We start from the raw sequence: 138837 nt of genomic DNA, 5'->3' as shown, positions 1-138837 counted from the left end.
TGTTGTGTGATCGCCGGTGTATATTACGCACCCAGGAGGTAGACGCGCAGCTGATATCGGCGGCGAAGCAGTGGAGCGAATGGCAGAGTTGGCAGTACGACCGAGGAGGAAGGATTTGAGAACGGTGGAGCACAAGCGACATTTTTTGTGCTCTGTTCACCAAGGGGTTGTCAATTAAATGTATTAAGTTAAGCGTACTCTTGCTCAACAGATATACGTGTAAGACGATTGCGATTGGTTATGGCATTGCAAAAAATTTGTGTTTGACTGTGTCAAAACAGTCCCACTAACGACCAATGAGGCAATGAAATTATGCCTATAACATACTATCCGCTGCTCAATGATGTAGACCATAGGCTCACGGGTAGTAGCAGAACGTGCTCCCCCACAGAGCTATCACTTGATCGAACAGAACATACTGAATATGTATAAGAAGTACATTGCAGAACAACACTACATATGCATATTTTTCTATGCTGCTACTGTGGGAACTGAGTCGCGCCATGCCCACTGCATGGCTAATTCGGCTTGTTAATCGATATTCTCCTTGTCTATCATGAGAATGATAGTAGCAATGATGGTGAAGCTGCAGTTAGTTATAATGACAACGCTGACAGTATAATTGATAATGACGGTGGATTTTCTCGATTTGCAGTAGATGGCTTCGACAGTTACAAACAAACATGCATGCGAGCTCGGCAGCATGCATGTGTCAATAGAGAACGACAAAAGGCAGAACGTTTGTGTTCACTGAATATAGCCCTGTGACAGAATAACATTTGTAAACTGTGTAGCATGTACAATCAGTGCGCCCATTGCTCCGCGCAGTTCTAAAGCTGTTATTTTCTAAGAGTAATATGTACTATGGCATTTTGTTTTGGGGCGCAATAAAGCCATTTGCGGATGAGATCGTTCTTTTCTTCTATATTTTAGAGCCGAACCTCTACTTTCATACCGAATCTGGAAGTGATATCTTTCAGAGAAATTACCTCATCTGTTGTTGTTGTTGTTGTTGTTGTTGTTGTTGTTGTTGTTGTTGTTGTTGTTGTTGTTGTTGTTGTTGTTGTTGTTGTTGTTGTTGTTGTTGTTGTTGTTGTTGTTGTTGTTGTTGTTGTTGTTGTTGTTGTTGTTGTTGTTGTTGTTGCTGTTGTGCTCTAATTTTATAGCACATATACCTCAGCTATGGCGCGAGGAACCGGCGTCGCTGACTTACTCTTCTGCTTCTTCGCATGTGCATCGCAGAGAAACGGCGGCGCTCATGTCTACTTCGAAGACCTCCTGTTTCTTTTTCTTCATAGACATGTCTAACGTTGTTCGTACCAGTACATTACTGTACACAAATATACATTTCATGGCACCATACCACACAGCATTCCAGTCCCCTACTTACCTTTTCCCTCCACCGTCACCGCTGACCATTTTGCTCGCCTCCTGGGACCTCCTCCTCCAAATGCCCTCGATACATTTGTGTCGTCTAGTCTCGGCTGTGGTGTCCTTGAGATTTGCACACAGCCACGGAGGCGTTGAACCACCGCAAAGCGTGTCTGGTCATGCTTAGTCATGCTTCTCCTCAGGAAACTAAAGGTTCAGCCTGGTGGAAACCTAGCTGTTTCTTTTTAATACCAGCTCTCTTATGTCACCTGCTGTACCTATCTAAAGTTAGGGGGACAAAAGTAAACGTTTTGACATCATCCTGCCCTGGACACGCATTCAAATTCATTTTTATTCTTGCAATTTATTATGCTGTTTTCACGTTATACATCAGCTAGATCTAGTGAGGTGATTGATTAAATAATAAATACTATTTCATGCACCGGGATGGCCCAAACTTTAAGTTTGCTACTTGCCCGCCTTCCGAAAAAATACGCTTAGCGTCATGCTCAAACCTCTAAATTTTTCTCCATTTCCATTCTTTCCTTGATTTCACCTAAGAAGGGTATTTGAATGTATTAAATTAAAAACAGCTATTTGTCCAAAAAAAAATAGAAAATCAAGTTTCATTTGTGGGTTTAATTTCTTATCAATCAATGATGCCCAGCCATCATGTTATATGGATACCCGGGCTGCAAAGATGCACTTTCGTGAAAGCATTCATACGTTTACTGAGGTATTGAAATCTCAATGAGGTGCCCCAGACTGGTTACCAAGGTTAGAACTCTAAGTTGCGCTTAGAAAATTGTAGTCTGTCAAAGCCGTACTCGTAGGAGTCGGCATTTTTTCTTTGTAATGTTTTTCAATGACTGTTAAGGCCTGGCAATAAATATAAAAGGGGTGTAGCTTAGATGGCAAAGCACTCGCATAGCATAAGAGAGGTGCTGGGATCCATACCCAGCACCTCTACAAGCTTTGTCTTTTACGCTCTTCTGGACAGCCGTGTTTCACTATTTTGAATAGACGTGTTAACACGCGCATGATTAATTCTAATAGCTAAGGCTCATTCCTCCTGTTTCATTGTTTTCTATAGCCTAGGAATATTTTTTTGTTGAAAAAGATATGTTTCCCAGCAAAGCCAAAGTCAGGTTCAAGAAAAAACGGTGTAAAATTTCCCAGTGACAAAAATTGAGGGCTGTTAGGTGCCGCGTGTATTAGTGTTACTCATTTTTCCCCATTTGTTGAACCTGCTTTTACTGAACAACAACTCCCTAACTCCTTATTTCGCTGAAACCCGCTGAATACGAATATGTTTGTTGTTTTTGAAAATATTGGTTCTGTATTGGACAACGTCCAACGTATCGTAAATGATCTAGTTCTCGAAGCAATATATATATTTCTGTCGCTCAAATCGGTGTTGCTCTGATCTTGTTATACTATAGTAGGAATGCTTCGAGGTGCTTGAATTACTTCACCAGGTGAAAAACTGTCCATAATGTTGTTTACTGACCACCAGTGTCCGAATGCATTTCACACTGAATCCTGGCCTATTGAGACCTAAACAAATAGAGGCAATCAACGTGTCATAATTGCCATTCACTAGCAGTGCCGATTCTAAAAGTCGCCAAGGAAGAGATTTCTACATGCGCGAAAGTATCTTGAAGGCTGTCTCACCTGAGATAGATAAACATAATATACTTTAAATTTTTGTTCTATCTGATCTCTCTGTAAAATAAGTCCATAACCCCTTCTACTCCTTCTTTATGTTTGAATTATTAATTTATGCACACTCCTCCTCGACGACACCTATTGACGCCATCTGTGAGTCACCAACAGCGAACACTGCCTTAATGTAAAGGCGCATATTATTTGTAAAACTGGGGTATATCAGGATTCTCATGACAAGTGGCATTCGACGATCTTACTACTGAAGGCTTACTGGTACTTAGGCGTGCTGAACCTGACTTAAAGATAGCTTGCCGCGCTTACATTGAAGAAGGTTGACAGCCCAATGGAATCCAAGACGATTGACACAATCAAAACATCTGCCGAAAGTCTCGGTGTCCTGCGCCAAGGGTGGCAGAAATGATTATCCATATTTCCTGGCACTGAAGGGCAATACAGGTTAAAGCAAAGTGAAACACCAGCGCTTTGAGTGTGAAATGTCAGGCTGCTTGTACATTTTCGACTGCATCAACTACCGAAATCAGAGTTTCGAAACCTTGCTAGGTATGTCGGTTTACCCAAAAGCCATGCGAGGGGCAGCGTACGCTTCGTAGATTAACAATTTTATCTCAGAACACAACCACGATTTACATCAGACTGATCGTTTTTCTACCATGGCATTTTTTCTTGTTTGTTTGTTTGTTTGTTTGTTTGTTTGTTTGTTTGTTTGTTTGTTTGTTTGTTTGTTTGTTTGTTCGTTCGTTCGTTCGTTTGTTTGTTTGTTTGTTTGTTTGTTTGTTTGTTTGTTTGTTTGTTTGTTTGTTTGCTTTTTAAAGAGGAGGGGGGGCGGCTTCCTGACGGGCAAACGTTTAAGAATTCGAAATTATTTGATACGGTGTGGCATAACCAGATGCAATTTGATGCTACGAGCCCTTCGTTGTTATGAAGTGCGGCTCTACAAAATGTAAACGTGCAATACCGGCACTTTACTTACCTTTACGGATTCTTCACGACAGCCACCTGGCGGGGAAAATGTGCCTCACGAACCTCTCTAAGCTCTCATTTCCTGGGAAGAGTAGAGGAGAATACTCACTAACAAGCTTACTTGGAACTCCTATATCTGTGATATCTCTGCGTCCGCAATGGAGAAATTATGGTTTATTAAAAGGAAACTTATAAATGCTCCATCTCTACTAAAATCACCGTGTGCAGGGCTTGTGTTAGGTCCCGACTTGGATATGCAGGAGCAGCCTGGGATCCCTATAATAAAAAGGCATCGCCCAGTTGGAGCGTGCACAGAGAAATGCTGCTTTTTTTTTTTTTTTTTCATTGTATATGCAGAAGGACAGACTCACCGAGAGCATTAATTCTAAAGAGTAATTTGCAATCTTTAGCAGTTAGAAGAAAGTTGAGCCGCCTAGTATTGCTTCATGGTTACACCTCAAGCAACCTGAAGGCATATTTTCCCGAATGTGTAAAATTAGCGAGCACTACAAGAACTCGACATGTATATGACCATTCCCTGGCGCCAATTTTCGCAAGAACAAATGGGTTTCAGTTCAGTTTTTTTTTTTTCCCAAATACTTTTGCGGATTAGTATCGCCTTTTTTCGGGTTTATGTCAATTCAAGAGTTTCGTGCGGGGATTGAAAGTTTTTTTGTGTGGCTCCTTGTGAATGTGTGGCTCCTTGTGTTTCATGTCCTGTAAATGACTTGCGGCTGTTGCGGCTGTAGGTTTTATGGCTCTTGTAGTTTATCAGTGTACCCCTCCTGCTTGGGCCAAATATATGACTCGTAGTATGTACAAATAAAATAAGCATTATTCGGAGTATCAAAGCTTTCATTATCTGGTTACCGTTCCTTAAAGATACGTAAATCTTACACCAAGAAAATTTCGACAACCACTTTTGAATAATAATCAATTCCTTCATTATTTTCGAAACCGTATTTTACGATATTCTCTAACCTCCTCGCATTTGTCGTAAAAACCTCTCCCCATCAATTTTCTACTGCTTTGCGAACTTCCCAACGCGAGGGCAGGACACACTTTAAAAACAAGGTTTTAGTAAGCATTCAAAGTCAGGATCGTCGTCATGAACTTCTTCGTAAACGAGAACCACATTTGGAAGCATTCAAAATTAACGTTGGCGCTAAGCACCATTCCAAAATATTGTCTCGGTTGAGAGAACATCCGCCTCAGCCGGCAACAGTAACCGGACAAAGCCGCAGCCGAACCAGTTTTCTGAGAGAGGGCTCAGGACACACTCGGCATACGGTAATGTAGGTCATTACGCTCACGGCCATCGCCTACACAGGCCGGCCTTCTTCTAGCTTCCGTTCCGTCGATAGCTCAGTTGGTAGAGCGGTGGACTGTAGAGGTGTCTCACATACGGTAATCCATAGGTCGCTGGTTCGAATCCGGCTCGACGGATTAATTTTTTTTTCTTTTTTGACCACTTATGGTTTCCCGTTTATGCATCATTGTCATCAATCTTATTCATCGAGAGCCTGCTCTATCAAAATAAGCAATAATTCATTCCACTTACAAACTTTACGCAACATTTAAAACTGCATTTGACACGTCAGCAGAGCGTCATACTACGTAGCTTTCGCCGTTTTAAAGCGGTAACAAAAGGGTCATTTGTTTAAACTACACCAGCTACACCAGTGTAGCAAATCTTCTATACCTACAATGTATTTTTGCTGCGCTCGTGTAGGTGGTGTAGGTTAAAAAAAAAATGGCCCTAAAATAAAACATATTTGTGCTGCCATTTATTGCCTTAGCCCGTGCAAACTTTGACCTCAGTTGCATGACCCGAGATTTCTTTTCGTGTTTGATAAAGATCGTATTAACAGAGGTGTCTTTCCATGGTATTAAGCTAAGCTTCTTTGCGTCGAAATTATTTTAAGTACTAGAACTTTTACTCCCACTCACGGCAAATGTACGTACAAATCCCCCGGGAACGATGCTAAACTTGACGACAAATTTGAAGCAAATGCTTGCGAATGTTAAGTCAGAACTTCGTGTCCAACACAGAAAAGACGTGCAACAATTAATACGGGCATTCAAAACCACGGGACACTGAACATTCGATTTCTTAGAATTCCGTCGACCCCTCCTATCATGCCCCATCCTACATTTCTACATTTTTGGGTTCGCAGTCAAACGCCTTCTGTGTGCTTCCCTACTTAACATGGCTCAGTTAACATGGCGTTATTACATCTGCACAAGATCATGAATTGCAGAATTCGTGCGCAACGTCGTAGCTACCGTTTGGCTTTGAAATCTAAACTGAGTGAAAACAATTATGCTGCTTTTTACTTTAGGTATGTACAACTAAAACCAATACTTAAAGAGAAGGAAACGAGGAATGGTTCATCATTCGCGTGCGCTCTTGTCGAAGCCTTAGCTAGAGAACGGAGGCTTCCCCTCAACCCTTGTTCAGGAAGGTTTAAGTCTCCCACATTGTGGTAGGCTGTTAAAACGTATGGTTCAACGTTATGCACTTTCTAACGCTGAAAAAACATATGCCATTTAATACAAAGAACTAATCGACACTTCTTCGTTGTGCAAGATTAAAATACATAGTGTATAGTGACGCTCATGATTCTACGAGGACTGATTGGCTATAGAGAAAAGCCGTAGTAGACAAAAGATTATTATTTATGTCGGGGAGACCCTAACTGTTTGGTGACAACACCGTGTTCGTTCAGAGGTTAGGGCACTCAAATACGAAGCCGAGAAACCTGGGTTCTAACTCGGCTGTGGAAGCAATTTTCGAAACAAAATGAACGCAACGGACCCGTAAACGTTGCGGTGTATAGTGTGCACCCTTCTCTACTAAGTTGGAAGCAAGCGTGCCTATTCTTAGTACAGATACTGAAGGGACTGCAGGAATCTTAAGCTACATGCAAGACGGGCTTATTTGTAAAGCCGGCTCTGCTGAAGATTTAGCAGCAAAAATTTCTGTCTAACAGCGAACCTTATAAAAGCAAAAGAGTTTTCTAAAATTGCCTACCTTACTCTCAAACAAAATTATGAATTTAAAGTTGTTTCTGAAAAGTTACAGCATAGTCCTTCATGGTTTCAGTCCCCATAGAAAGTTAAAGCCTATAAACCATAAACCGTTTGCCGATGCTGCATAACAGACAGGGGTGTTTTCATCAGCGCTTGCGTCATCATATGGGCACCGCGGTCTGGATCGATGCGGCGACTTTCGAATAAAAAGCAAAGCGCCGCAATTCTTGCGTCATGCGTAAGTATCAAATGAAGTTGTTTTAATGAAGCATATTCTGCTTTCCAGATGCCTTCTTATTCGCTTGAATAAATAAGAGGCGCTCAAGCTTCGCCTTAAAAGTAACCTGGAAGCGCCTTTAACCCTACCTATTCGTAGCCCAATTATGTTTATATTTCCTTTTTTCTTTGCGATTTGTTGTGGGGAAAGGAAGGCGCAGTATCACACTTCTCAGTGGAGATCTACTCTTGTCCGAGGTGCATATGTCGTACCTTCCAATCCCTATCGCGAACAAGCCTAAACCTGGCTAGAAAGAAGATGTAAATGGGCAGCGAAATGGTATAACAAACCTGAACGCTCTGCTACACTAAGCACAGTAGCAACACAACTTTGCAGCAAATTTCGAGCTTATTTTTTTCAACAAAGTTTTTCTCAATTTTGGTTTACGGCGACAGCCTGTCGGCCGAATGAGCCATGATTATATATTGCGCTTCGCGGAAAAAGGTTTGTAATTTTTCTCATAAAAGGGAATGTCGGCGCAAAGCCAGGGATCTGAAACACGCGCACGGCTGACACAAGAATTCCTCTTTAGGGTAGGCGGGCGATCACGTACGTTTGTAAAATCGCATGAGCTCTGGTGCTCAGGGCACCTCATGTTGACAAACAGGACTCCGAACGAGGCGTTGTTTACAGTGCGGAAATACAGGTGTCGACGGTGACGGCGGAGGAAAACCCGCGCTCTTGGTTCCTACTTTCTATGACGAGCGGTGCAATAAAATTGGGCGTGGTGGTCACGCTCGTGTACAGACTTTGTTATTACTAATTTTACCCAACCTACAACTTGTACACTCTCTATCGCGTTTCTATTTTATTTCATCTTACTGTCATTTCGCTCACTCTTACTGCCCATCGCTAATCCCGTACTCGAGCCCGCGCCTCGCACAAATCTTTTTATTCCTCTTTGTCTGATTTTGAATTATATAACCTCTTGCTGCAAATATTTACCGACGATAACGTCCAACTCAGCCACCTGTTCCTCTAAAACAGCTCCAAACACTCGCTTATATGTGCGGAGTGTGGTATGCCTGTTCGATCATGGCGGAATAAAAGGCTACTCATAGATAACAGATAAAAACAATCACTAAAATAATAACTCAGGTGCAGCCTCTTTGATAAACTATGACGTCACACACTGGAAAAACATAACGTCAATCTATTCATTTTCTTGCAGCTCGAAGAAATTCTACCCTTCTTTACACAAAACGTTTGGCAGGTCGGCCGAGCCTATGACTATATGTCTAGTCCATTGGCGATCTAGGCTAGCTCGAAATGAGGCGAAGTGCTGAACAAGGCATTGATTCCAAACGTGCTGCAATACCAAGCAAGAATAAGCCAAATAAACTAAAATGACTAAAATTATATCTGATAGCTACTTCACATTCTTCATTCAATAATTACTATTCTTAAAAGTCAAGAATTTATTAAAACAAGTAAAAAATCACATGCAATGGCATATCAATATAAATTACTCAAATGTGCAATGATTTACGGAAAAAAAATCGAGATTTACTTCATCACTGTCGGCAGGGAAAGGAAGAAATACCTCATCAAAGAACACAGGAATATGCGTTCTAGGTACTGCGTAATCTGGATTGAAGTTTTATTTCATCACCATCCGGTGTTAAATTTTCAGTGCCTATACCTGTATTACATGAATGGCGGCAGTAAATGTAATTCCCTTTGTAGTCTGAGCGAAGAAAAACGCTAAATTAGGCCGCTATCAACCGACTGCTGCTGATGTCATATACTGTACGCGATGTCAGTACGCGTTGCTCCAAATGTCAACTCATTTATCAATTATACGTATTTATCAATTGCAGTTCATTATGTATTTCCGTCCCGGTTATTAGTCTTATAGGTCGAAAATTGTAACATAAATTTCGCTGGCCACTAGTATGCAAAAACACACCTTAATCATAGCCTTTGTTAAAACTATTTTTCGCGGTTCGGTATGCATATATTATGCTGAGGCATGCAAAAGGAAAGAAAAATAAAGAGTATGCAGACGACTTGCGTGCTTTTCTCAGAAACCGAAGTGTAATATATTAAGAAAGCATATGGATATCAGCTGTACAACAATTAGCGGTCGGCAGAACCGAAGCTCGGTGAATACAGCAATGCTGTGAACGCGCCTGAATGTCATTCACCTCAAATGTTATTATCACAAATGTTCGATGGCTTCTAGATGCATGTTGAAAGCATTACACAATATTTATTTTGTAACCGGTCATTATCAGGTTTTTATGTGGTGCTTACAATAAAAACCGCATGGTCGGTATCAGGAAAACACGGTTCTAATGTAACCCATTTTTAGAAATGGCACATCCGATAAAGGAGAACCCAAGACAGGTTGGTCCAATGTCACCCATTTCTGAAGCGGCTCCTCTCATATCGGGAGGACACAGAACAAATTTGTCCTATTTTGCCAGTTTCTAAATACGGCTAGTACAATAAGGGGAGAACACATGCCAAACTGGCCCAATATTGCCCCCATTTGAGAACGGAGGGGCCAACATTGGGGGGACACGTGAATCTTGGTCCACTATTGGATGTGTGGTGTACTGGCTGAACCTACGCTGGGAAAACGTCGGAAATCCTAGACAATTGTGGGAAACCCATTTGCCGATGCATTTCCGATATTGGACCATTACCTTGTGCTTCCTGGGTAACCACTGCGCCAAACCGAAAGGGTCGGATTTGTGTTTTTGTGTGTTGTCTGGTACCAATTTATGATGTAAAACAGAATGATCAATTGTGATAATGATATTCATCGGAGCGGAAAAGAAAGTAAGTGTGTCATTGTATAGATACAGGCCGTAGCTGCTACAAAATTTTTAACATAAATGTTATTTGAAGAAATATCATCTGTTGTAAAGCTCTTCTTTTGGTTCTTCGGGTAGAAATGTATTTTGAATTTCGTGTTGTGCAAAGATTTTTTGAAGTTGAGAGAGTTAAAGAAAAATATCGAAGCAGCTATCAAAGGATGCGGCTGACATTCACCGACAGCAACACTGCTGGCATTTCTCAAAAGGCTAGTTACTGGTAGGTAATAAGCCGCCTACCTTGAAATTCATAACTTCCGGGGACTTATTATAATGCAATGGTGTATTCCATTAACAATCGGTGCTATCTTGCATTATAAAAGTGTTTTGTGTTTAGTAGTTTCGAGCACTGTGCAGTACTGCTCTTGCAAATGATGCCGTTATTCGAAGTCTCCGTCGGGGATGTAACTGCGATGATAGAGCTCTCGCTTAGCAGGCGATAGGTACTGAGACAGATTTAAAACACCTCCAATACACTAATAAGGCGATAGCCTTTAATGGCTCATGCTCGCAGATCGTGGCCGTTTATCCGTACATGATGCTTTCGTTATGTGGGAGGCGGTAACTGGCATCTGCTATGGCTGAGGACTAATTGGACGTAGGTCTTCCTTACATTACGTTTGGCAGGAGCCACCAGCTCGGGCTTCTGCATTCATATGGGAGAGTGATACCACAATCAGCCTGCCAGAATCAATGTATTCTGAGTCGGACACATTACCTATAAACCACGCAGGCTCATTCATACTATAAAGCCGGCCTTTTATAGTCAGATGTTAGCCTACGCTATCGCGTCATACCCTTAAATGCGGAGCTTGAGTGTCCCGCATATTTTTGTTATCTTCCTATCTCCATTGTTTAAATAGGTTACTTTTTGAACTTGGAAGCAGACTAATAAGCAAGGTGCCTGTGTGCTGTGCGATGTAAGTGCACGTTAAAGTACTCAAACGGTGACAAAGAGTAGAGGGCACGAGAGGCATTCCGCACATGTGAAAACCAGTCTAGGTAGGAAACAATGCGCAAACATACCTCACCAGTTATGAAGAAGCACTTTCTGTCGACTTCGACACCTCGAATGAAGAGGTCTCTACGAGTTCAGTTCAGTTCAGTCCTTCAGTCGTGTCTGACTCTTCGTAACCCTATAGACCATACCACGCCACGCTTTCCAGTCTCTCACTATTTTCCTAACGTCACATAACTTCATCTGCAGCGCCTCGAGGATGCCATCAAACCATCGCGTTCGCTGCCTACCCCTTCTCCGGCGACCCTCAACCTTTCCCAACATCAAATCTTTCTCCAGCGACTCCTCTCTTCTCATCAGATGACCAAAGTAGCTGAGCTTTAACTTTATAATTTGACCCTCCAATGAGTAGTCAGGGTTTATGGTCGACTAGGAACTCTCAATAGTCTCCGCCAGCAGCACAATTCAAACGCGTCAATTCTTGGCAACCAGTACCCAGAAATTTACTAAAGTAGAAGGCATGAGTAAACCAACACAAGTCAGGACGAAGAAGTTTCAGGAAGCAAGAACCCATAACATCGTAGAGGCTGGGAAGTCGGTCGAAGTCCTGTGATGATTGATTGAATCTTAGGTGCTGCAAAACGCTCCAACAGCTCGTGCGGAGGCTGCTGCGAAGACAGAGTACATGCAGAAGCCTACACGAGATGTAACTAATTTTTGTGTCTGTAGCAAAATAAATACTCGTTTGCACAATGTCTACTGGCGCCTGTGTCTAAAGACGATTAGGATGATGAAACACAAGGAAATAGAAACCATAAATACCTGTTTCGAGGGGAGGGAGGGTCTATTTTTATGGTACTGTGTCTGATGTGCAGGTTTTTTGTACAGATGAGCTCAAGTAGATGGGGGGAGGAAATGTGTGGCTGTGAGACGCACATGCATACGTTACAAAATAACTGAACTAAAAACAAAACGCCAATCAGAGAGGAAAGAGATAAAAGAGGCCAAATGAGCAACCTAGAAGCCAATTTTGTACCGATCATGAGTGTGAGAATAAACTGTCCTTGAAGATGTGAGACACGTCGAACAATAGATGTTAGCCCACACAACCTGCCCAGCTTAATATCATAGCCAGCTACTTAGCAGCACTTGCGTGCTCGTTTAATGCCACTGTAATAACGAAGGGATGAAAGAAAATCCGTGGCGGTCTCGTAATGCATTCTTTAGCAGTGCAAAGACTCGGAAAATTATGTAAAGTAAAAGAATGTCATGTTCACTAGGGCTCCTTGCATAACGAGCTTGAGATGGTGCTTTCTCTCCTCAACCATACAGTGTTCATCATGATTACTCGGTTACTTGCTGACAACTTTCCATATCCTTTCTTGAATATTGGTAAAAGTTCTGTGAATGTTTCCAATTGAATGGTAAAGTGGCGCCGAAATAGCTACAGAAGTAGACGAAATTTATTACATTTGCGCGTGCTCACAACGCTGTACACATGCACGCTAAGTAATAAAGTATCAATAGTAGTGCTTTCTCTTGCATTGAAGTGAAGTTTATTGCTCAGCTGACATGCTTTCTTAGGCGCCCAGATCATTATTATTGTGAGACTGTTTTCGAGCCTACTACAATGTCCGGTGAAACCATGTTCTCACGTCGTTATGGGCTTTGTGGATGTCAGTTGATGCCCAACAGTCACTTCTTTCAAAGGACCAACTAGGAAGAGGTCAGTAATGGTCAAGGCTGAGTCCTATCCGGCTGCCTCATAGAGAGAGCTGGGAATTCTTAAATGCATGAAATACTGCACAACGTTTCTTGCAGTGTTATTCAATCTAGTTTTGGCCTGAAGAGCATCGAGGGAAGTTTTATACAGTCGCTCTAAGGGGACAACAAACAACGCGGCGTACTGTTCAACAACACAATCATTGTTAGCATCTAAAATCTCCGCGATACGTTTCACGTATTTACTGATGCGTTGCACGTATTCACTGATGAAAAAACAACGTTTCAGTCATTTTATATAGATCATGTAAAGAATAGATAGGTACATAGATATATGCATATATAGACTGATAGAAAAATAAGCAGATTGGTAGACAGACAGACAGATTGGCCGGCTGGCTGGCCGGCTGGCCGGCTAGCTGTATGTCTGGCTGTATGTCTGTCTATCTGTCTGTCTACCTCTCTATTCATCGATCTATGCACCTATCCATCTCGGTGCATTGCTTCCGTAAACTAACTGTAACGATAAATTTGTCACAATCGTTAGCTTTATCTAGCATAATTTTATAAAACTTACCGTGGCGATTTTAGTTGATATTTATGAATGCTTTCATAAAATGATTAGCAGTGTTATGTTCCACTTTTGTTTGTTGGCTCCTTCAAGCGACTATGAAAGCTGCCTTCGATGATCGTCAGTGCCAAATTTCGACCGAATAATTCTCCCTATCCTTCCCTATAGGAGGCATCTGAAATGGACTCGAGCATTGGGCATGTACTGAGGTTCATAAAATTCTTAAAACATGAGAGCAACAAGGCTTCACCAGAGATTGTAACAGGCGCGAGAACAGCCTCCCAATATTAGTGATTTGGACGCCGAAGAAGCGTGGCAATTGAACCATGAACTTCAGTTCGACATGGAAGAAAGCGCTTCTCTCGGGTACTTCATTTTTTTTTTCTGTGTATATGTGCACCGATGTCAGCGTGTAAACTACATTAATTGCCGTCAACGTCTGTAGTTATTTCGGCGCCACTTTACCATTCAGTCCGAAACGTCCACAGAACTACCACCAACACTTGTCAGCAGGAAGTTGTCAGCAGAAAACGTAATCATGGTAAACGCCGCGGGGTTGAGGAAAAAAATGCAATCGCAAGCGTATCTTGCAAGACGCGCTGCTCTCGCTTAATTTTGAAGGCATCTGCCCTTTCAGAAAAGGCATCATGACCACTTACGTATTTTTCTTTCATTACGTTTCTTTACGCTCAAGGGGTAATAACTAGCTTGCGATGATATTAAGCTCGGCAGGTCGTGTGTGCTACTATATATTTAACTACCTGTCTCACATCCCCAAGGCCAGGTTTATGTCGCACTCACATCGCGCATAAAGGTGTCTTCTGGCATGATGAAACAAGCAGCAGAATAGGTGACAACACATAGAAACATTCTGCTGTGTGTTTCGTCATGCTCGACATTCTACGGTATTATTGTGTCTTCCGGGTTGCACTATTTTAGGCCTCTTTTCAATTCTCTGTTCTGGTCGGCGTTTTTTCTTTATTATCTTGTTGCGTATTTATGTGTGTTCTTTCGCACTGTCCCAGGTTTCCGTCCCCTAACTGGTTAAGCCAGTCAGTACAAAGCACCTGCCCCTCAGACACAGCAGCATCAAAGTATACCCCCCACAGACCTACACGCACTTGAGGTTTCTTCACTGACAGGCATTTTGCAACAAAGTATTCTTGCTTCTACAGGAACAAATGTAATATCTCCTGTGGATTTCTGCATGCACTCTGTCTTCACAGTCGACTCCTCACTAGCTGTTTGGTGTGTCTTGCTGCACCTAACATGCAGCCAATCTTTACAGTACTTCGAGTGACTCCTATTGCATCTGCGCTGCTATGGGTTCTGGCTTCCGGAACACTGTTGGTTATGGACATAGCGACCTGTGTTGGATTAATCGGGCTTTCGGCTCTTTGTGGGTATTGGCTGCTATGGCACACTCGTAGAGCCCCCTTCAACGGACTAGTCGAAGCTGACGGAAAGTGCGTTCTCATAACTGGTGAGATAAGTTTGCGAATTTTTTTCTACCGAGACTTTTACCATACTGACGTAACAGCCAGCATTACGACTTCTGTCCTCGAAGATAAATATTCTAACGATGCCCGAAAGTTTATTATCTACTTCTATAGCTGCTATCCTACAGTAGGCGTAATTTCGGGGAAATCTTGGAGTCATAATGTTTTCTATTACCAGTACATTTTACAGGTCCAAAGTGCCTAAGCATAATAGTCAGGGCATCTGCAGTGCTCCGAAAGCAAATATGAGTGCTTTTGGGCTTGCGGGCTCAACACCGAAATTATCGTCAGACATCTTGCCCATAATGATTCGCATTTTTTATCTACATGAATGCAGAAAAATGCATCACTCGCGCTATTGTAAAGCAATAAATACTCGCTCACCTGCTCTCAAAGGTGACACTTTTAAGAACACAGTAACAACATGGCCGGTCCTAGAAACCTTTCCAGGTTAGATACGTCTTTGCTTTATTTAGCACCGTATAATTTTATATCTACGACGCCTAGGCAGGAAATCGTGTGTGCAGTTGCACTGCAGGTTTATATTATTATTATTATTATTATTATTATTATTATTATTATTATTATTATTATTATTATTATTATTATTATTATTATTATTATTATTATTATTATTATTATTATTATTATTATTATTATTATTATTATTATTATTATTATTATTATTTTTATTTAATGTCTAGAACGCGCTGGCGTTCTATTGCTAGCTTTAAAAGTACCCCGCCTCTACTTACAATGGCATTGTCAACAACATTCCAGAAATTATTGGTGCACAAAATATTCATCCTTCAAGAAAGAAAGGAATAAACAAAAAGCACAGCATTATTTCGGTTGAGGTGTTCTAATAGTGAAAAAGAGTTCATTTCTTTTATTTTCCTCACCATTCTTTTTCAATCTTTCCCTTCTAAGTTCCCCTACTTACGGAGAGTAGCATGCCAGCGATACCTAAACGGCGGCCAAATTCTGTTTTTTATTAAAGGTTCTCTCTCTTTCTCTCTCTCTCTCTGAATGCGGCAGAAATATGCATGACTTGTGGCCAGAGCGGGTGTAGCTGTGTTTGGTACTTCGCTTTACCACCTGAGATGAACTAACACCAAATTAAACCAAAGCGATACGATGGGTCATCAGTTGAGGAGAACACATCTTGGTTTTTTTCTTTGTGGACAATGATGACACTGTCCAGCCACCTCAAAGCAATGGTGGGCGAGTTAGAATGTCATGTGGTCTTATAATGCGCGCGTGTCTTTTACCTAAACGTTTTTTTACCCTAACGAGGGTTTTACTCTAGGTCGTTTGCTTTATGTGTACCTTCCGCTTTTTCCGAAGGATGTGACACTGGATTTGGAAACCTGCTGGCAACACAGCTGGCTCAAGAAGGCTTCTTCGTATACGCTGGTTGCATGGACGAAGACAGTGATGGTGCGAAAGTGCTCCGGAGATCCAAGAACATCCTTGTGATGCAGATGGATGTGACGAAAGAAGAAGAAATTCGGCGAGCTCTGGAAACCGTGGAGAGCACCATTGGTAGCAGACGTAAGCGAAGTGATACCTGTTAAGATAGTTCAGATTACCCAGTTCATAAAGAGAAACAGAAAGCACTATCGTTCACTTTTTTACTCCTAGAAAATATCGGATGTTCTCTCTTTATGACTGCGTTAACGTTTCTATGGCAACATAAGACGCAATCATTCCTTCTCTTTGAACTGCAGAGCTCTGGGCGGTGGTGTCCAATGCCGGAGTCGGCGCTCGGGGTTACATCGAGTGGCAGCCCATGAGCCGCATTCGCTCTGTCTCGACGTCAACACATTCGGTGTCCTCTCGGTCTGCACCACCTTCTTGCCGTTGGTGAAGAAGGCTCGTGGCAGGGTCGTCCTCATTACCAGTCAGATGTGTCTGAGTTACATTTCAACAAGTGTTCTAACAAATGCGCATCCGTTCAGTGCATGCAGTATGCCAACAAAATATGAGCTTTTGCGACTGCTTCTACCTTCTCCGGGCGCTTACAAATTATACTGTTATCTTCTAAACCGCGCAGTGGATCTCCTAATACCCGTAGAAGCCTAGTCTTCGAAAGGCATTCAAGGATTTCAAATACTGGGAACCCAATGAAAAGCCACATGACATGTATGACCAGCTAGGCTCTGAACTTTCAAAGGTGCAATATTATCGCACCATAGTAAACTAAATCGCCACGTCTTTCGCATATACGTTACACTTATTCCCTTTCTGCTGGTAAAGGAAAAGAGCGGCACGCCTGGGACTGATGCAGAATATTGATAGAAACTTAGAGGCCCATAAACTTCGCTTTCGAGGTTATGACATGATACCGTGAATTACTCCCGCAATCGTCTCTTTCGGCGTATCCCTGTGAGTGGGCAATCAGCACTCAGCGACACGTGCTGGCTGCTTTCATGTATACCAGTAATATTTCAAACTCTTAGTTCAAATCTTCAGCAATTTGGAGGTTTCGAGTGGTTACGAGATCCCACATTACTCACTTCATTATTGCCCCTATAACACAGGTACACTACTTAGCATTCATTACTAAACTGCCGCATTGTATGGAGCACCACATTCTATTCATATCGCTTTGGCCAAATCTCAGGAACGGGACTACATAGCCTAGGTATAGTGTGTTTGACTTGAAACCCATTTATTCATTTTAAGGTTTCATCACTACCCTCCGTAAAGTTTATTTTCAGCACCATTTATTGGTATTTCAATTCCGCCCCTCCACGTGTGATGTGAAACCTTTTCGTCCAATCCGGATTTTCTCGACACGCCAAATCTGCCTGGCTCTTCTCTCAATGGCAATTTTAAATCTGTCGCTTTAAAATTAAAATTATTGTCACTTCGTACAGCGATTTTTATTCTCAATAGTGCAAAAATAGTTACAGGGACTGAAGGGACGCAGTGCCCCAGAGTAGCACCTTTGGCACGTGCAACTCAGTATACGTACTTTTCGTAAGCCAATGAATGAGGAGGGTTTAGAAAATATTTACAGCCGATTTCATTTATTAAACTAAATACAACGTAACTGCGCACTGCACTAGAATATTGTCCTTGTTTAGCTTTGTGCATCTTCGTTAATCATGACAATTTTGCTGCTAGGTTGAAATCGGGGTTTAAATTCAGGGATTTAGGCAAAACAATTGCAGAGCATACACCTTTCCGATTCCGCATAACTCGTAATAATGAGTAACAAAGAAAAAGGTTTTGGTTTTGGCCCCGCCTCATGTAACAATATCAAAGCAATTTGTTACAGCCGTGGTTCCTCACTCCCAAATCTGCCCTTCAAAGCGAAACGAGCGTTTCTTTTTTTTCTATTTTGTCACCATAGATCATGAAAGGCGTCTTTTCCAATAAAAACTCTCCTTCAGAATTATACTTGTTGAATCGAGGCTCCACCTCCAGATATCATAGCTCTTTAGTAAATCAGGCAATAGATCCTAGCGTAATAAAATGACATTTATCGTAAATACCTCACTCATGGTTTTGCACCTGAACCACCCCATCAAGCGGATGTAACTTTCATCTGTAACAGAATGCGAAACACAATATTGGAGTTAAGAGATAAATAATGTTTTATATCTTTATTGTATTTTATCTTACCCTATCACTTCTCCTGGTCGCTCAACTCTGTGATTTCCTCTCCTTGTCCCTCGCTATACTTTTTTTCCACCGCCCCAGATAAGGTGGTTCAGAGGTTCATATAGCAGATACCGGGGCTAGCAGACAACTTATTATTTAATTTTGATTATTTTACAAGAAATGTCCGTGCACGTACTATTCAGTTCAGTTCAGTCGTTCAGTCGTGTCCGACTCTTCGTGACCCTATGGACCATGTCACGCCACGCTTTCCGGTCTCTCACTATCTTTCTAACATCACATAACTTCATCTGCAGTGCCTCGATGATGCCATCTAACCATCGCGTTCGCTGCCTACCCCTTCTCCGGCGACCCTCAACCTTCCCCAACATCAAATCTTTCTCCAGCGACTCCTCTCTTCTCATCAGATCACCAAAGTAGTACTATTACTACTTAAGTAAAAAGCTAAGAAGGGCGGCTGATACTTGTCACAACTGTCTATGGGCTTGATGGCGGCAACTTTTCTTGAAACTAAGACATTCTGTGTAATCCAGCAGCTTTATTCTCTGTTGAGAGTTGCCCACCCAGTATTTCCAAAGGCCTTTCAAGAAGCTTCACATGCGCCTTTGGAATGGCCCAGGTTAATATTTTACGCGTTCTGCACCTTGCCAACAGGTATCTAGCAATGGAAAGCGGAATTTAGTTGTCCCACGACGACATCAAATTTTATTAAAGTTGTGTTTTCGTTTTCATTTACTTGCCAAAATCAAGAATCTATATCTTATTCAAGAAGGACATCGAATATAGTATGGCTTTTGTTTCTAAATTTTATTAATATCAACCGGGGCATGACTACAAGTATTCTAGGACCAACAGGCGCTTGCGAAGTTTCATGACTGAGAAAAAAAATTCCAATAGTTTGCTTCCTAATTTTTCAGTTTTACAGGAACACCATGTTAAATGCACTTAAGAGATACGTCTGAGACAACGTTCCTGAGATCACGCATGTGACTAACATATCCAAAAACTGCCCTGCTCAAGATTTGGACACCGTTTCCTGAAAGTTCACTTTCTATAATTCTATTCACAGATTCCGTATATACAGTAGAATTCTAATATTGCAAATTAAGGGCGAATGGCTTTCAAAAACAATATTTTTTTACTAAAATTTACGAGGCTTTTACCACGATTGCGTCATTCCCAGCCGACTGTACCTGTATTCACTCGACGCTACCTTTTTGCACAAGCCGTTCGGGCTACGTTATTAGCTCGTTTCTCCAGTCAAACCTATTTATTGCCACGCTGAGTTTTCGTTTCTTTCTTTGTCCATGTGTCAACGGTGTGCTGTGTTTTTTCCCAAGATGAACTACCAACTAGCCCATTGTTCCACTCTTGCAAGCCTATTCTGTATTATTCTGGCAGCAATGCTCACCAGTTTATCATCGACAAGTGTTCAGACTCCTTTTCTACCCAGGCCGTGTTGCGATTCCCGAGTGCCTCGCCTACTGCATGTCCAAGGTTGCCTGCACCTCACTAGCTGATGGTCTACGTCGTCAGTACCTCAACAGGGGAGTCCATGTTTGTACTGTTGAGCCATCAGGTTACAGGTTTGTTTTTTATATTTTCTATACAAACATGAAAAAGCTATGCATAGGTTGTTGTTGTTACACTGCAAGGCGGCTGTCTGATGCCTCTCCCGCCAAAGAATCTACATGTTGGAAGACAGCTATATGTAGGCTTCCATCTCGAGGTGACGCTGGGCTCATACTGAAGCCGACATGTGTAGGGACTTTATCGTGAAACAAGCGACTGTGGGCTGCTTAGTTTCTGTGCATACAGCAGCGGCCTTTAGACGGTGTTCCAGCAAAGTCAGTTCCTGCGGCCAAGGTAGCCCTCTCTTCCCAATGATCCGCAGAGCAACGTTTTGTTTCCAAACTCTTTCTCAAATATCGTACCTCAGAAAGGCCGAGCACCAGGCAACGGGAAATATTCTATCCATCGAACGGTCGCTATCTGCCCGCGGCTGCACCGAGAACTAAAATCTGCGCCACTCAAAAGCTTGGAGGTTGTTCCTTGATTCTGAGCTGGAATTAATTCTTCTCTTTCAAGTGAATATGTCATCTAAAGTAATATACCGGGTTTTGTGGATACGAATAGTGCGTTAATTAGTGTTGCGGCTTAACCACCCATCGCATGAAATAAATCTCCCACAGTGTCCGTTCTTGTGTGTCTTGATGACGGCGTGGAGAATAGAAAGAAATTCATAGGAACTATTGCGGACTTGCGTAGTGTGGCCGATTATGACATGCACCAGACCTTCTTAAATATAGCTACCAAGATCACAACTTATCACAGACTTTTCTATATCGTGGTACGCCAAAGCATTTCATGCTTACGCGTACACCTCAGAACTAGGCGACTGTCGTTTGTTTTTCGGCAGCGCACTTTAAATCTTGCGTTCTTTTTGCTGTCTGACAAATTGTTGTTGAGCTGTGCTATTGATGTGGCACGGTGACGAATTTCGCTGCCTTCTAAACACAGTGTGCGGCCGCATAAGACTCTCATTTCTTACATAGTCGAGACTTTCTATGTCGACCCCGCTGATTCCGTTGCGTGGTCTGAGCAGCAGCACTACTGGCGCGGAAAGCTTGTAAAAGTCGAATTATCGCATGCAAGATAAATAAAATTGCGCGTGATTTGCAGCACTCAGGGTGCGATGCCCCCAGCACGATTATCTTTTCTTCCATCTCTTTATGTTCGGAATAACCATTGAACACTATGCTGAACAAAAGCATTGAAAAAATCACTAGGAATCATCGCCTTGGGCGAAACATACAATTACTCGAATATAAATCACTTATAAGGCATAGATTACAATAGGCACCGACATATCGAACTCACTTCAAGCTCAGCTAATAATTTCACTGGTAGCCGTTAAAAACTGTACAGATCGATTCTGTTATCTCGTATACTTATCTCAGCGTTTCATCTTTAAAAGCCAAAATCCGTGCTATCACCCCTCTGTTTCTGATGCCCTTGTAACGAAGTGTTCGCACGTTGAACTTTCTTGACGGCACGACGGCTCCGCCGCATTGAAGAAAGGGACCAGGCGATTTCGTTTGATAATACAAGTTAACTGAATTTAATAAAGATGAACTCAAACAATAATTAAAGCGAATCCAGTAGTACCAAATAAACAACTAATTCAAATTAACAACACATCAGTCCGCCAACGCGACATCTTCCGAGCAGGGGTCCCGAGCAGCAGCTCGGATGGTCGCCGTCCTCCCTTACTTGCCGCCAAAACCCCTCTGTCCACGTTCTTCAGGATTCTCCAGGCAGTGTTTGTTACCAGGCGGAAATGCGCTTATCGGAGCCAATGAGACGACTTTCTTTACAGCTGAGAAACCAATAGGACGCCGGTGCCCGCGAGGTTGTTTCCTGGCGAGCACCGCGTGAATTTCTAGAAGACGCGGCGCATCTCCGCCTGGCACCCAAACACACAAAAGGTAAACCAAAAACACATGGGCCGCAAGGACGCAGACGGCACAAAACACAAAGCTCCGTCCGTGCTCTCAGCCGTCGCCCCCAAGCCCTCAGGCGTTAACCGGTTGGGACGCGAGCTTTCAACAGCTCGCCTCCTTCACAGCCGTTAACCATTTTCCGAACGGCGTACATCGTGAATACCCCCCCAAGAAGAAGGGGAAAGCACAGCGACGCCGTGCAAAAGAAAAAAAAGGACCACTCCCCGGCTGTGCACGGGTCCGGAAAACGGCGCGCGACATAGGCATAGCTCGCTATGCGACACCTCCCCCCTATGAAAAAGAGTGTCCCACTCGGTCACAATCATGCCCGTACAAATAAACCGCAAGGAAATGCTATGAATAACTATGTACAAGGTTCAAAAATGAAATTACGTCTACCGGATAGGACCACACAACAATACCAAAATTGAATAAAATATCCGCAATCCCGAAAAAACGAGAAAATATAAATGTCAGGTGAAACAGATTACAACCAGGAAGGTAGAGAAGAACACTTACACGCAATAAAACATTGGCATATCAGTAAAAATGTTACAGGGCACACTCAAAATGTCCACTTGCACGTATTCACACAAAACACGAAACATTCGGGAGTATATACAAAGTCACGGCGGATTAATTAACACTTCCGTCCGCGCTGTAATACATCTCGGTATCACTGTCATAATCGGTCCTTACTCCTTTGGGGTTGGTGCGAGTTCCCGTGGGTCTACACTGAAATGTTGATTCGGAGTATGAATATGTCTCAGTCGCACTTCCAGCAGAGGTACCGCGATCACTGTTTTTCACGGTCGAGGCCGCTACACGTTTTGGCCTTGCGGAGACACGAACACAGCGCTCAAACGCATGCACACCATCACCACGATCACCGTTTGCTGACTCGTCGTCGGCGTCCTCATCAGAAGCAAGCCGTGGGTGGTAGTGTTTCAGACGTTCAGCGTTGACGACATCCCGCTTTCGGCCGGTGCGATCGATGACCTCCCAGTTATTTTCTGATACCTTCCGGAGCAGACGGAACGGCCCGTGGTATCTGTGGAGCAGTTTGGTGGTCTTTCCTTTCGATCGAGAAGGCGTCCACAGGTACACAAGGTCTCCCGGATAGAAAACAGCATCCCGTCGTTTGGAGTCGTATGCCCTTTTGTTCTTTTCTTGCCGGTCTTTCTCACGCTGAGCTACTACTTGGCGCGCCTGGCAAAGCCGGTGCACCACCTTGTGAGCATCCAATTCGTCACAGTCGTCTTGTGCGATACCGAGGGCCACCTCAACAGGAAGTGTTGGCTCGTGTCCGTGAAGAAGAAAAAACGGTGAAAAACCTGTCGTTTCGTGTTGCGACGAATTATAGGCGAAAAGAACATAAGGCAGGAATTCGTCCCAGTCCCGATGATGCGAGGAGACATACATGCTGAGCATGTCGGCAAGCGTGCGGTTGAAACGTTCGCACAAGCCATTGGTTTGCGGGTGGTACGCTGTTGCTTTCACGTGGTCTGTACCCATGGCTTTAAATATTTCCTCAATCAAGGAAGCAACAAAATGTTGTCCGCGGTCCGTAATGATGCGGCCTGGTGCCCCGTGGCGTAGGACGATCTCTCGCACAAAGCCCTGCGAGGCGCCAGTGTCGATGAGAAGGGTGGTCTTCAAATTATTTGCCTCGACTTGGACCGTGAGGAGTTGGTCTTCGGTCATCACGCTCACAGATCGGCCAGGCTGACCACCTAAGCCCGGCCGTTCCCGTTTCCCGGATTGGGAGCCTGCTCGTGGCGCGCATTTCTCTGTTCGCGGTCCTCGTCTCTCCATCGCTGGCGACAATTTCGAGCTATGTGACCGCTTCGGTTACAGTAGTGGCATCGCGGCCGTCCGTCGTCGTCACGCGAGGTTCTCTGGGGCCATGGCGCGCGCCTACGAAAAATTTCTTCTTCCATTGTCTTTAGACGTCCGGATAATGATTCTAGAGAGGCGGCGATCGCCTTGAAATCTTGCTCACCTGCGAGCCTTTGTTGTTGATCATGGAAGGCAGCAGTGTAGGTGGGAAGTAGGTGGTGCTGCCCAGATCCCGGCACAGTCAACGGACGAGGCTCGTTGTTAGCGCTGCCAGCTGTTGGCAAGATGTCCGAACTACAAACACAGGGTCCCGTTGCCAGGTAAGTGGTGTTTGCTGCGGTGGCCGGCAGCACCCGGGAAGTGAAACCCATCAGCGCGGCCCGACTGAGGCGTTGCAGTGTCTGCAGGAAGTCGGCGCAGCTGGACGGATCGGATATTATCATCTTCTCCATTGTCGCCGGTTGCAGGCCCCGCAGCAGATGACGCAATTTGTCTTCTTCCGGCATTTTGCGGTCGACCCTGGCGCACAGCTGCAGCACATCATAAAAATATTGCTCCGGAGTCTCCGACGGCAGGTGTATTCGATTCTGCAGCCGAAGGTGAGCGATTTCCGTCGCGTGGCGGCTGCTGAAGCAGGTCTTGAGCTTCGCCGCCCAGTCACTCCACGAAATCGGCGCACCGGTAAGCAGCTGTGTGGTGTGCCACTTCTTCGCATCGCCATCAAGGGCAAGGTACAAAAATTTCACCTTTGTGTCGTCGTCCCAAGCGTTCAACGATGATACGTGCTCGTAGCAGGTCAGCCATTCCGCCACGGACTCCTCAGGGGTTCCCTTAAAAACAGGAGGGGGGATGGACATCCTCTGTTGAGAGCTCGTCATCGTAGCGAAGTCAGCTGTCGCCTGCATGTCCGGATCACTCCTGAGATGGGGGCGCATCTCCGGTAGAGCGGGGTCGTCGTTACCACGCACCTTCCACCACTTGTAACGAAGTGTTCGCACGTTGAACTTTCTTGACGGCACGACGGCTCCGCCGCATTGAAGAAAGGGACCAGGCGATTTCGTTTGATAATACAAGTTAACTGAATTTAATAAAGATGAACTCAAACAATAATTAAAGCGAATCCAGTAGTACCAAATAAACAACTAATTCAAATTAACAACACATCAGTCCGCCAACGCGACATCTTCCGAGCAGGGGTCCCGAGCAGCAGCTCGGATGGTCGCCGTCCTCCCTTACTTGCCGCCAAAACCCCTCTGTCCACGTTCTTCAGGATTCTCCAGGCAGTGTTTGTTACCAGGCGGAAATGCGCTTATCGGAGCCAATGAGACGACTTTCTTTACAGCTGAGAAACCAATAGGACGCCGGTGCCCGCGAGGTTGTTTCCTGGCGAGCACCGCTTGAATTTCTAGAAGACGCGGCGCATCTCCGCCTGGCACCCATACACACAAAAGGTAAACCAAAAACACATGGGCCGCAAGGACGCAGACGGCACAAAACACAAAGCTCCGTCCGTGCTCTCAGCCGTCGCCCCCAAGCCCTCAGGCGTTAACCGGTTGGGACGCGAGCTTTCAACAGCTCGCCTCCTTCACAGCCGTTAACCATTTTCCGAACGGCGTACATCGTGAATACCCCCCCAAGAAGAAGGGGAAAGCACAGCGACGCCGTGCAAAAGAAAAAAAAGGACCGCTCCCCGGCTGTGCACGGGTCCGGAAAACGGCGCGCGACATAGGCATAGCTCGCTATGCGACACCCTGTTGAGAGAAAGCATTGCTCTTTTTACATTTTACCTGCCACGGTGGCCCAGTAGTTACGGCGCTCGACTGCTTTACCCAAGGCTGTGGAATCGAATCCCGGCCACGGCGATAGAGGCGGAAAGCTAGATTCCCGTGGGCTGTGCAATGTGAGTGCACGTTACAGAACTATGGGTCATCAAGTACTCCCCTACGGCGTCTCTGAGTCAATTTGGGACATTTTGGTCTTGTTTTTCAGTCAAGTCCAAATCAGCACAGCCGCCCGCCGCATGCGTATCTGCTCGCATCGGCCTTCGATTAGATGTTGTACTCTCGGCCATGACCTTGTCCATCCGGCCACGAGAATTACCACACTTCTTCGTGAGACTTCGCTGGATATAGCGAGTTTATGACGTCATCATCTGGTGACGTCATCAACCAGTCTACAGTGACGAAGGTAGTTACAAATAAATAAATAAATGCTGTCTGCACCGGGAATCGAACCTCCATCCCTTGGACACCCAGCAGAGCGCTTTAACCAACTGCGCCACTCACGGGATCGTGAAACACACATCATAACGCTCCTTGCTACAGTAAGGATTATAGCAGCGATGACAATGACGCTGCATCTAGTAATAATTACGATGCATTTATTTGATAATTCTAATGAGAGCAAACGTGATGCACCAGCAATGCTTAGGCTTTCGCATTTCTAGAATGTAGATTCCAAAGTGCGCTCGGAATTATTTCCTCTTTTTTCTTTCACGCCGTTACGACCTGGAAAGGCTTATCCTCTGTGACACCTTCGCCAACGCTTCATAACACGTTTTCTAGGGATATTTATATTCTATTTATCGCGATTCCATCTCGAAGTGAATGTTTTTGAGCACATAAAACCAACTTGCTTTATTATATATTAGTGCTTACAGCTATACCTTTACTATAATTTTAGGATGATGGTGCCAGGGTGATTTAAAAAAAACAAAACAGGTATATGCAGTAAAAGGCACTGAGCACTGGTTATATGATATACAACTAAATGAATTCCCAGCGCACAGATGGGCTCAACAACAAAAGATAAAAATTGTATGTGCGAATCTTTTAACAAAAAGAGCAAGTCATCACACTCAAGACTGCAGCAAGGAAGCGAAAATAGCAATACAAGAAATAGTGTTATTATAAACTTGACAAAAAATCTGGTTGTATTTATCCAAAGGCGATGTTCTTTTCCAGCTGATTCCAGTCGACGAATGCGCGGGGAAAGAACCTACCCTTTTGTAACGCGAGGAAAACAGGTTTGCAGTTAGATTATGTTAATTGCGAGTACCCTATCCGGGAAGAGAAAGATATAATTTTACTAATGTCAGTCTTATCCTTCGAACTCATTCTTATAATCTAGCCAGTCTTATAAGTCTTCTAATCGACTTTTTATTGTGTTCGACTTCAGGGAATTTCATATTAGGCTGGGTGCGGCCTTATACTAGCCGCAGGTTTGGATCATTCTCCCCTCGCATCTACCAAGAATGGCGGATTAGAGCATTTATTGTTTAAAAAACCAAGCTGTCACTTCCCTCCCCTAAATCCCACTCTTGCAGGACGCCCATTGTGGACCGTGTCAAGTCGGAGGAGATCTTGGACCGCGACATCCAGCTGCTCCCTGAACGGGTGCGCAGATCCATCAACGAGCGCTTCATTGCCCGCTGCAAGAACAGTGCCGAAGCATTGCTCTCACTTGTCATCAGCGAACGGCCGCAGGCAGCCGTGGATGCCATTCAGTTGGCCGTCCGCGAAAGGCTACCCCGCGCGTGCTACCGACCCGGTGGTATTCGGGACTGTCTTATTCAATGGCTGCTCGACATCATGCCGACTGAGGTGGCCGACGAAGTCATCGACGCTGTTCGAAGGATTTCCGTACTAGTGAAGAAAACTACCTTTAAAAGATATCCAAAACAGTCACCTATGGAATGGCGGCGAACTTGAGGGCGAGCTACACTTCTGCAATGTTTTCAGTTAGAGATCACCTTTTCGTATATGATTCGTGTAATCATTACATATATTTGCTCGCCCGTGTTGTGCAGTCGTTCCAGTATGGCTTTACTGTTGCCTTTGTTGTGTATTGCAACGCCGAATATTTCAAGTGTATCGACGTCTTGTAATATTGATCACCTGCTTGTCGTGAGCTTGGCCTTTATCATTCCTGTGGCGTACGAACGTCAGTCCGGTTTTCTCAAAGTAACGCATTACCATACTTGTCCCCTAACCTCTTATCTCACTAATATGAATACATTTTTCCACGCCCACTGCTACCATGTATATAACCTTGGATTATAAGTCTGTTCGATTTCTCTAAAGCTCCATAAAGCACTGATTTCTTAAATAGCGTCCTTTAAAAATATATAAACAAATTTATGCTAATGCTGGCAGCAATAATACTTGGTTTCGCTTTCCCCTTTAGAACCCATTATCATAGCAACATAGTAACAAAATATCAAAATACTGAAAAGTTTAGATAGAATGAACTCCGGGGTATTTTATTTAATTGTAAAGCACTTTTTTCTCTTTATTACTTCCTGTCTATAGGTGCACAGAACTGTACGAAGGAAATTTAGTGAATTTATCTATAAAGAGTTAATTATTGGTTTCATTAGATTTTACAGAATCTGCAGCGCCATCAGCGAGAGCTTTGTCGCTTTGTGCGAGCAAAGTGCCTACATGTTCTTCTCGATTGTCGCAAGCGAGCAACCACAGAAAGCCGTTGACATCACGAGGTTGGACATCTGCGAACGACTGTCGTGAGTATGCTACAGACCGCATGTACTAGAGGAATGGCTTTTTCAATGGCTGCGGGTATTCCGCCTATGTAGGTGGCCGAAGAAGCCATCAGCGCGACCACCTGGATTTCTGTAGCAGTGAAAAAACGCAGTTTAGAAAGCATTATACGTGAAGCTTCTACGCACGTGAAACTAGAACAGGCTGATTGCATTTTGGGATTTAGTATGTTTTTGTTTGGTAAAATACAGGCTAACACGTTTTGCAATATTTAAATTCATCTGCAAAAAGCAAACCATGAATTAATTCCTGTGAAATATTGTTACGGACCAGCAAGGAGGAAGAAGCGGGCAGTGGCGCGGGCAGGAGCGCTCACGCTAGGTCCGCTAGCAATTCCTTAAACGTCATCTACAATCGCCATCGATCATGTTCTGTCGTCTTTCTTCATCGGCTGGCCGCATCGTAACAATATTTCTGTAAATATGAAACATATTCATCGCAGAGTTTTCGATACACAACACCCTTTATCGGCAAATTGCCGCAAGGCGTAAGAGGTGCCCTCATTGATATCGCTTAAATACACAAAGAACAACAGGGCTCTCCCTAACCAGCCTTGTGGAAAGCCTGATGTGACATATGCCTAATATGTGATTTTCCCATTCGATGCAACGCTCTGTGGCCGCTGAATCGATTATTTGTGTATGGATTTTACTCGATAACGCACTGGGCTTGTTGGGCCGAAAATCCGTCGTCATACTTTTGTTTGTTTCAGAGGTGTTCAAGAAACCAATTTGAGAAAACCCTGCTGCTCTCCCATTACAGTTTGTTCCCTGCTTATTAAATCTATGCATATGATCAAGGATATTGCATAATATTGGTGGTAAAAAGTCTGTATCGGCTGACATCTTTTATGGGACCAATGTTGTTAGCATAAAATACGTGAGAAATTTTCCATCCCTCTGGCAAAATGCCTTCTGGTAAAGTATGTGCCCTATATAAAAATAAATAAAGAGAAATTGGTGACGACCATATTTTAGGAATATGTTGCGAAATGCCATCAAATCTGATTGCTTTGCTTTCGTTAACATTTCCTAACAACCCCTCGATACCGCCTAAACTAGTTTCGGCAGACAGCCTGTAAAGGACACCTCCTACGGATGGTACACATAGCGGTGAAGCTGTCTTTCATTACAGAAAGTTACTGAAAATTGTAATTAGGAAACTGGGTTTTGCCTTCATCACCGGAGAAGATGAGGCTATTATGAACTAATTCATCCATTTGAGGAAATTCAGATTCGCATTCTTTAAGTACTTCCCAAATAACTTCGGCCTTTCCTTTGGGATTTAATTGTTTTGGAATGAATAATTTTTGCGCGGTCTTTATGCTCGGTATGTATCAATGGCATATTACCTTGAAGGACCATTTATCCAGAAAATCCAATGTCGGTGTAGTCGGCGCTGTGTGTATGAAACGGTAGGAATCCGTGTGGCGGGTGTAGTTTCCAGCTGCAATGTCCAGGCATTGAACGGTCGGCGGGTTGTGACATCATGACATCACTTGACGTGGTGGTGGTGCTGGCGGGAACTACCACCTCGACTGCTCCTTTAAGAAGGGCATTGACCCACCGGCACCATTTGATCACGAGTTACCCATTTTGCCTTTAGGCCTCGCAGGTATGTTGATACGGCTATGTTAAAGCCGGTTTCTCTACCTATACCTTAAATATTATTTACTATCTTACTACTGGATTTTAATCATGAGTATGTATGCGACAACAGAGCCTCAAATTGAGGAAGCGACGATTAAGCGATTTGCAAGATGCATATACATGAACGATTCACAGGGAAATCCCCAGATAATATTCATTTAACGCTATCCCTTAGCAGCAATAAAGGCGAGGCTTAAGAGGCGGGGACACATATGCGAAAAGCGAGTGCGAGTATCTGCGGCGCGCCGTTGCGAACGGCATCGCAATGGCAGATAGAAGCTCGATGACTATGTGCGAAAAGATGTTAACGACGGGCCGCGTGTGACAAGCGGCGGCCGGCGGCAGTCAATACGAGCGCGACTAGCGTCAACGCCATGGTGACGTAAGGGGACTTCCCGGCCGTGAAGATGCTAGCAAGTCGCTATTCGGCCTGCCAGCGCTGCGAACCAAGGTAGGGTCCCCGAAGTTGCCTGCGCGCCGTGTAAGCAATTTTGCAATTTTACAAGCAAAATTACCACCCTTAATCCGTGCTTTCCAATCATGGCACCTGTCTACATTTCCAAGGATGCCTTCAAAAAGGGGCATTATTCTCTTGTATAACTTTCTTCCGCCTCTAAGAATGCTGTTTGAACCGTCCGGACATTGGGCCACGACACTGTGTCGACGGCGCGCAATTTCACGGCAGAGTTGTTTCACTGAAGGCTCATCGCCCTACACCTTAAATCAGTGAGAACTGGCTGGTACAGCTGAGCGAACACGGCTATTTTTTTACTATTGCCACAAAGGCGATTTGGAGAAGAAAATCAAATAGAAAAGCCCAAGTTACTGCTCCAACTCATAGCAATACAATAAGATTAACATACATCTTCTCGGTAACTCTCTCTGTACCCTTGGAAGACACACGATAAGCTACGCCACTCGTGACACGTAACCATGGTCCCGTCCCGGCAATTACTGCCGCGAGGCGCGTTGCTCTTCGCCAACAGCGCCCATTGTCTTCTTAGGGAAAAAAGTTTTATTATTATGGCGGAAGAGCTGCGTATCGTTTTTACGCGTATGTTACGGTGATCTAAGGTTAGAGCGCCAGCAAACCTTTTAGCTGCACCCGTAGTTTATCGTCCGAAAAATGATGAAACACAAGCACTCCCATACAAATACACGAACACGAAGTGAATACACCTTGAGGCATTGTTGAAACAAAGGCACATGCACATGTACAAGCTCAGCACAGCTGATTAGAAGTCATCATGTGCCCCTGTAAATTGTCCAGCTTTTTCTGGGAAGGTGTATGTGTGATGGGGGGGTTTAATATAAACTGCCCGCCGTGGCGGCAAAGTGGTTAAGGCACTCGGCTACTGTACTGGACGACTTTAGTTCGATCCTTGCCACGGCGGTGGAGTTTCGACGGGGTCCACACTCAAGGCGCTAGTGCACTGTGCGATATCAGTGCCCGTGACAGAAACCCAGATGGCCGATTTTTTCCGAAGCCCTTTATTATGGCGCCTTTGTTGCCTGATTCGTTCCGGGACTTTGAATGCCATAAACAACACCGAAACAAATTAATAAAAGGAACTTCACTTTTTGCACGGCGGCATCCTGACTCTCGGTAGGAGCTTTACTCTCAGCATGTATTCGAAAGCGTACCTTTGTTTTATCGACGCCTCAGGGCGTATTAAGGCTATAAGTGTTCTCTTAGTTTCGTTTCACTGGCTTATGAGTCGCTCCATTATCATGCTAAAACCAGATGCCAGACTGCGCTGTCACCAGTGTCTGTTCGCGTAACTAACTTTCTGGTTGTCAACAACAATAAGCTGTCAAGCAAATAAAATCCCTTGCTAGACGCTCAAAATACTGACACGGCAACGTTTTGTCGATAGATCCGAACCATCCTTCTTTTAACGACTTGTTAATTTGCGAGTTTTATTTATTTCCCTATTAATTAGTAAAGTATTATATTAAACTTATATACTAATAACGAATCAATTACTCAGTAGCATCCACTCAAGCACTGCCATGCTGCTAGGAAGAAAAATTATACGGCTTGTACAGACACTTTGCAGTCAAAAACCAAATTCCTTCGCGCCCAGAGTGCGAACCCGAGACCATCACCTGTCTGGGATAGTCGCTTTACGACTGCACAAGTGAATAATTCACACACGCATATAGTTACCACCAGCCGCTACAAGATTTGCGGACGAAACAATTTCATTTACTGCAGTTTTAGGAGAACGCGAACATCTCAATGACTATGCCACTGTAACTGTGCTTTCGAACCTTATGTATATAATTACAGCGTGGTGATTTGTAAAGCGCCTTCATGGTGTACTTTGTAAGGTGAATATGTACTTCTTAAGATTATATATAAAAGATAAAAACTATCCTTAATTAATCGTAGTTTGTTTTTCAAAAATACAACTCTCAACCTGGCGGATGCTTGAACTATTACATAATGCTGTAGAGGTAAACATATATATATATATATATATATATATATATATATATATATATATATATATATATATATATATATATATGGATCTCTTAGGAGTTGCATTTTTCGATGTTTTATTGTCCCTTAATTGGCTACTGTTCAATATTACTTTGATTTCAGTGAGCTATCTTGCTCATTCATTCGTCTTTCTTGCCACATTCGTTGCCTCACCTATCCATCTCACTTGTGGAGAAATGCTTTTTGGTAACAGGCGATCAACAAAACATAAGAAAAAGTGGTTGAGTCAAGACGCGCGTAGCTGATGCGACTATAGAGGTAGCTATTGCCCTTACGGTAGCAGGGACAATGGCTACTACAATCATAAGTGATTTAAAAACAGCAGTAGGCAATTTTCTTAGGTGAAGGTTCTCTCCACAGGAAAAATGGAGACTGGAAACATGCTGGGCTAACTAAATGATCCTGCTAATATGGCCGCCAGCCCACTCTCAGTTCCAAACTTCCATGTAGGCTCTGCACCTCAGTACACTCTAAGAATGGACTGGTAAGCTATGAAGACATTACTGAGCACTATCGGCTAAACAGGGGGTAATTCCCACGAGCAGATAAGACACTAAATAAGGGTCAAGAAAGCATCTGAAGGCGCTTACAATTAGAATTTTTCTAAATCTAGCTACCGTTAGCCACTGATACAAGGAACAGTTCTCAGATTGACGCAAACTATGTCGCGATAGGGCAAATCTGGTACCGTCTTTACCAAAAGTAACCAGGATGAATGTTTTGTTTCTCGCTTATACTTGGCACCCAACATTGATTGCAAGACTGTCACAACTTGCCAAGAAATTAGGACAGGAGCTCGCCTTCACTTTGCACAGATTTACAGCTTCAGAAGTGTACGAATTCTGTACAACCCGTCTAAAAAGCGGAACGCGCAGCCTGGTTACTTTTGTCAAAGACGGTACATATGGCATGAACGTGCCCAGAAATCCAAAATATAGATCGAGAGACAAAAACAGAAGAATATTTTTGACGACTCTACTGTTGAGCTCACACCCTTAGATTTAGCTAGGTCTTATCCGACTGGCCGTGCACACCGCACGGATCCAAAGACTCCTCCGTCTAGACCGACAGGCTGACGCCGATCCAGTATCTGTTGAAGATTAAAATTTTGCCACCACAATTCAAAAGCGTGAAGACGCATTCGTGCTTGCTCATCTTACACCCACACCAGTCGCATTGTAATGCTTACACTACGTTTACAGGATGTGAACCCTCTCTTGTACTCTGTAGATTATGCCACGTTTTAAAAGGCAGGAAACGTTTAGCACACAATTACACGTACGACACGTTCCTTTCATTTCTAAATATTCCCAATTCACCCCCACATTTTAAATGGGAAGCCCAGGGACAGCAGCGCCTGCCATGTCATATGGTCTCGTGATGTAACACCACGCAAATCATAGGAGGATCATGTGACCAGGAAAGTAGTACTTGCTCTAACTGTGCTTGTACATACGTTTTTGCTCATAATGCCAACACGATGCGGAAAACGTTAACAACACCATAACAGACTTTGTTATGGCGTTTTGAAGATATTTATATTATGGTGATATTGAAGACCAGGGTCTTCAACGTCTTCCTAAAAATATTGCCAATCACCTATAAAAGAACGTGTCCTTGAAGGCTGTCATTAGTATGGGGGTAAGGTATGGTTGGCGTAAGCTTATATCGGTTGGAATTAAGTTATTAGAAAAATTGCCCTCATGTAGGCTGTTAATTAAAAACACTAGCGCATGTAACAAGGACACACACATAGAAAAAGACAGGACGAGCGTCTGTGTCCTTATTACATGCGTTAGTCTTTTTAAATAATGATGACACACCAACTAGCCCAGCTTACTGCCTTGAATGTAGACTGTGTGCGGAAAGGAATTTTTAGCGCTGATTGATTCTATTTTACGTACATAAACTTGTTTGGAGTGTGTATTACATACTGACAGTGTTGAAGTATTGTGGAGTCATGGAGTTTTAAAGGTATAGTTTCCAAAGTTGCACTGATGAATTATTTGGTAAAGCCTACGCATCCCTTTCGTTATTTGTAATGAACATAAACGTTCTTTTTTTACTTCTAAGTACCGTGTTTTGTGTAGAAATAAATAGTTAATTATTTGCTTGAGAACACAAGAAACATTAGTGAAAATATGTTTCTATCCCCCCCCCTCATACCTCTCTCTCCCTCTAAAACCTGCACCATCAATCCAATCAAGCCGTAAAGAGCAGTTGCAGCCTTGGCTATGACTGCTGCCCTGGCGACAGCATTAGTTCTTGGAAATAAAAAGAACACACTTTTAAATAGTACACATAGTACTGCCATCTAACATACAGGATAACAGTGTATAGTTTGGTTTGGTTCACAAATTCACTAACACTGTAAGGGATGTGCAGTCAACTGCAGACAATTTAACACCCGAGGTTCTTTAAGTTAACAACGTGCAGTAGACGGGTGCTTTGTGTTTTGCCTTTATCGAGAGGAGCTTGCGCACAGAATGAAAATGATAGTCTATGGCGCTCTCTTGCGTGTTGTGTTGTTGTAGTAGTTGCCTGTGTTTTTCTAAGAAGGGACAACAGTTCCCACGAGTATGACAAAACTGCGTTCTCGTTAAGTGCTCTGCACCGCGTACCATTGTCTTTCAGCCATCGTGACAAGTGAAAAGTTTCGTGATGTTTATAGCAGTGGCCTCCGATGCAACTGCGAGAATCACAGAAAGTCGAGATGGTATCCAGCGGTTTGCAAATTAACCCGCATACATTTGCACTTTCTCTGTCCCCTTTCAGTGGTTGAGTTCCTAGATCCAAACCAAGAGTGTATTTTCCTTCATTGTCTTACCCATTCTCATTTTCTCCGGGAGAGAACAATCGCACGTCCTCGTGCCCATACTTTGTTTTGCGCCTGAGCCAGTAAAAAGTACTCCAGGAACGAGTTTGGCCTCGTGTTTTTAGCCTCTTATGGCTGGCACAGCATTTTGGCTCAGAGAATGCGTTTGACTCCACGGCAGTTTCTCGCCGGACGTACATTGAGCTCGCACCGCAGTAATGTCTGAAGAAACTGTTTTCGCCTGAATTCCACAAGACTAATATTAGGATTCGTATGTTCAAACCATGGTGACGGTGGCCCAGCTAACACTTCCAGCTGCAGTTTTTCTGTGGATTGCGGCATCGCGAAACCCTTTTCTGCTGGACGCGGCGCAAAATGTAGGCCTAATGCTCCTCACACTCAGCTGTGGATATTGGCTTGTGTGGCATGCTCGCCGAGCCTTCTTCAACGGACTCGTCGATTCTAAAGGGAAGGCCGTTCTCATAACAGGTGAGATGTGCTCTTACGTGGTTCTAGCGGCAATCGCATTGTTCGCACACATTTGCTGTAGCATATTAACGAGATGAACCGTGTTGCTTGTGGCTAATGATAAACTTACGGCTATAAAAACAGCGAATAAATACATCCTGCTACCAGGTGGGTAGGCAGTGCTTCATACTGACCACATTAACTTAACATGACATCATTCTATTCCCCGGAGTAATGAAATCCTAAGCACTTGAGTATACAGGACTAGCAGCAAAAAAAAAGAAAACTGCGGGAGCAAACGGAACCAAAACATTAGGTATATTTAAACTTTTCTTGCTTATGAACTGAAACTTTTTAAACAAAAAGGCGCATCAAAGACTTGAGCGAGATTTTGTTCGTTTGTACACGTCGTGGTTGAAGGCAACAGCGCCTTGACTACAAGCTTATCATTAGCTCCAATGTATCGCGGTGCTTCCAAGCTTTCGGTTGTTCTATTCTCAGGCGCTTATGTGTGCACGTTTCTAAACTGCTTCTCGAAGACATCATCCGAAAGCAATGTACTTCCAAACCAGGAAATAAATTCGCTAGCAAGACCTGAAATAAGAAGCAAAGTGGACACAAGCGCAGAATAATTTACTTTATGGTTCAATGCGAGACGTAAATAAGCGATCGCAGCTACAATCTATTCGTCGGAACCGCTGGCATGTGCACAAGTGCAGGACGAAATGTCAGGCATTAAGAAAAACGTCGCGACTATTCCTTTGCCCGATAATGAAGTCTCGCTTTCGGAAGCTTGTGTGTAGGATCTGGGGTTTCGGTGGCCTTCTTTTGAGAAATGTTCGTCTATTGGTTTTAGGCATTCTTTAAAAGCGTAGTTTTTGTTATATAAAAGGATCAGTGAGGTCGTATCTGCCCTCACGAAGGTTCCGACTTCATTAAACAGTATCTTTTGCTGGGCTAATTGGTGTGACATTGTGTTTAACCAAAGGAAAAAACAGCGCTAAATGTTAGACAGAAAACACAGAAAGACGAACTTTCTGCGTGTTCTAACTTTTAGCGCTGATTTTTTCCTTTGGTCCGACTTCATTCCCCGCTTTAAAAGCATTTTATATTGTAGTCTTCGTGTTTCTTTTATATTTTGTCTATTTGTGGTTACATTATGTGAACTGGTGTTATTTGTCATCGGTTTTGTTTGTGACAGGGCTTCACAGCTATGAACGGCTTTGTGCTGCTGTGACCTGGTAACCTGGTATCTATATTTTGTTTTTTACTAACTCTTTGAAAAAGAGGTTTCCTCTTGCTCTTTCTTTGCTTTTGCGGGACAGGACACACTTTATGGCAATGCAATTTTGCTTTTTAGCATTTTTGTTTTTGATGGTTGTCTGGGTTAATTTGCGTGATTTGCTAGCTATGAGTTCGGTTTTGTCTTTATATAGTGGGCTGTCCCAGGTTAGAATATACCATTACCTCGCGATTCTTTCCATGACGACTGATATTATGAACTGCACTACTGCACGTGCTCGCGTTTCTGGCGGCTAAATCGTAGCTGAAGTCACCTATCTACGCGCCTTGTATTGATTCACGAAGTAAACTTGTTAGATTGCTCTCTGCGTGCTTCTTTCTTTTTATTCGTCCGCGTCTCACTTGCGCAGTACTTGCCTTCCATCAGGCACACATAAACTAGACCGACAAGTTCTATTGAAGTAAGGCACTGGAAAGAGCTGCATTTACAGCTTTGCTTATGGGCAGTTTTATGTTTCAATGCATTGTCTCCATTAAGCTACGATACGGGCGAGGAGCCTTTATCACTAAGTTCTACCCCTGAGTCCAGTAATCAGCGTAGTTCGTCAAGATTGTGTGACGGATGCAGGAACTTTGTACCAAAGCCGAATACAAGTCATTGGTAGACTGTCTGGTACGGTTTTCTAAATAAGCAACATAACCGACATGCTGTGCTTTTGCTTAATGGTTTATTCGTGAGGCTAGGTGGAAAATGTGTTACGAAAATGTACTACATTTTTATATTTACATGACACCAAAAGTGTTCCACCCTCTACCGCAGGAAGTGACACCGGGTTTGGCCACATGCTGGCCAAGCAGCTGGCACGAGATGGCTTCTTTGTCTTCGCTGGCTGCCTGAATGGAAATAGCGATGGCGCTAGAGCCCTCAAGGCGACAGATAACATTCTCGTGCTGCAAATGGACGTCACAAAGGACGAAGAAGTCAGCCAAGCGCGGCAAGTCGTAGACGACAACCTGAACGGACGAGGTGAGGCTTCCGAGAAACTGCTGAGCTACCAGAAAACAGGGATGCTGCACAGGTCCAACCTATATGATCTCCGCGCACAGTAAATGGCAAACTACGCAGCGAAATGAGCTCAGTTTGCGACTTGGCGTCCGCAGTTGTCTTTGTAGCCGCGCGGTGTTTTCAGAATGCGGTTTTCGTTTTCTCAGAAAACAAAACAAAGGTGCTAAGATCAATGGACGCACGTCCACTGAAAAAAAGAAGAAGTGAACACGCTTTCCTAGTTATTTATCGTGTTCCCCTCACCCATACTAGATATTTCTTTCACATTCCTCGAGAGCCCAGTAGATGAGACCGCCGCAGGGAAGGCGATTGAATACGCACAAAACATTGTCTTTGCCGCAAATATATATTACTGTACGAAAGGCAACAAGTAGGCGAACACTGACGGCGAAGACAATTATATTAATAATCAGATATCGCGTCCTTTACTTGCACTTAGAGCGGGAGACGATTTTTGAAAACCATCTAAGCTTGTGCCGGCAACCGTATTTGGTAGACATTTATAATCATGCATGGTTTTAATGACAAATAGGGCGTACCATGCATAGCTTTTTAATATTTTTTTTTCTTTTTGAGCACAAAAAAATATCAAGTGCCTATGCGTTGTTTTTTTAAGCATTCACACATCGAGCTAACCAAAATGAAGATTGGTAGGCCTAACTGACAGCGCTTATATCAAGAACCTCCATCCGCTGCTCTTTCTTCACCCGGATCTTGAATTTTTGACTCCTATTTCGAAAAAAAAAAAACGAAATACTCTTGAACTTAATCAGCCTCTTCCAAATCACCGATGGAAGCTTTGTCTACAAGCTTTGTATTAAATTGTCTGTGTTTATCTTTTTGCCGGGCTTGGCGATGAACGTCACTATGAATGTTTTTCAGTCATTAGGTAGCACTCCCGAGTCCCAGCAAACATTAATGTAGGTCTTAAAATCTTGTAGAGTTTGATTATTGAGATTGGCCAAAAGACCGACCGTTGCCTTGTCGAAAGAGAAGGTAGGCAGTCTAAAGTGGGCTCAGTGCTCAGTGAGATTGACAAATGTTCGAGAGGGCGAGGGGGCAGTTGACCTTCGGCGTGAAAACAGGTTCGAAAAGCTCAGCCCGTAAATCACAATGCAGAAAATAGCGCCTCAAAAAGGTGGAATCTAGTGCTCTTCCGTGAAAGGGTTCCGGCAGGAATAATAGGAGGGGAGAAGTGACTTCAGGGGAGGGGGGAGAGGGTGTTGCCAACAGCAACACGAGCACTGCATGCGTGTCTCATTTCCTCCTGCTTCTGCCCGCGCTGCATACGTCTTCACCCCACAGGGATGAAAACCTTCCGATGATGGAGTCTTCGCGCCCAAGCGCCTGGCTTTGGACAAAACGTGCGGACGCAACCACGGTGACGAGCGTAGGCGGCCGCCATGCTAATGTACAGGCTTCATCATTATTTTTTACCTCACTACCCTATTTCTTCTTACTGTCCATTCACTCCCCCTTTCTTTATCCAAGCTCATATGTGTACCACAAAGCTTTTTATTCTTGTAATGACTTCAATTAAATATTTGTCTTCCTACTACTACTTTCCAGTGAAAAACGCTCAACGCAGTAATCTATTTCTCCGAAACGGTGGCCCATTCTCATGTAGTAGTAAAATTCCGGGCGAAAATAACAAAAGACCTGAAGCTGTAAAAAACATTATTTGCATATAATGCATGCTTTTTGCTAACTAGGATACAAAATGTCTTACCAGCATCTATGGTAATTTTATTTATTTCTTTGCAGGTAAAATAACTCTGTAGTGTTTCAAAGAAACATTTTCGCACAGCGCATATGCGCGGATAGGCTAGCTCGAAGGGGCGAAACACTGTACAATCAAGTTAGCGATTTAAACACGTTTGCATTGCAACTGATATTAAAAAAAAATGAGCCAAAAACACTTAAATCACAACTGGAAACTGCCGCATGCTTTTTTAATAAATTCACCATATTAAGGCCAGTACAGGTAAAAGCAACAAATGCGCCGGCGAATACATAAGATACCGCAAAAGCATATTAAACACAGGAAACAAAAATTAACAAGATTTCAAATGGCTGCAGAGATGAAACCAGCTCATCATAAAGTGCAAGGATGTATGTAGTATGCGCTACCTCATACGCAAAGTAAGCCGAGAAAAGATTATTGCCACATGGATGCTTGCATGAAGCAGGCCGCATGTTTCATACGTGCGCCACGTCTGATTCCGATATCATTTTTTGCTTCTGTACCTAATAAAACTGCGTGCAATGCCGTTGAGCCAATCGCCTTAAGTAAATATATTAGGTTTGGTAAGTTGGGATCTATTACACCGAGGCATTTTCAGTGATGTCGAAGCAATTCAATACAGTGATGGACTTTTTTGATCTTCTCGAAATGCCGGCACCAGAAAAGCATGCAAATTTCACTGGAAAATGTGACGTTCTCTCAGAAATACTCGCATTTTTGTAAACAGGCATCAGGTAAAAGAAAACTAAGGCGGTACCTGTTACCGTTCCGACAAAGTATGCATGTCTTGATTAGCCGCTTGGCTAAGCCATACTTGACTCATTTCCTCCGGGTTGCGCATGCATATGACTGTTACCTTTGAACTAGTGGAATATTTTCAAAAGCTCTTTAGGGATTAGGTTTAAGGTCTTGAGGCTTTAGTTTTAAGTATCTTTACTTCAGTCGCATATAGTTACACACGTCAAAAACCTATTATGGCTCATCAGCTACATACGCTTTGACAAAACTAAAACATAGCGCATATCATACTTATCACGGATTATGCACTTATTCTTCTGTAACTGAAGAGAATGTTAAAGGATCAGCCACAAGTCACCGTCCAATACTGCCACCTTGTAGAAATGTCGTAGCTGATACTGGGGGCACGTTAATTTGGCAATGAAACAATAGATGCAGTACATGAAGTGAGAACATTAGGAATAGTATTTAATGAACATTTAATTTGGGAGGCACTGTAACACATGTGCTTCGCAACTTGGCGAAGCACATCTTTCTTTTCTTTTCTGTAGACTTCGTCATATTGTTCCACCTAGAATTAAACTAATGTTACATAATGCCTTATTTACAACACACATGAATTACTGTAGCCTTGTTTGGGCAGCATCTTCAAAGACCAACATACATCGGCTATTCTTAGTGCAAAAAGGCAATCCGTCATATTGCGGGCTAACTGCTTCATGGCCATACAAATGAGCTTTATTAAAAATAAAATATACTCCCTGTACTTCACCTATATGAGTTCAACCTATGCTTTAAGTATAAAAACTCGCTGATAAAACCAAATAAATCCTTTCTCTCGCTGTGCGATCTAAGACAACCTTTGGAAGTTCCCTACAACATGAGAAACAGAAATACATAGCTAGCGGCCTTTTCGCGTACGAATAACAGTTTAGATATACAAGGACGTCATATGCCAGTATTATTAAGCAGACTTAACAACACAGACAGAAATATAAGAACAACAACAAAATCCGCACAAATTTTAGAAGTTTGACAGTATAAAGTGACAGATTAGGGATGGGCACTCCAACATGCAATTAGAAATTAAGTTCCACATAAATCCAATTGTCTGTTTTCTGTTTTCAAGCATTAATAATTGTTGCATAGATTTTCAGTGTATCATGCACTTTTGAACATACATACATTTTATAATCTGTAAATACACCTTGTTTAATTTGTCATATAATTAGTAAGAACATTGATTTCATTTTACAATTCTCTATTTTTAAACTATGCTCGTTAACAACGTTTCACTTCTGTATACTCTTTGCCGCTGTACGCTGCCATCAAAGGAGGCAAGGGCCTTCGTCAAGCTGCTTACAAAGCAGTTTTAGTGCTTGTCCTCGCAGTTTTTCTGTGCCGGGAGGAATGCCGAATAAAGTGAATGTGAATGTGAATGTGAATATCTACGGCTGCATAGTGAAATGCTCACATTCAAGAACGTTCGCTTTGCTTTCTCCATATGCTAACTGCAGATCTCTGGGCGGTGGTCTCAAATGCTGGAGTTGCAATCCTCGGCTACATCGAGTGGCAGCCCATGGAGAAAGTGAGACGGGTCTTCGATGTGAACACATTAGGAACCCTATCGGTGACTGTGAATTTTCTGCCCCTGCTGAAAAAATCTCAGGGAAGGTTGGTCCTGGTATCAAGCTTCTTTGGTTTGTATTACGCTTCGTTTTTATTGTATATATATTTCTAGCTTCAGCTTGGAATTGTGAGTGTTCTTGCCTAGTATACGTTACATTCGTCAAAAATCTATCAAACTTGGTACTACTAACCTATTTTATTCAATAAAGCATGTCACGTTCAAAGAAGAAAACCCCATCGTACCTATCAGCAATCTCGAGGTAGAAATAACGTAAGAATTATGGAATTCCAAATGTTCTGGTTTTTTTTGTTTGTTTTTTAACTCAACCACTAGCGTGACGTGCTGCTCTCCAGTAAATACCACTGCACAACCTGATGCAAAAACTTCTAACAACTTATTTATGTAAAACTATAGCCGCTAGAGACAATTTGTAAACAATGTCATTGGAACAATTTTTTACTGTTGCTGCCAGATCTAGCCTATAGAATGCTTTCTAAGCTCATATGATCATTTCCGATGATTTTAGAAAACAGACACATGGGCTGGAATTCCAGTCCTTTTGCAGTTTATTTAGCGTTTCGAGCCATGGGGCATAAGTGGCAGCCGTGGAAACTAGAAGGTTTGTCTTTTTGTCTAGATACCTGGACTTGATAGTGTTACTAAACATATGCTTGATTAGCTCAATTTAATATCTAAACAATATGAGCAGGTAAGCAGTAGCACTGCTACAGTTCTTAGCTTTTGACTGTCAAGCACAAAAGGAAACAAAATGTGCGCTTTGCTAGGGGGCTTTCCTTCAAGGTAGTAACCCAGCTTTGCTATCGTTTCAGTTTTTTTCCTTGTCATAGGCTAAATTGCACTGGCGTACACCTTCCCTTATTTGCAGAAACTTGACGCTTTGAATTTCTTTAGGTCTCAAAAAAAAACGCATCATTATAAGTCCATTCCGCATACTTTGACTGCGACGTGGCATTCATACGTTGTTCTTGCAATTCTTGACCATCGCAGCTCTTAAAATTACAACTATTTTCTTCTTTTTCGAGATTGGGCGGTCACATACTTAAGTTTCGTTCCGTTTGTTTTCTAAGTGTTCTCATGGCTGAAAATAGTGTTCTAAAAGCCCAAGACAGAACAAACAGAACAGGAAATATTCTTTGATATTTTTAGCACGTAGCGTTCTCCAATCGTGAGCCATCACCAACTCTCTCAACTACAGCAAGTGTAATAACATCCTGACTGTAAGAAGTCACATTAAAATTCAATATCATCACCTCTGCTCGCAGGGCGCATGACCATGCCCGAATTCGTCGCCTACTGCATGTCCAAGTGCGCTGTGACGTCACTGGCGGATGGCCTGCGGCGACAATACTTCAACAAAGGCCTTCACGTGTGCACAATCGAACCAGGGGCATACAGGTTTGTATCTGTTCCTCTGCAGGGCTCGAGCGAGAAACGTTTTTTGCGGCGTCAATGTCATTTTAAAAGGAAAGCAAAAGGGTAGACGAAGGTCCGTCATCCATCAAAGCGCTTCTCGGAAACTTACTGCATGCCAACAAACAGCACTCTATTTCGTAATTTTCCGTTTTGAATAAGAGCATCGAAGCAGAACTCCCTGCTCCGTTATTAAGTAAACTGCAAATTGACGCAGCTTAACGCACACTGACAATTACGAGCCACTGGTTCTCAGTGCGCTTAGTTTAAATTACTCGCTGCGAGGAGTTGCCTTCCACTTTGCGCGCCCATCACTGCAAATGTGGGCATCAATGGGTCCTTTATTAACCGTGATCTCAACGGGGCACTTGAGGTCATAGCTCCTGAGAGCACACGAAGTTACTGTCATGAAGGTTTTGTCGCAAGACAAATCTTTTTCTTCGTTCACACCCTTCACAGAACTGCTATAGCTGACCACCCTCGGATGGATGAAGAATTTGACAGAGACCTGGATCTGCTTCCCAAGAGAGTGCGGAAGTGGGTCAACGAGCGCGCTGTCGCCAACTGCAAGCACACCGCCGAGGTGCTTCACACGTCTTTCATGAGGGACGACTTGCAAGAGGTTGTTGATGCGATGAAGATGGCCGTACGAGAATTGTTGCCCCGAGCGAGCTACAAGCCAGGCGGATATTTGCTAGGCCTAGTTCGATGGCTGCACAACATCGCGCCCGCTGAGATGGCTGACGAAGTAATACACGCGGCGCGCAGGCTGTCCATGCTTGTGAAGAGGAAGTAGGTCCTGCATTTTGCTGAAATTTCTGAGCTGATTTGATTTCAAGGAAAACAAAACAGGAGGTTTGCATCTCTGCTTGCTTCCCAGGAATACCCTACCTAAATGATGCATGCTTCGAGGCCGAGGAAAGCATAAAAAGGGATAGCCGCCTTTCAGCAAGGCTCCGGAGAAGATCGTGGGTGTACTTTTTTTTTCTTGTTAAAAATAAAATTGTTTTTGTCTTTTTCGTCCTATGAGAGTGTCACAAAAGCAAAGAAGGAGCTCTGACTGTGAAGCTTTTAGTCAGAGCAGCCAGGCAACCATGGCATCTATATGACAGCACGAAAATCCTCAAGGTAACTTTCCGAGTGGAGTATGCCCTGCCAATAAGCTAATAGCGACTAAACATATACCAGAAACACATAAACATAAACAGAAGCTGATCGCATCAGGGCGCTAAATTTTTGCAGCACACATAGAAAGCGATTGGATACCAGAAAATAGGTTCCCTTGTCAGAAGATCCGCTGTTACTGGAAATACACTTCTAAGTGGTGCCACCTTTTTGGCTACTTGAGAAATATCTGTTTCCCAACGTAACAAGAAACGTGAGCTCCTATGGCCAGTGTTTTAGTACAAGGAATTTCCCCTTTAAATGTTTGTCTCCGCGGCTGCCTGATCAACGTTTAAGCAGTCAGCCAGCTTGTCAGAGTTAGTTTATTAATATTGCTGCACCGTACTTAATATGCTGATTGCGTACAAATTGCTAAACACCCTGCTTACCGTGACTCAGCTCTGCTAGAAGGTGACAATCGCTGTTAAGGCCAAAGACGATGATTCACTTTTCATAAGCGTTTATTTTTTTACGCATAAATTCTTCATCCAGGGATCTTCTTTATAGAAATTCTTCTCTATATAAATTGCTCAATTGTGGAAAACGAAAAACCGTAATATTTGAGATAATGTTTTGGATTATGCTATATTTACTGATATTATTGTCTTTTATTATTAAGACTGATTGTTCCGTCCGACCAAATCTCCTTAGTGCTTTTGAACATTCTGAAGTATTTTGAGTGGTCCTTTTTTCGCCTTAAAACATTAGCACACATGTCGTTTGGAAGTTCCTCAGAACAAAATGCAACCGTTACTGCTAAATCAGAGATTTCGAACTTTTTCAAACTGTTTTTGTAAAGAGAAATTTAATAAGGCCGAAACGCGTTGAACGCCTACATTATCAGCTCCTATCGTCCATCAGGGTTACGTCCACTACAGCAGGTGGACATCCCGATGTGGCACGGCTGCTATCAATGGATTTTCAAAAATTCTCGGGAGTTTTTGCTGTAAGCGTTATTTCAAAATCACGTCAGGCGAAGAAAGACAAACAGTGAATAGTCTTTTTAATATACGTCCTGCAATAGCGCCATTGAAGGTACAGGATTGTTACTTTGGGAAAGTTTCTAGCTCTGTATCAAGGATTTCCGCAGTTATTTTATTTGCGTCCACCTAAGACCGGTGGCGCCCCTTGGCATCACCATCACAATCGCCATTTTGGTTGAATCTCGTAAATGGCATGATATGGCGCCACTGGTCCAAAAAGGAGCTGTATACACCACTAATCAGGTTATTTTGCTTGAACGACCATTTTTACCGTTTACATATCTCACCTATGTCGCATATGAGCTATAGTTATTATTGATAACACACTTCAAGCCACTACCAGAAGTGCATTTTGTATTTATGAATGACACGGCGATGTAACCAGAACTTTGCTATCATATGCCGCTACTCGCTATCCGTGGCACGCGTGATTAAAACTAGGCTTCCTCACAATCCTGTGTTCGGTTTATGCCAGCAGAACATGAAACGGCAAGCATGCATCCCAGCAGTTTAATAATCTATGCGTAGCACAGATTAGACCGGCAATTTTTTCTGCTCGGTATTTACCGATGACAAATACCAAAAAAAACGCATTTCGCATTTCATGATGCCCATTCCTCAATTCGTAACATCTATATCTGAAGACGTTTTGCCCCTCTTCCTGAACATCAATACTAAAATATCAGAAGGAAACCCCATATATCTAGATATTACGAAAACCTTTGTCAGGAGAATCGCTTCCAAGTGATCAGAAGTGAGAAAAAAATCCCACCGATACCAAAAGCGAAAACCAAATCTCTTCTTACATCTTACAGACCAATTTTCATTGTGTACCAGCGGGAAAGTAATGGAACACATCATATTTAAGCCCATTTCTACTCTTCATTAAGAGCACAACCTAACTGATACACCGCAGCACGGTTTCCGCATGGGGAGTATCTACGGTTACGCAGTTACTTGAGGCAGTACATGAGTTGCAGCAAGTATACACAGACAAATCTAGATTTATATCATTGTTTAAACTTCAATAAGCATTTGACTATGAAGCATTTGACTATGACTGTTTTCACGCTGCGCAGTAAACATCGTCATCCTCAACAAGTTCCAACTACAAAAACAAAACACTCTAGCGCTGCACACTGAACATGGTCGTCTTCATAAAGTTCAATTTGCGCCCCTCTTTCATTTAGCCAATATTAATACTCCGTGTATATATACCATCTTGCTAAAGACAGAGACCGCAGCCGTGTCAGACAGGCTGCCGAGACCACTGAACAATGAGAGCCAGAAAGCCAGACTAGCATTGTTCGGAGAAGCTTACCAAGCGCTGTAGCGAGCCAAGATCGAAGAGGCAGAAGTGACTGCGGCTACTACCAACTACTAACGCTTGTGAAATTTAGTTAAAACGTTGTTCCACCTCTACAATTTTTCTTCTACTTTCTAATCAATCATCTGCAAGTTTAAGTATTACTTCACATTAATAAAAAATCTGCTATGATTTCTTCTGTGTCGGTTGCTGTTCGCTTCTTTCTTATGTATGTCGGGACGAAGTTTAGTTTGCTGCATAATGTTTTTGAACTACAGATTTAAGGGCATATTTTAATATACTGTTGGCCTTCCATAGGGCTTAGTAGAGGTCCAAGCAATACCTAATGTGTAATCACAAGTCAGGCTAAGACATACATAGTTCGCTTACGAATATAAATAAGGCAAAGGGCCTTAGGAGCAGACTTACGACTTTCCGGAGCGCGGAACCATGAAGCGAAATGGTTATTCTAAAACATATCTGAGTCGAATAACACTCCAGAGTATTGGAATGTGATGGAGGAATAATTAAAGAACAATAATATTTTACATAATTTGGTCCGTTATGGTCAGATTGCGCTATGGGAATTCACGCCTCTCTTTTTTTTTATTCTCTTGTATCCGAAACAAAGGCTACATTTCGCTTTTCTCCGACAACTTTCTCCCACCCAGTGCAATTCAGTAATCAGCCCCAACAGGTCCTCTAGTCCTTGTTCATCGCCGGTTCAGTAGTTTGCCTTCAATGCCCATCATCGCTACCACTATTACGGTGTCATCTAAATTTTCTCACCTGTACCTGCGTTTCGGGCTGAGTCGGTTTGATTTACTCGGTGGTGCAGTACACACATCAGATGCTCGTTTACACCTGCTTATGCGCATTGAATGTAAATAAAAACCAAGGTAATGATCCCCTCCTATATATAATTGGTATCAATTTTAGGACCGGGTTAAGTGGAGAAATATGGGAGAGGCCTTCGCCCTGCAGGCTGATGATGATGATGACGATGATGATGATGAATTTTAGGACATAAAGGATAAAAGTATCACTAAAAGGTTGCGGTTTTAAACTGAAGTGCGCTGCGAAAATAGCTGCACTTTGCCACCACAGCCTTACCGACTCAATATATCACGGTTAACGGTTATTCTATGCCTGAAGGCGCGTTTATGAGCTTGGTAGGCTCACTGGGGCATTAGGAGACAATAGGGGGGCAAAGCACCCCCCACTTCACTTCCCCCCCCTACAACGCGTCCCTCCGCGAAGCTCAAGAATCACCGAATCAATTCATAAATTGTAAACCTCTAGTACGACGTCAACGTAATTATTTTAGCGTGTATTAATGGTTCACTCTAATATCTGACATAACATCTGGCGTGGAAAGAAATGCGCTGCAGTCATGGGCAAATTTTCTTCAAGAACGGACGAAGTCGCAGTAGTTCTGTTTTGATAAGAACGGGGAAAGCAGGAAGTCCTGTAATGTAAAGATTCTTGAAACAACGTAGGGCTTGACAAAAAAAAATATTTTTGCCTTTCAAAGCATTACGGGGAAAAGAAAAATATTACCACAAAAAGTATTAAAATACCAATATCTTATTTTGCGGACACTCAAGGAAATAATAATATTTTAATACTCTACCACCGAAACCTCTGATCCAGTTCCGAGGTTGTAAATGTATGCTATTACTCGTATCAAGGTGTTCTAACCAACATACTGCAATAATCTGCGTCAATTTCATTTCCGCCAGACGACTCCACGCTTCGCACTGCTGTCAAATATAGCACGCGCTCTTGTGCCAGAATCTTGTATTGTTCATTGTGCACCAGATTTGTACCAGATTTGTCAAATTCCGTATGCAATATGGACTTTGGACAAGTATGGACAAGTATGACAAGTATATGCAATACGACACAGGTGAGAGGCCTCAAGCGATGGTTTGAGGAAATTACTTCCGGCACACGTTAAAATGCCTTACGAAAATGCGACCGCCTACTTCCCCATACTGCAAGATTCGGATACTCACAATAAGGTTTAGTGTAGGCCAGTAGTCAAATTAGGGACAATCAGATGCATGGAAACATGAAAAACAAGGCACGTCATTTTAAAACGGCGATTGCGATCCGTTGCCAGTTTTGTGAGAGAAGGCATAGAGTTGGTCAAACGCTGACAGGCCTCAAGATCTGGTTTCGAGCCTCGCGGTGAGACAATTCGAACACTTTCGGAGATCAAAATCTCTTAATGGCAAGGAAGAGTTTTCTTAAGCTTAACAACATCGGTAGCTTCATAGGTGCCATAAGTTGCGACTATGCTCTACCCAAAAGCAGGATGTGGCCTAGCAGCTTTCAACCAGATCTGTACTATACCAAGATCCCGCAGTGAAACCATAACTCTCGGTCAAGACCCAGTCGTAATGGAAAGCAACTAGTGCTTACAATTTTCGTTTTTTATTTTTCATGCTTATAGAAAACATCGAAAATTTGTTTAGTTTTTTTTTTTTTGAATTTTTTTCTATGTGCTCTTTTTCTCGCTTACATCAGTACTAGACACGAACGTTTCGCGCCAACGAAGACGTTGTCACTCCGCGTAAACTGCATCTAAAACTGTCTCTTGCAGATAGTGGAAACATCATTTTAGCGGCGTGTACATCATATGCCCATCAGGACATCATTCGTTTAAAGCACTGTACGGTCATATTGCAGGCAAGCTATTCTTTTTTGTGCATTGCAGTGATAAGTGGACCCATTTTATTCTCTGAGATGCAGCTGATTGCACATTCCTTTCCCTGCACAAAACTAATTTGTAATAGTTTCTAAAGTTTAACATCCCAAAACAACTCAGGCTACAGAAGACGCCGTAGTGGAGGGCTCCAGAAATTCCGACCACCTGTGGTTCTTTAAAGGGCACTGACATCGCATAGCACATGGGCGCCTAGGTTTTCTCCACCATCGAAAAGCTGCGGCCTCATTTGGGATTCGATCCCTGTCGTTAGACACAGTCGTCCAGCGTCCTTACCACTGCACCGAGGCAGCTTGGATTTCCCCTGCTGTTGACATCACAGCCCGGAGGCAGGGCAAAGCGCAGCCTGGCATTCGTGTGCTGTCCGCTTGACTGGAAAAGGCATTGTGTTTCTCGTTCGCTCTGTCCGTTTTTCTCTTACCACTGCGACTTACTTTTCTTCGCTGAAATTCCAGGCTAATTATTCAGCTCAAAAATGACCTTGTTTCCTCTCAGGAGTCTTCTTACTTAGTTGCTGTCGACGTGCCAAGCATGTGCACATGTCCCTGCGACACTTCATACCGGCTGGCCGTAAGACCTACTTTCACCCTTTATTTCGTCTTATTCGTATTCGGTTTTCATTCAGCAACTCCTCTCTTTGTCGTTTCCCAGCTCCTCTATATCACGTAACACAGTCCTATCCACGTACGGAGAAGTTACTTCGTGAGAAGGTGAGAATGTGCTTTCTTCCTAACGTCGTCTGCCACCTACGCTGAACAAACGGGAGCGCTAGAGATGTTCAACATTACCCCTGCTCGGCTAACTTCTGTGGCGGCTGTGTTGCTATGGCTGCTGGCGCTACGGATACCATGGCTCCTGAATTTGGCGACCAACGTGGGGCTGCTCCTAATAACGCTGACAACAGGATATTGGCTGCTGTGGTACGCTCACCGAGCTCTCTTCAATGGGAGCGTTGATCCCACAGGAAAGTGCGTCCTCATCACAGGTGAGAAGGCTATCTATTGTTTGAAGAATCAACGCTACCTCATTATTTCAACGCTTAGACATGAATATGCTTTCAGCGCATGCACAATTAAAAATCAGTCCTTTTTTAATGAAATTCATAGTGGAATCAAGAATCGATGTTTTGAAACCAAGTGGTGCGTTGTTATGTAACCATCGCCCCGCCGGGGTGACGCAGTGGCTACGGCGCTCGACTACTGTGCCCAAGAAAGCGGGATCGAATCCCGACCTCGGCGGCTGCGTTTCGTTGCACGCGAAACGAAGTGGCGTCCGTGTGCTGTGCGATGTCAGTGCACGTTAAAGAACCCCAGGTGGTCGAAATTTCCGGAGGCCTCCACTACGGCATCTCTCATAGCCTGAGTCGCTTTGAGACGTTAAACCCCACAAACCAACCTATGTACCCATGGCTATGGGGATCTGTGCAGTCAAGCTCAATTCTCGCATTGCATGTATCGCCCCTTTAAACCAACAATAAACGCAAAACAAATTGTATCCTCAGAGTCCCATAAACCCTGTAAGGCGCTCCAGCCAATGAAGTTCAAAACCAAGGCAGCGTTATGATTATACTTTTCTATTTGCCTTGTCGAAGCAGCTTTTGCAACAGTTATTGGCTTTTGTAAATTCTGAATTTTCCACCCCTATTTTCCTCACAGTCTTGACAAAATTTTTCAAGGCCCGTGGCACAAACGTGTTACGTTTCCATATGAATGCGTCTACAAAAGCAGCGATCATTAAGAATATGCATTGTCTTGTCAGGTGACAGTGCCTGAATAAAACGAAAGAGAGCACTTCTATGAAAAACAAGGGGGAAGGGTGGGAGTATTGCAGCCCAGAGGAAAGGCAGGGTCGTTTAGAACTTATGCATTTGGTGTTGTTTCGTACATGTGTAGGATCCCCGTCTATCGAGATCTCAACATTACACCCGGCATATTATAGTCGAGTGACCAGTAGGAGCTTCTTAATCATAAACATCAATTCACTTCCTCAAGAAAGCAAACATTCCTGTGTGGAGGAATATTTGCCGCCGAGAAAATACGCACATTATGTCTTCACTTTACTCATTGTGCAGTAAAAAGGGCTTGTTTTAACACTTAAAAAAAACATGCGTCTAGAGATCATTGTCACCTCCTAATTCTCTCTGTTTATGTCTCCTTCAAACTCAGTCGCTACAACACTGAAATATTCAAGCAATGCTGCCGGTCTTAATTGGCTACTTATGCTAATTAAAAGAAAAAACTGCTCTGGGATTGGCCGCTGATGAAAACAATGCCTCATTCTCTCTCATCTCATAAGTCGGTCCCTGGTGACCTGTTATCCATACCCTGCCTCTAATGAATGACTTTTTCGACCGGACCTGCAATCCGCCTTTTTCACAAGACCACTCTGCCCATGCGCACCTCTACCCGGTCGAAAACAAACCACCAACACCAGCTACGCATGCGTAATTATAGGCCTCCGTGATCGGCTCCGCAATAGCTGATCTCGGAGGTCATGTGTAGTTAATATTCGTGACAAGCGTATGTGATAGATGGCGGTAGCATTCAAGAACACACACCGTCTTTCATTGGCGGCTGCATCTCCCAGGGACGTTTTCAAGCAGTAGAAGACGAATTTTCAAACAACTACCCAGAGGTGCCATATTTTGTGAAAAAGGTGGATTTCGGCAAATAAAACAGAATTCGAAGGAACCGACAATTAAGCTTTCTTTATTTACCTAAGTAGGGGGAACGCAATGGATCGGGAAAAACGAGCACATTAAAGGATTGAAATCTTTTGTGGTTATTAATTAGTCTCCTCCACGCGCTCTAAAACTACCGCTTCTGCAAAATGAGCACAACTTGTTTTCCCACCACTTCTTTCGTTCCTATGTTCACCATTCACAGCTAGAGTAGCGACTAAGGCTCGAAAGAAAACTTGCTGATTCTCGTCAACTCTCACAAAACAAGCAATGAAAATAAAATTAAAACTTTTTGAGGGCACTGAAAGGTGACGACCTCTTACTTTGTGCCTTTGTCCCTTTCTACATTATTTGCATTTAACACGCTGCATTTGCCACCGTAATGTGTACTACCAACGTCTCCTCTCGGCAGCATCCATGTACCCTTAGTTCTTTCAAAAGGCTGACAAACTCAAGCAGTGAAACTTAGTGGATGGCTGTTTGCTTTGGAACAAATGGGAAACAATGTGCAGCCTTTGTCAAAAGTTCAAAGCTCGGAGGGGGGGGGGGGTTGATTTCGAGCAGCGTAGTGGCGCTGATTGAGCATTAGTAGAGGTTCTTCCAATTGGAGAGGGTAGGACGAAAAATCTTCTCAATATCAAGAGATTCGGAACGCTGGAAATCCATTACAAGCCGCACGAAATGGCTCAGAACCACACTCCTTGGGCTGTACACTTTTGACAAAGACTCTACCTCTTTATCAAAACAGGGCAGTGTATGTATACTTGTTGGAGTTGAAATAAATTACCTTTCAATAATATATTGCGTCTATTGGTTAGTATTGGGTAATCTTACATGTAGAGAAAGCCCATGCCCGACTTTTTGTTGGCTCATAATTTGTGCGCTAAAGCCCGTTAGGCGTTACGCTTGTGTAAATTACTCAAGACGCTTTCCCATTTCATTCATTGCTTGTGTATATTCCAGCGCTTGCACATGAAGTATGTGCGCAAAACTAGTTTCAAGCTCACTTATCATATGTGTCATCGAGCAACAATGAATAGATGAAGCATGCATGTGACATCCGCACGTTCAAGATACATCCGCAATCCAAATATATTTGATAACGCCAATAAAGCGAATGCGGCCGCAGTGACATAGTTCATTTAAACGTGAAACCTTTACTCCGCAGGATGCGACACTGGATTCGGGAATATGCTGGCGACACAGTTGGCAGAAGAAGGATTCTTCGTCTTCGCCAGCTGCTTGGATGAAAATGGTGACGGTCCCAAATTACTCAGAAATTCCAAGAATATCCGTGTCATTAAAATGGATGTGACGAAGGAAGAAGATGTTGCTCGAGCCTTCCAAACCGTACAGGACAGCCTTGGCGATAGAAGTAAGTATTTTTAAAACATTTAGCCCTGCTCACTTTGTGTACGTTTCCTGATACGGGTATTGGGGCATTTATCGATGACCACCTGGAGGGAAATCGAGCTTGTAGATGATCGCCAGCCTCTGTAGCCGCCTGACGAAGCGGCACTACATCGGTTCTTATGCGTACACCCATCGACATTATCATCAGTAGCAGCAGCCCATTACACGCGGCAGAACAGAGTATTTGCCTAATGCCTGAAATTCAGTTCGACCAACGTTGCTCTTTTTCACTACTAAGCTTCATACCTCGTAAAAATTCTTAGTCTCTCGGAACGGTAGTGTAAAGACGGGTGCTTTCGACAAAAGTGCAGTTTTGAGTCATGCTTCCAAGTTACTTTTGTAGCAGTCATGGCAAGCTAAGTACACGCTGTCGGTAAGTGGACAAGGAAGGTTGAAACCCGGTTTTTCTCATTTTTCCAAATGGCTTTCCAAGGTAACAGAGGGATATGGCATATTTTTTTTTATAACGTTGTTTTTTGCCTCAGGGCATAATGGAATATCTAAAACATAAAGGGGGTATTAAATGAAAGAAAAAAAGGTTAGCTGTTCGAATAAAGTGCAAGAGGGAGCGATGATAAGGCCCTTGAGTCCATGCAATGTATGAAGATGGGTTGTTCGGCGAAAGGCCCACTGCCGTCAGGTGCCGAATTCTCGTCGGCTTCAGTGCCGGGCAAACCCACAACAAGTGGTGAATATCTGCCTTGTGATCTGGTGACTTGCAGACAGGACATCCTGGACGTTGATATAAATGTCGATATTGCGGCCATGTTCATGTCACCGCAGGTGTGAGGGCAACCCCGACCCGGATCCTTTGTAGCGCAACCTCCTCAACGCGGGTAAGACCGCTGGGGAGGGTTATCGCACACGGTGGGACAAGAGCACGTGTGCGGCGCCGGAGGTGCTCCTTTCTTGTAAGAAGCAGAGTGGCATCATCCATAGTGAGGAAGCCTGTCAATTATGAAGGTAGAGTCGCCTGGCGGGTTGCAAAATCTGCAGCGGTTTGAGAACTGAGTAGGTCACGTGGGACCCACTCAGCTCGAATGGTTTGCGTGATGCGAGCCCCCAGATGATGTATATTCTGGCAGACTTCTGGGCTGCGACTGACGTGTCCTTGCAGACGTATTTCTTGTAGGGCGTCGGTGCGGATGACAATTTTAGCTGTAAGTAGTAAGGGACATGGCATATGATCTCAGTTTAACGCACTTTTGACACTTTGGGACCACCTCCTACAGGTCTGCAATAGGAGATAGATCATGACACGATTAATTCCTGACACAGCTTAACATTTTTTGCTAGTAGTCATGTAAACAAAGTGCAGTAGATGGATGCACCAGCCTGAAGCTTCAAATGCAACCACCGCGCACAAGAAGATGGTTGATGAATAAGGAACGTTGCATGGTGGTGTCGGCCTCGGGCTCGCTTTCACACCGGCGGTTTTTTTTTTTGTTTGTTTGTTTGCGCTGTTATTGGTATGCCATGACCATCAATGGGCCAATTATTATTTTCGCCGATACATTTTTTTCACAGAAATCTTCATAGCCTAATGTACACGCCACATATCAAGGCCGCACTACTCGCTTTTGATGCCACGATGTGTTTACCTCTTAGGACAAAGCGATTAGGTTTAGCTAGTCCAGTTTGTCATTAAATTATTTGGATCAATTATTTGGGTTATTGATTGATTGATCGATTGATTAATTATTTTATTGATTGATTAATCGGTTGATTGATTGATTGATTGACTGATTTATTGAGTGAGTGAGTGAGTGAGTGAGTGAGTGAGTGAGTGAGTGAGTGAGTGAGTGAGTGAGTGAGTGAGTGAGTGAGTGAGTGAGTGAGTGAGTGAGTGAGTGAGTGAGTGAGTGAGTGAGTGAGTGAGTGAGTGAGTGAGTGAGTGAGTGAGTGAGTGAGTGAGTGAGTGAGTGAGTGAGTGAGTGACCGATCAAAAATATGGTCCTTTAGGTTCACCCATTTGTAATTGATGTGATAAAGTAATGAATTGAGAGGTACACATTCTTCCCTGCCTAGCGCTACTATAGTATATTCATCCAACACTTGAAAGCCAATTGGCTTGATTTGTAGGCTTTGATTGTATATTGCACGTCCAACTGATTGATACTGGTGAAGAATTAACGCCTGTGCTTTCCGGGAGTTCTCGGTCCTTTTTTTCTACAGTAGCCGTGACTTCATACCTCTGCATGTGGTTGTCAGTATTTCAAGTCTTTTTTCTACTTGTTCACGCTAACTTTCTGTCATTCCGGAAGTTGAGCTGCTAATGTAGGGTTGACACTAGTGAAAAAAGACTTAAGGCTTTTTTTGGTGCTTAGACCAATTCTGTGAGAGAAAATATGACACCGTCTCTGCCGGCGGTTTCGTTTGATATTCTCTGCAGGTCTGGGTATTCTGCAAACCGGCGTATGCGTATTCAACAAATTGGTAAAGAAAACGTTCTGCGTCTTCTCCCCATTCGAACGGATATCTATTACCTCATTTTACATTCGTTTAAAAAGCAAATATCTTCTTTTCTTACATTATATTTCAGGCACCATGAATGCCATAAAATCTTTTGAATGATGAGGACCAGCACTCTTATGGCATTCGGCTCAAGCGGTGGCCTAATGGTACGATCATCAGCTTCACATTCGAGAGGTGCAGGGTTCGATCCTCACTGCCACCGATACCCACCGGAGATACAAGGAGTAGATTCTTTCCTCGGACCTGGTGCTCGGCTTAATTGAGGTGAATTCCTTAGAGAACGAACCTTTAGCACACGTTGATTCAAAATTTAAGAGAACTGCAGAACATGCACTTACGGGGTTCATTAAAATCTATTTACCAGAATAATAAAAGCGCACTATCGATAGGTATCTCTTCAGTCCTCTCAACAATGCAAAACATTTAAGCTAGCTTTATTAGCACCGAGGATATAAACGATCGAAAATGAGGCTTCTCCACAACTCAACCCACACCGGCGGGCAAGAAAAAGAAAAGAAAACATGTCTCAGTGGCACCCTCCGTGCCCCGTCCCGTTTGCCTAAGATGGGAGCGTCCAGTTGAGGCGCGCGCCCAGCAGCCCCATTGATGTGAGTGGAGAGGCTTGCGAGCGGCAATGTGTCGGCCAAATCGGCTGCAAACGGTTGCCAGCACCACCGTTAAAAAATTGACGTACAAATTATCGGTTCCATGTAAATATTTCAAATTTAGCTGGAGTACTGAAAATGACCACCTCTATGAACTGCTTGCATTAGAAATTTACTCCATGTAGCATTTTAGGAGCCCTTTAAAAAATGCGAAAGCTTGAGCGTTGCTGCTGCTGTTTTTGCGACAGCACACGCGCCTTCGTTTTTTATTTTTGTACTACTTTAAATTTCACTTTTATTTTTTTGTTTATTTTGTTGCATTTTGTAATGATTTTTTTTTCTTTTGTATATTCCTCAACTCCCTCCACCGTTCTAGCATAAGACAAGGATAATTAAGGGCACGTTCACGGGAAGTCGGCGCAGAGTAGTGCTTAGCCGCTCGGCTGGGACACGGGAGGACGGCGGTTTTTCTCCTGGCATGTATAGACGCGATATGTTTTCTCAAGTGTGAGTTCACGAGAACAGGCTCTCGTGACATGCTTCGGTGACACGCTCTGATGACGCCTGTCATGAGGCTTTGTAATGCTTTCGCATTACAAAGTGTCACAAACAGGCTTCATCACACTATATCGATTTAGTTTGTCTTGACCCTTTGAGAAATAATTTTTCCACCGATACGTCGCATTCCTGCCTGGGGAAAATACACCCATTAGAAAACTCGTTTATACGTAGCAAGTGCGAGGTGGCGCCGGGCATCGAACATCGCCCCTCCCAACGCTTGTCGGATACATCCACTCCACCTGATAGGTGCCGAGAATATATGTAGACATAGTTTCCAGCTCCACTGCTACGTTATCCTCCTAAGTAAACATGCCATCTGGATTTCAAACCTCGTATTGACGTTTTCGTCATGCAGAAGCAGTGGTGTAATCCGCTTCAAGCAGCTTTTGTTGGTTCCTTCGATTGTAGTAATGTTCAAATCTCCAACGCTCATTCTCGGTGCAGGACAAAAGTGTCTAAAATTTCTTCTCGTCTGTAAAAACGAAAATACGCATGAAAAGTACTGATTTGGAAGGCGACAAGTAACATATAAAACAAGTTAGAGCGACAGTTTAAAGAAACGTACTCGTATTTCTTGCCAGTAGCAAATAACTAGTACGAAACATGAGAAGGCGAAATTCGTTTGAACAAAACGGGTGGCATCACCATCTCGTCTCCCGAATGCTTTTGAGGGCGATATAGTCTAGACAAAACGTTTAAGATCATCTTCCTTTTTCAACATTTGCTCAGGTGGTAGGACGTGAAATCATTGCGCCTGTTTTCTCAAACCAGCCAATATAAGGTATAGGTTCTTGTTTACACTATGAATTTTACAGCGAAATATTTGCACATTACTAGAAGTGCGCAGTAGGTCAAGTTCGTGCTTGGTAAGCGACATTTCGAAGAAGCAATGAATAATAATATACGAGAAATATTATTCCACCCATGGTGCCCAGGTGGTTTATAATACTACGTGCACCGCTTTCAAACTCTCCGCATTTCTCATCAAGAATGTTTCCTCGAATACCAATGGCATCCACCTATCTAATTACATTCCAGTGGCCTTGTCGAACAAAAGTTTATTCTTGGAACGAAAATCTTGTTAGAACGAAAATCAATTAGACCATTCCCTAGAAGGATGAGCCAAAATATATTTATCTCCTCTATATAGCCGGTTGAAAGAGATTGGAAAGTCTGTGTTGAAACGCCGTGCATTTCGTTTATTATTTGAGACGTACGAGACATTTGAGCCAAGTAAATGAGCGCAGGTTACCGTGGGCTATGTTATCTCCTTTGTATATCAAAGTTCAATATCATTTCTCCTGCTCTATTGCATAGTTAACTCGCTGAGGTTTCAAATCATTCACATTATTTCTTATTGTTTTATTTCTCCATTACATTCCTGACGGCATTTCTTCAACTTCGTCAGCTCTTTTCGCAGCTTCTGGATTTGTTTTGAACTCTCGAACGTCGGATCCATATATCTTCATATAATTTATTACCTCTTTCACACACGCTCGCTAAATCATCACAGCATCGCTAGATGAAGATTAAAATGCCGCCCAGATCTCGTAGTCTTTAAAGTTAGGGCTAATTTCTACTACTATCTTATATATTTAAATCGTTTGAGGAGCCTTGTCTGCGAGCGCCTTTGTAAAACTTCCAGGAGAAGTAACTCTCAAGTCTCGAATTATAACAAGAAGTTTTTGGCACTCGTGTTAGAGACAGGTGACTGAGAAAATCAAGAACACAAGTGAAGCACAGCAGCCACACAATGCGATAGAGCATAAGGTCAAAAGGACGGTCTTGTGTGCTCACTTGCTTCAATACAGAAACACAAATGACTGCCAGCATCGTACTCTTTTGTACGGTGGGGTCCAGCTCTTTTGTGCGGAGCCAGCTCTTTTGTACGGTGTAGCCACCCAGTGAGCTTATCGGATTTAAGCGGAGGCACCTAAGCCTTCCACTGCCGGTACAGAAGTCAAGGTATTGCCTGCACGAACGAAGCTCAGGTCATGTTCCGGAGGCAACAATTATGATGTGTTCACTTATTAACATTTCACTTAGCAAATATACCGAGAGCTTGACCATGCACCCTCAATTCTGCTATTACAAACTGCCAGCGCCCACACACCGGGACGATAAGCAGTAGCACAAATAGAAGCAGTTCCGCTTTGATGCACACATCACGTCACTCGAACGAATCAGCATATTTCAAAGCTGCACCTGTATTGTTATTTCATTGATGCAGCGCTGTGGGCTGTGGTGGCCAACGCCGGAGTTGCCTGCATTGGTTACATCGAGTGGCAGCCCTTGAGTAGGGTACGCTCTGTGTTCGACGTCAACACGTTTGGTGTACTCTCCGTCTGCACCACATTCTTGCCGCTGCTGAAGAAGTCTCGTGGCAGGCTGGTACTCGTCACGAGCATCTTGGGTTTGTACCTTTCGCTCTTAGACAAACATGGTAAGATTGGTACTCAGAAAGTCGATATCTACTAACTCACCTATCATCAGTCCTCACCAGTTGCTGAGTGCTTCATATGCAGTTAACAAATCTCATGGAAGAAATTATTTTAGAACCCTTCTCTACGACTTTCCTCAATATCCACAAAGTTTCTCAGGAGCTTTAAACTCTATTATCGTCCAGCTATATTTTGGTTTACTTTCTAATTTCCTTGATTTGTACTGATAAAATCTCCGAGCTCCTCAGTCATTCAGTACGGCTGTACAATCATCTGGCCAGATTTCCATACGACTGTTCTAGTCCTCCATACCTAAAGCTGTGCCGCGGAGAGGCGCATTCATTTTTTCTAAGTATGGTGAGTCCTCAATAATATGATACAGAGCAATATATGCGCATGGTATGCGCATATATTGGGTTTGGTTTGTGGGGTTTAACGTCCCAAAGCGACTCAGGATATGAGAGACGCCGTAGTGGAGGACGCCGGAAATTTCGACCGCCTGGGGTTCTTGAACGTACACAGACATCGCAAGTAAGGCGCCCGTGTGCTGTGCGATGTCGGTGCACGTTAAGAAACCCCAGGTGGTCGAAATTTCTGGAGTCCTCCACTACGGCGTATTTCATAGCCTGAGTCGCTTTGGGACGTTAAACCCACAACCCAACCCCAATATATGCGCATACCATTAGTCATTTGTCTATAATGATGCCTTACAAGCGCTGTTTTTCCCACTTTTCAACTAGTTTTTTTATTCACGTAAAATATCCAACGTGTGTCTAAAATTTAGGTGACAAATGACAAGGTATTTTAGCTTTCTACAAAAACCTTATTGCCTCTCAAATTCCATAGGACTATATCAAACTCACGTGTCAATTGATGAAAACAAACTTAAAACTGCATGACTTTTACTGAGAAGCAGATTACATGTCTGTCTCCGGTTGCTCGCCTAGTGGCGAATATGTAACTAATAATGTGTGTGGCTACCACTAGTTCAGAAATGTTATTACAGCTTATGATCCATCTGAGAACATGAGGAAGAAGACGGTTATCCAATATGAAAGTGAACTGAACAAGTGTTGAGGAACATCGTCAGTTCGCAAGCCGAGCCAGCGTCCGACGAGGGGAATTGCCCAGACTAAGACAAGTCCCCTTGCAGAAACGCAGAAACCAACCCTTGCTCATTTTCCTCTCTTATTTGAGCTTATGAGCAGCATGCAATCATCCATATACCGAAAACCCTTGAACACACAATCTCGCTAACAACATAAAAAAATATTAACACCTCTAAATTTTTATGTTAAGATGCCCACTCGTTCGCAAATACTTTTTCCATGTCCCTTTTAAAAAATATCTCTCAGAAAGAATTTTGGATGAACCCTCAAGCTTTCTTTTCTTGCCTGAATGTAAGAATCTTTTTATGCCCTTTTTAGCCGAATTTTGCCTTTTGTGTCTGCATTCACTCGTGTCATTTTCTGCTTGAAACGTATGCGCCAGACAGGTTCTGATCCCGTTTTGCTTGATCTATTTCCTCTGATGCCTCCTTTTTTTCTGCTATAGAAGATAAGGCGAAAAAATATTGCGTTCCGTACAGGACTCTGCGACTCTTGTCGCATCGCCGAAAATTTCAATCACTGTCAGCAGCACAGTTTCTACCTGTTGTCTTAAAAGCAGCCACTGCTTAATTTTTTCTGCCACCAAAACTTTGAGGAGTTTCATTTGTGAACAGGCAGAGAAGCGCGACTCATCTTACCCACTTGGTGACTATTTTGCACGTCGGGAAAAACGATAGAAATGCAGTGACAAAGTATGTGCCGTGGAGGTCGCAATATGAATTTATACTAGAGATTTTGACGTTGCACAGAAGCGTACTTATTTTATTTTCGATCCTATCTTGCACTACTCTTCCGAAAGGGCTAAAGAAAAAAATGCAAAACTACATAACATTATCGGTTGGTAAATAGAACTTCTGAGCGGTTTTTCGTCATGACCTTCTAGCCATAACAGAAATAATGTTGCAGAATTTCATTCAGTTATAGCACACAGACTACAGTACAGAATATTTGTCGTATTTCTTGCAAGGTTCAGTCATTTTAGTACAAAACATTATTCATTCATTTGTTTAGTTGTTTATTTGTTCATCTAACAAAGGATTTCAAATCTTACATTTTGCGCAGGCCGCATGACGCTGCCCGAGTCTCTTACCTACTGCATGTCCAAGGCCACCTGCAACTCGCTCGCTGATGGTCTTCGACGTCAGTACTTCAATAGAGGAGTCCACGTGTGCACGGTTGAGCCCGTGGCCTACAGGTTTGCTCATTCTTTTCGAAATACTTCACAAATACTGCTGATTTATATCTCTCAATTCTAAAACAATGCAAGAAAGATGAATTTCTCAACAATTTGAGAGCTCTGAATGTTATTCATTAAGCCCCTCGCGCAATGCTTATGGAGAAGAATACGCCAAGCTTGATCAAGTTTGCTTCTTTAGAACATATTCAGAACAAATAACAAAGAAGCCACTCATTCAAACAATTTACGCCTTTAAAACTTTAGTTCTAGCACGCTCCAATTCTCTGGAGATAACCATGTAACTTTCCTACCTGTTCGAACTGGTCCTACCTGGTTAAGAAAGAGGCTGTTAACCCTTTTCAGTGAATAAAAATGTATTATCCTAAGTAAATGGTTCCCTATTGGTTCCCATATTTTATGGTTCCCATATTTTATAAAAGAGGCACCCCGTCAATCTGTGCAGAACTTGTTTGAGAAGTGTAAGCGAAGATAGCAAATCAAAGGAAGCCTTTGAGGATAGAAAATTAGTACAAAAAGTGCCCGCAACACCGAAATTAAAGCAAAAGAAGAAGAAAAAGGGCACAGAATATATTATATTCTTCTTAAACCAACGGTTCTTGTGTGCGAATTGCTTGACTGAGTAAACTAATTGGCATATGTAACGTAGCAATTTTGAAGCCAAAGCTTCGCACTACCGGTGTCAGACACGAAGCTGCTCCACATAGCCTAGTTATGCGCATGACGTCACAGTCAAGGCCAGCTGCGCAGCGCTCTCGCCCAGCTCTGCCAGCTTTGCCTAGCAACGCTTAAAAGGCGTGCGACTCCTCCTCATTAAAACAAACATTAGTCTCCACCGGGAATCGAACCTCCATCCCTTGGATCCCCAGCCGAGCGCTTTACCGCTGTGCCACATCCCGGATTGTTTCTTCTGTATTGCCTGGCTTTGGCACACGACATAACACGAACCTCCGATCAAAACATGAAAAGAGACACAGAAGGCAATATACACGAATAAATTTCATGATCAGCCAGTGTTAGACTGGCCTCGTCGCATTAAACCTCTTGCAGCGCCAACAAAGGCTCTGCCCTTGATAGCCATTCGGGAGGTTCTGCAGCCACTTTTCTGATGGCAATAAACCACTCCATACTCTCTTGAAAATAAATTCGAGCAGGTCTGGCATCCCTGTCACAGTGATAGCCTGCCATTCTGGAGTGTCATGGGCAGTGGAGGCCCGTAAGCATAATTACGTCAAATGGAACTCATCCTCGTTTTTTATGCATAAATATCAAATTTCGTGCGAGTCTAGTGGAAAATTCTTCTTTATGGTCTGTTGTAATACATCCCAGAAATATGCCCCTTCCAAACAATGTCTTTTTTTTTTTTTTGCCACGTCCCGGATTGTGAAACGCTGTTCATAATTCCGCTTGTCTACTGCGAGGATGATTGCGGGATTCCGCGAGGGACAGATACTGCGATTGGAGCGCAACTTGAAAGTACCAGACTAAAATCGTCACGTCACTCAATTAGGGTGACGTCAAGGATGTGACGTCACGCAACCGAAAGTAGAGCTGAAAAAGGGCGTAGGAAGGGATTGGCGCGCAATTTGAAAGTACCAAAAACTAAAATGGGTAAACAAGAAGTCAAGCAACTAAAAGCAACCACAAGCAACCAACAGCAGCATCAGTGCTTTCACATTATTCTAATGCAGATTCTGCAGTGCTAATTAATTTTTTTGTTTCGTGGCTTATTTCCCGCCATTGCTGCAGAAACAAACCTCACAATAATTTTTAATTTGTAGAGTGGTTGGTATGGCTAACATTATAGAAAAAATAGGTTGGATTGTATGCTGTTATTTGATAATTTTTGAGAATTCTGGAGGGATAGTTACCTTTCAATACAATTATTTTCTTTTGAAATAACCCCGGCAAACAGTTTACAGGGATCTCGTCATGAATCTCATTTAACCATGTGACTGCAAGTATACCCACTTTTCAGTTTGGGGACATGGGTTGCTATCCAAAGCACTGAGTATATAACATTGAAAGTCACCACGGTCGGCACTGTCAGCTGGGAAGGTTGCCTTTCAACGCATACAAAATAAAATATCTTTAAATGGGTATGATGCTGCAAAATAAATTATTTTAAGCAATTTTGTGACACGGCATGATATAATTCTGACGCAACATTTCAAAGAAGTTTGCAGAGCCAGGGATCCTGCTGTATGATCCCTGCTTGCCTTTTAGTCATTCTGGGTCTGTTTGTTTTCGGATAAATAAATATCGTATTTTATTGCATTGCAGAACACGAATGATGGACCATGAAAACATGGAAAAGACATTCGACAATGAACTAGCCTTGCTACCAGAAAGCGTCCGCAGCGCCATCAACGAGCGTTCCATCGCCAAGTCCAAACATACGGCGCGAGTGCTCCACTCGCTCATCATGAGAGATCAACCGCAAGAAGCCGTGGACGCCATGAAGCTGGCCATTCGAGAACGACTGCCCCGCTCGTCGTATAAGCCCGGTGGACTCCGGAACAATCTCATGCTCTGGCTACATGACATCGGGCCGACCGAAATGGTTGACGAGGCTATCGACGCCGCGCGAAGACTGGCCGCAATGGTGGCGCGGAAATAGTACTTCGGTGCCCCCTTTACTGAGCTGCAACCAACGATACGCGGAAGATTGGAATTGTATGCTGCGATACGAGAGCGAGTGGTTGTCTTAAATTATTGACATCACCGGCGGCATATAATGTGCGATACGTGACGAAGTACTCGTGCTTAAACCCACAATGGGGCGTCTGTTAAAGAAAGTTTGTTTTCTTGTTGGTTCCGCACGAGGGGACTACACATTGAGGACTTGCCCTAAGACATTGGACCAACACTCTCCCGATAAAAGCTGTTAAGCAGTTACACACTGACTTGCCATCTGTCATCCCTGCTAGTGTGACGGCATCGAAAGTCAGTGGTCCCTGGCCTAGTCTTCATTCCTGCAATTTTTCTTTTCAACCGCGAAGCTCCTGCGATAGCTATAGCTTTCCCATGTCGCCATTATTTCTGTCTGCGTAAATTTTGAAGGCCTCGCCTTCACAAACATGTCCGCGAGTCATGGTCTCGCCCGACCAGTGACAAATTCAGTCTCTCTAAAACGCCGGTTTATTCTAGGATAAACAAAAAAAACATACAATAAAAATAAACAACACCGGGCGCTACTGCGCTGGAAACGTGCTGCCAAGCGCGCGACAATAGGACACCAAGGATAAAGCAAAACGAGGGTCAGGGCTTTACCGCAGCGAGACAAAACACACTGCGGCGCGAATAGTGCGAGCGATAGGGCCAATGCGCTAACGGCGGCAAAAGAAACATTGCTCCTCCCGTAGCAGCAACTTACACAAATACGCCTAAGCCATTCCTGCAGGCACTGCTTCGGTCTTCTTCTCGCAGGTCTTCGTACCGTCGTCCGCACACATTCCGCTGGCCCTTGACGCTCGCTGGCCTCCCATCGCTGGTCTCCCGCCGGGCAAAAGCCGCGAGCCGTGCTTTCGACGAGCTTATCTACCTTCGTTTCCCCAAAGATAAAATTCCGCCCCCACGATTGGCAGCAAGCTCATGCGCACTCGTCCTGGCCAGGCAAACACCAATACAAACAGGAAAAAGCGCGCGCAGTTTCAAACAATAAAAGGGGCCGCAAGTCCCCACAATTTCAATAAACAATTACTTCGTTACATTAAACTTTGAGGAAGTGCCCTAATCAGGTTAAACAAAAAAGACCCCGATTCCGCTAAACCAAAATTTTATGCTAAATGATCATGCAGACAGTTCGGGAAAATATTAACGTAATATCTGCAAGAGTAGGCATTGGACGCCTATTTGACTTGTCTTCATTTTTCCCGTGCTATGCTGCCAAACAGGTTGAGCTTTTGGGCGCACGTCTTCATGGACGATGAGTACAGAACACGACAATCTCGACGGTGTTGCATACATATTAAGTTACAAGAGAGGGGGGGGGGGGGGATTCGTGAAATTCTTTATTGGATTCCTCGCTTCTAGTCGAGCGTATTTAATTGAGTGAATGGAACATTAACCACCGGTCGACTGTATTTATCTCGTACAAAAGAAACATTAACCGAATCAGTCTGAACAACAAATCCTACTGAAACCCCGGCAACTAATTTCCCTCCTGCTTCCCCACCATCCTCAATCTAACAAGCTGTGCTGTCAGCTAAATCGCTGGTAGGATTGAATAAAACATTTAAACGGTATATCTCAGCTGCACATTCGGGTTTATAAGATCGTTGGCTACTATACTACGTCGGCTCCTGTCTTTTTAATCCAAGTGCATGTAATACTCTAGCCAAAGAACTTCGTCATCATGTAGGTGCGCTGAAATTTAACTCAAGACGATTCACTAACACAAAGTTCAGCGCGCCTACATGATGATGGAACACCAACTAGCCGCCATTACAGCACTACTTAAAGAACTTTGCCTTGCAGGGAAGTAGAGATCACTGGAACAAAAAGTAAGCCTGCATTACAAGTGCACATTCTTTACCTCAACGAAACGATTGTGAATGACAATTTTATTATAACCACTTATGAGAAGCTCCGGGGTTTTCTTGCCCCTCACGGAGCCATCGATTCTGCCCACGGTATAGAGCACTCCGTATTTGTTGGCTTTTCCGTTCTGTGGCTAATAACGCAGATATTAGACGGGGACACGAAAAGCACTCGAAGTATACCTGCGAGCCCCGTTCGAAAGCACTACTCTGCTAAGTGATACGACAGATATTGAAGCAATAAATGCAATAAAGGCAGCATTAGAGCACAGTAGATTCTTCTACTAATTTGAAACATAAACTTTAGTCGACGTGCGATATTTTCACTGCTCAGCGTTTCGAACCTAGAAGTTATATTTACCTCTAGCGGTCCTCAACACAAGCTATAATTGTAGACAACGGCACTAGTTCATGAGCTTCAGCAGAAACTGCTGACACCGACGGCGTCAATAGGCGATACCACCAGCATCTGCGACTGAAGAGCACAGACAGGACGAGGTCAACTGTAACGCAATAACCGGCCAATCGGAGCACCCCATGGTTCACCGCGTCACTCCTTCCCGAAATAATGGCTTCGCTTGAATCTCAGTATAATCACTGCGCCGAGCACTGACTGCTGCTCATTTTATCCCGCTGGTCACCGCGCGATGTTTATTACGAAAAGCGTGCTTTTATATTCAATATATGTCCTATTACAAAAATATCCTGCTTTAGTCGCTGTCGTGACCACGAAATAGTCATGAAACTTCGAGCGATTGAAAGAAAAAGAGCTTCACATGACCAAGCGGCCGTATAATGCACACAGCAAGTCTACGATCCACGATCAGCCACTGGATGCACCCAGGTAACAGTGGCGTAGACGAACCGAGGCCACCACCACCTCAAACAGTCCTGTACGTGTTATTTGCCTGTATACACGCACCACTGGCAGGCTGCCGTCACAGAACTGTGAAGCCACCATTCTTCCACCCCATTCGCTGTGGTGCTATATGGTTTTAGTGCCTTATTATAGTGTACTTCTGTTAGGCGTGCTAAGGGCTAGCTCCCGACTAGGATTCGAACCGATGACATAACATGTAGCTTGAACTGTAAGCCTGTATATCGACGTTTCAGCGAATCTCTCTGACGCCACTGCAAGCACCGTAGTGTATACGCCGAATACGCAAACACACGCACAAACCGAATACAGTACCATCAGAAAAAACTTTACCACATGCTGAAAACCACACTCAAAAACGTTTGACCTGCGGGAATATATTCATTTTTCAATAAATCACAATCGCCCGTAATAATTATTCATAAATATATTCACACATGTTAAGCGCACTTGAGAGGATAGCCGATTATTTTTCAGTTCGACACATTCATTTCAAAGTCTTGCTGTCAAAGTAGTATATTTCCCTTCCAAATGACCACCCGGAGACGATTAATAATCATAAAGAAGCCTCTGCCACGGTAAATATATAAGCGGTTACATGTTTTATCGCATCGCGTGCGCTGTGTAACAACACAGCATTGTTATGAAACACTTTAGGCCGTGCGAAAAAATCTGATTCATTAGCTTGTATCGCTGTGAGCCTAAACGAGCAGAAAAGGAAGAAAAAGACTAGCTGTGTCTCTGCGCGCTTCCGTCTATAGTTGTCACACCTTATCGGCATCAGCACCGGGGGCCCACTGTAATGGGGCAACCGAATGTCCGAGCGAACGTCGGCAGTGTGATGGCGGAAACCCGCAGCGCCGTCGCCGCGATGTTTCTTCTAATGCCGGTTGCGGGCATGGCACAAAATGTGTGGCCCAAGCGCAGGTAGAAGAGCTGCGCCAGCGCCCTCTCTTCAGCCACCTGCGAATCTCGTAGCACGGATGCCCTGAAGCCGGCTTCGGAGGCCCAGCGTACCTGGACCACGTCCCGCCACCAGGTTTCGTCTCCGGTAACCTCGAGTCGGGAAGTGTCCCTCATGTATGTGCTCAAACAGCGGGTGTGCTCGGTCAAGTTCCAGCCCAGGGCACTGAAACCGCAGAACCAATCAAACGTTACAAAATATATCGTGCTTTGTGCGCTGTAAGAGCTTCTCTACGACATCCCGCCGCTACAGTATGATTAGCTATAGTAGAGCCGTCGCCTTAAATGACTCGTGCTTTTCCAGGCGAACGAATTCTATTCTTCTGAACGAAATGCTGCCCCCACATGGCTAAAATTAATTATAAACGATTCAATATGTCTTCAGAACCTTTAATACTCACACAAAAACAATAAGTTATTCTTCGCTATCGCAAGTATACCCTACGATGAAGCACAGCAGACGCGTATCTGGTGTTGACATTACTGCAAGTCGTGAGCTCTCACTCGTATTGTCCCGCCTATGCGAACCCTGGTGAAGCCTTATAAATCCACCGCGCACTGCAGAGCAAGCTCCACCCGCAGGTATAACCACAAGGGGCATTCGTGAAACTTGCCTGTTCGAGGCTTGCTGCCAGGGTGACCCAGCCTGAAAGGCCAGCCTGGCCAGGTAGTATCCGACGGTGCCATAGTTGAGCACGTGCTCTGAAGCTTGTGAATAGTAGAAATCCGGAATAAGCAAGCGTTCAGCAATCTCGCCGTCAGTCCAGGAACTGAGCAGGGCATCGAAGTCAAGTAAAGGCTTTGTGGACCGACCTCCACCAGCTAAGAACAGCACAGCGTTGGCGATGAAGTCTGATCCGTAGTTGGCCATAACAATAGGCTTAGTCTCATTAGACTGGGAGAACACTGTAAGAAGACAACAGAAAAGAGTCTGGATGGAGAACATCTCTGTGGAGGTGCGCAAACATTTCATGGACAGTTTCACATTCAACATTCACATGCCCATCAGCGTACTCTGCGAAGAATTGTGCTTTTGTACACTGCTCCTATTGTTTCCGTTTGCTTTTTTAATGTACTCTTTCACCCTGTTGTGTTAGTTAAGCTAGTTCTGTGGGACATGGGCCTGGTCCCGCGATCATTGCTTTCGCATTTACATCGTTGCCATGACATTACTTGCATAATGCCGAAAGCACAAAAAAATAGACAAGTAAAAACTCTCTCTTCAAGGCGAGCGTTACCAGCTAGCTGCCCAGTATCACATGTTCCTGTTGCACCCATGGCCTGCAAAATCAATGCGCCACACCTTCATGAGTGTATACTCTAGCGTTCCGCAGCAAAAAAAAAATATAATATTACTATGTACTTACTTCGTAAGGGATACCTTGCTGCTACCATCTTCCCGTAGTCCAGCACGGCCCCCTGTGATATTTCTAGTTGCATATTGGCCGCCGTCAACACACCGGAGAGCATATGGTTCACATCGGCCGCGGCCTCCGAGCCGACCAATTCAGTCATTATCCAGCGGCGATAGACATCTCCAAACATCGTCTCCAAAGCCGTGACGCAGACCTCGTACTTGAAATCGTCCGCTGGGACGTGGCGGTGCACCCTAACCCGCTCCTCAAAAGCAAAAACCTCGGCCAGTGGTACCAGCATCAGATATATTTTCGGTACCAATAGCTCCTTCTGGCTAGAGAGGCATTCCAGGATACCTCGCACACCATCGAGGTTAGTGACGCGCGCCGTCAGTGGAAGGGCCATCAGCTCCATGGAAGCTTGCGCCGCCAGCACCGCCGTCCAGTTCCACAGGGACGTGTCCAACTTGTTGAGTGGTGCCTCTACCGGTGCAACTGGAGGAATTGCCGCTATGCTGAAGATGAAGTCATCAATTTTCACTAAGGCATCTGTTATCTCTTTCTCGAAGACTCGACTTCCTCTTCCGGCAATTTCATCCGCATGCAGTTGATGATCACTGCCTCTATGGATGTGGTTATCGATTTCCACCAGCATTTTTACGGCGCGTGTCACGATCACGTAACGGAACTCGGCACTCACGTGGCGCAGTATGGCGGTTCCCGGTGCGATGTCGACAACCTGGCCGTCGTACGTGACGTACAGAGCTGACAGTAATCGGGAGTTCAGCAAGTGAGTCACAGCCAGGAAAAGAGACTGCTGGAACGTCTTCGCCTGCATCCACAGGTCGATGAACACATTGGCTGCTCGCCAAGCAGTCGTTAGATTTAGTGGCTGCATTCAGATGGAAGAAAATGTGTCCGTTAAAATTACTTGCAGTCCCTCCAAAATAAGATAATACCGCTAGATCTACACTATAAACCTTTTTTACATCCTTTTTACATTATTTTCAAATATCAGCACGGTTTTCGCAAGGGTTTTTCATGTTACACTCAACTAGCTGGCTTTGTTAATGACTTACAATCATCACTTAACACAAGCTTTCAGGTCGACGCAGTTTTTCTGGATTTTTCAAAAGCATTCGATCGGGTCCCTCATCACAGATTTCTACTAAAACTAGCACAGCTTAACATCCACCCTAATGTGCTCGCCTGGATTAAGGACTTTCTTCTAGATCTCTGTATACCTCAGTTAATAATTCTAGCTCCTCTTCGACTTATGTGACACCTGGTGTACCCCAAAGAAGCGTGCTTGGTCCTTTGCTTTTTCTAATCTATATTAATGATTTACCTGCCTGTGTAACATCTAGAGTTCGTCTTTTCGCAGATGACTGCGTAATTTACCGTAACATTATTATTGACAGTCACCGCCAATTCCTACAATCTGACCTGAACGCAGTAAGCTCTCATGGTGATCATCCTGGTTAATGACTTTAAATGTTTCTAAAACTAAACTTATATCTTTCACCCGTCGTACCGCTCGCATTTCAACCACTTACATGCTCAATGACAATGCTGTTGAACTAACAAACACTTACAAATACCTTGGCGTGCACCTTCAGTTTGATCTAACATGGCGTCACCACATCGACCTCACCCTAGCTGCTGCTAACCGTTCACTTGGTCTTCTTAAACGTACTCTCAAACAAGCTCCTATCCATGTTAAAAAAAACTTGCTTATATCACTCTAATACGCCCTAAAATTGAATATGCTGCGGCTATTTGGGACCCTGACCAAGCCTATGTTATCACCAACATCGAATCCTTTCAGAACCGTGCTGTGCGTTTTATTTTTTCAGACTACTCACCTTTCACTAGCGTCACAGCATTAAAACAACGTGCTGAACTGGAAGACTTATCATGTCGTCATAAACACGCTCGGTTAACACTTTTCCATAAGCTTTATCACCATCCACTACTGCGCAGTGATTTGTTTCAGTCAACTGATGTCATTTTTCCGCGACTTGATCATGCCTTCAAAGTTAAACGCGCAAAGTGTCATTTATCATCTTATGCCAATTCATTCATACCTCACACTATCATTGAATGGAATAATTTGCCGTCGCGCATCGCTACAGAAGCTAACATAAAAAAATTCCAAGAGCTACTTTGCTGGGACGGAAACGTCTAGAATATTTGGTGTTGTTTTTCTTTCCTCTTTGATGTTATATTTAATGGTTCTTATTGTAATTGTTGCTAACTGCATCGTTTTTTTACAATTGTATCCCCCCCTATGTAATACCATCCTTTGGAGGGCCTTTAGGAGTAGCCTGAATAAATAAATAAATAAATAAATACTTAAATAAATAAATAAAGCAATGTTGAACAGTAGCCAATTAAGGTACAATGAAACGTCGAAAAATGCAACTCTTAAAAGATCCGTATATATATGTTTACCTCTACAGCATTATGTAATTGTTGAAGCATCCGCCAGGTTGAGAGTTGTATTTTTGAAAAACAAATAACGATTAATAAGGATAGTTTTCATCTTTTATATATCATCTTAAGAAGTACATATTCATCTTACAAAGTACACCATGAAGGCGCTTTGTAACTTTGTAAGCATATGTAACTTGACTCACAGAGAGTGTTAGTAAAGTGATCCGCAATCGAGAAGCGTGGTGCAATTTCTATTTAGGCGAAAGGCCCTTAATATGTAGTGTAGCTACGCAGCTAGTATATTGCGAAACTCTTATGCAACGAAGTCTCTTACAGCCAATTAATGCAGTAGTATTCCTTTCGCTACAAACATGCCTTGAACAATGCCTCGGCGCCTCAATAACCAACGTAGGCAATGTTGTGGCATCTAGTAAAGGAATGCAAAGAACATCTCGAACAAGAATATTTTCTAATGCATAACATGTAATGCTCGATATATTTTGAGAATTCGCCATAGAGCGCCGTAACAAATTCTTGAAATAGTTAAAACACTGTCACAAAGCTACAAACCTAATTCTGTTACGTCCCGACAAATCGCGCTATGTTTTGAGTCATTGGAGAGGGCAGCATAGCAGATAGGCTTTGAGCGTGCGTAATTCTAGAGCCTATCTTCCCTCCTTTACTGAATAATAGCTCAACTTTTTAGTCAAAGCAAGGTAAGCCGTAGTTAAAAACAGCGATGTCAATGCCTACCAGGAAACTATCAACTAAGACCGCGACGAATTCTTATTCAACTGAAGCGGATGACTCTCGCTCGAAATGAGACCACCGTGATTTACGTGAAGTAAGCAAGCACCACAAAGTCAAACTGTGCAAACACCGTGCCTGGGCTAACCCTATTTATTGTTTCGTCTTGTGGAATACACGTTTTACATTTGTTATTCCAGCGAGAACACAAACACACGAAGCCCGCTATTCTAAAGCTCTCTAGCTAAATATTATCATCATCATCCTCAGCCGGATTGTACCCACTGCAGGGCGAAGGTCTCTTCTATATTTATCCGATTATCCCGGCCCTATGCTAGCTGCATCCACTTGAACCCTGCAAACTTCTTAACCGCATCCGCGCACATTCAGCCGCCTTCTGCTACGCTTTCCTTACCTTGGAAGGAAAGTGTACTGGAGTTCCTTAAGTTTCCTAGCTTATCTAGGGAACTCTAAGTGGTACCTCCTTTACTCCTACATATATCTTCAGAATTGCTTCACACGTGTGGTTTCGCCTAGTTTCCTCGTTGCACGACATTTATTGCGCTTCTTGAGGACCATGCACGAAGCTCGAAAATAATGGTAGGTGTAACGTTAGGAGAAAGGAAAAGTTCTGAATATGACAGGGATCAAACGCTAGTTAATGGCATTCTACTACAAATCAAAAAGAAATAGGCATGAGCAAGTCATGCATATAAAGGCAAGATAACTGGTGGTCTCTAAGGGCAACAGATTAGATTATGCTGCAAAGGAAGGCAAGCATAGCGGAGGGGGGGGGGGGGGGGGTAGAAAGTATGCGTTTCTGGGGTTTAACCTCCCTAAAGAGACTCAGGCTGACAGAGACGCCTTAGTAGCTACGCTTAGGTTAGGAAGTTTGTGAGAATCGAATGGATGCCGCTAGCACAGAACAGGGTTAATAGTTAGGATATCGGATAGGCATTTGGCCTGCAGATCGTGCAGTTAGGCTGAGACCTTGAGACAAAACCGACTTTTACCCCTCAGAAGGCATCCTCTGCAACTATTGGCATCGATGGATTCACGTGAATAATCCCCTTGGACATGCTAGCAAAACAACACTGGATATAGAAATTGAAAACTGGTTCACCGCGCTTCAACCGGAATAACTGCAGAGTAGCAGGGTTCAGCAGATGTTATTATTAACTGAGAGGCAACCTTTAAGAAGCAGCTGACGCCATTTCTTCAGTTATACTCAACTATAGTACGTGTAAAGGTCTACTATCATTGTGCGCCCGGAGAACAATCATATTGTCACGTATTGGCGACGATGCCGAAACCAGAAAACGAACAGACTGGAATTGAACTGGATAAATTGTATGTTGAGCTGATCGTCTTGCGCCCGCAAACGCCAAAGAGCTAAGCAGTCCGCCGCCAATAACAACGAACTAAGAATACCTTCCGCGTCCTGAGCGCTCAATTTAAAGTCAGCAAAAAAACCTCTAGGTAAATAAGCAAAGGAGAGCGGAACGAGCTGACACATAATAGAAACAGACAAAACTGGCCGAAATTTAGATATAGCTCGGTGCATCTTGCACGACAAAGGTATTATAAAGCTACGTCTCGCGATGCCAAGCGTAAGAAAATAAAATAGCGCATGATTTTTTCGCTTTCTACAATCACGGCGATATGTTCGCATGCCGATGGCTGTTGAAAAAAAAAAAACAAAAATAAATATGGTTTAAAAGATTCGCGGTGTTACTCCGCCCTTAATGGGCAATAGTTTCGATGGTTCGAAAATAAACACGGAGGCAAACATAAACTTTAGGAAGTTTACATATCACGGTTTTTGTTTATGTGCATAATCTGTGCACGCGGATCGCCGCTGCGATGCTGTCGCACTTTGGGAATGACTTCACAGTGTAGTTTTTCGACGGGGTGGAGGTCTTAGTATGGCGCAAAGCATCGGCGTCACAGCTTTTCCTTAGTCCACGGTGGCGAATCGGCGTCCAAACCCAGACATGGTCTCACGGCTTGTGCGCTGCGTTGCGTCATCGTAAATTGTAAGGTCGGGTGTCGGTACCATACCTCGTCTTTAATGTGCAGCCGGGTGAAAAGTCCGACTACTTCTGCTCGCTGAACGTAGGCGGCGACGTCGAGGTTGTCCTGGTTTATGTACTGCGGAAGCATTGCGCCGAGTGTGGTCGTGGACTGCCTGCCATATAGAAGTTAGAAAGGGGACGACTTGGCAGTCTCTTGGACCGCGACGTTGTAGCCAAAGATCGCCTAGGACAAGAGGGTGCCCCAGTTATTGCGTTCAGCATCGACGTACATGGCAATCATGTGTGCTCTGGTCTTTCCCAGACTTTCTGTAAGTTCGTTCTTCGCGGATGGTGCACGCTTTTATTGCGGTAGCAATACTGCGCCAGGTTTCGGCCCGTCGCGTCGTCCCGGGAAGGGCCATGTTTGACATTGAACAGGCGCGAAAAAGAAGACGAAGCTGATGCTAATGCAGCTATTGCTGCTAATGCTTTTCGGTAGCTAATGCTTTCGCTCCACATTCGGTTCAGCAGCATTGAACCCTTCTCATTTATATTCGCGTCATACTCTTTAAGAGTGAGCTTAAGTGCCCCAAATAATGTGGCACCTTGCACTGATAGGGCATGATAGGGGAATAATGTAGCAGGCAAAAGAAGCTTCCGGCGTTGCTATTGCAATTAACTAGGGTTAACCAGAGTTAAACCACAACTAATTGTTTTACGTTGAAGGCATGTATCACTGTCGTTAATGATGGCTTGCGTCAGCTCCGCCGTGAATATTGTTCACCTGTCCGTGATAATAACTATGGTGGCGCGGCGTCGCAGAAGAATTTGCTTGATGAAAACCGACTTTTGCTACGGCACCATTAGACAAGACTTTCGCTTCGGCATAGCTGTTCACGTAATAGGTGGCCGCGCTGATACCTTTTTGTCATTGATGGCAATGAGAAAGGGTCATGGAGGTCGCCTGAACACAGAAGGAGGGTAAATGGTCTTGCCTTCAAGGTAATCAACCAGGTCTTGCACCTCAGGGTCCGGGCACTGTAGCTGTGCAAAACTGCTGGCGCTTACCGATCCCAACGACGCGTTTCAGCGGCGCATCAGCGGCGGCACCTGGCGAGCAGTCTGCGTCGGAGTGCTTGCGGCCGAACTTTTAGACTCCTGTGATATCGAATTCTTGAAAACGGAAGCTCCATCGAGCAAGGCGACCGGACGGTTCTTTAAAATTGGCGAGCTAGCAGAACGCATGATGATCGAATACTACCTTGAATGGTCGACCATATAGTTTCGGACAGACTTCGACGTGGCCCAGATGATCGTGAGGCACCCCTAGTTTGTCATCGCAAAATTGACTTCGGATTTTAAGAGGTGCCTCCTCGTAACTTTTTCCGCTCCGCCACTCTTCTGAACAAGGATGGTGCCTAGGCCCATGCTGCTTTCGTCGGTATGAATTTCAGTTCTAGAGTTTTATGAAAGCGCCTTAGGACAAGAGGATGCTGTATGCGGCGCTTAGGTTACCGGAAGGCTCCCTCTTGTGGCTTTTCCCATTAAAAGGGACAGAACTCTGGAATTTAGCCACATTTTTTTTTTTTGGCACAATGGAAAGTTTGCTGTCTAAAGTGTTTGATTCTATAACGGTTTTAATAGAAATGCTGTAGAACATTTTTACCGAGAATTTTTCGATCAGTGAATACGCCCGTTATACATAGCCGGATGATGGAAACCGTGAGCAGCGACAGCGATGACAACTGATGGTGGGCAAAAAGACGTACCGAGATCAAATCACTCGTCAGACAGTATTTAGAGATTTTTAGAGTAGAGTATCGCTGTTTTCAGTTTCCCCGCTGAAGGTTGTTCGTCACGCCTCGCAGACGAAAGCTTAGGGGCCCGATCACGACTTCATTCACGTAGATCAAACACTGAGGTGCCATCTAGTGACAAAAGCTGGAAGCATGCCTCTCGCGATGTGCAACGAGGGGTGATTTGTATTTAAGGAGGCAGTGTATAGAGCAGAAAATATAATAAAATATGACAAGCACTCATAAGAAAACAGAATGATTATGCACTTATGAAAACCAGCGCTATTTTGTCGAGATGTACTCACGTGGGGGTACTACAGAGATAGTAATAGGGTATTTCAAGAAGATAGGGCCTCAGTTGCTTTTGTGGGATTTTCGGCAAATTAAAATTGTAAAACATCTTAACCTTAATATTTTATCGTTCTATCAGTACTACTATACGAGGCACGACTTTTTCATTTCCACCATAATCTCATAACATATTTTGGCCAGTGTTCTGTCCCTTTATATCAAACGTTAGCCTTTGTAATGTGCGTCAAGGGCTCGGTGATATGCGGAAAGTTTTTCGAAAATCGTCGGTAGTATGCGCGCAGTCCCAGGAATCGGCTAACTGCTTTCTTGTCACCTGGTTGTGAAAACTGCGCGATCGCAGGTGCTGTTTTCTTTAGCTCTGAATAAACTCGGTCCTTGCTTACTATATGACCCAGGGACAGCAGCCTCTCGTAATCGAAGTCTCACTTCTCTGCTTTCAATGCAGCCCTGATGACTTAATTGCGTCGAGCACTGCGCAGAGCCTTTTCGAATAGTCTTCAAAGTTCGAAGAGAAGACAACAACGTCTAAGTTAGCCACAAATATCTCGACTTCGAGCTTCTAGTGGAGAATCCATTAACCGCTGGAATGTGGCTGTTACAAACAAGAAGGCAAATCGCATAACATTGAAATCTAAAAGGCCGTCCGGTCTTCTCGCGATCTCTTTCATCGATTTCAATTTGCCAGTAGCCGCTTTTCAGATCCATCGGTGAAAGATAATTTGCGTGGCAGAGCCGGTCCAAATGGGGCAAAGATCCTTTTTTTATGTTATCCAAGTGACGGTAATCTTCGCAGAAGCGCGGGAGAGCAGTTTTGCTTCTTCCCTGGGACGTTATCCAAGTGACGGTAATCTTCGCAGAAGCGCGGGAGAGCAGTTTTGCTTCTTCCCTAGGACGTTATCCAAGTGACGGTAATCTTCGCAGAAGCGCGGGAGAGCAGTTTTGCTTCTTCCCTAGGACGTTATCCAAGTGACGGTAATCTTCGCAGAAGCGCGGGAGAGCAGTTTTGCTTCTTCCCTAGGACGTTATCCAAGTGACGGTAATCTTCGCAGAAGCGCGGGAGAGCAGTTTTGCTTCTTCCCTAGGACGTTATCCAAGTGACGGTAATCTTCGCAGAAGCGCGGGAGAGCAGTTTTGCTTCTTCCCTAGGACGTTATCCAAGTGACGGTAATCTTCGCAGAAGCGCGGGAGAGCAGTTTTGCTTCTTCCCTAGGACGACTGCTACTGCTATGGAGCTCTTGCGTGGTTGTATTATGTCTTCACATCATCGCACGGGCTCCGTCAACGGACACGTCTTTGGTTTGGTATCCTTGAAGTCGGCGGCTGGCTCGGTATCCTGTAGGCTGGTCCCCCAGGGCGACGGGAACAGTTCAGTTCTCTTGGCATGAAGAGGTAGACCGGAGTGCAAAGGGCAGCATCTCCACCAGATGTGACGTGCTAATGACGAGGCCGAAACCAGCAAACGAACTCACTGGAATTGAGCTGAATGAACTCTTTGAAAGACACGCACGAAAAGAAACAATTCGTCGGCGGCGATAACAGCAAATGTTCGTCGGTTGTCGAGCTAAGGAGGCCTGCTGATTTCGGCACTAAATTTAAAGTCAGCGAAGAAACACCAAGATAAAGCCGCAAAGGCAACCAGAACGAAGTGGGAGATTACGGAAACCGACGCGACTGGCTGGAATCATTTAAGATGGGATCTCGGTGCATTCTGTGTGACAAAAAACAATGCTAAATCCGCGTCTTGTGATAGCAAGTGTGAACATATATAAAGAGCACATGATCATTTCGTACGCTACAATCATGGGGATATGGCCACATGCCGGTGGCTTTTGAACAAACAAAATATAAGCTTTCAATGATTCGTGGCAATATACCACGTCAATTAAAAAACAGTAATATCAGGGGTTTAGATTAACCATAAACCTAAGTTGTCATTATTTGGAAATTCTCGCTCAAAATGAATTACAATAACATCATCATCATCATCATCATCAGCCTGACTATACCCACTGCAGGGCGAAGGCCTCTCCCATATTTCTCCACTTAACCCGGTTCTGTGCTAGCTGCATCCACTGGACCCCATTACAATAACATTGGGCCTGAATTGAGCAAATTGGTGTCATTTAAGAAGCACGCACGTTTCATCTCTTGGGGCTCCCCACAATCGCAAAGCCAAAGGTACCAAGTACTGCTCAGAACCGACGATGGTGGCGTGACCAAAGCTCTCACGTACCCTCTCGGCAAAGAATGCCAGGCAAGACCCGTACACTACTCCCATCTGGATGACCTGCTCGCCGTACGGCATCGACCTTGACGCTACGCTCCAGAGGCTGTCGTTTACGGCGGCCACATAGTCACTTCTCAGCGACGCTAGGTACGAGACGTTCCGGTCCGCAGAGGTTGAGCTGGGCACCTTCTTTCTGGCCGTGACCATCGGGTTCCAGTGACCGCACACGAACGCATAGAAGTTGGTGCACGGGTCAGCCGAAACGTCCATAGAGGCAGCGATGATTTCGACGGCATTAAGGCAGTCGGCAGAGCTACACTGCTTTTCCATCTCCTGGATGAACATGACAGTGGCAGACAAGCCATAGCTGTATATGAAATCCACTACAAGTTATCAAAGTTGGATGAAATAACTGACAACAATGATGTCATTTATTTTATGACATTTCTTTTCCATCACTACCCTGCACTTTTAATCTGTACTTTTGATAGTTCGGTCATAACCGCTCGAGGCGTCTTACAATTCTTGGCTGCAATAAGCTTACCGCATCCAAAATATATAATACGAAAGTAGCAAACTGACCATTTTCTCTACGAACTTAGCAGGACAGATTGCGTCCAGCTCTCATCTCTCATGGAGGATAACGTATTATTTTCTTCACATGGTGTACGTTAACGTAGCAATTTTCGAGTCATAGCATTTTTAACCAGCACACTTTCTTGGCAATCGCTTTTTCCAGAAGGAATACACTCAAAATTTGAGAAAATGTATTCAGCGGTCATCTTATTCATGAAAACATAAAGAGTAATCATATGTGATGCGTACTCAAAAACGTAGTTAATTTTCGGGGACAGGATCAAGATACAGCACAAAACCATCATGTACAGCCTCGTTCACTTCTAGCTATAACACGGTCACTACCTTAAAGCGTCATTGCGTCCTATACGGCCAAACTATAAAGCTGAGTGACTGCCCATGTCAAGCACCATCTCCGCGCCCTTCTGTGCTTGCATGACTTTTCTTCGATAAGCGCCCCTCTCGTATGCAAAGATGCTTTGAAAGCAGTCACCTTGTTATAGCTAGAAGTGGATGACCCTGTACCTCTCCTAGTTACGGTCCTCTACACAGCATGGAACTTAACAAAATAACTACTAATAGCAAAGCATTACTTGTCAGCTTATCACAAAAGAAAGCGGGGGTGGCCTCTATGGTACCTATATGAAGAGCACGCCTTTGGCTGGGGGTAGTTGGCTGGGCACTGATTTGGGAGAACTCTCGACAGTACATCTAATGGCCGGATATGCAGGGACTGCCAAAACAGGCAGCACATTTGAGATGGAAATCGAAACTACCGAAAATTTTGGATCCGAGACTGACACATTACTTCTAAGGCGTATAGATACATATGTACGGGCTGGTTAAAACGAAACTTTATATCGCTACTGAGAAAATCATGTTCCTGGATAGCAGGACTCAGCACTTACGAGATAACGTAATGTAAAGCAAAGTGAATTATTTCTCTATATCACACATAAGCAGTTTTAGTTCGTCCCGAAATTTCTTATCAACATCGAAAGGAAAGTTTTATCTGTCTTTACTTCAGTAGATGCTGCTAGGTTGATGACAGCGCTTCGTCAAGAGGCCGTGGCATGGCGAGCAGCACACCTAGCACCAGCAGCGTGCCGCAGTAGTAGGGACAACTTGCAACCAGGTAGCCGGCATGTCCGTCTCAGTAGCCTTTCCATTCATTTTCACGAAAAGGTCTCGCCGATTAGAATCCCAAGTATATCTTGGTAAGTCCCAACTAGCTTGGTTTGGTAGCATAAAAGAAACCAATCAACGCCGCACACCTTTACCCACACATCCAGTGCGAAACCCACGTTGTGCAAACCACGGGGTCCCACGATCCGGATGACCAAGAACAGAAGGACTACGAAGACGGCGCACAGTAATGCCACAAGGCCTACGGTGAATCCGTCCGGCCGGTACAAGCCCGAACTGTCGGCCGAATGACAGCTCCTTCGCATCTCTGCCGATCCACTGCAGCTTCCTTGGTCGGGAAAGACGGTTGTCTCGCCAGACACTCTAGGCGCCTTGGTGATGGCTGGACCGGGGCTGCCGACCGGATCATTGGCATGTCTGCTAAGTGCGACCTTGAAAAAAGGAGTAAAAATACCATCACTCTTGAAACGAAACAGGGAAAAAATTATTGACTCCTTTGCAGGATAGACTACCGAAGGCTCAAATCAGCGATATGGCGTTTATTTTTTTAGCAAAATACTTTGTCTTTATGGCTGGTCTGGTAGCAGTTACTGAACTGTTATTTTTATTATTATCAGTGCAAGCATCAGTAGTAATAATGTTTTGCGAAAGTAGTAAAATTATTTAGGGTAGTGGGGGGGGGGGGGGGGGGGGGGTAGCGGTTCAGCAATAATGCTATCACTTTACCAGTAATAGTAGCCGCTGCAGATTGTTAGTAGGTATATAGCGGCTGGAGGAAAGTGAGAGAGCAATACAGTAACTTGAATTCTATAAGGCAGAAAAGACGTTGACAGGAAAGGGCGCTAAAAACTCAAGATTTTATTGATAGACCACTTCCTATATGCAGCGGCTCCTCTTACCAACAAGAACGAAAGGCAAGAAATCGCACACAACCTTACGAAGGCCAGTGATATCTCATCATTCCACGATCTGAAAGTATAATTCCAGTTCTATTACAAATCGAGATAGAACTATTCTTTTTATTCTTTTCTGAAAGTAAATTACAGCGATTACTTTCTCACGAGCTGCCAGATTTTGAAATCTCGTCAGCTTCAATAATTTGTCTTCCTATTTTCGTTTTATATCAGAGCAACACCTTGGTATTTACAAGCTCACGAGCACAAGTGTGTCAATTTTAAGGTGCTCAGTCATTTTCCAGTCCGATTTCTTTTTAAATCCTTTACCGCGCTCACGTGACATCTCATCAGGGCACCTTACCCTCTGGCCAATCGACCAGCCAGCGGTAGGAAAGACAGGATGCTTTTCGAGCAATTAACGAAGCTCCCTGGGTGGTGCTTTCCACAAGCTACATTCAATAAAAGGAATGATGGTATAGTTAACCGATATTACACAATACTTAAGGTATAAGGAAAACACGGGCATAATAGCAACTGCTACCACCCTGCTTCAAAGGGGACGCTCCTATATCCCATCAGTCCATTCAATCATCTGTACAGTCATCCATTCAGTCATTCGCATTAACTTTCCTGCTCATTCTGGGTAATTTTCGGGATGCAGCGGAAACCGCTTTGACATCAGCGCTAGTACCGATGTTCGTATGATTGTGCGAACTCCCGTGACGTTACGGGGTAACGACCACTTTCGTTAGATCCAATGATCGCATCATCTGTTAACTGTTTATCAGCAGGTATTCGGCAACTGACACCAGCAGAGAAGGCTGGTAACCTGATCTTGATAAGCGCCGCACCTTCTTCTGAAAGCTCCACCCTATCAAATGCGGGCAGGACATGTTCATGGCGCTTGGTAGGCATTGCTTCACAATGCCTCATTTCATTGGCTTAGAGTGTGCCGAGCGGTTCGAGAACAAAGGTTTGCTTTCAATGGGCTCGAAAGACCAAAAGACATACCCACTTAAAGAATAAAACCCTAGCTATAATACGACAATCATGTTTTCTTTCGGTAACTCGAGCGTCAGCTCTAATAGTAATGCGCCAACTGGTCAGCAAAAGCGTCCTCGCAGGAAGGAACAATATTCTTTTAGCGCAATTAGGGCGACCACCATTCCTGTCACTCGCAGCTAAACGACAGAGTCAGGATGGATAAGATGAAGGGAAGAAGAAAAAACAGAAAAATACATGTGTGCAACGGGATGTTCCACAATGCATTTTCATGTTCCTTGGTAATCACTGAGCATGATATCTTAAAAAGCCACTTTAGGCCCTAGGCATGCGTGTTCTCAAAATTTGGAGCTAGAAAGCACGTACCGAGTATATATGCAACTCGCAGTTGAGTTTCGGTAGGCGACACAAATTGTTTCTTGACATGCTTGCCGCCAAGAATGTTACCATGGCTACTGTAATTCTGATAAAGCTTACGTTATCAAAGAAGCAAACTTGATCTCTCGGCGAGCTAACCTCTTCCGTGATGCCATCCTTCTTTTCTTTTTGCTGCCAGGATCGAGGCAGGCTCTTTGTCACAGACGGGGAGTTCAGTGACGATGCCTCAGGAGGAACCTTTGTCCTGAGGCTGTTAGATTCTTGAGTGGGCAACACGGTCTTCATAGACTTGATGCGCTGCGGACTACCCTCTGCCGAAAATTCATCTTCTCCTGGCAACTGCCCACTCAGCTGTGAAGCGGCCTCCCCGGCACGACGTCCAGCTGTAGCCCTTTTTTCCGTGATGTCTGGAAATTGTGGACTGGCTTGACCAGACGCTGTAGTCTTGTGGTGTTTTCGAACTTTGTGAGATGGGTTCGCTAACTTGCCTCTGTGTGACTTGGTGTGCTGCGCCAACAGTGGTAGTCTTGGCTTGGACCCTCGTTCTCCAAGCGCAGGTTTCAGCTTATCTCCTCTCTTGTTCCTCGCCTTGGGGCTACTCAAGCAGGAGGTTTCAACTCGACCTTCGGAATCTTCCGCTTTATCCGCTGAGAGTGCGGGGTGCTCTTCTCTCTGCATCGGGGATGTAGTTCCCGTCTTGCGGTGGTGCAGGCACTTGGCAGGGAGCTCCTGCATCTAACAAAGTGTTTCTGTAGCACGCTCTTCCCAGGTAATCACTTTAACCAACAGTATAATCTGACGCTGTTAAAAATCTCGATACCATCGGTGTGCTTTCTGTCATGGAAGTGAGATTGTCCACAGTAAGGATATGCGTGCCTTGAGTATGTTAGAACAAAATCGGTGACTCAACAGAGTCGCTAACTTCAGCCTTTTTTGATGCTACTCGGAAGAAGACAGAACATACCAGAAAGCAGCGTACCAGGAAGCAGCCGCTTTTTCTTCTTCTACGCTAAGTCCGTGCAGTACAGTGATGATGATGACGCCCTGAGTGGTAATGGCGCTTGCCCACAGGGGTGATTGACCAGTGTACATTGCAAATACAAATTTGTTTGTGGACAAAGAGCAGTGTTTGGATAGTTTTGTGTTCTTGTCTAGAATATCCACAAACATATAAAAAAGCAATTAATTCTTTTTCTAGCAAATTAATCTACTTCATGTAAACATAAAGTTGTGAATATAGTCGCACACTGGCTCCTGGACATATCCTTTGGTGCTTGCGTCAACGAAATCACATATTAATAACCTCACTGGTGTTCCACTACAAATACTCTAAAATGTGTAACATTTTTGCACAACTTCAAATGGCATTACGATAATGGTGTATTTTTCATCTTTAAGGGAAGAATGTATGTTGAACAATATTAGAGTGGAGCGTTGAGCCGGTTGGTTATAGCACACCTTCTGTAGTAGTGTTGAAAAAGGAAATATATTTTTTACGTTTATCGGCAGGACGTTAAGTTAAGGAAGAAATTAGCTGCAGAGGTAAAGTGAAGGGAGAAGAAGATGTGCGAGTTCGGGTCATTATAGTTGTCAGGGCAGCGTTGGCCTTGTGTCTGCATGTGCTTCTTCTGTCTTGTTCCCTGATCGGCTGTTGTTTTGCAAGATGGATGTTGAAGACGACGACAATGCATACCGTGACAAGGTGACAGTTAGCGACGAGGAGCTATTGGTTGCAGTGGCAGCACACAATTTGAAATCACTGCCTGATCACGGCCAATCACCATTGTGGGCATGTGCCAATTTCATGAGGGCGAGAACAACAACTGCATAGTGCTCTAGTGCCCTTTCCAGCGAAGCTGATCAGTTCGCGCCACTGCGGGTTCAAACCCCAGACTCATCGTGATTTCCCTATGTTTATCCTGTTTCATTCCACGGGTCAATCCAGCTGGCTTCGAACAGGCACACAAAAGTTGGTTATTGTCGGAGTGCAAGCCCTGACGCTCACGCATTAAAACTAGATTGGGCGCATACTGTCCATGCATGGTCTGCATCACAGTTAGATACTGTAAGAGAGTATGAGATATGAAGATGCTTGTATTATTGTGTCTGAATGTAAGCTCCAGATATTTCTTTTATATTTTGTATTGTGTACACTAGCCATACAAAACCATATTCTCCAAAAAAAATGCCGAGCAAAACAAACAAACCCAACATACCAATAGATCAGCACCATAGAGTGAAAACAGGCTGGTTGGTACACGTTGAAGAAGCAGCAAAGGTACTATACCATTTGACCATGGCGGTATCATACTACGTACCATATCGCAACAATAGCATAATACAATTTTTCACGCTATCTACGCAAGAGTACATGATCTGGGGCTTTAGTTGGATGGGTTTTCAGTATAGTTCATCATTAGTGTTGATGTAATTGCAAGCAATCCAAAAATGAACCAAAATCAGTAGACAGCCGCTGCAACACTCTGCGACGGAGTCGACCGTCTTGGCTGAGTAAAAAAGGAACGCAGCAATACTGCTCTTGATGAAGTATGCTCGCTCAGAACAGCGTAAGTGAAATGTTCTGGATGCCTCGATTTGTTTCTCATCTTTGTGTTTATTTCGCTCCAGGTAGCACTAGCTACCTCCTCGAATGCGAGGAACGTAACGGCCAGGACTTTTACTCCATCTTCCTAGCGAACATTGTTTGTAAAATCTTCATTAAAGGTTTCGGGACACGGTGCTTGGCTTTTTAACGGACGAGGCGAGCACTTTACTTGCGGCTATATGTGTGGAAAAGGCGCAGCCCCTTTATAACTGTCAGTATGAAGAGTGGAGCATCATCAGCACATATGCTACAATTTTCACCTCACCTTGGCCTAGCAGAGGGAATCCCCGTATTGACCTACAATTTTGGATATGCTGCAACAAAGGTTCTATACAAAGCACGAAGAGGATATATGAGAGTGAGCAACGTTGCCATATTACTTGGCGCACAGCAATTGGATTAGTTGGCTGGCCGTTGACTACAAGCCAAGCTACTAAATCCGCATATAGCAGTTGAAGCCCCTCAATCAGACGCGCCGGGAAGCCAAAGCCATCCAGAACAACAAAATGAAGTAATCACGGTCTACACGATGTACGGCTTTTTTTTTTAGTTTAAGAACGAAAAAGTGCCTGTAACTTATTAATCGCAAACGTAAAAAGATTTGGGTTAGAGCCAGTAAGAAAAAAATTGCGCGTACTAGCACAACGCATGTTTGAACACGGCTGATCAGTTCCTGTAGACCTGCTGTTATACGATACTTTAGTAGTGCAGCAAATAATTTGTATTTTCTGGCCGAACAGTAATAATGAGAGGAGCTTCCATGCCCTCGGTTCAGATGGTTCACCGCCACCACCACGTTATAGAAGTGCAGCTTCAAGTCTGACAAAAACGTATTTGGTCTGTTGCCGTCAGTGGGGACGCTATTGAAATTTGATGACAGATATGCGTTGATACAAAAAATGTCTAGTACAGCATGATCGGAAGCCCGTCCTCGCCTGCTTTTGTAGAAGCAATCGATCCCAAAACTATTTCCCGAAGTTATTCCAGGGTTATCGAACATCAAAGATCTTCATGCCACTCTTCGCGAATGCGAGCTACACCTGCGCAAAACTTGCGTACAGCAGAGCTGAGACTTGCACTACCCGCACATTCAGTTGAGAATAAGTGTGAAATGTGCGTGATGAATAGATCTCTTATGTCTTCAACGTTGTCAGATTGTATCCCGCTAGGCAATACAGCGACGAAAACTAATGTAACTCCTTCACATAGATGCCACGAACACTGCTATGGACAGTGGGATCCGCAACAGGCCTCCCTTTTGTGAAAGATTCTGCGGCTCTGCTAAGATGGTGCCGGTGTTCATAACTACCTTTTCACTGGTTTAGATAATCCTGCATGGTGTACTTGAGAGGCTCCTCGCGCCTTACTATGCGTGCTTTCTGAAGGGTGTCCTTAACTTCACTTGTTGGGTGTAGCTTGCTCTCTCGTCCCGTTTTGCTCAGTTTTGATCTCTCGACTGGTGTGTGCGATGGTCGCCTTTTCTGTGCTCCAGCGCTTAATGGCGGTAAAACCATGCTGGAAGGTCAAGATGAAGCAAAGTCTCGGTTTGCTTATACTTGGACTTGTCGTAACTTACCTCCTCTGCAGCGCTCAGAACAGTAGAAAATGCGTCACGCACGCCAGTTAAATATTTCAGTTGGTGTACCTGGGGACTTTAAATGAAATTATTGTGCTTACAGACATGAATACCAATACTAGACTTATAATTATCTGTGATGGCTTTTCTCAAACCGCCGTACACTGCATATTTGATCTGAGCTGCGAATTCCAATGGCGCTTGTATCGGGGCGAATACAGAAAAAAAAGACAGCGCTTAAAAACGGCTTGAACTGCGTTATACGAGCCAAATATTTTTGAGCGTGGTTTTGCATGATCTAGCAAGGTTATATACTGTTTGGCGGTTTGTATTATAGGGGGCGCGCAAGCTTCGCCTTAGTAGATGCGATAGCGTCATTGACAGCATCATTTTAGTGCACTTTTTTCTGTTTACTTTGGTTTTGGGAAGAGGAACGCCTGTATCTGCCTCACCTTCCCAGCTTTCGGCGGGCGCTTACACTTAATTAGATCAAGGCCATTCGAACCTCGCGTGGCAGAATCCGAAGTTTCACCCTGAATAGTACAGTCTATGGTCTTATAACCACGAAATAATTGGCGTCAAAAGGATACGTTGGGATGCCACTGTTAACGTCATGAAATTAAGTGGCCCCTGCAATTGAGGAAGCTAATGAGCCCATGAGCCCCACTACTTGGGCGGGCAGGCATCTATGGAAGCTTGCCTGCCACTTTGACCTTGCCCCTACCACCTCTTCGCATACTTGCCGCTTGCAGTATAGCTCGGCACCGTTCTATAAATAGTGATGTGGCGAAAGCTAATGCCGAGACGAGAGTCCCGATGCTGGAAACATGCAGTGACTCGAGAAGACGAAGAATTTTATTGGGACAAAGCAAACGAAGTGCAACTGCGCGTCGAGATAGGCATGAAAAATCACAGTTTTGAATTATGTCCAAACTGCATCCAAGATTCCGCAATCAAGTCAGCCCATACCACTTCCAGTACTATTGGGGTACTATTCCCTTCCCACATTGTCTAGTACGACATTAACGCAAGTGAGCAGCAGTGGGGCAGCACCAGCTTTTCGGCGCACGCCTTCTTGCTCGCCGCCTCTGAGTCAGGCGGCAGCCGGACAACCGATAAGTTCCACCTGTTCTTGCGGGCTGGAGATGGCGACACACCTATGCAACAAGGCATTCAAGTCAGTCAGTCGAGCCCGTCGCCCGAGCCTTCTAGGCAGCTCTGACATTCCGCACACGCTTGCGCCTTTGCTCAGAATACTGCGTCTCTATAGTTGTGGTCAATAGAGAGGGATAGAGAGCAAAGCCGCAGTCTGTGTTTCCAGCCTAGATGCGGGCAACCAAGAGGGAGGACATTTCTGGGCCCTCTAGAATTCCAGGGACAAGGGGAAGGGTGCCCAGGCAGTGCGTGCTCTTTACCGTTTTTTGTGCACGTGCGGTGCTCCCTGGACCTCGGCTCCGAGCCGCTCGCCGCGTCGGGAAGCTGCTTGTGCTTACCTCCGCGCCTTAACAGCATGGCGCTCACCTTCACGCGCATTTCCCTCTCACTTCCTCTCCCCCTATGATCCCACCCCACACCTTTCGACCACATACCAGCGCATTGTAAAGAGGTATATTGTGCCTGTTTTCGTTCATTTCTGAAGGTGGTGTAAGGAAAGCTGAGAACGGTGCTGCGCCGGGCGTTTTTTCGAGTCGCTCATTTTAATCTATCAAGATCATTCAATTTCTTGTAAAATCTGACGCTATGAAGAAGGGGGATCGCGATAGGTGGCAGTGTAATGATAGGAGGTATGGCATAAATATACAGGCAGAATAACCTGTCTCATAAACGCGAGTCCAATCCCATGTCATTCAAGAAATGGCAAAAAATTGTGGGTGGTTTAGCTATGGTTAAACCTTGTGTACACGCGATGGCTTCATTCGCGTCCCTCGCATCGGGCCCCATGCTGCTGCAGTGGCCTGGCACACAGCGCGCTCCTGTTTATATACTCAGTCACAATGTGACGTCAATTATCACGTGACACCGAACCATATGCGACGTCATAGTTCCTCGCTTCGACCTTTGAAGCTTCACCTTTGGCCTGCACCTTTTACATAGACATTTGGTATACCATGGGGCCCAACACCACAATTGTTTGATGGTTTTTCCTCTGGATCACTTGAAGGTCATATTCCTGCGCACGGAGACATTGGCTTCACATAGCGTAGTGAAGCTATAGCTTCAAAAGACTGCACTGCCTGTAAAGCTTTCTATTTGTCCTTTCAAGCACCGAGCAATAATTCCTACGAAAGATACCTGCTGTCGAAACGATCTAAGGCAGTAGATACCAACATCATTTCGCTCGCATACACTGGGCACAGGACTAACATATGCTCCACGGTCACCGTAACGCCACAAGTTGAACATTCAGGGGAGTCAGCCTGTCGTGAAAGCCACGTTTAAACACAGCCTGTGGATCAAGCATGTATGATGGCGCGGAATTCCTCGAGAAACGGGAAATTACTGCATCCCATCTAGTCTTTTAAGACTGATGCTTTGGGTGTCTGATTGGGCACAGTAAGCTGCTGTCTCACTCCTCATGCAATTTGAAAGAATACACGTGGTATCAGCGCTCGAAAAGAGCAGGACTGTTTGGAGGTCACTGCAGTGGGCGTGCTTTATTTAAGCATCTGCCATTTCCATCGAGCCCGCCACGTGCAAGGATTCATTCAAATATTACCCTGTGGTCTTTGGCATGGGCAGGTGTAAGAAGCTGCGTGGTGTTTAATGCAAAAGACTGGTAGGCAGTGTAGCGTAGAAAACTCTCTGAAATTTGTAACACCGGTTCCGATCCTCTGAACATACACCACTTTTGAGATTTTCCCCACAAATGTAGCAAATCAATTCCCGGAGCGCTACAAGAACAGCAGTGGTTGATTTAGAGTTATGGCCTAAAAGAAACCGGACAGTCGTCTTCTGACTCGGTATCATCACGGCTGCAGTTCGTGCTTGTGCTGATAAAGATACATCCTTGTACACGCGAGTATATAGTTCTGATATTCTGACCAGATGTATGCCAGAGTAAGTTGCTTCAGCACCCTAATTGGCCCCATTGATTTCTTCGATACCCAGGGGACGTCGACAAATACCATCGCCCATGACGGCTTGGAGCGATGATACGGGGGAGCATAACCTAATGACAGTTGCGACTGATGGCAGCGGAGTGCACTCGAAAAACTGCTCTCTGGCCGCCCATCCAGAATCTTCATCTCTGTAGCGAATGTCAATATCTTCGTTATGTATAGCCTTACCCAACAGTTCATTTTTTTCACAATGGCAGCCAAGTAATGTTCTTCTGGAACACCCTTAATTTCCAAATTATTGCCTCTATTGTAGCGTTTCATTTTGCGCACTGCGGGTTTTTTTTTTCTGAAAGCTTAATTATCGCTGCTTATTTCCTTGACATTATCACAAGGGTCGCTACAAACGCGTATACTATCCTTTAGTTCACTGGTGTCTGTATACATCTCTGTACGAAAGTCTGCTAGCAACTTCTCAATTTCAGCTTTGCCTCCCATGTCTGAGAGCTGAAGAATCTACTACGAATTAAGCGTTTCTAAGGGAAAGAAATTTTTTCCACTGTTGAGCAGCAGTGTGGCCAAACCTACTTATCTGAGGTAGTAATGAAAGATATGTTCCATGTTCACCTCTGAAAAGATGTGTAGTTAAAAACAACTGAGACGTTCGTGCTCTACTGCCGAACTGGGCAGAGCGATTTCGAAGCTGTGGACTTATGCAGCCAGCTTTCGCTCGAGTGGACCCCAAATGCGCAGACATAGCTGTATTAATCGGTAATGCAGCGGGAGATTACGATGGTGCTGATAGCGATTGAGGACATATCTTCGACTTCTTGGTGTGACCTGGTTTTCTGATATTGTGGGACAGAGGCCTGCGAATAAATATGTACATAAATACAACTGTGGTGGGCGGGCAATGCAGATATATGAACCAACGTAGAACGATGAGGACAAATTAAGCTGTAGAATGAAAGCCTAAAAAAGATCCCTTAATAATAAATATGTAAACTTGTTGTGTAAGCATACGTGAGCAATATTAACAAAAGGTGCAGACATGAGCATCCATGCAGAGCAAAAAATGATTTTTTTATTCACTGATGCCAAATATACAAGAACCATTGCTAACTGAATACTTCCCTATATGAAAGTTACTGATCCCGTTAATGTCGATAAAACCCCCACAGCAGAAGACAACAAAATGCGGTTTAAATACAGGTGATGCCGCAAATCCGCGAATTCCACTTAAAAGAGATCACAATGACTTAATTCTTGCTTTGAAGAAACGCAAACAAATATATGGTACATCACTGTCGCAATTAAAAATTTAGGAACAATACATTCGAAGAAAATAACCATTCCAAAAATGGTGATCATGTTCTCCAACAATCTCTTAGAATGCGGGCTACCATTGGTTTTCACTCAAGAGCATTGCAAGCGGCCATAGAAAAAAACGGTAGTACTGTTATACTAAGTCACCAATTCAATAGGAAGTGCATGGGTGACATTTTTCATGAGCTATATTGCTCCGCAATATTATTGTCTTTATTATACAGAATAAAAACTTCATGGACTAAGCCCGAGGCAAACTTAGTGGCATTCTTCTTCGGCATATGTTGCCATTTCAATATTATGTTGCAAAACGAAGCACACTTACATGAAACTTTTCGACCACATATGATTACACCGTGAAAATTCATGAGTATATAATCTTTCTACAGACGTTTCTCAAATACTTCAACTGGGCAATAACATTTTAGTTTCAGAAGCCGTCCTCTGTTGATTCTATTGTTCTATTGATTCTATTGAAATAAGAAATGTGCAGAGGAGAGCAAGTTATGCACGCTTCAGTCTATTGTTGTGCCGCACGGACGGCGTCAGCATCCGATGCCGACCATGACGGGGCACCCGAACGTCCTTGCGAACGTTGGTAGAGTCATGGCGGCCACTCGAAGAACCGTCGCAGCGACGCTTCGTCCACTGCCGTCTCCGGGCACCGCGCAGAACGTATGGCCCATGCGGAGGTAGAAGAGCTGCGCCAGCGCCCTCTCTTGTCCCATCAAAGGGTCTCTCAGCAGGGACGCCCTGAAGGCGACTTCGGAGGCCCAGCGTAACTGGACCACGTCCCGCCACCACGATTCGTCTCCGGTAATCTCGAGTCTTGAAGCGTCCCTCGCATAAGAGCCTAGGCAGCGGGTGTGCTCGGTCAGATCCCAGCCTGAGCTTCTGCAGACGCAATAGCAAAGAAAAGCTCCAGTAAGGGCAGGTATGCTGCCTTGCAAAATTTCGCTACAACAACATATAAACACGATAGTGCTTCACTGTGAAGGAATTGATGAAATATTTGCCAGTTAGTAAAGTACATTCGTCGCGGTGGTTCAGTTGTTACGACGCTCGAGTGCTGAATCGAAGGTCTATGGAAACCTGCAGCGGTCGCTTTTAGGTGAAGTCGATAAAGGTGCAATGCGTCCGTGTTCTGTGCGATGTTATTGCACGTTAATCAGGTGGTCTTAACTTCCGGCATCTCTCGAAGCCTGGTTTGCTATGGGACGTTAAACCGCATAAACCAAACCGAACGTACAGTACTCACGGATTGAAATAGGACACTCGGAGCGCGTGGCCGTCGCTGCATTCAGCGCCGCCCGTGGATGCTCATGGAACCAAGGTGCTGCATTGTGGTATAGCGCGAGGGGGAGAACATCTAAAAAGCAGAACTGTTCCTTCCGGTCGCCAATAAGCCGGCCTGTTGTTTACCACACTCTTGCATGCAGCGACGGCCACGCGCTCCGAGTGTCCTATTTCAATCCGTGAGTACTGTACGTCATCCAGAAGTCTGCTATAGGTGCGTTTCCTCCAAACAGAAGCGTTATAGTGTCGTATAGTTTCTTTTGGCAAAAATTTCATGGGTGCAATTAAGAGGCCTCGTCAGTTCCAAGACAGCTCAGAGCTGGCCTTCTTGTGTTCGTAGATGGCAGCACGTGTGCACCACAAAAAAAGAGGTAAATCTTATTCCTCTCTAGAGGCAGTGAATCCCGCCACGACAAAAAGCAATCAAGTCTTCCGCGTACGCAAGGTAGGACCATTTGCAATTTGCCCCGGAACGACGACTCATTCGGTTGAGTGTGGAAGGTTTCTGAGCAATCAGGTAATAAAATGTTTATGAATGGGTGTTCCCTATCAATTATGGGACGAGGAACTAGCAGATTGCGAGTGCGAAGGCTCTGGCTATGTATAATTTCGTACAGGTGACTCTAAATCTACTGACGTAGAGCGGTAAGCTGGGCTAGGTGGCTGATGTTCATCGTACGAATCGGAAAACTGTGCTAAATTCACGATGAACAGCGCATCCTACCTTTCTTTTTCTGTTAGTGTTTTAAGGCAGTTACCCTATTTGTACAATGTCCAAATCTAGGCATGAAAGGGAACGAGACGTGCCTTTTGTCACCTTGTCCCGGCGTATAATGTCTGGAATAGGAGTGCGGTGAGGCGAAGGGGAGAGGGGGGCAGCGCTGAATGAGGTAACCCATTCTACAATGTATGGGGACAGAAGGCCGCCTCCTCTCCTCTCCTGTCTAGTCTTTGCTGTAGAGGAACAAATTATCCTAGAGTATAGCTGTGGCTCAGTTCAGTTCAATCGTTCAGTCGTGTCCGACTCTTCGTGACCCTATGGACCATATCGCGCCACGCTTTCCGGTCTCTCACTATCTTCCTAACATCACATAACGTCATCTGCAGCGCCTCGAGGATGCCATCTAATCATCGCATTTGCTGCCTACCCCTTCTCCGGTGACCCTCAACCTTTCTCAACATCAAATCTTTCTCCAGCGACTACTCTCTTCTCATCAGATTACCAAAGTAGCTGAGCTTTAACTTTAGAATTTGACTCTCCAATGAGCAGTCAGGGTTTATGGTCGACAATATTGACTGATTTCATATTCTGGCAGTCCAAAGCACTCTCAGGAGTCTCCGACAGCACCACAATTCAAACGCGTCAATTCTTCGGCGGTCAGCTTTCTTCATAGTCCAACTCTCGCATCCATACATCACAACTGGAAAGAACATAGCACGAGTTATACGGATCTTGGTTAGCAGTCTGATGTCTCTGCTCTTTACTAGGCGGTCAAGGCTAGCCATGGCTCTCTTTCCCAGAAGCAGGCATCTCCTAATTTCATGGCTGCAGTCTCCTTCCGGGGTAATCTTGGAGCCCAAGAAGAGAAAATCTGTCACAGCTTCCACTTCTTGTCCCTTGATGCTCCAGGCCTTGATAAGGCAAGACGCCACGATATTTGTCTTTTTAATGTTCAGTTTAAACCCAAACTTCTCAGTCTCTTCTTGTACGCGCATCAGAAGACCCTTGGGTTTCACTTCACTTTCTGCCATTAAAGTGGTATCATCCACATATCTAAGGTTGTTATGTTTTCCAGCAATCTTCACTCCAGCTGAAGACTCGTCCAGACCAGCCTTCCTCATGATGCACTCAGCATATAGGTTAAATAGGCAGGGCGACAGTATGCAGCCTTTTCTCACTCTTTTCTCAATCGGAAACCAATCAGTAAGACCATGCCTAGTTCTGACTGTGGCCTCTTACCCTTCATATAGGTTCCTGAGGAGACAGATGAGGTGACTGGGAACTCCCATCTCTTGCAGAGCTTGCCACAATCTGCTGTGACCTACGCAGTCAAACGCTTCCGCATAGTCAATAAAGCAGAAGTAGATGGGTTTCTGGAACTCTTGCTTTTTCCATGATCCAGCGAAGGTTGGCAATCTGGTCTCTAGTTCCTCTGCCCTTGCGAAACCCAGCTTACACGTCCAGCTAGCATCCCCCTAATCACACGGCCCCGGTTCTAAAGCTGCGTTCTATCGTAGCAGCTTATTTCCAGAACAAGAAAGCAGCGTATATCGTAACACATTCTTCGCGCAAAGCGAGAATTCGTCAAAGAATGTCGAGAAGGGCATGCCCTTCATAGTGGCGGACGGAACAGTTTGCTCCGCATCGACGTTTTCTTTCTTTGCCAATGAAACGATCGGCTGCGATATACCATCTTTAATGTTACATTCCTTGTTTACAATTTCACACAAAAGCAATTTAGATTATAATATAAAAATAAAAAGTATCCTTTAGAAAACGATGGCATGAACACGCCTCAGAAGAAAATTTTATGCAGCGCAAAAGTGCTTTATTCGCGTGATTAGTCTTCATAAATTGTACCATTCTATTGCAGTCAAGCTGTTGTTATTGTTTCTTTCAAAATGGTAACTTAAAAAACAAGAATAAGCAAAGCATAAAGTATAGACCTCCTCTATGTTTACAAACAAACAAGGCGATCGAGGTGGCGCTGCAATCGTCTCCGATCCCACAGTAGGCAAAACGCATGGCAGCGACACTGTGATCAAGCTTATCAAGGGCGTGTTAGTGTGGAGTGCAGGCGCCTTTTTGGCAGATAAAATAACCATGTGCTTGGGGTGTTTACACGAACCCAACAAAAGTCAAATCGGATCCCCTTTTAGAGGGAAATGGCAAAACGCAAAGGAAAAGATCAAAACGGCAGTCACGCGTGTCCCATTGAAAACTCGCTCTTTCTCCCGAATAATCGACTGGACCCGCATTTTGTCAAGTTTGTGTACGCAAGGCTGTGCGAGTATGTCGTGAGCCTCAGCGGTGAGGACAAAAGCGATAGACGAAAAAACTCCATGTGCACGGCATGCGGCACCCTGTGCCGCACGCCGTACCAGACAGAGTGTGTGTTCAAGGCGCACAAGCGAAGGGTTGCTGCCCGCCAGGAAAAATGAGCAACATTGTTATCTATTTCCTGTCTTCGTCCAGCAAATCAACCGCGGGAAGCAAATTTCAAAGCTTGGGGTGCTTACAACTGCTTTCAATCGAGTAAGTAGAAGGTGACATTTTTTTCTCGCTCGTAAACAGCGCGCGCAAACAATGTACGAAGTAATCAGCTCGAAACATATTATTGTATTCTCAGGTGATTCTTCACACCGAGTGGCAAATTAACGTTGCTGGTAAACTCTAAGCTCCTCGGTAGCTTCGAGCGGCTTTTATAAGTAAGTATGGCAACAGTAGCAAGGGCAATGTGCCTTGGCACCGCACGGATTTGCTTATTCGTGTGTTATTAGTTGCAATCGCCATGCCGCGCGCCTGTTGCATCTGCTGCACGCGTGGGCGACTGTCGGCGTTAACTTTCGCAATTTCATCATGGGTATTTACGCTTTTAGCTTGCATTAAAATTACACGCTGCAGTAGTCGCGGCGGTTCTGTAGCTAGGGCGACCGTATAAAGATCCTCGGAGAGTCTGAACCCCGAGCCCATATGTCGCTCGGCGATGCTGAACCCCACAATCAGTGCCGTGTGTGTCTTTCTACTGCTTCATCCTGTGTCTTCGCACTGTTTTATACTAAAAGTTGCATTCACAGTTAGTAGTTGTGAATACAACTAAAACCGCTCGGTATAAAAAACATTCTGCTCCAATCGAGCAAATCAGCGGCTGTCAACCTACAGTGGTAATCTTCATCACGGAATAGATTAAAATAATTTGAGGTGGACACGGCAAAGGCTAGTTATGCAGCATAACCACGAAGGAGTTAAACCTTTTCACTCGCGCAGCAGCTCACTACGCGTACGTACATACAATTACCAAAGTGAAAAAAAAAAAGAAAAACGTTTTTGAGGTATTGTTTACGTAAGTAAACATATCTATGCATTCTCGCATACGCATTACAATATACTGGCCTTCGAGAACCTATACAACTCTGGCGTAGAAGTAAATAAGCTCTATAGATTAGGCGTGACAAAGTGCTTGCTGCATATCCGGAGCTGGCATCGGTATCCAGCCCTGGCGCTTCACCACGACGATGAACTGTTTACGGTGACCTCCGCCGCCAAGAAACCTGTGCAAGCTTACTAAAATTCCCTTTCTGTGCCTTTCGGCACAAGTTACGGCGACGCAACTAGTCGGCCATTTAGTTTTATTTCCGACAGCAGCAAGACACTCCGCAATCACGGTAGGCAAAAGCGACTAAAATGTTGTTTTGCCTACCCCGCGAAAGTCACTGACGACGACAGCGCCACCGCATCTTTGTGAAGTAGCCGGAGTGAATGAGGTCTGGTCTCCATGCTGAACTGCCTGTTGTCCGATGACGTTAGAAAGCGTACGTGTGCTGCAGCCTCGGCGTTAGGTGTTGTCTGGGCAGCGCATCTTTGAGCACTAACATGCCACAGCTGTGGCCATTGCGTCGTAAAACTACACTGCTGAGATTTCATTTCGTATGGAGTGCACTTCAGAAGGTAAGTACCATCACTATCTCTCTAATTCGGTGTCTCAGTGGTGCGGACAAGCCGTCACTAGCGAAAATTCCCTACTGCCACCTTCACGATCTAAAGAAAATTTCAGGATACGCGAGGCATTTCAAAGCAGTGCCAAACTACGCATTTCTTCCTTCCTTTCGCGTTCCGCTGTTTGATGTACTATTGTCTCGAAACGGCACGATATGCATGAAAGATGATTATCAAATTTATGGAAGGGGCCACTCATAGGCGAGCTGTGTTTTGGCTGTTCTTGTGCCCCACGCATGCACAGAGTGAATGGTCCCATTTTGTCTTAGCTGTCCTGAAGACGGTCGAATACAAACAAAGAGCAACAAATTAGGCGAAGTTATCAAATATGCGATGAAATGCATCCCAGTCCATTTATATCGGCGCGCACAAACACAGCCACGCCCGTACGAACACAGCCTAAAACGAGATTGATGGTGGAATGTAGCTTCGCCAAAATAGATGGACATCAGGGAGAACCAAGTCGTGGTAGTAAACGTTGGAGTGAATTTTAAATCCATGCAAAAAATGCACACAACGCATTCAATGTCTGCAAAAGGCAAACTAACGAATCGATATCAATTAACATTATGCCTCGGAGCAGGAAATAAAAATCTAGGGAATGTTTGAGAGAAATTTGGACAGCCATAATTTTTTTTCAGGAGAGCACCGAAAGAAGTGATATGCTTTAAAGTCCAATTTTCAACCATATCCACTCATGCTTTGTAAAAACGACATTATAAATTGTGTCCATGCCATTTTCTGCTATTGCTAACAAAGAAAGCATTGCCGAAAGCCACATGATAATCCGATCAAATTTACCCGCAGCAGAGTTTCTGAACGTGCGCCTGTATTCTCTGCGGTCATTCACTCTGGCGAACCCTCTTAAGTCTGCTTAGGCGCACTAATGCGAAAGCATTTCCCTTATTGCTACCGATTGCGTTGCTGCATGTTCGTCTCTTTACACTTTTGCCGTTTCTGACACACCTTTATCGTTACAAATCAGTGGTAATTTGAGGCTCGAGGCTCATTTGCTGCTCCCTGCCGCACGAGACTGATGTGCAATCGTGTATTGTGTCGACCTCTCTAGATGGCAGAACGTGTCTGTCTAGCGGCATATTCATTGTCTTTGTTTCATACTAAATTTTGCATGCTCAGGTTTCGAAGAGCTTTCATTTCAGGGCCATAACCTATAGGCTTGAATGTTTATAATGGTGTGTTAATTTCTGCTTTTTTCTTACTTAGGTGCCACTGTTAGCCTTTGCCTCATCGCGCTCTGGCGTCCTTAGCTACAGAAGGGGAATTACAAACTCGTTCTCAGGCAGTCAGCTTAGCCAAGTCGTTTGCACGCTAGGGTGAGGGGCGAAGGGATGGGGTATCGATTCCGGGCGGGGGCACGATGTTTAAGTGTCAGTTTTCGGGCAGATTTGACGACCAGCACGATCAACGCCACACAAGTACCAAGAAATGCTTTCGCATCAAAATATATGAGCACTTTGTATATGTACACCCTCACCGCATCGCTGAAATGTGAGCGTGCAGTATGCCCCCAGGCGTCGCCTGCTGCATAGCTCGATCGCACTGGATATAAAATTACAAGAGCACTGTGGAATCTACACTGCAGAAATGCGAAAGCCTGAACTTTGCTGGTGCACACGGTGCATCACGTTTGCTCTCATTATCGTTATTATCATTGCTAATGACATCCTTGTCATTATCACTACTCGCAGCGCCATTGTCATCGCTACTATCATGTCACTGTAGACAAAAAAAAATTATGATCTGTGTTATGCATTCGCAGGCGTGACGCAGTTGGTTAAGGCGCTCAGCAGGGAATTCGAGGAATGAAGGTTCGATTCCCGGTGGAGACAGGATTTATTTATTTAATTTTAACTATCATCCTCTCGGTAGACAAGAAGAATTATGATGTGCGTGTCACGATTGCGGGCGCGGCCTAGTTCGTTAAGTGCTCGTCTCCAAACAGACAAATGCATCTGCTCCACACGCCTTGATAATCTCAAGCAACGTAAATGAAACGTCTAGGTACCTGTTATCTAAAGATTGTTGCCAGGGACACCCAGCTTGATAGGCTAACCTGGCCAGGTAGTATCCGATGGTTGCGTAGTTCAGCACGTGCTCTGAAGCTTGAGCGTAGTAGAAATCGGGGATTAGGAGGCGTTCCACGATTTCTCGGTCACTCCAAGAAGAGGACGATGCTCGGAAGTCTAGTAAAGGACTTTCAGATCGACCCCCGCCAGCCAAGAATAGGACAGCGTTAGCGATGAAGTCGGGCCCGTAGTTGGCCGTGACTATAGATTTAGTGTCGTTTTCTTGTGGCAACACTGCAACGAAGGAGAAAAAGCAGCTCTAAGCACAAACAATGTCTCACAGCACATCAGGTGTTTATTAGGCATGCCTTGTTTGTCATTTAAATGCCCCTACACGTCCTACATAGAAGTCGCAAGATTTCTCAAAAGCACAATACATATTTAAAAATAATTTACCTGAGAACAATGTCCCTTCGCGGAGATCATCCGCACTGTATTTCGCGACATATTTATTTTATTTTAGCCATGCCTCTAAAAAGCCACCTATTTGACCAACATTAGTGTACGCTCCATCATTATTCAATGCTTTTCTAACTGTATTCGTCTGCAGAGGTCAAGAGATCAAGCCCAGCTTTCCAATGTACCGGTTAATTGTGACAAGCTGAGGGCTGGTGCATGATTCTATTATACACATATACAAGGTCATTGTCTACGCTTGCGATGCGCAGCAAAAACTTTTATTTGAATGTTGTCCCTGTGCTCGCACTGAGCAGCTAAACACTTATAAAAAAGCAATGAGCTGCATTTTTAGAAGAATTTTGAAACGACGGTGAAATATATCGAATGTGCTTTTGTGAGAATATTGACAAATCCGATGCGTAGGAAAAATTTGCTTACGAACTTTAAACTGAACCCAAACAAATAACTATAGACTTCCAAAGATGACCAACTAGCTGCGTTTTTGCAAACTAACAACAAAACACAACAAACTTAGCGAGAAGGGATTTGCGGATATATTGGCTGTACAAAATGTGAAAACTTTTGTGGTAAAGTACTCTTTTTCGAATTTCCTCACAGGTTCTATGTATGAATACGGCGATCTATGTTATTTCATTCACTCACTTTGTATAGGATATCTGGCTGCTACCATGTTCCCGTAGTCCAACACGGCGCCGTGAGATATTTCCAGTTGCATATTGGCCGCCGTTAACACTCCAGAAAGAATGCGTTTCACATTGGCAGCGGCTTCCAAGCCCACAAACTCAGTCAATATCCAGCGGCGGTAAGCTTCTCCGAACATCTTCTCCAAAGCCCTGACGCAGACCTCGTATTTCACGTCGTCGTCCGGTAAGTGGCGATGCACTTTGACCCTTTCTTCGAGGGCGAAGAGTTCGGCCAGTGGTACGAGCATCAAGTATATCTTCGTCACCAGCATATCATCCTGGCTGGAAAGAGATTCCAGGATGCCTCGCACGCCGTTGAGGTTGGTGACGCGCGCTGTCAACGGCAGAGTCATCATCTCCATGGAAGCTTGGGCCGCCAGCACTGCGGTCCAGTTCCACAGGGACGAGTCCAGCTTGCGGAGCGGTATGTCTACCGGAGCAACCAGAGGACTTGACACCAAGTTGAAAATGACGTCATCCATTTTCACTACCGCCTCCGTGATCTGCGTCTCGAAGGCTTGACTGTCGTTCTCGGTGCTTTCACGTGCACGTAATCGACGACCTACCCCGCCTATGACATGCTGGCTGCTTGCCAGCAAAGTCTTGACGGCACGTGTCACGATCGTGTGACGGAACTCAGTGCTCACATGTTGCAGTATGGCGGTGCCCGGTGAGATGTCGACAACGTGGCCGTCGTACGCGACGTACAAAGCAGATAGCAGTCGGAAACTTAGTAGCTGGGTCACGGCCAAGAAAAATGACTCCTGAAACGTCTTCGCTTGCAGCCACACGCCGGTGAACATATTGGCCGCTCGCCAAGCGGTCGACAAATTTAGTGGCTGCATTCAGAAAGAAGGTAATGCAGCACAAATAACCTCTTCCATTCGCCCAGATGAGAATGTGATCGGTAGGTATACAGACATTCTGGTAATAGTTTCTGTGGGAGTGAGATTTTGCATTGTGCTCTTCATTTTTGTCGCAGTGGCCTTTCACGTGGTTTTAAATCTGGGGTAACATCTCCGCTGTGTATACCTGTAGATACAAAAGAGTTTTCCTCGAAGTATGTTTCTAAAACTATTTCATATGAAAGATTTGGAATAGTTTTGCTGCATGCCCCTGTTGTAACTGCTGATGTAGACCTAGCGAGCACGGCAGCTCAATACTGCGGCCCTTGCTTGGATTTCCCCTAATGCGAAGGGCAAACATTCATGTACTGTTAATGTCACTCTATATAAACAACTATGAGGACTCGAAAATCTTCCGGAGCTCTCGACTACGAAGTGTCGTATAGTGAACAGCCTGCTTTGCGACGCACAATACCACATACCATTCTACACTGCCGTACTCAGTCTGCGCATGCAGCAAGCAAATGCGTATTTACTAGCAAGCTCAGTATGTGTTCTGAAAGCGTAGTTGTAACGGCAAGCTCCAGCTTACTATTATCCACCTACATGCCCAGTATCAACGTGAAACTAGCTTGTCACGAAAACTGTGATGGTAGTGGTACTATGTGTTAAAACGTTAGACGAATTCTCTCAGCAGTAGATGTTAACCCAAAATGTCAATATTGGGACATGAATTACGTCCAGTTAGCGAATACACGTCAGCGAAGTTTCAAACACTCATCATCATCATCATCAGCCTGACTATACCCACTGCAGGGCAAAGATCTCTCCCATATTCTTCCAATTAATCCGGTTCTGTGCTAGCTGCATCCACTTGACCCCTGCGAACTTCTTTACCTCATCCGCCCACCTAACTTTGTGCCGCCCCCTGCTACGCTTTCCTTCCCTTGGAACCCAGTTTGTTACCCTAAGCGACCATCGGTTATCCTGGTCTAACACTAACACACCATAATTACAAAGGCACTGCTGAATACAAGAACAAGCCCTCCTGACAAGCAGTAATGGTGGCGTGAACCGCATTCTCACGCACCCTGTCAGCGAAGAACGCCACGCAAGACGCGTACAGTTGCCCCATCTGGTTGACCTGCTCGTCGTATGGGGTCGACCCTGCCGCGACTCTCCAGAGGCTGTAGTTTACGGCAGCCACGTAGACGCTCCTCAACGAAGCCAGGTAGGACACGTTCCGGTCAGCAGAGCTTGAGCTGGACATATTATCTTTGGCCGTGGCCACTGGGCTCCAGTGACCACACACAAACGCGTAGAAGTTGGTGCACGGGTCGGCCGAAACATCCATGGCGTCAGCAATGATTTTAACGGCACTGTGGCAGTCGGCAGAGCTGCACTTCTTGTCCATCTCCTGGATGAGCGCGAAAGCGATGTAGTCGACACATTTCCTATCAAGAGATCTACAGTTGGTCGCTGATGGCGGATTCCAATTGGTGATCCCAAGCAACGTTTCGCGGTCCAGGAAACTCAAGAGCATGTTTCAATGAGTTATGTGGATGCGGATCCTTAGCCCTGACAAGACCCCGACGGCAGCTTCCCGAACTGTGAATCGTCTTCCTCCGTTGCACATGCGCAGATAGCTCCTGATCAATGATTGGAATTCGCCGAGTGTTGCTCGAAACAACGGTCATTTGTCATTAACATTCTAGCAATCTAAATTTAGCCCTCAGTAACTAACGCCTCTTATCCGATACTTTTCACACATTAAAGCTACGATGAGCAAAATATTTAACAGGCCCATGCTAGAATCTTACCTCATTTCTAAAAATGTAGGACAAAAATATTCAGACGTTGATTTTTGTGCGCCTTGTGGGATCAGATAATGCTACATTTTCTATCTTAGAAGAGGACCTAGTCTTTTCAGCATGTTGTAAATAAATGCAGCCTTCTTTTTTTACTTCACTCATGGCTATTTTTTTCTCGATGAATATTTCAAGAATAAAAGACACATTAAATTAAACCGCTTTAGTCCATTAAACGGAAGGACCTTATGTTTAACGTAGACTTGAGCGACGCCTGGCGGTGTGTGTTCAACCTGCTAAAACATTTGACGGCTGCATCAGACCTCATAATACGGTTGTTTCCTAATAAAAAATGTGTGCGCTGTCATAAAAGGTCCAATATAAATTCCGCTGTATAATCGTTATATGTCCATTTTATTGATATTATGCTCCCCGCCACCTGCAGCTCTGACCAAATATATGGGTTGGTTGTTTCTCTTTTTGAAACTCGCTGCGCTCATGTCACATTAAAGTTATTTCTGTTAGTGACTTGAGTCTCTTACACAATGCCCCAAAAAATTTTGTCCAACCTTACATTTCAAATTCCCGAGCTCTTCTCAAAGGGACGCTCATGCTAACATTAATTATACCGTCTGCCTCAACAATTGAGTTTTTGCCTCTTTTCCTATATTTTACTCTTGCTGAAAAGGATGTTTTTATTGTGCGAAAAAGGAATTTTCAAATGATTAATGCCCGTAAATTTAAACTTGTGACGTCTAAACAGAAGGGAACTGGTTGCAACCATTCGCAAGTACATGCCGCTCCAGTACCACCTCTAAAGTCACCGGCAAAGGCTCGCCGACTGGGTGATCGCGACACGTGCTTTCTCTTTAGGTTAGTTCTAGCCAAGTTAAGTTTTGTTTTCTTTGAGAGTGGTCTCTTTTCGACTATACCGCCTCAAGGCCCTGTCTATGAAGGCTAACATGAATGTTTTCTCTGTGTCCTTTAAAGTGATTGCAACATCGATCGTATACATTATCTTATTATTGCTACGGTCTATGAGGAAAGATACAGTAGTGAGAAAAAGTGATATACAACACTCAGCCTGGAGTGGAGCTCTGGAAAACTGCATTGCAGCTTCATCTACCAACAGCTATTGGGGATTGAGACAATAGTGGCGGTGCCCCATTTTATCCCCATACATGTGTTGCTGTCAGTGTCCCTATCGCTGTCGCCAGGTATAATTTTTATTCAGTTTTCCCGAGCACCGTCGCCGACTGGGTGTTGTATACCACTTTTTCTCACGACTGTACATAGTTCTCGCAAACATTTGGCCAATTAGACAACACAAACTAAAAAAACTACCGCAACACACCTTCATCCAAGCAGCTGGTGCGAAAGCCGGGCCGTGCCAGTAGCGTTCCCCCATAATCCGGATGAGAGCAAGCACAATGGCAACGAAAACGGCGCAGAAGAAGGCCACCAGGCCAACGGCAAATCCATCCGGCTGGTGCAGGTCCGAGTTGTCCGTCGACTGGCGGTTCTTCCGAAGGTCTTCCGATATGCTGGAACTGCCCTGGTCGGGAAAGATGGTCGTCTCAACCGCTCCCCTCGGTGTCTTTACGTTGGTGGCTGAGTCATCACCTTGCTTGCCAAGCGCGACCTGGTGTTTGGGTGGGAAGGGGCACGCGCCACATTGCGTCTAAAACGCAAAGGTAGAAAATGGCGGTTCCTTTCGAAGCTAAGCTCCTATAAACGTGTTGTGGTTCATTCCAATGCAGAACAAACCTGGCCTTCATGACCGTTCGAACAAAAGTATTCGTAGTAGCAGTAATAACAGCTTACCACTTGGTAGTAAGCTGCGGTAGCATCAAGTACCAATATTTTCTACCTATAACGTTAGAAAATAGCGAAATGAAAACCGTAGGAAAGAGGAAGGGCGTGTCGACTACCGCCAGCGCGGTCATCATCACTGCTGCTGGCAGGTTGAAGGGAGAAATAGGGGAGGGGAAAGACGAGGGTGAGATAGAAACTCGCACAATGCCGCTGCAATGCTCTATAGTTCTCGCTGAGCTCCATATGTGGTTCAGCTGCCTTGACTTCGCGAATGGACATTGCCGAAGCAACTGTGCATGGAAATTTGAATCAGTTTTTTAATAAATATTATGTACACAAATGAGCAAAAACTGGGCCGTTATCGTGGCTACTCTAGTTGATAGGACTTACCTTGTCAAAGAAGTAACCTTGCTCTCTAGATGAGCTAACCTCTTCTGTAGTGTCGTCTTTGACATCCTGCTGCTGACTCGTTATCGGAAGATTCTTCGCCGCAGACGAGACGTTGGCTCTGGAATGTCCTGCCAAGGAAACATGTTTACCAGGAGCCTTTGTTCTGGAGCCCTTAAGCATTCCTTGAGTACGCGACTTCACCCTGTGGGACTTCGTGCGGTGCCGACTGCTTCCTTGAGAAAGGTGTTCGTCTCCATGTGGCAACTGCTTTCGGACCACTGAAGCGACTTCCACTCCGAGAGGTTCAACTGTGGTCTTGACCCCCACGACGTCCGGTAATCCCGCACTGGTTTCGCCAGACGAACTAGCCTTATCGTGTTTTCGCACTTTCTGGTTTGAGTCTTCTAGTTTCCTTCGGGGTGGCTTCGCGTGTGCCTCCGTGTGACCTCGCGATAGTACAGATCTCAACTTAGACAGTCGTTCTCCAGATGCAGGCTTCAGCGCATCATGCGTCTTGCTTTTCGCCCTTCGGTCACTTTGGTGGGAACTTCCACCCCGGCTGTCCGGATCTTCGGGTTCCTTTGTTGACAGTGCTGCCTCGCTTACTCTTTCCATTAGCAATATCGTTGCAGTCTATCGAAGCTTCAGTTTCTATACCCGGTGATGCTCTCTCTAAAAACAAGAGTTGCTGCAGCAAACTATCCCCAACTGAGCGCTCCAACACCAGGGTCTCCTGCAACGCTCAGTATCCGCACTATACTTGTCAAGCACGGTCCCAAGGTTCGGCCTGAAGAAGGGCCATGTGCTTTGAACAACCCTGAAGAGCTTGTTGGGTAACCCACGTAAGTCTTCTGTGGCGTTGTTCAGCACAGGACAGGTCGTACTCCGTTCGCAACGCAAGTAGGGAATGCTTGCTTCTTCTTCTGTTCTCTTCTTCTCTTCTTCTTCTTCTTGATTATTGCGTGGCACAGACGTAAGCAAAGATTTTTTTTTTTTTGCCTCAGCGCATAATTGGATGTGTAAAAAATAAAAGGGGTATTAAAGGAAAGAAAAAAGGTTAGCTGTTCGAATAAAGTTCAAGAGAGAGCGATGATAAGGCCCTGGAGTCCATGCAATGTATGAAGATGGGTTGTTCGGCGAAAGGCCCACTGCCGTCAGGTGCCGAATTCTCGTCGGCTTCAGTGCCGGGCAAACCTACAACAAGTGGTGAATATCTGCCTCGGGATCTGGTGACATGCAGACAGGACATCTTTCTTGTGAGAAGCAGAGTGGCATCATCCATAGTGAGGAAGCGTGTCAATGTGAAGGTAGATAAGCAAAGATTTATTCGCTCTGCGTAGCGTGCACAAATTATAACGAATTAATATCGGTGCAAAAAGTTATCGAAAATATTTTGAATGAGGAGGAATAGTGAATAGAAAATATTTATGTCAAGAATGTTTGAAAGGAAAGTCGATCAAGGCAGAACTGCATCATCAAATAATATCTTTGTGCAATATTAGTATATCAATGAAGTAACTCACACTCTGGCGTCCTCTCTGATTGCAATTGCCAAAGGGCGTGTGCACCAAAGGACAAGAGAAAAGGAATTATTAACAGCATTCCTAATAGAGTGAGTTGAATTTCGAAACAATATCTCCTCTTGGGAGCATACCATTGGCAGGAGAGGATGTAATAATCTATACTTTCGACGTCATCGCATTACGCACATAGATTCGACACAAAAGCCCAGCTGTCATTACACGCGCTTTACAAATAACTTCTCTTTCTTCGCTTAATTTAATAGCATATTCATGGTTTGACCTTCGTCGCTTTATGCGTTTAAAGGAACCTTAAATATTGTCCTACTCCCAGGGTTAACTGAAGAAAGTGCATTTGGAATATACTGACCATTGCTTGAACCAGTGCTGTATTCAAAATGTGATTTGAAGCCTACCACCATCCTACTTTCCACCCTCAATTTTTTGCAGCTTTTGGCGACTAACGAGCAACCCAATTCCTTTGCTCCAATATCTGCGACAATGTTAAACGCGAGAGCGTCTGAATGCCCTTCTAAATATGACGTCCTAATGAGCCATTGTCTGCGAACGCTAGCCTATCATTGTGATGATGCATTGCTGTCCGACCCCTTTATAATGGATGGACACAAATGATGTGCCTTGGCCTGAAGAAATAAATATTTACAAACTAGGGGGGGGGGGGGGGGGGGACAACAAAGAGAAAAGGGGAAAAGATAGAAGGAAATTTAAAACACGGAGTGCTATGTTACTGTTTCGAATCCTAGCGTCAGGCTCGGCGAGCTGGGGTCACAGTGGCTCACCACGCAAACACTCGCTGCTGCTTGGTAATTGAAAGGTTTGGGCGCGCCATCCGGCAGTTTTGTGTTCATGCAGCGAGCAGCTCTGCTCCTTTACTCTTCTATAAAGTGCCCCGAAACAGTAGTCGTAGCGACAGCAGAGGAAGAGATACGACTTAGATAGATAGATGGATTTATTGAAAGGAAAAGCAGAGAGGTTGGCCGGAATAATTCAAATCTGGCCTGCTACTCTGCACTGGGGAAGGGAAGGGGAGAAGAAAGAAAATCATGATGGGTGTCGATGTGGGAGAAGGCATATGAAATATATATACAGGCACTGTAGCTTGCCTCACAAGCGCGACTCAAGTCCGCTGGCGCACAAAAAACGGCAAAGAGCACGCACTGCCTGGACACCCTTCCCCTTGTCCTGCCAAGCGCCCAGCAGCAGTTCCTCCGACAAAGGCCTCTTGTCCAAACGCTTCAAGGAAGCGGCTAGCCCACTTCTTTCGCTCGCATACACTGGGCACACCGATAATATATGGTCCACAGTCTCTGGGATGCCACAAGTTGAACATTCCGACGAGTCCACCTGTCCAATTAAATGCAAGTACTTGCGCGTGAAAGCCACGTTTAAACGAAGTCTATGTAGCAAGCATGCCTAATGACTTGGAATATCACGCGGAACATAAAATTTCAATGTTCGATCGAGCCTTTTTAGACGAATGTATCGGGGCTTCTGGCTTGGCCCAGTAATCTGTAGCATTCTTCATACAACTCGTAAGAGGGCATGTCGTATCCGCTCTTGAAAAAGGCACAGCTGTTTGGAGGCCATTGCTGAGTGCGCGTTTCGCTTAAACATCGGCCTGTTCATTCCCATGGAGCCCGCAGTGGGCAAGGATCCATTGAAACAGAGAAACCACTTTACTGTGGGGAAGCGGATAGGGAGCCAAGCCTACAGGAAGCAGTTCAGCCTCCTCGCAGCGCTGCACAGTAATGCGCTGCACTACTTCCTCATTGGGCTTTTGTTTTTCGTGCGTTGGCTTCCCGCTGTTCCGCTTTGTTTTGTTTTGTTTTGTTTCTCGATGTTCTGTTTCGTCACCGTGCTGTTTTTTCCCTGCAGTATGCGTATCAAAGCTAATCAACAGATGCTTGGCACAAGAAAGTATAAGTAAATACTCATAAACTTTCTTGCATGGCGAAACCTCTGCGGCCATCAGTACATGCCAATTGGAACCCCGCTCTGTCACTATCATGCCGTGTTGCTTGATCATATGTTGTACCCTTCGTGGTTTTTCTCTGCTGTTTAAGTCACTTTCGTAAGCTCGTTTTGTTTTGTTTTCTTGCTTTTTTCCAATTAGCTTTTTATTGACAACTCATTTCTGGCTTATTATGCTCACAACTCTAAATCGAAAACTAGAATACTAGAAAAATACTAGAAGTGCAAAACTAATCGCAGGACCAATGGTCAGTGTTACTCGACTGACTGGGCTGCGCACAACACCACCTGACGGTTCAGATAGCTTTTAGTGGTTATCTCCCGCTCCCTGCTTATGCATCGGCAGATACTGGTTCTACCGCGCACATGGAATTTCTTGCGCCAGAAATTCGCCCAGGTACCGCCGATGCCATGAAAACGTCCAGAAAATAAGACGCGCACGCCTCTCTGTCTTTACTCGGCTAAGATAATCCAAGTATGCTGCCGGCGCTTGCAGTCGCCACGAGCATGAGTGCACGATGCACACCGCAACCGCTTTGCACTTTGTCCAATTGATATGCGTATTAGGACGATGCAACTTCATACGCTGAATTCTCTGGAATGCACGAGGCGGTTTTTCGTCTATGATCGGCAGCTGCTTTCGAAAATGGACGCGACAGCGGTGGGTGGAGAGGGCAGCGCATAACCCGCATATACCGGGTGTCCCAGCTAACTTGAACCAAAGGATACAAAGTAATACATTTGAGGTAGGTCAGTGAAACCAATTTCATTCAACTGCCAGCCTCCTTGCGCACTACAGGCAATTTTTTGTTTTGCAATTACTTAATTAGCTAATTATGTTAATTTTTTTAATTTAATAAATATCAACTTTAGACCAAACATGTGAATTGGAAACTTGTAGAGCACCTTCAGAAACCCCCATTCCATTCATTGCGATAAAGAAAGTCTCGCGTGTATCTTTTTTTCTGGGCTCAAAAGAGAGCCCGCGAAATACAAATAATACCACGTGACTAGTGCATTTGTGCGCCGCGATTGTGGTGCTCTCAGTCGTGGCTTGAGCGAACGAAATTAGCGGCGGCCGTGTCTCGGCCCCGTTAAAGCGGCAGGCCGATATGCCTGCAATGGCTTCTTCGCCCGCGTCAGACAGCTGGCCCACGTGACGGTGCAAGTAGCGGCGAGAGCGGTGAGCCGACACCACGGAGATTCTAACTAGGCCTGCTTCTTTCCCATCAGCGAACGTCACGACAAACGGATGAGCGATAAGGTATCGGCCACTGAATCTGCGCATACAGGCTTGGGTAAAGGGACGAGATGACATCATGTGACTCGACTAAAATTAGCGCTGCACCTTCATTTGCCGGTTTTTTATCGTCATCCGCCTGTCGTGATGTAGGCTGCTGAAGTGCGTAGGCCTGGCCAAGATCGCGGTGGCGACGGGCGAGCTCGAGCTCGCTCCAACCATCGCCAACATTTCTGCCTGCCGCTGCAACGGGACAATCGGGTCACGGCTGCAGCTGATTTCGTTCGCTCAAACCACGACTGAGAGCACCACAATCGCGGCGCTCAAATGTGCTAGTCACGTGGTATTATTTGTATCTCGCGGGCTTTCTTCTGAGCCCGGAAAAAAAGATACACGTGAGACTTTCTTTATCGCAATTAATGGAAAGGGGGTTTCTCAAGGTGCTCTACAACTTTCCAATTCACATTTTTGGTCTAAGCTGAATATTTATTAAATTAGAAAAATTAACATAATTAGCCAATTAAGTAATTTCAAAACAAAAAATTGCCTGAAGTGCGCAAGCAGGCTGGTAGTTGTATGCAACTGATTTCACTGACCTACCTCAAATACATTATTTTGTAACCCTTGGTTCAAGTTAGCTGGGACACCCGGTATATATATATATATATATATATATATATATATATATATATATATATATATATATATATATATACCTCATAACTAAAGGGGCCGACAGTCCATGACAGTCCAAGGTATAAGCCAAATCATAGCATGCACGTTGCCGCGAACCATTCAAAGCTCTATTTGTTGTTGTTTTTAGCAGCCGATGGCATGCGGCCTTATCACTGTGGTGTGTGTGTGTGTGTGTGTGTGTGTGTGTGTGTGTGTGTGTGTGTGTGTGTGTGTGTGTGTGTGTGTGTGTGTGCGTGCGTGCGTGTGTGCGTGTGTGTGTGTGCGTGCGTGCGTGTGTGCGTGCGTGCGTGCGTGCGTGCGTGTGTGTGTGTGTGTGTGTGTGTGTGTGTGTGTGTGTGTGTGTGTGTGTGTGTGTGTGTGTGTGTGTGTGTGTGTGTGTGTGTGTGTGTGTGTGTGTGTGTGTGTGTGTGTGTGTGTGTGTGTGTGTGTGTGTGTGTGTGTGTGTGTGTGTGTGTGTGTGTGTGTGTGTGTGTGTGTGTGTGTGTGTGTGTGTGTGTGTGTGTGTGTGTGTGTGTGTGTGTGTGTGTGTGTGTGTGTGTGTGTGTGTGTGTGTGTGTGTGTGTGTGTGTGTGTGTGTGTGTGTGTGTGTGTGTGTGTGTGTGTGTGTGTGTGTGTGTGTGTGTTATACTGCCTTTTCGGGATCGCTCAAAGGCAATGTCTCATTCGTATTTGAAGCATCAAATACCATACGTAATACTCCACTTAGCAGATTGGCTTTGGGCTTCGTATATTGCATTTTCATAAGGTTCTCAACAACTTCCAATGGGAAAACTCTGAAAATCTGCGAAATAAGAGTGCGTGTTTTGCCGATATACTTAATTCCTCCCTAAAGTCAAAGCTAAAAGGGACATTTGCCGAAGCTGACGACAGTGAAATTCGAGAAAAACTTCTACTTTGTGTTACTTCCCTCGTCCACTGTTACGTCGACAGCGTCCCTCACAGTGGCTGGGTGTGGACGCTGAAGATATATGGCAGCAGCTTCCGTGTCTTTATTTTATGCGCGAAGAGATGCTTGGACAGTAGTGTAGGTGGATAGGATGTGAGAACGCCCTTGTACGCTCCCCTTAATATCACAAGAACACAGACTATCGTACCTAAACTTATTCTCTTCAGAACACGAAACAATATAATTGGCAGCAAGCGCTTACTCTTTCATTGTACTAATCTTTACATGATACATGGTACATGATAGGTGGTACCATGGTTAAGCTGCAGACGAGCTAATCAAGTTTCCAGAAGAAATCTAACGCTAGCCGAAACGTCGATCCGTTTCCGAAGGAGTACACATGTCCATTGCTCATTGCTTTCGCTTCTACCTGACCACAAGAAAATAATGGGAAATTCACTCCTTCGGGATCAAGCGCACCACAACTTGTCGAAATATCATGAATTGCTTTCCAAAAGAAGCAAGCTTACCAAACCTAGTAAAAATGATCCCAGCTTTTACCTACAGAACGGAAATCACTGCTGTCGTCAGCGCTGCCGAATCTTCGTCGCTTGACAGTCAACAATCGCCGATTGCAAGAGTTGAGAATAATAGATCCGATGCACGGCATTTGGGTAGCCAGCAACGCTATGCGTATAGACAGTGTACTGAGTAAATAAACTCGGGGTAAACAATCGATAGCAGAACAGCTGTACCATGTTTTTTATTTATTTTTTCTGTGATAACATCGATGCTACACTTCTAAGTATATGAATTACTTCATCCATGACCTTCGCTGGCAGGATGTCCATGAGAAGCCGGTAAACGTGATCCATCCCCCCCCCCCCCCCCCCCCCGTCACACGTTTAGTGACCTCTGGGCGCTAGCTCTAGCACCGCTGTCCTTATGACGTCAGTGGCCTCACGAGGGTCATCCCTCAAAAACCACAAGAGACGTCGAGTGGCGAGCTTACGCCTGTTCCCAAAGTCCTCGTCCAGACCATCGCGGACCTTCGGAGACAGCATCTTTAGGTCGGCATCCATCTGTTTTTCCAGTAGATTGTGGTCCGCAATAGCAGTCCTGAAATATGCATCAATTTGTTTCTATGACTAACTGTAACGCAACATTTTGAAATAATGAACATATCGTCAGCTACATAAGCACAGCAGTACGAGAGCAGAAGGCTTAGTGACCCCATATATTTTGCTGACTTTTATTAGCTGCGAAAAAGAGACGCGGAATTTGACGCACTAGGAATAGGAAGGGAAATAATTATATGCTGTTCACTGCTTTTTCCTCCCGAAGAATAGTTATTCACTAGAGGGAATGAAGTTCCTGACGGCAGTTAGAAGACCTTTAACCAAGTCTAAGGTCTAGGGACAGTATACAATTATTTCACGTGATAAATGTCTCACAGGCTTCGTCCCAACATTTGTCAAAATGTTAAAAGAACTGCAAATTTCAGGTAATAAATGGCGCAATAACGCTCCCTTTCTTATTGCACTCGCAGTAAAGCGAAATGGATGATCGGAAAGCATAAGCTACTGAGAACATATAGACATTAAACTATGCATGCAAGCTGCCTCTGCTCAACACACAGTACCTAAAGAGTGCGCAGTAAATGCAAGGCGCTGGACCTGAAAGAGTTAATAAAACGTCAAGCTTTGTTCTTACTGAAATGTTTAGACGCATGTGAGAGGAATTGTTAGAATAGCAGGAATGGGTAGTTATCATCATCATCAGCCTGACTATACCCACTGCAGGGCGAAGGTCTCTCCCATATTTCTCCAGTTAACCCGGTTCTGTGCTAGCTGCATCCACTTCACCCCTGCGAACTTCTTAACCTCATCCGTCCACCTAACTTTCTGCCGCCCCCTGCTACGCTTTCCTTCCCTGAATCCAGTTTGTTACCCTAAGCGACCATCGGTTATCCTCTCTTCGCACTACATGTCCAGCCCATGCCCATTTCTTCTTCTTGATTTCCACTAGAATGTTAGTAACTTGAGTTATTTCTCTGACCCACTCTGCACGCTTCCTATCTCTTAATGTTACCCCTACCATTTTTCGTTCCATAGCCCTCTGCGTTGTCCTCAACTTAAGTAGAACCCTTTTCCTTAGCCTCCCCGTTATGCAAATCTTCAAAACATTATCTGCTGTCGGCTGACTGCGAGGAGTCATCTTAAATACGCATTCACCATGCACTTCAGTAACAGAAAAACGTGGCCAAAATAGCGATTTCCCAAATCCTTTCTGGTTGCAGCGCCAACCTGTATACTGTCGGCTCGACTGTGCAGACGTGGACATCCTTGCCGTAGTACTGTCGTCGTAGTCCGTCTGCTAGCGAAATGGCGCTCCTCTTGGAAGTGTAGTATGCCAGGCTTTCGGGAACTGGGAGCCTGCCTGGGTTTTCGAGAAAAAAATGATAAAATCTATTCATTTGATGGCGACGCCGTGAACGATCACACAAACTATTTAGCGAACCCAATCTCGAAAAAGTTTGTTTTTGCAGTCGCGATCTTGTCAGCTGTTTCTTTTCTATACGCGAAATTGGTGGACAAATCCTCGAAAAGATGTTTTGAACGCAACATTTCTCATATTGTCTAACTGCATTTTCGAAATTAATGTAATAGTAAATCCTTCTTCAACTGGCTTGTATTTTTGTAATTACTCGTGAGGTCAGATCAAACTTCAGAAGTACGTTTTGCTACCTACCAATAGCTTCGAACGCTCCCATAACATATGCACAACGGTATCTTGAAATATTCCCCTGTTACGAGTAAGCGCGCGTTTTCCTTGTGTGACAGTTGGAAACGACAAGGCGCTCGGTCAGTTCACAGAATCCTGGCTGCGCTGCGTCGCCTGCTGCCAAGAGCGACAAGATGGCGCACTACCAAGCATGCACCGCTTCGTTGAAGCTCCGGACCTATATGACATCCCTCCATTCACCTTGACCACGGAAAAGGAAAACATGCGACAACGACATGCATGAGCTATCAGCGGGGCGTTGTATAAAGAGTGCCCGAAGTCAAGTGCTTCTTTCGAAGCTGGTCACTGAAATTATTCGGCACAACAACAACACAGTCGCGGCAATGGCGCCTTCACCAAGCTCGTGGCCACTCGGCTGACTGAGGTAGCAGGAATGTTTTGCAGTACCTGCCACCCCAAAGTACTGGCTGCATACTCATGGGTTTCTATAGCAGCCCAGACGTCAGTCGCTCTAGACTTCCTGATTTATGACCAACTGGCATGACAATAAAACGATGATGTGGAGGCATCTTTTAAAGCATTTTTTATTTGTTTCGCAATGTTAGCCATAAATATGACCCGGATGAAGTCACCTGCACTGTAGAGACCTCTTCCGGTTCCTTAAAATGCCCCTTTTCCACGCCCGCCTTATTATCTTAGAGGCAGGAGCTGCAGCCTGAGTTACATGCACACCTTGTTCAAATCCTTGATAACTCCAATGGCACCCACTTTGGCACCGTTTTTATGTAGAATTCCATTCCGCAAAACACAAGCACAGGGCATACATACTAATACGGAAGCAACAACGCAGCTGTTCTAGCCGGCAGCATACTATAAACACTATTTCTGCAGTTTTTAAACGTCAGCGCTCAGTGCAACCAAAATGTTCCCTCTAATTAAACTTCAGTGATTTGTGAAACAGCACTTCGTTCATTTTGCCTTTCTTTTTGTACAAACATATCCTTCGTCGTACTATAGCATTAAGCAGAACTGTAATCGTGTCATTCGGTCGAAGCCGAGGGATGGTGCAACCTTTGCCGCAACTCTGTACAATGCCAATTCGCTCAATTCAGCCATCAACGTTCCAGTAATAAAAAGGATAGCACCGGAGGACGGAGAGCGTGACAGGAATATAAGGAAGAGCTAATAGCTGAACTGTTTACAGAAAGGCGAGGACATTTTTATTTTGTTGACTTAATGAATACTTCCGGCAGATATCTGACGGCCGAGGCAAAAGTAATTGCCAATTATTAGGAATGAAGCAAGATCACTAGTATAAAATATGCAAAATGATCGACTTTCAAGAAAAGGAACCGAAAGAAAATTATTCATCAAAAGCATTTAAACACCACATGCAAGTCTCTTCTGGGCATAGTAGAAATGGAGCAAAACCAAAAATGCGCACAGATGCCCAACCATATTCCCGCTAAAAAAAAAAAAAAGGAGGAAGGAAGTACAACCTAATTTTCGTCCACTCGAATGTGTCCCTGCACCTGTTTCTTTCCCGACGTTGTAGATCCGATTGACTGCCCAATTGCCATATCAGCTACTTCAACCTTTTTCTTTGGAGTAGTTGTCTACTCGAAACATTCGCTAGCGGACCTAAACTCCCTCCTCCCTCCCTCATTTTAACAACTATTCTTAGATTACGCCATGATGACGATGTCTTCCCATTATTGCTATAGTCTGATACAAGTCAGGAACGCAACGGCAAACGCCCCTCAAGCATGCTCTCCAGCCAATGACGTCGACCAGCTCTCGTGACAATGTGAATAATCTCCTTGTGTGCGATTGTGGGATCTGATAGGTTGTGGGGACCGCGCCAGCCACATTTAAAGTTCCCGCGGCTACCAATGCGCCACCGCTTTACCCCTTCCCTCTCCCCGCTCGTTCCCGGGATAACCGGTCCCGCGCGAGGGTGATAAAGGAAAGCGCACGCCGTCGCCTCGCGCTCTTCGCTCCCGGACGACCCGCCGCTCGCTGCCTGCCCTCCCAGACGACGACCCCGCTGACCTCCCGCACCGCCATGGACGGACCCTTTCGGAAGTGAGATAAAGATGTTTCTTACACGGCCCGCTGTGTATGTTTTTCTTGCGCATCCCTCGGGCAGAGGAATCACCCACAAATTGAAGCCAGCCTCTTTGAAGACGATTTTTCTGCCCGAGGGATGCGCAAGACAAACACACACAGCGGGCCGTGTAAGAAACACCTTTATCTCACATCCGAAAGGGTCCGTCCATGGCGGTGCGGGAAGTCAGCGGGGTCGTCGTCTGGGAGGGCAGGCAGCGAGCGGCGGGTCGTCCGGGAGCGTAGAGCGCGAGGCGACGGCGTGCGCCTTCCTTTATCACCCTTGCGTGGGACCGGTTAACGAGCGGGGAGAGGGAAGGGGTAAAGCGGCGGCGCATCGCCAGCCACATTTAACGTTCCCGCGGCTACCGATGTGATCACCGTGCACTACATCTTTTGTCAAGGACGTGTATGAACGTACCTATGCCGTAACAGTCTTGCATCTACAAACCGAAATGAACGCTAATCTGTAAAAAAAATTTCTCTCAGACTAATGAGCTTTATTTTAGTTTTCAGCACAGCAATTTTGCCGACGTGAAATTGGCGTCGCGCTCGCTGATCGTCATGCTCAGCACCGGAATACATAAAAACGAACGCAGGCACTCATCGAAAAATTGTGGGTAAAGCTTTTCTGCGGCGATTAAAAAAAAAAAAGCGTTGTGGAATCGGCCCGATTAGGCAGCATACTTTCCGTAGCACTGAGCAAAAATCGCTTAAAGTGCAGTGCTCGGTCCTTTCAAAGTTTCAAGAAAGAAGATTAAAACAAACTCCTTACCGACCGGAACTTTCGGTGGCGTTTGAGTCCACAGCGCTACTCTTCAAGGTGCGCGTGCAATGCATCTACTTATTTTGCCATTTTGAGCGTAAATATGTACTACCAACATTATGGAGCATGGTAGCGTAAACAATAGACCAAAATTTTTTCCCCAATATTTCGGGTTGCTTTCAAGCAGAGGCCGGAATTTTTTGTGCATAATTTGAAAGGGGTTTCTAGAGAGTGCTTGGAAATCTTTAGTAATAGAAATCAGAGTACTGTTATGTTACCTAAACTGAAATGTTATAACTCAGTGAGGCATGCATAGCCTCCCTCCTAAACTTAAATGGCAATAATTGCTTTTGACCCAAGTTATCAAGTTACTTTCAAACAAAAGCGAATCAGTTATTTTTTTTTCCTATTCGAACAAGAGGTTTACATTAAAAGATAAAAGAATATAAAAGCGTTATTGTTCATATCTGACGAGAGACTCGCATAGGCAAATCATAGCACAGTAGTCATAAGATATAATTAAGCTCAGAGTGCTCAGAATATCTGGACTACTGCATATAGTGTCACTACGCACAGAATGTCCAGATTTAACTTTAGGCCAACCCAACCCTTCGTGCTGTATGGATGCGAGAGTTGGACAGTGAAAAGGCTGACCGCCGAAGAATTGACGCGTTTGAATTGTGGTGCTGGCGAAGACTCTTGAGAGTTCCTTGGACTGCCAGAAGATCAAATCAGTCGATATTGTCGACCATAAACGCTGACTGCTCATTGGAGGGTCAAATTCTAAAGTTAAAGCTCAGCTACTTTGGTCATCTGATGAGAAGAGAGGAGTCGCTGGAGAAAGATTTGATGTTGGGAAAGGTTGAGGGTCGCCGGAGAAGGGGTAGGCAGCGAACGCGATGGTTAGATGGCATCCTCGAGGCACTGCAGATGAAGTTATGTGATGTTAGGAAGGTAGTGAGAGACCGGAAAGCGTGGCGTGACATGGTCCATAGGGTCACGAAGAGTCGGACACGACTGAACGACTGAACTGAACCTTTCGTCTCCTGTAGTCTCAGTGCAGCATGGAAATACATACTGTGCATACGATTGCTGTATATAATTATATCTATTTTATTTGGTAAATTATTCTACAATGTCTCTACCTTCATGTACATTGCCATTCAAAATTTTATATATCATCATTACGAACAGCCAAATTTTATTCTGTATGTACATACTGATTTGTGATGTATTGGTTGTTAGGGTGTATTTTATGTGCACTTTCCTTTGTTCTTAATCATGTGCATTTCCTATTTTGGTCCTTTGTCGCCGCTCATGTGAATGTCTAATGTGAATGTCTAATGTCTAATGAAACTTTTTCTAAACACAAATAAGATATGCTGTTATTAATTTAAACAGCGCCCAGCAAAGTATCTTGGTAAGATAGGCTGTATATCGCCTCCATAAATGTTTCAGCTGAGGTGTGTTGGCGTCAGTCTCTTGATATGACTGCGCCCCAAGCTGTACCCTCACTGACAGTACGTATGCGGCGATCCTTATCTAGAATGTTTATAGCTTTGCGCATTTCCTTCCAAGTTGTTTGAGATTGCTGTATGCTTCTTCGGTGGGTTAAAACGAAAGTTTATCTTCGCCTTAAATTTATCGCGGCTGATAGCGGCAGCGAATCAGTTATGCAACGTCAGCACAGCAGAGAGCTCATCCTTTGGCAACGTCGTTCTCTCCACTTAATCACAATATAAAACAACGTATTTTATCGCAAAAAGAAAAAAGAACTGGCGAGACATAAAATTCTGCTTATTATGGATCTGTACTTATCGGTTGTTAGGACATATCACCGTACCGCTCTCGCATAAGCAAAGACGGTCCGGCATTTTGGAACAACTACGTTCATTGCCCTTACATGCGAGGAACGTTCTGCTTTCAACTTCAAAGTGCCGTTCCACATTTTAGTCCCAGCGAAGCAAACTAAATTAGTATAGTGCTCTCGTGCGCATGTTCTTTAGGTGTTTTGTGGCGGTGGAAGTTAAACACCCTCACCCTACCCCCCCCCCCCCCCCCCCCCATCCTTTTTTTTCCGCGACGTCAAGGTGCGTGTGGTAGCCTCGGGAGAGTGGAAGTTCATTTTTGTTTTCCATCGGGCATGGCCGAGGACACACCACCGCCCTCGAGCTCGGTAAGCGCGTTAAGCTTGCTCTTCATTTATGTCCTTCGCTAATAGTTGTAAAGGCTCATTACGTTATTTCGTGACAAGAAACTGTGTCAACAAATAAAAGCTCAAATTACTAACCTTGTCTTAGTGGGAGGTTCATACGCACAAGCCCAGGAAAGCTCGAACGTGATTAGATTATTGCTAAAAAATTATATCCATTAAGTGGGCTACCAGAATTGCACTCATTGTGGACATTTCCCCAATTAAAACGAGTTCAGAGGTTAAATTGTGGTCGTTGATTGTTTGAGTCGATCCGCCACCTATCAGTATGCACGCCCTTTGTATATACCTATGGCAATTCAGGAAAATGAATTTTTCTCATATTTTTAACCATTAATTGGCTCTAGAGCTCATTTGGCACGGCTGACAGGTATTTATTGTTGAGTTTAGCACTGCTATTTTCAGCACTTACAATAGCAGTACTCATTCAGCGCTTTTTCTTTTTTTTTTTCAATATTTCTGGTGCACTGTGCGATCGCATGTAATAACTGTCACGCATTTTACTACAGAATTAAGAGAGTTCGAACTGCTTTGATACTGTGCACTTTTGTATTCTCTTTTCTCTTTTATATGGCAAGGGCTCATAGTAAATCGTGTACGGGCAAATAACATACAGCAATAAGACTGACAAAAGTTTATAAGGACTTCACGCAATATTCACTGACGCCTCCCCGGAGATTTGCCACCCCTTGCTATCGGTCCCGGCTACACCCATACTGACCGCTGGCCGTTGCGATTGAGCAAAGCCTGGCAGCCGTAACCTGCTTGGCCCACTAAACCGGCAGAGGGGACTACGTGCAAGTCGCCAGATCGGATGCACGCCTGCAACAGAAAAAGATTAGTGCAAGTGGCTTGTAACCGAAGCAGAAAAATGGCGGTACGCGGCGCTGTTGTCGCCGCACCCACCGATAGCGAGAGTGCCAAGCACGTTCCATTTCCTAAAACGGGGGTGGCCGGCAGAAAACGGCCAATTCCCACGATGGCCAATTCGAAATACTGCATCTTACATTAAAGCTCGATCATTCCTTGTCAGCAGAATCATATGCGCCAACGCGGCTATGCACATTGCGGTATTTTTGCTTGTTCTTTTTTTTTTTTTGGGGGGGGGGTGGGGGGGGCTTTGAGAGCAGCGGTATCTTTACCATAGGTTTCCTTTCCGAACGAATTGCCGGAATGTGCACTGTAAAAAGCAAACCACAGTCTCTCAACTCAGAAACTATCATTCCACAAGCAAGCTTTTGGTCATGCTGTTTTCTGGAACTTCCACAGTCGGCTTTCACAGTAACGATAAAGCCTCATATCGCAATTTTTCTGCTCTGGTCAGAAGTTATTTGAGCTAATCATTTTTCGTCGCAGCTGTATACGTACTAACCTAGATGGCAATACAATTTGACACTGTGTCAATACAGGCTAACTTAAATTTCTTCTCATGGTCCCTTTACAGCCGCCAGGGAAGTGCACACCTGAAACGGAATCAACAGAATGCTATTTGCAAGCAGTGATTTCATTGCCTTCTTTCACTTTCTTACAAGTGACTAAGTTGTTTGGTTGCGAAGCTGTGTTAAGCTGTCACTTGACGACGCAAGTGCGCCTTTACAGATATATGCATGCTCTTTCAGGTCCCTGACATGCACTCGGACATGAACCCGGACTTAGACCACGATTCGGATCCAGATACGGACCCTGATCTGGATCCGCAAATCGATCTGGGTATCGATCCGAATACGGAGCCTGACAATGTGCTGCTCTTCGCCCGAGGGCTGTACCGGGACGACCCGGATCTGTTCGAGAGCCCATACAAGATAATTAATACCATCGAGATGGCCGACCGGGACATACGCAAGAGGAATCAGGGGATGCCGTCGCTGCTCCAGCCATGCGCGCAGCGCGAAGGGGACGACTCCCGTTGCTGGGCTCTGAGCAAAGCGGTAACGACACCAGTTCACTGGCAATGCACTACAACAGTTGTACAGCGTTCTTTGAAGCCGCGTATATAGCTGCACTCATGTGAATAGGCATTAATCAGTAATTACTGCCTTTTTAATTACTTCAGCTTTGTATATTTTCATGAATGTCTTATATTAATGTCGTTCCAGCTTCGAGTTTATCTATTCGGCCTCATGCTATATTTTGTCAGCCGTCCTGGTCAGTTCAATTCGTAAAGCGTTTGTGCCGAAGAGGCGGTGGCGCCGCGTTCGATTCTCGGAGAGTGGCGAGTTTGCTTCTGAGAAAGGTTTCTGCAGGCGTGTGACTAGCAGTGACTACTCCTTAATCGAAAATATCTTACCCAGCGATATGAGCAGAGATCGTTTCAGTTTCTCTTCCTCTCAAACTGCTCGTTATTTTTCACACCTCTAAGCAGTCAAAGATTCCATGCATATTTTATATTTATTTTGCGGAGAGTTTACTTGCTTTACTGGGTTTACTGGAGGGTTTACGGGGATACTTGCACTTGACACCTTTATGCACTCGTCTGGCCATCTAATTGCTCATAAATTGTAATTGTAGGGTGGATTCCGCGTGTCACTTTAGATAACCCGCGATACATTAGTGGTGCGGGAGGAGTCTGTCTTTAGACTCCATCCTACCTTATGTCACATTAGACAGCCCGTTGTGTCGCAAGACGGTGCGGGTAGAGCAATTTATTTTATACAGCTTAAAATAATTGATGTCACTTTAGAAAGCATGCCGCGCACTTACACTGTAAAACGAACCGCACACAGTCATGGGCATGAGCAGATTGCCTTGAGGGCGTCAGATGGCGCCAGGTGCCGGGCAGCTGCGAGCACACCTACCGTGTCGGGACAAATCAGCGCGAGCGCACTGGGCAGCAAGCAGCAGTGATAAGCTCTATGCTACGCGCGGTATCGCTCACCCGGGCAGCGTGCCACCAGAGTAAAACCCCTCAATAGACTAAAAGTAGCGCCAACATGTGAAGTTTGCCGCCCGCCTCCTCTCCGGCGCTCTCCTTCGTCGTTTGACCCTCTCATTGGCCGAGCGCCGTCACGTGCTCGCGCGCGCTTTTTTTTTTTTTTTTTGCTGGGCGTGCGGCTTCCTCCTTTCCAGCGGGGCGGGCGGCGCGCGCGCGGCACATATCGCCGTGTGTTTTGCTGTATTTTGCTGCGGTTCGCACCTCTTTTTCGCTGGCCTTTGAAGTCTTTTGTTTCAAATGCCGACTTGCTGCGCATTCGGGTGCAGCACAACTGAGCGGGATGGCAAGAGGTTATTTAGAATACCATCCGGGAATCGCAATGCTGCTGGGAGGAAGGTCTGGCTTCATCGAATAGGCCGGAGGCTTCATCGATGAAGGCTTCATCGAATGCTTCGGAGAGCGCGCGCGCTGGTCGCGCCCCGCGTAGGTGGAGCCACGGTCGAAATGCGAGAGGAGGAGCGGCGCCGCCGGAGGAGGAGAGAGGAGATGGCGCTACTTTTAGTTTATTGAGGGGCTTTACACCAGAGCGACTAAGAGCGCCACCTTTACCGCTTCTGCGTTGAAAAAGCAATGTCTGCCGGTAGTGGCAACGCGTGGAGACAGATGGCGCAGGCGTGCCGTTCTATCACCGTTAACGTGGTCTATCCACTTTTTCGCACACGTGTACTTGCACGATATCGGGCTGAAAATATCCAAACCCGACCAGACTGCGCCTATCCTAACGGACGAGAATGGTTGTGCCTATTCCTCTCCATTTATCGTTGAAACGTTTAGTGAACTCTTTCGTCAAGTGTTCACAGACGAGATGCCACTTACCAGTTCCCATGTACTCACTCCTTCGTGTACACAGTTTAAGTTCCCCCCAATTGTAATATCTGAAAACGGTGTAGCAAGGGCGATTGACCGACTTCCCCTTTCCACCAGTCTTGGCCCCGACGGCATCACCTCCAAACTTCTCAAACTAACATGCCATAAATCAGCATTTCTTTTGTCGCTGCTATTTCAGCAGTCACTTGACTCAGGATGCGTCCCTGACGACTGGAAGATCGCTCACATCATTCCTATACATAAGGCGGGAGCTCGTTCTGATCCTACTAACTACAGACCCATTTCCCTGACATCAATATGCTCCAAACTATTAGAACACATCTTGTTCTCTCACATTATGAACCATTTAAACTTAAATAATCTGCTTCTAGAAAACCAGCATGGTTTCCGGTACAAAAGATCATGTCAAACGCAGTTATTTGAATTAGTTACTGACCTACATCATGCGCTACATATGTCCCTTGACACAGACGCTATTTTTGTCGATTTTTCAAAAGCCTTTGATCGTGTTCCTCACAAATGTCTACTGTTAAAAACCAAAAATCTGCAGCTTGATGATAACACGGCCAAATGGATCGCTGAATTCTTGACTAATCGTTTCCAATCAGTTAAGATAAATGATTGCATCTCTAACCCTGCACGTGTAAAATCAGGTGTCCCACAAGGGACAGTTCTCTGGCCTTTGCTCTTTTTAATTTACATAAATGACATAGCAAGTAACATCGACTCATCAATTCGCCTTTTTGCAGACGACTGCGTAATCTATAACACAATATCTAACGCGGAAGATGCACATACGCTCCAGTCCGATCTAAACAGGCTAACTGAATGGTGCCGTACTTGGCAAATGGAAATTAATGAAGAAAAAACTAAACATATAAGATTTTCGTCTGTTTCAGGGCCGTTACTTAGCGTGTACACAATCAACGGTAAAGCTGTTGATTCTGTTTCTTCTATAAAATATCTGGGTGTTCATTTGCATTTTAATCTCTCTTGGAATGCTCATATAGACTTCATCACCGGCAAAGCTTTCAGAAAACTTGGCATGCTAAGGCGCCGTTTACACCTCGCAAATTCTACCACAAGACATCAAGCTTACACTACACTGATAAGGCCAACCTTAGAATATGCTTCCGTCATATGGCATCCTCACCAGGACTCCCTTTCGAATCTTCTTGAATCCGTCCAGAATAAAGCAGCAAGATTCATTACATCATCCTACTCAAGATTTCAGAGCGTATCATCAATTAAAGAAGTTTTAAACCTACCATCGCTCGCTTTCAGAAGGAAGTTTGCGAGATTATCATTTCTTCACACATTATACTATAGCAATTCGAAATATGCTGGCTCCCATCTTCTTCCTACTCTTCACGTCTCATCCCGGCTTGACCATGCGAACAAAATCCTCCCACTGTTCGCACGAACAAAAAAATACCAATATTCACCACTCTCTTTAGCAATAAATGAATGGAATGAGTTGGCGTCAAATATCGCTGTTTTGACTGATTTATCAGAGTTTCAAGCAGCAGTGCTAGCTTCTTCAGACGCATCGTAGTCAATTTGCGCGGTTTTGTCGTTCCCTGTATAGAGCTTCCTTTCCTTGATTCTTTCGGCGTAATCTGTATGTCTGAGTCAGTGAGATCTCATATGTTTCATTTGTTATCTTTTTCTGGTTTTAGTTTCAGCTTTGTAGTGTCTGTCATGCGCGATGTGCATGTTTTTCCCTTTTGCTGAAATCGCTGCACATTTTTATCTTTTTACAGTTCTCTTATTATGTTCAAATATTGCTTGCTCGACTATTTTTTTTTTCTAGTTTTGTATAAAGATTACTATGACTAGTTATATACTTCCCTCACATACCACCATAACATCATCTGTTAATCTGTTTTTGTTCTACCCTGATTTGCTTCCACATCCCCCCCTATGTAATGCCCTATTGGGCCTTTAGGGTATTTCAAATAAATAAAAATTAATTAATTAATTAAACCGCGAACGGTTCCTATGAATGAGACAGTATACTTTAGCTGTGTACTGTTAGCTAAAGCGCGATTCATGTTTCTGGCGAACAAAAGGCCTTGTGAAGCATAAGCTGATAAATCAGCCGCGAATTAATATATCTCAATTCAAATACAAGCAAGGAATGCATATTGGGATATTCGCGTTTCATAGCAAATATCTGCGCAAAAGTGCAGATTCCACGCGAACCGCTGTAATTACTTTTTTTTTCTGTGTGGAAAAGCGCGCCTGACAGAAGTGCCGAGGGAATCATTTCAAGGGGGGCACTTCATGCATGCCTCGAAAACAGCCGCTGCACTGCGGGAAACCACTAACATACAGTTCTGTAAAATCGTGTAGATTCTCTACTTTTGAGCACTATACAGTATACTTCATGCGTTCGTGTGTGCGTGATGATGAAACGTAGTGGAAGGTCGGGCGCTAGGACTGTACACCCTTTGGCGGAAGTTTAGAACAGGGTGGTTTTATTCTATACCATCCAGATACTACTCTCTAGAGAACATAGGAGCTATACGTTCTTGTCTTTAGAACTTTTTTTAAGACAGGCAATGCATTAGCCATGAGGTGTGCCTGAGACGCAATCTCTTTGGGCTTTAAACTTTTGACAAATGGTGTACGTACCTTCAGCTTATAGCCTTTTATAACCCAAACTGTGAAAAATATAAAGGCGGAATTGTTCCCCACTTCTGCTGTGTTTTCGCTGGGCTTTCCAGGGTCGCACCGCATTCTGCAAGAACCTCCTTTATTCATCCAGAAATTGGTAGGCACATCTATAACCACAGTACGAAGACCTTTTCCGCATGTCCTTCAAGTTGGCAACCGATATTCCATGTCATATACACAAAACAACTTTATGTTGACGTCTGCTTCAGCCGGTAGGTCGCTGCAACATTCCCCGACTGAGAGAGGATATAGAAGATGGAAAAACTCTTGTTATAGAAGCGCTTACTAGGCGCTGATACTTCTCTTACGCATCTTGTTGGTTTTTGACTGTAAACCAATAACGTGACATTAACATATGGACTGACAACCAGTGGCGAAATTTTCAACCAATGAAGCAGCTTGGCTGCTCTCTGCAGACCTCACAAGCCTGAGCGCCTCCTTAATAGGCTTCTTGCAGGAGGGCCCCGCCGCGGTGTTAGGGCGTTATACTACTGAACTCAAGGACGCCGGTTCGGCCTAGGCAGCGGTCGCCGCTTTCAAATGAGAGCGGGGGGGGGGGGGGGGTAGAAAAGCAAGGCAGCCGTGTACCGTGTCATGTCAGTGCACATTAGACAACCCCAAGTGGTCGAAATTTTCGGAGTCCTCCACTACGGCGTCTCTCACAGCCTGAGTCGCTTTGGGACGTTAAACCCCATAAACCAAACCAAGGCATGACGTGCTAATGCACCCCGCTCGAATACTGCTTGCGTGTAGTGAAAACGTATCGCAATTTAGAAGAACCTGAGCCTAGAGTCTCTTTGGGACGTTAAGCCCTAAAAACCTAACCAGCCAAACCGCTTCTTGCAGGAGGAGCTGAACACGATATTCAATCCGTTCGGCGTGGAGTTCATCGAGCTGCACGAGGGCGCTCTGGACTTCCGGACGATCTTCAAGCGTTCCACGATGACCGAAGGCCCCGACGACAATCTCCTCTTTCTGCTGACGCTGTGGCTACTTCGCGAGCACCACTGCATCGCTGGAATCCGCCTGAATGTGTCGGTGGTGGCGCGCTTCCATCCACTACTCTTCATGAAGAATCTTGAGATTAACAAGAATGTAGTCACGGTTGATTTCATAGGCCTTGATGGACTCATGTACCCTTTCCAAGTGTGCCCGCTGGTCCTAGCACTGGACGGTACCGAGCGGCTCACCCACGTCACACTCGACCAGGTGAGCAACTAGTTCAGTTCAGTCGTTTAGTCGTGTCCGACTCTTCGTGACCCTATGGACCATGTCACACCACGCTTTCCGATCTCTCACTATCTTCCTAACATCACATAACTTTATCTGCAGTGCCTCGAGGATGCCATCTAACCATCGCGTTCACTGCGTATACCCCTTCTCCGGCGACCCTCAACCTTTCCCAACATCAAATCTTTCTCCAGCGACTCCTCTCTTCTCATCAGATGACCAAAGTAGCTGAGCTTTAACTTTAGAATTTGACCCTCCAATGAGCAGTCAGGGTTTATGGTCGACAATATCGACTGATTTGATCTTCTGGCAGTCCAAGGAACTCTCAAGAGCCTTCGCCAGCACCACAATCAAACGCGTCAATTCTTCGGTGGTCAGCCTTTTTCACAGTCCAACTCTCGCATCCATACATCACAAATGGAAAGACCATAGCACGAGTTATATGGATCTTGGTTGGCAGACTAATGTCTCTGCTCTTTACTAGGCGGTCAAGGCTAACCATTGCTCTCTTTCCCAGAAGCAGGCGTCTCCTAATTTCATGGCTGCAGTATCCTTCCGAGGTAATCTTGGAGCCCAAGAAGAGAAAATCTGTCACAGCTTCCACTTCTTGTCCATTGATGCTCCAGGACTTGATAGGGCAAGACGCCATGATCTGTGTCTTTTTAATGTCCAGTTTAAGCCCAAGCTTCTCGCTCTCTTCTTGTACGCGCATCAGAAGTCTCTTGAGTTCCACTTCACTTTCTGCCAAACCAATTTATGTTCTTCAGAGAAAAATGCGCCTCCAAATACGGACGCAAGCTTAATAAATAATAATGTGGCAGTCTGTGCTAATACAAATGACTGACAATGCTTCCACAGCTATTTAAAAAAAGTGACGGTATGCAACGTCACACTAGGTTCAAGATCATTTGCCATGGACAAATTATAAGCTGGCTCTAAGAATAGCTTTCACTGGCGTCATAGTGGCCGCCATCATTAAGATGAGAAACCACAGCAGAAACCTTGGTATTTTGCTGCTCCGCTTGTCGTCGGCCACTTCCGTCAACTCTTGAAAGTGAGATCATTCAAAGCACGACCTCAAAATCTATCTACTCCAGCGGTGCTATGCTTCGATGCTGGCCGCGGGTTCGCATGTTCCCTTTAAGAGCGGACGAGCCTGTACATTGTGAAAAGCTAGCTTTTGCACCCGGAGACTGTGTACGCGGTGTCCTGATCTGCCACGTCAAAGCCGTCAGTCGAAGTCCATGGTGCCTAAATGGTCTAGGCCCGAACTATACGCGAAAAGGCTCCTACATAGCGTAGCTGTCTCCCGAGAGTTTGCAAGTCTCACAATTGCTTGCTACTAAAACGTACCACGGAACCGGCAAACGTTCACAAGCAAACAATGGATCATCCACGATTACGTGGCTTTTAGAGCCTCATCGGCGGGACATAAAGCACAAATTTAGGAACGCAGTTCAAATAACATGCAGATATCGCCACCTGAGAACCATGCCTTCTTCTGTGCCTTCTTGTGAGAAAAAGTGAGGTTATAACCTCACTATTTCTCACACAATCTCACTCAATTCACATAAGAAATCACATACAGGTCGCACATAATTGCATAAGGTCTCAGTTTCTTGTACATTATCACAAATTATGTACGATATTTTATGATAATGATGTGCGCCGTATGAGAGTCTATGCGATTAGATGAGATTTTATAAGGTTATTGCCCCGTAGAACATTTGGTTTTTAGTAGGGATGACACCCGTGTTTTCTTTTTGCGCTTGCGCATCCAAGTGGCACTACCCTTTCCCATTACAACAGCAAAGCAGCAAAGCCACGTGATACGAAGCATACAAAAGCTTATATATACTACACCCCAACTCAAGCCAGTGTGCCCCAAACGCCAGCAAGACAACCCAGGTAGAACAGAATATTAGCACATTACAAATGTGTCTTTGTAATTTACCTATGTAATATCTAACGTTAAACATTACTATAACATCCAAAATGAATCATATACTTATGTTGACTTTTGAATTTTATTATAATGTTACATAATGTTTGTTGTATTATAAGCATTATTTTAATGTTACAAAGAAATGTTCCTTGAATATGTTCTTTACGTTAGAATAATTTTTAACTACAAAACATAACTACAAAACAAGCGTAAATATTTCAAGCACAGAGTTCCAGCACTTTTCCACTTTTTCTTCTAGTAAACATAATTTTTTTTTAATAACACTTTTCTCTGCAACTAAATCTGCAACTAAACGATGCCTGCCATAGAAGGCCCGCACAACCCCATTATCAAGGCGAAAGCCTTTCTAGGCCCATGATGAAAATCTCGCGTCGGCGAGATTCGTTTGCGAGATGTGTCAGCAGGAATTGTGACAGATACTGCGCTTTTCCCTTCCTGTAAACCAATTATAGAACACCGCCTAACATTTATGCGTTCAACGGAACGCAACTGACTATACTCCGTTTCATACATCAAGTGCAACACTACCAAAGTTACAGCTCTTGTTTGCGCTCTCCGCATCCGCGATAAAAAATAGTGCCTGCTCTTGACGAGAAAGAATAATAGTTGCTTTGTCTGCAAGCTTAATACATTTTACATTTGCCATTAACTTCATAAAAAGCACCTTTTTGGGTGAGAAAAGGTCGGATTTGGCTAATTTGTATGTTTTTTTATGTCGTTTTTGTTCGTGCCGCGTTTCGTTGCCCCGCAACCTTGCCAGCTGTGCCACCAGATGGCGCTGGCTGTGCCCTCCGCGCTGCGCATCTCTTTTTGAGAAAATGGTTCTTTGGTGCGCATTTTTCTAAAAGATCCGCTTTGTGAAGATGTCTAAGCATGCGAAGCATGTTATTGCAAACGTGTATGCTCGGAATAGAGCCCGTTTCGGCAGGAACCACTCGCCTACAGAACGAGCGCGTAGTGATACGCCTCCTGTTTTTTTTTCTTGCGGACTACTTGCGTAGCTTTCGCTGCGTTGCACCTGATGTATGAAACGGAATATAGAAATGATGAATAGCCAGCACTAAAGACTAGAAATCACTAAAAATGCTTCGCAGAGAGTATTAATGACTAAATTGACCTACTAATGACTTCTAAATAATACTAATGACTTGCAATGACTACTACTACTACTACTACAACTATTACTACTACTATTACAACTATTATTACTATTACTACTACTGCTACAACTAATACTACTACTACTGCTATTACTATTACTACTACTATTATTACTATTACTACTGCTACTACTGTTACTAATGACTATTAATACTACTACTAGACTTTCGCCGTTCACCTCTTGAAGGATGTCTTAAGAGACCGTGTAATTTTTTTTGTTACAAAGCTTTGTTTATTATTCATTTGCCGCTATCACTCATGGAACACCCCTCAGTGATCAGTGATCAGAAGCCTTTATCAGAAGTTTACAGCCCAGAGGGTTTACTTTTAAGCCGTATAATATTACTTCTGTAATAATCATGGAAGTCTTAGCAATTGGAGAGGGTAGGACGAAAAAACTTCTTGTCTTCAGCAAGTATATGGAAACCGGGGAATGCATTACGAGCCACGTGGTATCGCTCAAAAGTAGACCCCCTGGACTGTAAACTTTTGATAAAGGCTGTACATAAAAGCTTATGATAGCTGTATGATATGTATTTAGAATCTCAAGTGCACCGCCCTCATTGTTCCTCTTTGCAAAGCATTCATGTCGAGAACAATTACGAGTTAAGGGCTCACATACAGGGTTGCTTTATAATTTTCAAGAATGCTACAATTTTGTTGCATACATTTTAGATTTACATTCAAATGTTTATTGAAAGATATTTTAGCATTTGGACGTAACACTGCTAGAACGATGGAAAAAAGAACATTAATAACATCGAAATGACATTCGACTGAAACAAAATATCGGTGTAACTGGGAAGACGCAAACAAGCTATGTATAGTTGTGTTTTTTTTTTTTTTCATCTGAAATGCCCAGGTGGGCATATGCATAAAAGCAAAATCAAGCTAACTCAAGTGCAACATTTTGTTGTAGTAATTGGTGGTAGTCCTACAGTACGGTAACCACTCTCCAATTCAGCACATAACTACAGATTGTTGGCAATAAGCATTTCAATGCAAATCACAAAGCTTTGGCACACTTTCGTTATAGGAAAATTAGGCGCTTATTGCAGCACAGTAAACAACTCCCGAAGAAAAACGATCAACGAAAATCCGCCTTCGTCGCAGTTGTGCAGGTTACATATGGCGCTTTGACGACTGAGATTTATCTATTTTGTTTCCAGATGACGCTGGCGGACGCCGACAGTTTGTACCTGTCTTCGCTGATAACGACCAACCAGAACCTCGAATCGCTTGCTCTTCGCAACGTAAGCATGACGGTGCTCGTTCTGGCCAAACTAGTCCGGCGGATGCAGGAGTACCGGAGGCCTCGGGATTTTGAACTGCAGGGCAAATTTCTCGACCCGATAAGGCGCAGAGATCTTATCTCGAGACTCGCGGCAACGTCTTTTCGCACACTGCGACTAGAGGTCTTTGGTAACCTGACCCAGCTATTCCAGAGACTCGGGGACAACCGACGATTGTACGAATTGGAGCTCGGACGCTGGTCGACAGCTGTGGCCTCCCTAGACATCCTAGCTTCGGCCTTGGCCGCAAACACCACACTGCGGCGTCTCACACTCAGCCTGGACATGAAGTGGTTGCGGTCTACAAGCGAGGCCTGGAACCACCTGGGTTCTGTGGTCAAAAACAGTCGCTCCCTGCAGTCCGTTCGCCTCCGAAACTCGCGTCTGGGCAGCAGCGCTGTCATTGCACTAAGCGAGGCGATCGAAAAGAACGAAACCCTGCGCACGCTTGACCTCGAGTGTTGCGAATTCTCCTTCACCGACGCCCTGGCCTTCGTGCGAGCTCTGTCTCAAAATTCTACTTTGAGCGAGGTACGTCTGGGCGCCCTCTCGGGCGACGATGATCAACAGCACTGGCTGTTCAATCAACTCCTCGTGAACAATTTGTGCAGTCGTGTGTCCTGCGTCTTTACGGAAGTTCAGGCAGAGGTGGTATCAGTTGCGCTGCAAAAGGGCACCGCCTTTCACGAACTCAACCTCCGGAGTCCACGCGTTCGACGGTTTGAAGCTCTCTTCGATGGTTTGATGCACGTCACAAGCTGTCTGACGACGCTCTCCTTGACAGACTTAGGTTCGATCAATCACACAGCTGCCATGTCATTGTCGTGGTTCCTTCGTTACAGCACAGTGCTGAGAAAAGTCGAACTCGGAATGATGGCCAATGCCGGCGTCTGCTTGCTCATTCTCCAGGGACTGTCGCGATCGACGTCAGTTAGGTCACTGAAAGTGGACAGGTGGTGCCTGGAAGAAGCTACAGCGAAGGCATTCGAGCGCTTTCTCAGAAGTAATTCTAGCGTCACCAAGATAACAATCATACAGGAAAATGAAGACCTTGAATGTGTGCTGACGGAATGTATAAAACGGGGACTAATGGAAAACTATAGCGTGTCCAAGCTAAGAGTCCAAAGCTTCCATGGAAATCTAGAACTTCACGACTTCTCTCTTTGGCGGTCTGTGCAGATCAACAGGATTGTCGCGTCGTGGGCCGGCGATTTCGTAACAGGAAAGAAAGTCACCAGAGGTGTTATGTTCGCCTTTAAGCAAATCATGAAATGCGACGCGAGGGATGATATCATCTATAAAGCTACAGGCTTCGAGAAAGACGAGCTTGAAGTGATGATAACAGGCGCTATCAGAACAGCCGAAGATGAGTTGCTAACCCTAGCTTGCCTGTTCAAGGAAGCACCCCAAGGTGACAGACAGGGTCCTTGGCCTGCCCAATTTCGAAATTTTATCAATGACATTCGTGCAGAGATTCGTCGATATCTGAATCGCATACGTTCTCCGCTCAGCTCCTTGACTTGCATTATGTGATTTCCCAGCAGAATGCTTCCGATTGTGAATCTATAGCTGCACGCGTTTTCATTTTAAGCTACTGACCGCTAGATGTTTTATACTTCTGGTCTTTTTTTTTTTTTTTCATTTCAGTCTCTCATCCTTCCACCCCCACAATTTTATTGCATTGTCTTTAGCACTCGCATAGCCCATAGCCACACATCACAGGTTCATCAATAAAAGGATCATGCTTCATCTAAATGGTGTATTCACTGAACTTTTTCAGGGCAACAGATGAGTTTCCCTTCGGGTGGTGGTGGTGGAATCTGGCTCTTGATGTATTGATGGTTCGGACTCTCAAACTCTCATTACTCGAACTATGTATTTAAGAAATAAATAACACATGAAAAACCAAGCAAGGATAAAACTATTTACAACATGAATGAACCAATGGTTAGACGAAATCAGCCCTGGTTTAACCCAGAGCACTTAAGCATTCTGTCTCCGCCCTTGACAGGGACAGCAACTAATAAGATTCTTCTCAACAATCAATGCTTATCGAAAGGAAAGTGAGGTTTCCGTCAGCTAATCAAAAGCTGGGGAAATGAATCGACTAATTATATAGTTGGGAAAGGAGAAGCTCGAAGAGAACACACAAACAGCACTGAAGTCACTGCCTTCCTTCCCTCTGTCTTTGTCTCCGTCTTTTCTTCCGCAAACGTGCATACGAGACAAATGGATGCCGCGGGAACGATCACTTAAAGTTCTTTACAAAAAAAAAATGTCTGTAAAGTTCAGCGCTCAATGGCTGCAGCTCAACCAGGCGCTCCTTCTGAACATCAGAAGCCCAGACATCCCTTTGGAGAGCCGCATCACATACAGTTAAACTAACGTATAAGTGCTCCTCCAAAATTGACTACACGCAAGGACTGCGCGAAAGACTCGTTCAAAGAAAACTAGAGGGACACAACAAGCGCCCATTGGCAACAAAAATGAACAAAACGGAAATTTTAGCTAGTTGGTACATCTTCGTTAACTTTACCAGAACTGCAACAGGGGACAAAGAGAGAAGGAAGTTAAGTGTTTGTCCTTTATTCTCTTTTTATCTGCTGTCGCAGCACTGGTAAAGTTCTCAACGAAAATGACAACTGCAATGCATTCAAAGACTATGCACTGTACAAAGCTCCGTGCCGGAAATACATCTGTACCAGGAAGGGGAAAAGAGCGAGTACTTAGGCGGCGGTGCCGCTAATACAGCCAGCGCCGAGCCTGCAATTCTGCAATCCCGCCATCCACCAATTCTGCAATCCCGGCGACCGGGACCCCCAGACTCACACTGACATCTCGACGCAGCTATGACGAGTGGTACACTCTGCGCGGAAGACCGAATGGCGCGTCAAAGAGTTCAGCGAACTTCATAGGATCCGTAAGCATCGTCATCATCATCAGCCGTGCTATACCCAATACAGGTCGAAGGCCTCTCCCGCACTCCTCTAATTAACCCGATCCTGTGCTACCTGCATCCACTTTACCTCAGCGAACTTCTTAACCTCATCCGCCTACCTAACTTTCTTCCGCCCCCTGCAATGCTTTCCTTCCCTTGGAACCCAATTTGTGACAGTCGATTATTCTCTTCGTACTATATGTCCGGCCCATGCCCATTTCTTCTTTATTTCTACTAGAATGTCATTCACTCGAGTTATTTCTCTGACCCGCTCTGCGCGCTTCCTATCTCTTAATGTTACCCCTGCCATATTTCGTTCCATAGCCCTCTGTGAATGGTCCTCAACTTACGTAGAACTCTTTTCGTTAGCCTCCACGTTTCAGCCCCATAGACTATAGTACAGGTAAGATGAAACTGTTGTATACTTTCCACCGTAAGCAACATTCTGCTAAAAATGCAATATCATTACAAGCTCTTTAGTTTTGTGTCAGTATTTTACAGTTGCCCTTGCGAATCGTTACAAGTCTACATGCACAGAATCAGGCAGCTCTTCGCGTCATCTAGCAGGTGGTTAATGTTCCCCCGACATTTCAACATGGCGGACGTTACGATGTATTGAAACCAGACTTGTACGTGATTGATTACTTGTAATTATTTTTATTTTTGTGTAATTTCCTAACCGGCTGATTGCTTTTCTTTTATACAGTAACGTTTCAGGTAACTCAACTTCTTTTTGTAGTTGATTGGCGGTAATCATTTATTTATTTGCAAAACGGCCAACAGGCAGCGAAGCGTCCGTAACGATGCGATTGCGCCAGATTGTTCCGCCACAAAACAGTACAAAGAACCTAAAATAGTTCTTAAATTGAAGAACCTAAACACGTATTTTTTTTCTTTATGCCTACGCTACTTGTTTGGTCTACTGTTAAAGAAACGCAAACTTGTGCTGGTATCTGCTGCGATTCCTCCATTTAAAGTCAAGGGAATTGGGTGGCAACAGGAGCTCCACCTGCTTCCACGCGGGTGTTGTCGCGAGCTAATTGGTTTAACATGGTTAAAAGGGGGAACAACATCACAAAAACAAAACGGAGAGAGGAACAAACAACACAGACGCTGTGTTGTTCCTTCCTCTCTTTGAACTGTTTTTGCACTGTTTCCTTTTTTTATTCACCTGCTTCTAGCCGAGGAACTGAACCGGACCGCCAGAAGCCGCCTCTGGTGTTCTCAAGAAAACATCTGCAGGCAATTTTATCATCTCTTCAGCGGCATTATCTACAGCTACCTTTTACAGCGCCAACAGAGCCGCTGCGCTTCATAGAGGACGCAGAAAGTGACATGGAAGAATTGCGCCACTATACGAGCGGGTGCGCAAGGTGTTTGTATACGGTATACCACCCCCCTACTCTCTAGTGCTTACATTCAGAGAGTGTTAACTATAACTGCCGATGCCTTCCCGAGGAAATGTTGTAAAATCAGTGACGACGACCTCGAAAAACTGCTGCTGAAAATTACCAATATGTAGAACAACTCAAACAAGCCGCATTAGTTCATTAAAGTTTGAGCGAGCTTGTGCTACATGGCGATAAACATCAAAGAAAAGCAACGCAAAACTTATCGATTATTTTTGTTGACTGTTCTGTTACTTTCCTGGGGCTGTAGTTGACAACTGCAATAAGTCACATCCGAGACTGGGTAATTGCAATTAGTTGCTTATTGCCTGTAAAGGGTACAATACTGATCGAAACGCATATGAAGATATATACCAAAATGTCACTTCCCTCCACCCAATCATGTATTTTATAATAAGCGCCGCATTCGTGTGCCGCAGTACGGACGGCACTGCGTCTTGCAAGCAGGCGGCCAAACTGCCGTCGACACCGACAGTTATGCGGTCACCGTGGGCACTTCACCTGCGATGCACGTCCTATTCTTGAGCGCAAATATTTTAGCGTACACACATGGCCAGCCAACCTATCCAAGAGGTGGTGGGTGAGCACGGCTTTCAAACTTCCCTAGATTGTGTCGAATCTGCCTGAACCGCCGGCTTCTGCAGTTTATTGTGCTCGACAACAGCCCGCCCGAATGCCGGCAGGCGAGTTAACCATGTTGCTCACTGCCATGCCACCGTCATTACCGATCCGATCCGCCAGGAAAGCGACCTCATATCACAGCCAATACATGCGCTTTGCAATGTCTTATCGCTTTCATTACTCCGATGACTGCAAACACATATTTTTTTTAAGACTTGCCATGTGGCATAGAATGGGGCTGTCTTTAAATTAATACAGTTTGTGTAAATTATCTCTTCAAGAAATCGGAGCAAGCTCCGGCTCTTAATGTCGTCCATTAGCCACAAGGGCAGATTTTGCTCCATTGTAGCCGACGGTCCAACCTCTTGTACTCGTCTTATACTTGATGGCTACATTTCTGGGCATGTCCATAAAGGTGGCGGCTTAGACAGTTAGGGCATGTGCTCATCACTGCATCTCCTTGAGGATCACATCGGCATGTCCCCGACGGGGGTAAGGGCCGCCCAAGCCATAATCCTTGTAAGGAACATCTCCATTCTCGTTATGTTATGAAGGAGGGGGTATCAATGCGCGGAGAATCAGGGCATGTGCAATTTTTCTTACAACAGATGCCAGGGTTGGGAGAGCAGAGCGGGAGACTTGTGGGTGAGGCACTCGTGTTAGGGGCTTGGTGTGCAAGGGTGTCTGCTTTTTAAAGCGGAAGTCCTTATTGGCTCATCGTTGTCAGCAGGAATGTCCCACTTTTCCTGCTTTTCAGTTGGCCGATCGAGGTGTGACGTCACAAGCCACGAATTTCAAACAACCAATTGTACTTAGACGAGTAATCGCATAACTAATTAGAGGTTTGGTAGTACCCAAAGTGAGTCTGGGTTGACTTAGTTAATTAGTTACCCAATCAGGATATTTCACTGACCAGTAATAATGGCTAACTAGTCACTAACCAGTAATAACTAATGATTAACTAGTCATTACCTACTTCTAATTAGTTATTAGTCATGACTAAAGTCATGAGTAATGACAGATGATTGACTGACGCCATCACATGGTGACGTCATTGGCCGTAACGTCACACCCGGTCATGTCTAATAACCGTAAGTGATAATCACATCACATTCGGTCATGACTTGATGACGTCACCAGGAGATTCACGCACATACGAAGCTGACTGGCCCCGCCGGGCGTTCGGCCCAGGCGTCCGTGCGGCGCTTTTCATTGGGCGCTTTCTCGAACGCCGCACCACAAAGCATATAGAAATAGACGCAGTTGCAGAAGCTGATGGAGCAGGGGAAGAGGTGTGATAGAAAGAAGCTAAACATCCCAATCAAAGTAGACAGCTGTA

The 138837-nt window shown here is 44.6% G+C and overlaps 5 protein-coding genes, 1 non-coding gene and 1 pseudogene across 6 annotated transcripts; 5 read left to right on the top strand and 2 right to left on the bottom strand.

Annotated features, from left to right (window-relative positions):
- The first annotated feature begins 5374 nt into the window (after positions 1-5374).
- TRNAY-GUA (transfer RNA tyrosine (anticodon GUA)) lies at positions 5375-5466 on the top strand. The gene is given in 2 exon segments: positions 5375-5411; positions 5431-5466. It is a non-coding gene; the product is annotated as a tRNA-Tyr (tRNA).
- A 9206-nt stretch (positions 5467-14672) lies between these two features.
- Positions 14673-27584, top strand: LOC146173863 (short-chain dehydrogenase/reductase family 9C member 7-like; annotated as a pseudogene).
- A 10358-nt stretch (positions 27585-37942) lies between these two features.
- On the top strand, positions 37943-44691 carry LOC146173862 (retinol dehydrogenase 7-like). Its single transcript, XM_084585697.1, has 4 exons — positions 37943-38143; positions 42182-42364; positions 43578-43710; positions 44185-44691. The coding sequence occupies exons 1-4, from the start codon at positions 37960-37962 to the stop codon at positions 44519-44521; spliced, it is 837 nt and encodes a 278-aa protein (XP_084441823.1). The 5' UTR covers positions 37943-37959; the 3' UTR covers positions 44522-44691.
- Positions 44692-50683: 5992 nt separating this feature from the next.
- LOC146173861 (17-beta-hydroxysteroid dehydrogenase type 6-like) lies at positions 50684-65521 on the top strand. The gene is made up of 5 exons (XM_084583902.1): positions 50684-50894; positions 53758-53964; positions 59874-60056; positions 62256-62388; positions 64672-65521. Exons 1-5 carry the CDS (start codon positions 50684-50686, stop codon positions 65006-65008), a joined length of 1071 nt encoding a protein of 356 aa, XP_084440028.1. The 3' UTR covers positions 65009-65521.
- A 3065-nt stretch (positions 65522-68586) lies between these two features.
- LOC146173860 (uncharacterized) lies at positions 68587-79927 on the bottom strand. Its single transcript, XM_084584033.1, has 4 exons — positions 79664-79927; positions 70137-71016; positions 69369-69675; positions 68587-68935 (listed from the first exon to the last, which is right to left on the bottom strand). The coding sequence occupies exons 1-4, from the start codon at positions 79925-79927 to the stop codon at positions 68587-68589; spliced, it is 1800 nt and encodes a 599-aa protein (XP_084440159.1).
- A 12836-nt stretch (positions 79928-92763) lies between these two features.
- Positions 92764-103620, bottom strand: LOC146173859 (uncharacterized). The gene is made up of 4 exons (XM_084585691.1): positions 103357-103620; positions 101381-102260; positions 100258-100552; positions 92764-93112 (listed from the first exon to the last, which is right to left on the bottom strand). Exons 1-4 carry the CDS (start codon positions 103618-103620, stop codon positions 92764-92766), a joined length of 1788 nt encoding a protein of 595 aa, XP_084441817.1.
- A 16686-nt stretch (positions 103621-120306) lies between these two features.
- On the top strand, positions 120307-134365 carry LOC146173858 (uncharacterized). The gene is made up of 4 exons (XM_084583416.1): positions 120307-120406; positions 122062-122370; positions 127728-128090; positions 132408-134365. The coding sequence occupies exons 1-4, from the start codon at positions 120374-120376 to the stop codon at positions 134061-134063; spliced, it is 2361 nt and encodes a 786-aa protein (XP_084439542.1). The 5' UTR covers positions 120307-120373; the 3' UTR covers positions 134064-134365.
- Positions 134366-138837: the final 4472 nt, after the last annotated feature.

Source organism: Amblyomma maculatum, chromosome 11, assembly GCF_055883805.1.
Source record: "Amblyomma maculatum isolate TAMU_Amacu chromosome 11, ASM5588380v1, whole genome shotgun sequence".
Taxonomy (NCBI): domain Eukaryota; kingdom Metazoa; phylum Arthropoda; class Arachnida; order Ixodida; family Ixodidae; genus Amblyomma; species Amblyomma maculatum.
The sequence above is the reverse complement of the archived record's forward strand: the minus strand, read 5'-3'. Positions and strand labels throughout refer to the sequence as shown.

Coding starts and splice junctions, on each gene's coding strand:
- LOC146173862 (XM_084585697.1), top strand. CDS start 37,960: ATGCTGGCCAAGCAGCTGGCACGAGATGGCTTCTTTGTCTTCGCTGGC. Junction 38,144..42,181: donor CGACAACCTGAACGGACGAG/GTGAGGCTTCCG, acceptor TGCTAACTGCAG/ATCTCTGGGCGGTGGTCTCA. Junction 42,365..43,577: donor CCTGGTATCAAGCTTCTTTG/GTTTGTATTACG, acceptor CTCTGCTCGCAG/GGCGCATGACCATGCCCGAA.
- LOC146173861 (XM_084583902.1), top strand. CDS start 50,684: ATGTTCAACATTACCCCTGCTCGGCTAACTTCTGTGGCGGCTGTGTTG. Junction 60,057..62,255: donor ACTCGTCACGAGCATCTTGG/GTTTGTACCTTT, acceptor CATTTTGCGCAG/GCCGCATGACGCTGCCCGAG. Junction 62,389..64,671: donor GTTGAGCCCGTGGCCTACAG/GTTTGCTCATTC, acceptor ATTGCATTGCAG/AACACGAATGATGGACCATG.
- LOC146173860 (XM_084584033.1), bottom strand. CDS start 79,927: ATGGACGTTTCGGCTGACCCGTGCACCAACTTCTATGCGTTCGTGTGC. Junction 69,676..70,136: donor AGCAAGGTATCCCTTACGAA/GTAAGTACATAG, acceptor GTCTTCTTACAG/TGTTCTCCCAGTCTAATGAG. Junction 68,936..69,368: donor AACAGGCAAGTTTCACGAAT/GCCCCTTGTGGT, acceptor CTGCGGTTTCAG/TGCCCTGGGCTGGAACTTGA.
- LOC146173859 (XM_084585691.1), bottom strand. CDS start 103,620: ATGGATGTTTCGGCCGACCCGTGCACCAACTTCTACGCGTTTGTGTGT. Junction 102,261..103,356: donor TGGCGTTCTTCGCTGACAGG/GTGCGTGAGAAT, acceptor TTCTGAATGCAG/CCACTAAATTTGTCGACCGC. Junction 100,553..101,380: donor AGCCAGATATCCTATACAAA/GTGAGTGAATGA, acceptor CCTTCGTTGCAG/TGTTGCCACAAGAAAACGAC.
- LOC146173858 (XM_084583416.1), top strand. CDS start 120,374: ATGGCCGAGGACACACCACCGCCCTCGAGCTCG. Junction 120,407..122,061: donor CACCACCGCCCTCGAGCTCG/GTAAGCGCGTTA, acceptor ATGCTCTTTCAG/GTCCCTGACATGCACTCGGA. Junction 122,371..127,727: donor GCTGGGCTCTGAGCAAAGCG/GTAACGACACCA, acceptor CGCTTCTTGCAG/GAGGAGCTGAACACGATATT.